Source organism: Notechis scutatus, chromosome 1, assembly GCF_049901735.1.
Source record: "Notechis scutatus isolate UNSWTSFEM ecotype Mainland chromosome 1, rNotScu1.2, whole genome shotgun sequence".
Lineage (NCBI taxonomy): Eukaryota > Metazoa > Chordata > Lepidosauria > Squamata > Elapidae > Notechis > Notechis scutatus.
In genome coordinates this window covers 156,590,403-156,734,581 of record NC_142009.1, presented here as the reverse complement: position 1 = coordinate 156,734,581, position 144,179 = coordinate 156,590,403, and the positions used below count along the sequence as shown (strand labels likewise).

Sequence of the window (144,179 nt, the reverse complement as noted above, 5' to 3'; positions counted from 1 at the left end):
GTCTTTCACATGGTGCAGAATTGAATCTAGCCAACTGATTCACACAGTACGATATATCTGGTCTAGACCAATTACTAATATAACTCAAACTACCAATTAAAGATTGATAAATCACCTTATCAAACTCAGGGCTTTGTACATCAGTGTTGCTAAACTCCTGACTCATTGGAGTCTTAGCTGGCTTACAAAGCTCCATCTTGTAATCTTTTAGCAATTTGCTTATCTTATCTTCCTGAGATATCTTAAAACCTTTCCGTGTTTTCTTTATATTCAAACCGAGATACTTCTTTATCTCCCCTAATTGCTTGATCTTTATTCTCTTTCCTAATGATGCTATTATTTTATTTGCTTCATCATTAGTTTCAGTTATCAAAGCAATGTCATCTGTGAATAGTAATAATAATGATACTTTCCCATTTGTCTCCCTCTTAAACAGACATGGATCGGCTAAACCAGCTTTAAATCCTATATTGTCTAGTTCCTTTACAATATACTGGTTCCATTCATAGCCTGATTGTTTAAGACCATAGAGACTTTTCTTTAACAACCAACAATCATTATTATCCTTATTTTCACTTTTAATACCAACAGGTTTATTCATATAAATAGTATGTTTTAATGGGGCGTGCAAGTAAGCAGTTTCCACATCTAAATGGTTAACTATATAGTTTTTACTAGCTGCCCACACTAAAGCTGCCCTCAAGGTTGCTGCCTTAAGACTAGGTGCAAACACCTCATCATAGTCATTAGCATTCTGCCTAAAACCTTGGGCTACTAACCTTGCCTTATGGATTAAATTACCATCTTTATCTATTTTTACCTTAAATATCCATTTGCAGCCAATGGATTTCTTTCCTACAGGTAATTTGGCATTTTCATACACCTTCATATCACTTAATGAATTCAGTTCCTTATTCATTGCTGCATACCATCTTTCTTTTTCCTTATTAGGATACTTTTTAATTTCTTCTACAGAATTAGGAACTTGATTAATCTGGCACACTGTGTTAGCCTGGTACCTATCAGGCGGTCTAGATATACGTGTAGTTCTTCTGGGAATTACAGGGCTTACAGGAGGACTTTGTTGAACTACTACCTGTTCATCTTCCTCATCCTGTTCAGCTATTGAATCTGTTTCTTCCTTTATGGGCACTATTTCATCCTGTATTTGTCTCTTTACTTTATTTTTAAAGTTACAGGGATAACTAATGGGATTTCTATAGGATTCAATAATTACATCTTTATTGGCATCCTGTTCTAATTTCTCCCATCCTTCATGTTCTAGAAATTGGGCACTAGCACTACATAACACTTTAGATGTGCCTTTCTCCCAAAATCTATATGCCCTATGGTTTGCCTGATAACCAACGAAGAAAAATCTTTTAGCTCTATGTTGCCCTTTTTTTCTGAGTTGTGCAGGAATATGCACCCATGCTGGTGCACCAAATGTGTGCAGGTAACTTAGGTCAGGTTTCCTGCCATGCCATCTGGTGAATGGAATTTCACCTGTTGTTGTATTAACAACGTTGTTCAATATGTTATTAGCACACATTGTAGCCTCCCCCACAAAGAATCAGGTAACCCAGAATCATTTAACATTGTTCTAACCATTGCCTGTAGTGTTTGGCCTCTTCTTTCAATAAAAGCGTTATGTTCTGGCCTGTATGGAGCAGACTTCTTATGCTCTATTCAGCTACCTTAAGTCTGTTCTGGAATTTGTTATTAATAAATTCCGTACCATTATCTGTCACCAGGGTTATCAGTTGTCGTTTAGACTTTCTTTCAGCAAACCTAAGCCAATTGAAAAATGTTGATATGTTTCAGTTTTGCTTTTCATTAAATAGCAAAACCCATATCTAGAATAATGGTCCATAATGCTCAGTATATATCTAGCACCTCCCATACTGGGTTTCTTTGGACCTATTATGTCTGCAAATACTACTTCTAAAGGTTCTTTTGTTTTGAAACCATTTAGCCTATTTGCAGGCAATACCTTGCTCTTATCTTCACAGCAAACATTACAACGCAAATATTTATCACAAGGTTTTAACCTTATTCCTTCAGAAAACTCAACTGTACGTTTTAGCATTTTAAAATTTACATGCCCCAAAGCGCCTATGCAATAAATGGATACATTCTTCATGAGGCTTTATATTATTAAATACAGTTTGAGCCTCCCCTTTCTTACTATTATCTAATACATATAATGTTCCATTTAAAGCTGCAGTTACCCTTTTGTTATCTTTTTCAATTATGCAATTATTATCTTTAAAAGTAATTACATAACCTAATTTATCTAATACCCTTACTGAAAGCAAATTAAACTTTAGTTGTGGTACATACAACATTTTTAAATCCTGGTTTATATACGGACAACGTGCAAAACCTTGACCTTTCGCTTTCAGGTTCCAGCCATTGGCAAGAGATATATGTTGAGAACTTGTAGACATTTTTATAAATTTTGTCTTATCTCTTGTGATGCAGTGGGATGCGCCACTGTCAACCACCCATAAATTATTCTTCACATCAGAGTTGCTAAACGTGGCTAGTTCAAATGCTTTCTTTGGCTTTTTTACATTCTGGCTTTTTCTCTTTTTGCAGAATCTTGCCAAATGTCCTCTGCCTCCACAATTAAAACACTTTTTAATTGTGTATGCCGTTGAAGATAAATTCTCTTCTTCCGGGTGCTTTACTTTGCTTTGCTGGTTTCTTTCAAGCTTTGAAGATAATTTCTCTTCTTTCTTATCTTCTCTCAGCTCGTCACGCTCACGCCTTCTTCTGGCTTCTTCTAGTAGCCTGCCTGTAATCTCGGTTAATGAGAGGCTTTCTTTTGGCAATACCTCTAACGAAGTCACATAGTCATCATAGCTTTGATCTAATGAAGATAATATTATGTAGACTTGTTGCAGTTCATTAAATATAAGCTCTTTTTCTTGCAAATCTTGAAAAATGCTCTTCATACAGTTTAAATGAACTAACATATCTCCATTCCTCTGAAGATGCGTTCGAAAAAGCTTCCGTGTAAGATTTATATGTGCTCCTACACTGTCCCGAACATAAATCTTCCTGAGGTTCTCCCAGCAGTTTGCAGCATTTTCTTCTCCACGAATATGGACAAGCTGCTGATCACAGAAGTCAGTCCTATGATGCATAAAGCCTGCTCATTCTTCAGTTTAAAGTCTTGTAACTTTTCTTTATCATCATCATTAGCAGGATCCCAGCTACTCACATCTGGTGGGTTTGCTATAATGTCCCACAAACCTTCTCTGCGTAGAAGTAAACTACATTTCATTGACCATGAAACATAGTTTGTTCCATCCAGCCTGGATATCATGGACAGTTGTGACAAATTTACTTGTGCCATTACTCTTCAGATATTTTGACTATTTTTAAACTAATTAAAACAGTTTGTTTTTACAGTAATGTGCAACTCACACCAACTCTCTCTGCTATATCCTGGTTAGTTAGACTATGCTGCTGGGCCCATAACCAATGTTAGGGTTTTGAGGATTAACCCCTAGAAGAGTATTGCAGCAGTAGTCAAGCCAGGAAGCCAAAGAAAGTGGAAGGGCCCCAGAGTATACACACACTGAACACAAACACTGTTTGTAGTTTAAATAGTTTTTAATCCAGTTAGAGTTTAAGCATTGTCATTCAGTCCATTAAGTCATTCACAGTATTTCCATCCAGTAAGACTCACTAGTATAGTCCAAGTTAAGAGTCCTTGCAATATCTTTATCAGCCGATAAAGATATCTTCTCCTCCTCCGGTTTCACTCTCCAGAGAAACAAACGCTGGATATTCAGTAGAATTACGCAGTAACTCAGCAAACAGTAGCAAACAATAACAGTTCAGTCACAGGCACTCACAGTCAGTAATCTCAGTTAGTCACAGTAAGACACAGTTAGTCGCAGCAGCACACAGTTACAGTCGCAGCAGCACACAGTTACAGACAGACAGTTAAAGAGAAAGAGTTAAAAAAAGAAAAGTTTCCTCCCTCCCAATTTTTCCTCATAATTTCAAATTAAAAACCCCCCTTTAATAGGTCTAATCTCCCCTTTTTTTAATAATAAATTAATAAAAAAAAAAAAAATTAAATTTTTATTTTATAAATTAAAAAAAACAAAATTTTATTTAATATAAAAATTAAAAATTTACCTTATGTAGTAAATATGCAAAGCCTATGAATTTAGTATTGGTTGATATGAATAAGTTAGGTAACAAATCTATAATTATATGCTGAAATAATTCCTTGCACTATTGCATAAGGAACAGGCTCCATCTTGACTCAAACAGGTGATCAATAGATTATGCTTCATCTATGAAAAAGCTAGGAAGGATACTAAAGGCAGATCAACAAAGTAAATTAATGATGATTTCATTGCATTGGTTAACCCCAAATAATCCTGAGCATCCTGACAGTTTGAGGAGGCCAGTATCATTCTGCTATAGAATTCATTGCACAGCATACATGTTGCCTATAAATCTGCTGATCGTGCTGGATTTGCATGGGGACATTGGCTTTTCTTCACAAGATTCCTGTTTAAGCCATGTTGCTCTGGCTTGCAATGGTACTTACAGTTACTGTTTACCATACACATAGCACTCTCTGATAGGTTAAGAATAATTAGGAAAGAGTCAAGCCAGATAAATATTCATGCTTTGATGCCTACTGTTGGTAAACAAATAGCACAATATTTCAGACTATGAACATCATCATCATCATCATCATTTGTGACAATTACTTGGTTTGAAAATACATAAAATAAAATAGATTCATATCATATTCATGCATAAGGAATCAAGGAAGGACAGATAACTTCATAAAACTTTTTTTATTTCTCTATATTGAACTGAGGAAGATAAAAATACAAACAATCATTAAAACTATTATATGATGATATGGCCTAAATTAACAAAGTCTTGTCCTCAAGCATAATATCCAATATGTAAACAAAAAACAGAAAGAGAGAGACAGATAAATCTTCTTGAAAATATATACTCAGTCTTAAAGCAAATCACTAGAAAAATCTCAAGTTTACTTCTCTTAAAAACAGACATTTCTAAGGTTGTTATATATTATTAATAACTTAATAATTAATTATTGCTGAAAATAAGGCATAGATATAATAATTATATAAATTCTATTTTTTCTGTTTTCCTAAGTTATATTTATACATTTCATATTTATTATACTACATCCTGAAACAATGTCATGTCAAAGTCATGTCAACATTCCTAACACTATCCTGAATTGTGCTGTGTGTTAGCATTTACCAAATTATATCACTAATAAGAACATTAAATATTGCTGCATCACTACTCATTCCATTTAGGAATCATTTCCGATGGATGTTCATCCATAGGAAATTTCCCTATTTTTTCTTCTTCTTTTTTTGCCCCACCATCATGAATTCCACACATGTTTAGCAGGGAAATCGAGCTAATCCCTGACCATCTTGGATTGAGCAATCAATAGTTCAGTCTCTCACTTCAAAGTTGCTAGTCACTAACTTTACTATCTGTAGAATAGAATAGAATAGAATAGAATGGAATGGAATGGAATGGAATGGAATGGAATGGAATGGAATGGAATAAAATAGAATAGAATAGAATAGAATAGAATAGAATAGAATAGAATAGAATAGAATAGAATAGAATAGAATAGAATAGAACGTTGATTGTTTAGTGAAACAAAAGGAGTGAAATAGGTATTTGGTTTACTGTGGTGCTATACTGGCAAGCCCCTGTGAGGTATCTTTTCCTAGTAAACTTTGCAAGCTAGCTGTCATGCTCCTGGTGGAGACTGACTCTGAGGAAGAGGAGGAACAGCCAACAGGGAGTGGGAGTGTGGCTCCAGAGGTGGTGGAGGAGGCTGGGGAAGGGCAGAGGCCGGCTGAGCAATCAGAGGAGGATCCAGGCCCATCCCCTATCCATCCTAGGTCACACAGGGAGGAGAGGATCAGGGAAAAGCGAGGTCTACTCAGGAGAAGATTAGCATGATCCTCCTCGTGGCTTGCAGCTGGGAGCTGTGTTTGTAACTACGCAGTCAGAATTGCTGGAGTCAAAGTTTAGTTTATTGTTTCCTTTGAAAGAGGTTTATCTTTGTTGGCGTTCTTCCCATGGACTCTCCCCATATCTTCCTGGAATGTATGATCAATTATCTTGGCTAGCTTTGGAACTCCCGTCAATGCGGTTTGTTTTGGTTTCTTTTTTGCCTCATTATTTACTTTTGTGACTTTACACTGTGCCTAATAAAACAGTGAAGTTTAAGTTGAAGGCATTACTGGACTTTAATGTATGTTTTGGGTTTGGGGTTATTTTGAGAAACTATGGGTCATCACACTAGCTACCAAAGTTGTATTCAGGAGATTTACCCCACATTGGTCTAAGAAATGTAGATGATGATATGAGGTCATGGAAAGCAATCTGTTCAGATACACAATGAAATTATCAGATCATAGAGCACATTGTAGTCCATTTGAATAAATATATTCTTTTTTTTTTTTTTTTTTTGAACAAATTTTATTAATTTTTAAAGACATACAAAACATAAATACACAAAAACACAAAACATAAAAACATAAAAGATCTCTTTTCTGAAAGTTGTTTGGTCCCGGGTTAAAACTCTTGGTACAGACACAAATTCAAATTCATATTCATTTTACATACCATTTCATATCTTATTAACATTTTCAATTTTCTATATAGTTTCTCTTCTCTTTTAAATTTTCTCAATTTTATTTTATTTATCTCCTCTCAATTCAAATCATAATATTTATTATTCTTTGTCTGTTCTATTTCCAGCTATCCATTTATCTTTCTTCTTTGAAAAAGAACTTCTCCTATATACTAAATGGAGTATGATGCCTTTATCTCTTTCCCCTATCTTTATAATACTTAATATAAAACACACAACTTTCATTGGGATTCTGTCTGGTACATTCTAAAATTATACTATATTATCAAAACCAATACAAATCTATTCATTAATATTGATATTCATTTATATCTTAAACATTTAACACATTACTTTTCAGTTAAATCACATACTTTTATGGGAGCACCTATTTTCCATAGTTATTCCCCCTCCCCACATCACATATTATAGCTCATTATTTCATTACAATGTTCCTCCTTCTTCTACTTCAAATCTCTCATTTCACAAAAAGTTTCACTAGGATAACATAGTCTAATCATTAATATTAACAATCATTTATATCTTAAACATTTTACTCATTTCAATTAAATATCATGCCTTTGTGGGAACACTTATGCTTTCCAAAATTATTTCCCCCACATCACATATCTTAAATCATATTTCATTACAGTACTCCTTTTTCTTAACAAAATTTCACTAGGTTATACTAAATATTTTATCACATTTTAAATTACATATTATTTCCAATTTTCTATGGCTATTTCTAAATACAAATATAAAAATGCAATCTTATGTACCTTTCTAGAATCCCTTTTTCAGTAAAATTTATCCATTATCTCTAAAAACTTTTGCTTCTTCATCTTGCTCCCCACCATTAAGGCTTCTCATCCCTTTCTTTCTCCCTTGCTTCTTCTTCTCCTTGCCCTCTTTACCCCCTTGTCTCTCCACCTCCCTTTTATTCTGCTTTTCCCCTTTCTGTTGTTTCCTAACATAATGTCCCCTTTTCACCTTATTCTTCTCTTTTTGGGTTGTTTTTCCAGATCTTAAAGTCTTCTTTTCCTTTTTCTCTTTCTTTTTCCCTTCTCCAACCAAAGTTATTTGTTCATCAAAGATGGCTTCTTCTTTGTCCCCACCATCCTGTTGCTCATTCAGCTTTACATAAATATAAACCACCATTTCTAAAAATTGAAAAGAGTGCCAAGGACATCTTTCCCTTCTTGCTTTTCTTTTTCATATTTTTGATATACAAGTTTCAGTCCATCCACAAGTAACCATTGTGTAGAGAAAAGTTTTTCCAAACAACCACCCAAGTGCTTTTAATCAGAAATAATTCTCAAAAGTTCCAAAATCACCAAACAATCCAAACAAGCTATTTCTTTTAAATACCTTCTCCTTCTTCACTTTCTCTTTCTGGGGTTAAAGTTTAATCACAAAGTTCCCTTTAAAATATATCTTTTAGAAGCCTTATTGATGTTTAGTAACTCTTTAAAGTTCTAGGCAATCTTCTCCTTATTTTCAAATTTTGCTCCAATTTTTTTTTCCTCTCCTTCCCACTCACAGCCAAAAAATTTTTTCCCATCCGCTGTCACGTTAGGAAGGAGAGTGAAACGGAAAAAAAACTTTCCCTTTTAGGAATTCACAGCTTGTAACTCTCACTAGAAACAATGTATACTTAGCAGCCTTCAAGATTCCAGGTCACTTTCTCTTGCCTTGTCCCGGTTGGAAGCAGCTTTCATATTTCTTCCAGCTTTCTCCCTCCTGCACCTGCTTGTCCGGCTGCAGATTTCTTCGTGCATGGCCATTGCTGACCGCCGTTCCTCCGCCTTTGGGAGAAGGGGTTTTGCCGGCTGGGGAGGGGTCTGCGACACCCCAAGCCCTGTCCAGATCCCCTTGTCTTCAGCTGCCTCTATGGGGCAGCTATATCCCCCAGATCCAAACGGATCGGGGGAACTTGAGGTGACGCAGCAGGATCGCGCATTATCGCGAATCCCTGCCGCCGCCGAAACCTTGCAAACCGGAAGTCCCCATTTGAATAAATATATTCTGAAGTTACACAGATGAAACAAAATTCTATTGGGTTAGCCTCATTTAAAGATTAAAGAAAAGATTTTTCATCAAAGCAATATGCCACTAATTTCTAAAACCATGACTTACAGGTTCACTATTCCTAAATTCAATAAATAGATAATATAAATTTCATCTATGACTGTTTATTTATGATAAAAACAAGTTATAGTTTTAACATATTCCTTGAATAAACACTTATAGTAAGAATGACATTTCAGAAAACTCAATAACATTAGGAATAAAAAGCTTAAATTCTAAATATTTAATTTGAATAGATTGCCAAGAAACATTTAAAATTAATCCAACTCAATTTTAAAAGCAGAGAAAAGGTATAAAATATCTATATTAGTAATTAACTGATCAGTGTTGACAATATTATGGGAGGTGCAATTCATCACATAAAATGATTTATATCATGTTTAAACTTCAGGTTTAAACTACATAAAGTTTTCATAAATTAAAGATTCAAAAGAATGTCTAAAACCTGATCATTCCTGAATATGTTTTGCATAATTGGGGAATTTTCCTAAAAGAAAGGTGACCATGAATATAAGATATTCATCTGAAGAATATAAAAATGGAGGAAAGAGATTTGTGAATGTTGATTGGGTCCCTGAACCAAAGATGGAATATAAATTTAACAAACAAGTTAATGTTACTATTTAAAAGCAATAAAATTCAATCTGATTTATCAAACTTTGGAAAATTACAGACAAAACTGTGTATTAAAAATAATATTAGGAATAAAAATTACTGGATAATCAATCATATATAAAATATCATCCAAATGTAGAAATGTCATACCTTATACCAGACATTGTCAAATGATATATATATGATATAACCAAAGTTTGTAATAGCCGAAGCCAAGAATTCTAAAATCAGACTGAAAAATGAGGCTGAGATTCTCTAATTAGGTATAATTAAAAAGCCAGCTATAACTAATCAAACTTTTCGCAATCCCCAATGCATGACACCAAAAATTTTCTCAACGTTTAAGAAAGTAATAAATGCAATAAAAGACATCTCCAAAAAAGCAGGGATGATGCTATGGCAGAGACAAATAATCTGGCAATAAGACTGAGAAAATGATTCAATCAATCAGAATAGACGAGATAGGTGGCTGTCCAGTGTTTTCTTAAAACTTCTGAAAGCAAACTGGTTAATTGTTCTCTCACCATTAGGAAGTTTCTCCTTAATTTCCAAGTAGCTTCTCCCTTGATTAGTTTCCATCCATTGTTTCTTGTCTTGCCCTCTTTTTTGTTGGAACTCCTCAAATACTGGAATACTGCTATCATGTCATCCCCAGTCCTTCTTTTCTCTAGACTGGCCATACTCAGTTCCTGCAATCGTCTTAGTTGTTCTTCTTTGCACTTTTAGTTGTTCTTCTTTGCACTTTTTCGGCATCTTTTTTTGTAATGTGGTGGCTAAAACTGGATGCAGTAAGATTCAGTTGTGGTCTTACTAAGGATTTATAAAGTAGTACTAATATTGCACATGATTTTGATTCTATGCCCCTGTTTATACAACCAAGGATTGTATTAGCTTTTTTGGCTGCTGTTGCACACTGCTGGCTCATGTTTAAGTGATCCTCCACTAGGACACCAAGGTGCCTCTCACACTTACTGTTTTTGAGCCAGGTTCCACCTAATCTGCATTTGTACCTTTGGTTTCCTACACATTAATTTTCATGCTGTTGGATAGGGCTCATTGTTTAAGTCAGTCAATATCTGTTTGGATCCTCAGCTTGTCTTCTGAGGTATTGGCTATTTCTGTCAACTTAGTGTCATCTGCAAATTTGATGAATTCCCCTTCTATTCCCTCATCTAAGTCATTTATGAAGGTATTCAGTGGTGTGTTTCAAAAAAAAATTGTACCGGTTCGGAGTTGCATTGGAGCATGCGCAGTGCTCAAACTCCTCCCTCTGAATCAAGGCTGGTGGCTGTACAAGTGCGCCCATCACGCATGCATGCCAAACGCATGAATCACACACATGCAGGGCTCAGAGACAGCCTTTCCCTGGTGAGCTGTGCTGTTTTTTAGCTCAGCTGAGGCGCAGCAATCCACTCTGCTGCACAAATCAGCTGATCTAATAAACAGCAGAATATAGGAGAGAGGAGAGGTAAGAGCAGGAGCGGGTGGACAAGGCCAGTCAAAATTTTCCCTACTGGTCCAGTAGGACCAGTCAGAACTAGCTAAATACCACCCCTGAAGGTATTGAAGAGTACTGGGCCTAAGATAGAACCTTGTGGTGTCCCACTGCTTACTTCTCTCTGTGTAGATGTAGTACCATTAAGGACTACTTGTTGAGTATGATTTGTCAGCCAGTTACAAATCCATATGATGTTGTTGCTGTGTATCCTACTCTAGTTAACCAACAAGTAGGTTGTGGTCTACTTTGTTGAATGTCTTGCTGAAGTCTAAGTATATTATGTCCACAGCATTTCACTGGTCTATTAATGTAGTCCCTTATCAAAGAAAGGAATAAGATTGGTTTGGCATGAAATCCATGCTCTCTCTGAACAAGAGAGGCTAAGAAATTGCCATGTGCTTCAGACAGCTGTTTGTCTCAAGGAGGCTGTAGGACTTTGGTTGAATCCTGAGAGTCAATATGCTTACAGCTGTAGCAGAGCCTATAATAACACTGAGTTCACTAAAAACATAACTTTCTTAAGAACAGTTGGACTACAACTATTTTACAGCTAAAAGAGATCTTCAGAACAGCAGCGGGGGGAACAATCCAGTGAGTTATCCTTCATTCTGGATTAAAGAAAAAAGTAAAATAATAATTTAACAAATTTAAAACCAACAGCAAAAAGTTGACAAGAATTTATCCTAAGAAAGTTAAAATAGACTAATTTGAAATATTGTTTTTATACAATTATTTAATTATTTCAAAAATCATTCTGTGTGTGTGTGTGTGAGAGAGAGAGAGAGAGAGAGAGAGATTCTCTTTTACTTTTATTTCTATATTTGATGAAATGGCTGTTACTAGAAAAGTAGTGAAACTTACAAAAATGACAGAGAAAGGTATCATACTCAAGACATTTCAAAAGTTTTTTGAGGAGTTATGAAAGAATATTACATTCCAACAACAGCATCCATAACCACTAATATGAATGTATCTGTCAAAAGAGATAATGAAGAAATAAAAGGAAGGATGAAAAATAATTCTGAAAAAATTGCAGGACAATTTACTGGAGAACCAAATTATATTCAAGGTGGAAATTTTGGAAAATAAGACAAAAAAAATTGAAACTAAAACTGAGATAATAAACAGAGAGAAAACACAAATATGAAGTCAAGAGATTTTTTAAAATGATATAGCTAATGGATTACTATTGGATTCACAGGAGAAAAAATATTGTTCAAGATGAAGAGTATTTTCCAAACAACTTGATGAAAACAGTAAGGAGAAGTTTGTTGAGGGGATGGGAGCGGAAGGGAGGGAATGGGAGGAGGAGAATATGGAGATTAGATCCTACAACACCATCTTAAAGTCCTTAAAATTAAGGTTTAAGAATGTCAGAATATTGTTTAAGAAAAAAGAATACAAAATTGTCTTGTTTGATTGAGGATGGGTGATTTTGGATCAACCATCTCACAGGTTTGCTGTTGTGAGGAAAATAGGAGGAGAAATGTATTGGATATGTTCATCACCTTGAGTTATTTGTAAAAATAATAAAGATGGGACACAAGTAAATGCCAGTGATAAAATACTTTAAAAGTTTATAAAGTAATTTCAAAGAGAAAAAACAATATTGTTGTAAAGAAGTTGGAAATCACTTTTTAAAAATTGTTTTCTTTTTGGCTTTTTTTCTCTCTCTTTTCATTTCTTTATTGTTTTTTATTTTCTCTCTTTTATTTATATTTCCCTATTTTCTATTTTTCTTCCTTCTAATTTTATTTTGTATTATTTTTATTATTAAAATTCTTAATAAAAATAAGAATTTTTAAAAAGAAATAACAGCTGGCAGGTACCCATTTTTACATACAATATTTATATTGATTTGAGATATATTTTCTCATAAATATGTTCAGTAATTTCTGTGGCCCTAGATAAATTCAATCTTTCTTCAGTAAGAATGTGTCTCAAGTGTGACAGTGTCAAGGGTTATATCCTGGCCAAAGCAAGAATTTTCAATAGGAATTCAAGCCATACTCAATTGTTTTCATGGAGACCAGGATTAGGTATCTCCCTAAACTAATCCACTGTACACAGTCTCCTAAAGTTAAAGGTCATCACATCAATTCTTGGTAGAAGGTCTGAATTCCATTAGAAAAACATATGGCTGCCAATATGAGTTTCATAAAGGGTAAAACTAGTCATGTGATGTAATGGTGGGATTCAAAAACTTTTACTACCGGTTCTGTGGGCGTAACTTGGTGGACGTGGCAGGGGAAGGATACTGGAAAAACTCCAGTCAGAAGTGGTATTTGCCAGTTCTCTGAACTACTCAAAATTTCCAGTACCGGTTCTCCAGAACTGGTCAGAACCTGCTGAATATCACCTCTGATGTAATGCCTCTTGATGGTCAATGTAAGATGTATACTGTATCTGAAAAGAGAAATTCCGCCACCTTTCAAAGAAATGAGGTTGGAGTCATATAAAACTCCATACATGGGAATATGACATGTAACATCTATATGATATGTAACATCTATAACTTTCTGCCATAAGAGCTTAAGGTAAAACACTTCATATGCCATTCTGATTCAGTAAATAAGCTACTTTTGTTGCAAGTGTTAAGTAGTCCAAGTAAGTAATAATAAAAGTGAGCTGGATTGGGAAAGGGTTAAGGCACCAGGCTAGAAGCCAAGACGCCAGGACTTCTAGTCCTTCCTTAGGGACTAAGCTGGGTGACCTTGAGCCACTCACTCGTTTCAGCCCAAGAAGGCAATGGGACACAGTTTCTGAAATCTTGCAAAGAAATCTTCAAGGAGTTGTGTAGGCAGTCACCAGGAGTCAAGAATGACTTGAAGGCACACACACACAAACACACACACACACACGATAAAGATCCACTCCAGTAGAATGAATCTATCTATCTGTCTATTTACCTATCTATCAGACATGTATCTATTATCAAAAGGTTTAAAGCCTGAAGTTTCTTTCTTCTGTCCTTTCATTGAAACCAAATTCCTTCAGCCTATTTCTCAGGCAGGGTTCTTGATGTTGAAAGTGGCACTTCAGTGGAACTGTCTCATCAATGCTTCATAGATTAGTCACAAACAAATCTGATATCCATCCTCAAACCAATGGCCCATCTATATGATTGGCCTCTTCGGGGATCACTATGTGAAACTTAAGTGCAAAATCCTTCATTCTTCTTGACAGTACTCAGATAATACAAAGGAAAAAAGGCCTGAATGTAAAAACCTATGAGAACAGGAGGTGTGGTGCTGTGGGTCTCCGGCAAAATAATTATCTCCGGGTATTGTATTATTTGCATAATTAAAAAGTTTAGTTGAGTTTCTGACATGTCTCCAGCATTAGGAATGGGGAGGGGGTTGCTAATCAGTGGAGGAAAGTGAAGGTTAATGAATTGTTATTCAGATGGTTCAGGCCCTGTGAGAGTTGTGGATAATTGACACCATTTGGGAGTTAAAGCAGAGTGGAAGAGGAGAAAGATGAACTGTCACAGTAGCTACATGAGGAGGGGAGGGGAGAGTGAACAAATTATAGGTTAGCACCAATTATATTTTGATGGGCCTATTTTTCCCCTTATTCCCCCCTGCCTCCAATTAGCTAGAATGAACTTAAACAGGGTAAAATAGCAACACTGAACATTCAAAGAACTTATAAAACTATATGTCCACATCTATTTCATACAGAATCATATGATGAAGTTTTCCGTAACAAAATGTATGGCATATTTCATGAACACTCCCCAAAAAAAAAAAAACATTGCTGCCTCAGATAAAACACTAAATCCCTCAACCCATTCATTAAAGTGCCTACAGCTCAGGGTTTGGCCAAGTTGCATTGGTATATGGGGGAAAAAATCACACCTCTATCTCTTTTCCTTCTTCCAGAAAGTAAGACAACGGTTAATTAAATCATTTACTATCAGAGTCCTCTTTTTCATGACCCTAAAATCCAACTGGCTGAGCTGCACTTTCTGCCAAAAGGATTTATTAATCCTATCATCCAGTACAAGAGTTTGGGAATCAGACCACAATAAGCCCATGGGAACAGCCTTCCTCAATATCTTCTTGATATGTTACTACAGTTTCTAAAATGTCTAACCATGATGAGAGGATCGTAGGAGTCAAGATTTAAAAGGAAACTTATAAAGTTAAGGACTTTTGCAGATGACTTGCTGTTGCTCAGGGAGATCCTTTAAAGGGAATTGAAATATTAATGGGCAAATTAAAGAATGTAACTAATAAACAGAAGATGAAGATGATAGCGAAAATGTTAAAATAGAAAATCAAACAGAACTGCTGAATAACATGGGTTTTACAATTGGGAAAGAGGTAAGAGTAAAAAATGAGAATCTGGGTATCACAAGGATAAATATGAATTGCATGCCATTTCAAAATAACAATGTTAAGACAAGGAATAAAGTTAGAATGTCTAACCAGGAAACTGTTTCAGAGGACATTTTTTCCTGAAATGGAAAAGTAGATCTACCATAATTAATACAACTCTGCCTAAAAATGATTAGTTTGCCAAAATGGAAAAAAGGAAGGTCGGAAAAGCTAAAAACAAGTAGCCATCAGCATCATATCTCTTTTGCACTACTTCCATATTTATATTTGCCTTATGATTGCTGTTTTAGGACATTTAAATTGTAGTCATGATGAACAAGTTGAGGGAGAAGCTTTGGCAGGGGGGGAGGGGAGAGAAAGGGGAAAATCAGCACCTCCTCTCAGATTGTTCTGAGGAGACCCAAATCAGTTGGAGTATTGGAACACAATCAAGAACAGATCATTTAAAGAATGAAGCAAGAATGCCTGGAATATTTAGTGAAATCCCAGATGAAGTGTGATTGAATTTCTTTATTACGAAAAGGAAACAACTAGGGAAGAAAGGGGGGTTAAATTGATTTTTGGTTTTCTGTAGCATCTATTAAAAAAAAAGTCATAAAGGGCAAAAATCTTCCTAACTCTACATGGGAAGCTAGGACTGAATATAATCATATACAAGAACTTATAATGAAGAAGTTATCTTCTTATCTTTAAAGGGGATTGGATACATCCATAGAGGACAGCTCTAGCAAGGACTATCGATCTTCAAGATTCAGAGTTATTGCCATCTGTGTGTTTCATTCCGCCAAACCCTGAAAACAGTTTTCTCTGCTTCTGCTTACAAGGCCCCAGAGACATCCGATGGGCCTCAGTGAGGAACAAAATGCTCAATAAAGATGGTTCTCACCTGATCTGCAAAGGTTATTTTTTATTTATATGGGACAAAGATTTGAATGTATTTAGTTTAAGACTTCAAGCTATAGTCAAAATCTATCTTTTGCCTTTACAGTATAAATAGAACACACACACACACACACACACATATATTCTTAAGTTTTCGTAGGTACTTACATGTATGGTATTCAGCTTTGTTCGGTATTTTCCCACATCATTATAGTTGTGCTTTTAAAGTTGTAGCAACGTTTCGGCAGAATCTCATCTACCATCATCAGGCTTCTGTATAGTGTTCATTTGTGAGTCAGACTTTCACAGCCATTTCTGTTTTAAATTTGGTGCTGACCTACACTGTGCCAGAATGGTTTTTTCTTCATCCTGATTGGTTGGGAGTCTTGGTCTGTGTTTATTGGTCTTGGAGTTTGCTGTGTTCTGCTTGATTGGTGTTTCTAATATCTTCTGTCTGTTTTGTGGCTTTTTTTGTCTTGATTGGCTGGCAACATTGTGTTCCTATATTGGAGGCTTTTAGTGCGGCTTGGCTCTGAGTAAATGAACAGCTATCATTTATTAGGAAGCTAGGTTTCATCTGGGTGCCTGGTTGGGGTGTGTTTGAGCTGGAAGTATCAGGGGGATCTGTTTGTGCCCAGGTGTTTGCCTGGCTTGTGGTGTGGAGATTTTTTTGTTTGTGAGTGCAGGCTTCCAAATAATTGACAGTCTGGTGGAATCATCTCTTCTATTCATGCTTTCAGGTCTTTTTCAATCTCTATAGCTTCTCTGATAATTCTGTGGCTGGGCTTTTCTATAGTGGCTAGGGTTTTGGTGCCACTGAAGTCAATGCTATGACCTGTGGCTTCCATGCGTTGGACTAGTGAGGAAGTGTGTTCCAGCTTTATTACTGCATTTTTGTGTTCATCCAGGCGGGTACTTATTATTCTATTGGCCTGTCCAATGTGGCAGGACATGATGCACAGGGGACTTCATATATGCCTTAGTTTTCTTGTTTGTGCTCTCAGCTTTTTTTTACAACAACCTGTGGGAATGTTGAGGGAAAAATGACTATCTAGGCCATTTTTTTAAGAACAATGAATTAGAAAACTAAAAGTTAAAAACATTAACTTTCAGTATTCTGTATTCCCAATTATTCCAGTATTTCAGCTCTATTTTCCCATATAAATTTCACTTCCAGCCTTTGATCTCCAATTCTATGATCCCCAGTTCCAAGATCACAATGTTTATCTGAATGTTTCCTACATTTCTCTATGTTTGAAAATACCACGCCACTTATGACTTTTATTACTTACAATACCTAGAAGCATCAGTCTAAAAGATAAACTCTCAAGTCTACATTTTGCCTCAAGATTTGAGGAAGGGTGGTTTAGGTTCAAGTTTTTTTTCCGAGAAACAAGAAAGACTCCGTTTTCCCTTTACACAAATTCTGATAAATTCTCCCATGCATAAACCGCAAACAGATTGCATGGTACCCTCTCAATCTGTATAAAATAGATGATCAACTCTCAGGTTGTGCTCTCCTCCCCTTGAAAAAAGCTTTCATTTCTCACCTTAGCACTTTGGCTTTCCAAAGCAGTTCTAAAGCGTTCGTGCTTCAGTAAATTGCCATTGTTTGTCCATCCTCATAGTCACAATGTTCCAGCAAAGAGGCATTGCTTGGGCTAGGCTGGGCTGGACTAACCACAAAGATGCCAAATTTTGACTTTGAGAATCTGGCAACCTCAATGAATGGTCTCTAGCAAGCTGCTTAGTGACAAGAATGACACTTTGGAGAAGACAGCAATTATTTTAAAAACCGATAACAAGAGAAGGGAAAGAGAGAACATATTGCTACTGAACAGTGCATGGCTTGAGGCAGATAAAGGAATGGCACAGAGCACAGCTGTGTTAAGACTGTGTTGTGAGAACAAAACTGCTCCCTTTATTATTAGAGAAACAAGGTACCTATCATAAAGAGCCTTCAAACAGAATTTTGGCAGAAGTTATCTAAGAAAATCATTCTGCAAAACCTCCCTCTCAGATTGTTCTGATGGAGACCTTGTGAATGTCAAATCAGTTGGAGTATTGGAACACAATCAAGAACAGATCATTTAAAGAATGAAGCAAGAATGCCTGGAATATTTAGTGAAATCCCAGATGAAGTGTGATTGAATTTCTTTATTACGAAAAGGAAACAACTAGGGAAGAAAGGGGGGTTAAATTGATTTTTGGTTTTCTGTAGCATCTATTAAAAAAAAAGTCATAAAGGGCAAAAATCTTCCTAACTCTACATGGGAAGCTAGGACTGAATATAATCATATACAAGAACTTATAATGAAGAAGTTATCTTCTTATCTTTAAAGGGGGATTGGATACATCCATAGAGGACAGCTCTAGCAAGGACTATCGATCTTCAAGATTCAGAGTTATTGCCATCTGTGTGTTTCATTCCGCCAAACCCTGAAAACAGTTTTCTCTGCTTCTGCTTACAAGGCCCCAGAGACATCCGATGGGCCTCAGTGAGGAACAAAATGCTCAATAAAGATGGTTCTCATCTGATCTGCAAAGGTTATTTTTTATTTATATGGGACAAAGATTTGAATGTATTTAGTTTAAGACTTCAAGCTATAGTCAAAATCTATCTTTTGCCTTTACAGTATAAATAGAACACACACACACACACACACACACATATTCTTAAGTTTTCGTGGGTACTTACATGTATGGTATTCAGCTTTGTTCGGGTATTTTCCCACATCATTATAGTTGTGCTTTTAAAGTTGTAGCAACGTTTTGGCAGAATCTCATCTGCCATCATCAGGCTTCTGTATAGTGTTCATTTGTGAGTCAGACTTTCACAGCCATTTCTGTTTTAAATTTGGTGCTGACCTACACTGTGCCAGAATGGTTTTTTCTTCATCCTGATTGGTTGGGAGTCTTGGTCTGTGTTTATTGGTCTTGGAGTTTGCTGTGTTCTGCTTGATTGGTGTTTCTAATATCTTCTGTCTGTTTTGTGGCTTTTTTTGTCTTGATTGGCTGGCAACATTGTGTTCCTATATTGGAGGCTTTTAGTGCGGCTTGGCTCTGAGTAAATGGATGGCTATCATTTATTAGGAAGCTAGGTTTCATCTGGGTGCCTGGTTGGGGTGTGTTTGAGCTGGAAGTATCAGGGGGGATCTGTTTGTGCCCAGGTGTTTGCCTGGCTTGTGGTGTGGAGATTTTTTTGTTTGTGAGTGCAGGCTTCCAAATAATTGACAGTCTGGTGGAATCATCTCTTCTATTCATGCTTTCAGGTCTTTTTTCAATCTCTATAGCTTCTCTGATAATTCTGTGGCTGGGCTTTTCTATAGTGGCTAGGGTTTTGGTGCCACTGAAGTCGATGCTATGACCTGTGGCTTTCATGCGTTGGACTAGTGAGGAAGTGTGTTCCAGCTTTATTACTGCATTTTTGTGTTCATCCAGGCGGGTACTTATTATTCTATTGGCCTGTCCAATGTATGTGGCCGGGCATGATGCACAGGGGACTTCATATATGCCTTAGTTTTCTTGTTTGTGCTCTCAGCTTTTTTTATACAACAACCTGTGGGAATGTTGAGGGAAAAATGACTATCTAGGTCATTTTTTTAAGGAAAGTGAATTAGAAAACTAAAAGTTAAAAATATTAACTTTCAGTATTCTGTATTCCCAATTATTCCAGTATTTCAGCTCTATTTTCCCATATAAATTTCACTTCCAGCCTTTGATCTCCAATTCTGTGATCCCCAGTTCCAAGATCACAATGTTTATCTGAATGTTTCCTACATTTCTCTATGTTTGAAAATACCACGCCACTTATGACTTTTATTACTTACAATACCTAGAAGCATCAGTCTAAAAGATAAACTCTCAAGTCTACATTTTGCCTCAAGATTTGAGGGAAGGGTGGTTTGGGTTCAAGTTTTTTTTCCGAGAAACAAGAAAGACTCCGTTTTCCCTTTACACAAATTCTGATAAATTCTCCCATGCATAAACCGCAAACAGATTGCATGGTACCCTCTCAATCTGTATAAAATAGATGATCAACTCTCAGGTTCTGCTCTCCTCCCCTTGAAAAAAAGCTTTCATTTCTCACCTTAGCACCTTGGCTTTCCAAAGCAGTTCTAAAGCGTTCGTGCTTCAGTAAATTGCCATTGTTTGTCCATCCTCATAGTCACAATGTTCCAGCAAAGAGGCATTGCTTGGGCTAGGCTGGGCTGGACTAACCACAAAGATGCCAAATTTTGACTTTGAGAATCTGGCAACCTCAATGAATGGTCTCTAGCAAGCTGCTTAGTGACAAGAATGACACTTTGGAGAAGACAGCAATTATTTTAAAAACCGATAACAAGAGAAGGGGAAAGAGAGAACATATTGCTACTGAACAGTGCATGGCTTGAGGCAGATAAAGGAATGGCACAGAGCACAGCTGTGTTAAGACTGTGTTGTGAGAACAAAACTGCTCCCTCTATTATTAGAGAAACAAGGTACCTATCATAAAAGAGCCTTCAAACAGAATTTTGGCAGAAGTTATCTAAGAAATGATGCTATTCTGCAAAACAAAATTATGTCCTTCTTTCATTTGAGGCTTTATTGATATTAATGATGAATGAATTTGCCTTGTGAATGTGTCCTGTGCTTCAAACTCTGACTTAAATCTTTTTTGTGTGGAAGATGCAATTTAAATTTGATTAATACCAATATATTTTCCACACCAACATACTGTTAGGAATCAACTGTTTTTGACATTGGACTTTGTTACTGGATTATTCCTGGATTGAAAAACTGACTGATTTACCTGTGAATGACTTTTGGACTGCTTATTTTGAACTTTGCTTAAACTTTCTGGAAGTAAAAACCTACATTTACTGTACAGTGTATCTGTGTACTGTGTGTGTATTATTCAAACACTACTCTCTATACGTCTCCCTGTATGTGCTCCTTTTCCTAACAGGGAATTACCTCAACACTGGTTATGGGCCCAGGCCATACCAGGCTCAGATAACTGAGAGTTAGTGTGAATGCACAGTACTGTATACAGACAGCGGTTTACTATCCTGGTAAAGATGGCACAAGTCACTTCAACATGTCTATCACTGATAACCCGGTTGGATGGAACAAACTATGTTTCCTGGTCTATGAAATGCAGTCTACTTCTGTGTAGAGAAGGTTTATGGAATATAGTTCAAGACCCACTGGATGTAAACGCTTGGGATCCAGCTAATGAGGATGGTGCCAAGAAACTTGCTGACTTTAAACAGAACAATGAACGAGCTCTTTGTATAATTGGACTAACACTGAGTGACCAGCAGCTAGTCCATATTCGTGGAGAAGAGTCTGCTGCTAGGTGTTGGGAGAATTTGAAGAGGATTTCTGTTCGTGACAGTGTAGGTGCACACATACATCTTACACGTAAACTGTTTAGAGCACGTCTTCTGAAAGGTAGAGATATGTTAGCTCATTTAAACTTCATGAAAAGAACTTTTCAAGAGTTAGATGAAAAGGAACTGATATTTTCAGAGCTGCATCAAGTTTACATCATTCTTTCCTCATTGGATGAAAGTTATGATGATTATGTATCTTCACTGGAAGTCCTGCCCAGAGATAAACTGACATTGACTGACATTACTGGAAGATTGTTAGAGAAGCAAGAAGACGACTGGATAGGAACCAACTGAGGAAGGAACCACCACAAGAAGAGGATTTATCTTCAACTGTTAGGAAATGTTTTTCTTGTGGGGCTAGGGGACATATAGCTAAATTCTGTAAGAAGGGAAAACAACAGAATACTGGCAAACACCAGAAGGCCAAGAAGAATGTTACTTTAGCTATGTCTAGCAATTCAACTGTAAACCATGATTTGTGGGTTGTTGATAGTGGAGCATCACAATGCATTACTAAAGATAGAAACAGGTTTGTAAAAATGTCCACGAGTAAACAACATGTATCATTGGCAAATGGATGGAAGATTAAAGCATCAGGTGAAGGTACTGCATATTGTTCTTGTATAAACGAACATTTAACTATGTTATATGTACCTAAAGTGAAATTTAATTTCTTATCAGTAAGAGCTTTAGTTAATCTTGGTTATGTAGTAACCTTTAGGGGAGATAACTGTATAATAGAGAAAGAGGGTAAAAGTGTTACTGCTACTTTAGAGAATGATTTATATGTAATACATGATGACCAGTTGAAGATGGCTAACTCAGTTTATAACAATGTTAAGCCACATGATGAATGTATACATTTATTACATAGACGTCTAGGGCACATTAATTTCAAAATGCTCAAACAAACTGTTGAATTGTCAGAGGGAGTAAAATTGAAACCCTGTAGCAAGTATTTGCACTGTAATGTTTGTAGTCAAGAAAAGAGTAAGGTTACTCCTGCAAACAGACTTAATGGGTTTAAGACCAAAGAACCTTTAGAGGTTGTGTTTGCTGACATAATTGGTCCTAAAAAACCAAGTTTAGGAGGTGCCTGTTATATTTTGAGTATTATGGACCATTACTCACGATATGGTTTCTGCTATCTTATGAAAAACAAAACAGAAACATTCCAACATTTCTTTAACTGGCTAAGGTTTGTTGAGAGAAAAATGAAAAGTAAAGTAATTACTTTAGTAACTGATAATGGGACTGAGTTTGTTAACAAAAGATTCCAATCTATGTTGAAATTGGCTGGTGTTGAGCATAAACATTCTGCACCTTACAGACCACAACATAACTCGTTTGTAGAATGAAGAGGGCAAACATTACAAGCCATTACAAACATTACAAACTATGTTATCTGATTCAGGTTTACCTGCAACATTGTGGGGTGAAGCCATAATGTGTAGTAACCATGTGTTAAACAATGTAGTTAACACAACAACTGGAAAATTGCCATTCACTTGTTGGCATGGCAGAAAACCAAATGTAAGTTACCTACACACATTTGGAGCTCCAGCATGGGTGCATATTCCCTCACAAGTAAGACTGAAAGGGCAACATAGAGCTAAGAAATTATTTTTTGTGGGTTATGAGGCCAACCATAGATCGTTTAGATTCTGGGATCAAGGCACAGCTCATGTTTATTGTAGTGCTAATGCAAATTTTCTTGAGCACGTTGGATGGGATAAACTGGAACAGGAATCCAGCAATGATATTACTATTGACACCCAAATAGTCCCTAAAGATAAAATAAGTAAACCCCAAATAGCCATTAAAGAGGAAGCACAGGAGGAAGTAGTAGAACAGGCACAGGAAAAGGTAGAAAAACAGGAGCAGGTGGCACAGGAGAGTCCACCAGTAAGCCCTGTATTACCAAGATGTTCAACCTGAGTAACACGACCACCTGATAGATATCAGGCTAGTGTTGTATGCCAAGTGAATACAGTTCCAAGTAATTATAGTGAATTAAAAATGTATCCTGCTAAGGTTCAGGCTGCTTGGCAGAAAGCAATGGATAAGGAATTGGAATCATTAAAAAGACTGGAGGTATACGAAAATGTTAAGTTACCACCAGGTAAACATGCCATAGGATGTAAATGGATATATAAGCTAAAGACAGGTGTAGATGGGACTGTTACCCATAAAGCCAGGTTAGTAGCACAAGGGTTCAATCAGACAGCAAATGACTATGAAGAGGTGTTTGCACCTAGTCTGAAGGCTACTACATTAAGGGCGGCATTAGTGTGGGCAGCTAAGGAGAAATACATTGTAAATCATTTGGATGTAGAGACAGCTTATCTGCATGCACCATTGCAACATGCTATATGTTTAAAGAAACCTTTAGGTCTTAAAAATGATAATACTGATAATGATTGCTGGAAATTGAAAAAAGAGTCTTTATGGTTTGAAGCAATCAGGATATGAGTGGAACCAATGTATAGTTAAAGAATTAACTAAGATAGGCTTTGTAGCTGGCATGGCTGATCATTGTTTGTTTAAAAAGGAAACTAATGGTGTAATTTCATTATTGCCATTATTTACTGATGACATAGCATTAATCACCAAAACTGAACAAGAAGCTACTGAGATAATTTCACTATTGGAAAAGAAATTTAAAATAAAACAATTAGGAGAAATCAAACAATATATTGGTTTAAAGATAGATAGTGTCAAGTTTGGAGAATAAGGAGACCAGACATCTGATCAGTGACTTCAACTCTTTAATAATAACAGGAATCAGAATGGATCAGAGCAAAGCTATGGGCAGCAGTAGCCCTTTTATAGGGTTAGCTGCTACCTTATTAACCAATGAACTTGCAACAGGTTCAAACTATTAACCAATGAGAAGTATTCCCAAAGTGGCCAATCAGGGTCTAGCTCTGGCCCAATCCCAAGTTGTTGTACAAGGACCAATCAAGTCTGCAGGTTTTCAACCCCTGATTTGCATTTAGAATATCAACTTTTATTGATTCACAACACCCCTCCCCCTTGGGTTCCGTTTGAGGGGAGCTGTAATAAAATCCTCAAGATAGGCAGGCCGTTTGGTCTGCCTGGATGATTTCCGAGGCTCCACCGGGTTTTGTCTAATGTCCGGTTCCGGTGGAGCGTTTGGATGACCTTTATTAAATTCTATTTCGCTGCACGGCGATTCCGTGCTGCATTCGCTTTGGTTGTCTCTGCTACTCCGTGTTTCTTCGGGGTTTAGCAGTTCAGTTTCCCCCGTATTAGAGTTCCCTGACAAAGTCAACTCCCTTCCCGCTTCACGCTCCGGTGTTTCGCTGGGCTGTAGGGCCTCCGTTGGCCCGCTATTAATTGTATCAAAGTCACCCTCCTCGATGCTTCCTCCCCCTTGAGTTGGAGAAACCGGGGGGCCCTGACCGCTGGGTGGTAATCTCGACCGGAGCTGGTCTATGTGGCGTTTCCACACCCTCCCATCGTCTGTAAGCAGGCGGTAAGATCTAGGCCCGGTGAGGTGGGTAACGGTTTGTTTCTGTAGGAGTGGTTCACTTTTTCTCGGTGTGTGCCGAAGAATCCTGAAGACTGGCATTCGGCCTGTCGGGGTTTGGAATTCTGTTTGCTTCTGCAAACCTTTGCGATGTGACCTCGTCTCCCGCAATGGCGGCAGAGTGCGTCGAGGAATTTGCAGCCGGATCGTGGGTGATTGGACCCACAACCGGCACACGGTCGGAATGAGTGTTGTGTGGACCGGTTTCGCTCCGTTCGCAGTCGGTTGACTTCTTCCTCATCGCTGTCGGACGGGGACTCTAGGTCTTCGTGGTGAGTGGATACCGGGTGTCTCTCTGTGCGAGGTGAGGTATCCGTGGCGAGTTTGCGTAGCGGTGCGTCAGTGCGGCGCATTCGGGCTGCCGACTTCTTGGTCGCCTCTGCGGCCGAGGCTTCTTTAAGGGCATCGGTGAGGCTGATGTCTCCCTTAGCCATAATTTTACTCTGGATCGTGCTGTCTTCTAGGCCCAGAACCAGGCGATCCCGGAGAGCTTCCTCTAAATTTGCGAATCCACAGAGGCCTCCCAGGTTTCGGAGGTCCGCGATGTAATCGGCAAGGCTTTCCCCTTTCTGTTGGTCCCTCCGGTAATATTCGTGTCTTCTGACGAGGGTTGGCACCGTAGGTGCATAGTGAGCCCGTAGTAACGGCTCGAGGACGTCCCAGTCCATCTCTTTTACCTCTGCTGGCCTGGCAAGCGACTTTGCCATCTTAAACACGGTCGGCCCGCAGTGAGTTAGAAAGATAGCTCTTTTTTTCCCGCTGTTGCATTTTTTAGGTTGTTGGTCTCCAGAAACATCTGGAACCTATCCATGTATGACTCCCAATCTTCGGTTTCTGGGTCGAATGGAGCGGGTGGTACGACACCGCTGGCCATGTTGCCGTTGATGGTGCGTGATCAACCACGTGCTCTGTAGGTTGCTTTGTAGGTTTAGTCAGCTCTTCGGTCTCCAGATCCCATCCTCGTCGCCAGTGTCAAGTTTGGAGAATAAGGAGACCAGACATCTGACCAGTGACTTCAACTCTTTAATAATAACAGGAATCAGAATGGATCAGAGCAAAGCTATGGGCAGCAGTAGCCCTTTTATAGGGTTAGCTGCTACCTTATTAACCAATGAACTTGCAACAGGTTCAAACTATTAACCAATGAGAAGTACTCCCAAAGTGGCCAATCAGGGTCTAGCTCTGGCCCAATCCCAAGTTGTTGTACAAGGACCAATCAAGTCTGCAGGTTTTCAACCCCTGATTTGCATTTAGAATATCAACTTTTATTGATTCACAACAGATAGAACTAGAGGAGGATACAAGATCTCACAAGCAGATAAAATTAACCAATTACTAAAAAGTTTTAAAATGGAACTTTGTAAACTGGCTAAGACATGAATGAGCCAGGAGTTTAGCCATAGTGATGTACAAAGTCCTGTTTTTGATAAGAACATTTATCAGTCCTTGATTGATAGTTTATCTTATCTCTGTAATTGGTCAAGGCCAGATATTGCATACAGTGATAATGAATTAGCGAGATTTAATACTGAGCCGATTGAAAGGCACTGGCAAGCTGCTAAACGTGTGTTAAGATATCTAAAACAAACAATGCAGTATGCATTGTATTTGGAGCCTAAAGATGAACTGAATTTGACTGCATATGCTGATGCAAGTTTTGCTATAGACATAAGTACACGAAAATCTACATCGGGTACTGTAGTATTATTGGGAAAAGCATTGATTGGATGGAGATCTATTAGACAGAAACATCTAAGTTTGTCAACAATGGAGGCTGAATTCTCATGTTTGTCTTTATTATGTACAGATTTAGTTTTGTATGAACAATTATTGATTGATATGGGAATTGATGTAAAAGATCCTATTGTTGTTTACGAAGACAACCAATCAGTAATACAGATGGCTTCAAATATTGCTGTTAAAACAAGAACGAAACACACAGATTTAAGCTATTTAAATGTGAGACAATGTGTGCAAAGTAAGATGATTAAGCTAGAATACTGTATGTCAGAAAACAATATAGCAGATCATTTTACAAAGGCTTAAGGCTCTATAAAGCATAAGGCTAGCTGTGAAGATTATGGACTTAGAATGTACGGTTGTATTTATTATCTTCCCCAAAAGGGGAGAATGTTAGGAATATGAGTCACCTAACAGCTATTTGGGTTAGAAATATATAAACCAGGATAAACATTTTAAAACTGTATCTTTAAGAAAATGCAAAACTGCAATTAGGTGTGGTTTCTCAAACAGCCATAAGATAGAGTCAGAAACCTGGGTTGTTTAGTCTGAGTCTCAGAAGAGAGTGTGAGTGTATCTCTGTTTCCTTCTGTTGGAAAGTATTGCCATTGCTCCATTTCTTCTAATTGACTGATATTACTGGAATTTGATGTAAGTTCTGATACTGAACTGTTTTTGACACTGGATTTTGTTACTGGATTATCCCTGGATTGAAAAACTGACTGATTTACCTGTGAATGACTTTTGGACTGCTTATTTTGAACTTTGCTTAAACTTTCTGGAAGTAAAAACCTACATTTACTGTACAGTGTATCTGTGTACTGTGTGTGTATTATTCAAACACTACTCTCTATACATCTCCTTGTATGCGCTCATTCTCCTAACGGGGAATTACCTCAACACATACAAATTGGGAAATTAAGCAACTGATTTGCTAACTGAAAGCTCCTCCACAATGTAGAGTCCACATTCACATATAGAATACCTAAACTATAAAGAAGTCCTGGATCTCCTTGGAATCTGTTCTAAGGACCAAAATGCTAATAAATATATACTGGTTCAAGAAGTGTTAAAATGTTTAAAACAAATTATTAGCAAATTATTATTCTATAAAGGTTTTTAAATTATGCAAAAGAATGCATTATCATGATATTCAACAGGTAATATCACTATGGGCAGGGAGAGAATGAAATGCAAGGAAATATAATATTAAATGTAGAACCAACAGACCAAAGCAAAACAGATTGTGCTATTTTTGAAAAATGCTATTATGATTAGACCTAAATATCAATTAATTACATACTGATTTTCTAAGCCTCTTGCTACATTCTAGTTCACAACTATTTCAAAAGGAATTTGTGCCACTACTGCAAATTCATCAAAGGATAAGAATTACAGCTTTTATAATGCTAAGGAATGATAGGAATTACAATTAAGCCTCAAGGTTCAGGGTGGACAGAGATACTGTTGGTCATAAGAAATTGATTGCCATCTCTTGGAAACACAAATGCATGACAGAGGAGAGACGACAACTTCTGCCCATCTCCTTGCCTGATTATTGTTATTGTTTGTTTCTCTCTTGTATTCTTTCTCTTTCTGTTTCTCAAATACATAACAGTATTCTAATTGAAACTTAAACAATTTGAGAAAATCTTAAAGCTCGCAGAATTTGGTCCACTTGTAGCAAAATCCTGCACAGATGAAACCCTCATTATCTTTTATACTGAAATAGATACAGAGTTTTGATGAAAGCAAAAAGAAATGTATTTTGCAAAGCTTATTGCAGTTTTCTCTCAAGGCTTATTGCCTGTCCTTCAAGACATCTGGAGGCTGAGAAGACTGGTTTAATGGCTCTTGGATGACTAGCCTTTGTTTGGTTCCCATATAAGCTATTTTTTTTTGCAAAGAGTGCAAGGCAAACTCTTCTTGCAAACTACCTGGCCAATTTCTGGAAGGGTTTCAAGACTATAAGATTGGAGAAGTGAATGTGAGATGCTTATATTACGAAAATAAAACTTTCAAAATATAACATTTTAAAAAGTAAACTTAATTTCTTGGAATTGTTGGGTGCTGAGTTGCTCTGGTGATGCATTAAAAAATCCTAATTCTATAGTGAAGGAAAGATTTTTTCTATAGTGAAGGACAAGATTTCTTGTAACATAAGAACATTTGTGCCATTTTAATCTGCTTATAGAACCAAAAAAAGGGAGACTTTGAGGTTCTTTTGTGAAGAACATATGCAGGTATGAAAGAATAGAATAAAATTCTAGGAGAAATCTAGGAGAGATTATTCTACTGAACTTCTTTCAGACTTTCTTTGTATTTTCATCCCTTAGAAGGGAATTATCACAAGAGTTTTTAAATGATTTTTAAACAACTCTAATGTTAAAAGCAAATTAGAAATAAGTTCAGAATTTTGAGAATGTAATTCTGCAAAATATATGAAATATTTAGAATGGTACTTCATTTGAGCGAGCAATAGCCGGAAGATCTACAAATGCTGTTTTGAACAGCATACTGCTTGCCTTTTTGTTTGTAGATATAGTTGGCATAAAACAAATTATTTTGTATATAGTAAGGTTATTGCAGATTTAAATAGCCAGACTGAGTGTAAATTGAAGTTGACAAATTCATCAGTGTAAGAAAATGAAATGTCTTTAATTTTATTCAGTTAACATACAGCTTCATTTGCAGAAGCTAAGTGTATAGAGAAAGTAGGGTATCACAGAGGAAATTGTTACAAAATACCAGCAATGAGCCAGTACTGAAACTAGTTCAGGAAATGTGTGTATTTTTCTCAAACTCAGATCTAACACACTAAGTTTCAACATGAAATAAATTTTATGGCCAAATTAAAGCCCCCAAAGTGAAGTTTATAATGGAAAATACTGATAAAATCGTAACTATAGAATTGCAATTGCATCACTATGTGAAAATTGCTTTGGATAAAATCTCTTTCTGGAATGACTGCCGTTCAAAATGTTTCTGCGTCTCCATAAATCTAAACCAACTCAGTCATTCAGAATTGCTAAGGCCTAAGCTTACTACCCATGAGCAGTGAAGTTATGGTGATTGCTATAGTAACCGTTGGTCTGCACTACTTTCTCAGCAGGTGGTCGTTTTCAGCTGCACTGATGCAGGAATGAAAATACATCAAATTATTTCAAAACTAATTATCTAAAGTTGCAAAAAGACAGATTCCTAAACTTCCTTACTATCTTTTCTGCTAACTATAAGATTTTTACAAAGAAAAGTAAAGGAAAAGCACAATGCATGAAAGTATTATCATTTTTATATTGTTTTATTCTAGTATTGCTAGTGACAGCTGCCTCAACATATTACTGCAATATGTCAGGAGCAATGTACAGCAGGATATATAACACAATTCAAAGCATGCTATATTTCTTTGTACCTACTTAAGAGTTTGGCAGATTACTTATTTTAACGGGGAAGGTAAATCCTGGTTTTGATTTCTTTAAGATTTTAATTTTACTGAATATTACTATCCACAAAGTAGAATTTATTTTTATGGTGCTTTGCTCCAGGAGGATCCTTCTACTTTTTTCTTTCTTATGACTATTATATATGGATTTATTCTACCATTATATAATATTACCGTACAATATTATTTTTTGTTAGAAATGTATTTGTATTATCTTATTTTAACACTCTGACTATACTGAATGTAACTCTTAATTCATGAGATGGGGGCAATATTATGTTGGCTTATAATTCCAAGTTTCTGTAGAACACTATGGATAATTTTAGGATAAATCTGGAATTGCAATTGTGACCTACTGGCCCCTAACATGTCCTATCTGATTGTTTGCTAACAAGGATTTTTCCATGTGAGATAGATACAGCTAAGAGTGGTAACATACAGGTGAAACTCGAAAAATTAGAATATCGTGCAAAAATTCATTTATTTCAGTAATGCAACTTAAAAGGTGAAACTAATATATAAGATAGAATCATTACATGCAAAGCAAGATAGTTCAAGCCGTGATTTGTCATAATTGTGATGATGATGGCTTGCAACTCATGAAAACCCCAAATCCACAATCTCAGAAAATTAGAATATTACATGCAATCAATAAAATAAAGATTGTACAGAGAACAATATTGGACTTCTGAAACGTATAAGCATGCATATGTACTCAGTACTTGGTTTGGGCCCCTTTTGCAGCAATTACTGCCTCAATGCGGCGTGTCATGGAAGCTATCAGCCTGTGGCACTGCTGAGGTTTTATGAAAGACCAGGATGCTTCAATAGGGGCCTTCAGCTCTTCTGCATTGTTCGGTCTCATGTCTCTCATCTTTCTCTTGGCAATGCCCCATAGATTCTCTATGGGGTTCAGGTCAGGTGAGTTTATTGACCAATCAAGCACAGTAATCCCACGGTCATTGAACCAGGTTTTGGTGCTTTTTGGCAGTGTGGGAAGGTGCCAAGTCCTGCTAGAAAATGAAGTCAGCATCCCCATAAAGCTGATCTGCAGAAGGAAGCATGAAGTGCTCCAAAATCTCCTGGTAGACGGCTGCGTTGACCCTGGACTTAATGAAGCACAGTGGACCAACACCAGCAGTTGACATGGCTCCCCAAATCAGCACAGACTGTGGAAACTTCACTCTGGACTTCAAGCATCTTGCAGTGTGTGCCTCTCCATTCTTCCTCCAGACTCTGGGTCCTTGGTTTCCAAATGAGATGCAAAAGTTGCTCTCATCAGAAAAGAGGACTTTGGACCACTGAGCAACAGAACAGTTCTGTTTTTCTTTAAACCAGGTAAGACACTTCTGACATTGTTTGTTGTTCAGGAGCGGCTTGACAAGAGGAATAGGACATTTGAAGCCCATGTCCAGGATCTGTCTGTGTATGGTGGCTCTTGATGCACTGACTCCAGCCTCAGTCCACTCCTTGTGAAAGTCCCCAACACTTTTAAATGGCCTTTTCCTGACAATCTTCTCCAGGCTGCGGTCATCCCTGCTGCTTGTGCACCTTTTTCTTCCACTTTTTTCCCTTCCACATAACTTTCTATTCATGTGCTTTGATACAGCACTTTGGGAACATCCAACTTCTTTTGCAATTACCTTTTGAGGCTTTCCCTCCTTATGGAGGGTGTCAATGATGGTTTTCTGCACAACTGTCAGGTCAGCAGTCTTTCCCATGATTGTGATTCCTCCTGAACCAGACTAAGAGACTATTTAAAGGCTCAGGAACCCTTTGCAGGTATTATGGCTTAATTAGCTGATTAGAGTGGGACACTTTGAGCCTAGAATATTGAACCTTTTCACAATGTTCTAATTTTCTGAGATTGTGCATTTGGGGTTTTCAAGAGTTGTAAGCCATCATCATCACAATTATGACAAATCATGGCTTGGACTATCTTGCTTTGCATGTAATGAGTCTATCTCACATATTAGTTTCACCTTTTAAGTTGCATTACTGAAATAAATGAACTTTTGCACGATATTCTAATTTTTCGAGTTTCACCTGTAAACCAACCTTTTTCTACCTTATTATAAATCATGTTGTGTAAACATTTTGATAGACTAAAATTGTGATGGATCATACAGGTCATTATTTATGGAACATTGCAGCTTGAAATATAATGAGATCATGGGAAAGAACCTGAATTAACAAATGAAGAGAATGTGCTAGAAGAGTCAAAAATTATCTATTTGTTTGTTTTTATTTGATTTAACAATCACTTACAAGATAATAGGTATAAGTATAAACATGAGTAAGAATACAATAGATATAAATAAATGGGGACAATAGGACAGGGACGCTAGGCACGATTGTGCACATCCATCTCCCCTGTAACATGATTCTGGGCAGATTCAAAGGCCAACATTGTTCAGGGAAGATTGCTCAGAACTTACAGGATCTTTTGGACTAGATCGTATAACTGGTGACAAGAGATTTCAGAACTTTCAGTAAAACAGAGAAAGTAAAGCAGGTAATTGCAATGGTCCATATATAGGATTAGCCAACTTTAAATTGCCAAAAGAGAAGATACATTTTGAAATAATACACACAAGAAGGTTTCTTGTTTTGTATCTCAGAATGAAAAGAGCTAATGGGTGCTCTTGAGAAATAATCAGTTCTAACTTGAAAAAAGTGAGTTGACTGTCATTCTGGTCCACCTCACACGGTACCCATTTTGACAGCTGCCTCTAAGTTTGCTGCAAATTCCATTGCTGATTATCAAAAGCAGCAATACTCTTTTCATCTGTTTCTCATCAATGTCAGGATAAGAATCAAAGTTTGTTTTGGTATCAAGGGAACACAGGTATCAGAAGAATTCCAAACAAATGTGTTTGCGTCCCAGAGAGAAAGAGAGAGAGAGAGAGAATTAAAAAAAAAATAACCATGTGAAAAAGAGTGAACCCTTTTTGCCTCTGATATCCATAGAGCCCCCTGTTTGCAAGTTATGTATAGAGAAAAATGTCTGCATTATTAGGACCTCTTTTTATGAGTAAATCTCAAAGAACCTCAGACTTCTCTGATTTCTGATTTTCTTCCACATATTTTGTGCTGCTTAGCTAAACTATTGGCTGATAAAGGATTCCCTTTTTTTCTTTTTTTCTGAGCAATCTGCCTTTTTGTTTCTCTATTGTCCATGATGATAATAAACTAGTAAATTTCTTTGCTTAACTAATATATTTCTGTACTATTTACCTGGAGTGTGTCTAATCTAAAGTTGTTATTTAATAAACTCCTGACGTTTGGACGTCTGAAACCAGTGCTAGCAACCTGAGACCTCAACAGAATGGGTGCCAGATACCTTAGATTTCATTACTTTGGGATTATGGTAAATCTCTTGTTGGAGTGGATTTGAAATCCTGACAGTATTTGTAAAAAAAAAAATCAATTGATTGTTCTGAGGGGGAAAAAGGACCTGGTATATTTTTCATTATAATTATATGCATATAGTTTGTTTATATTCCATCTTTGTTATTTTTACAAATAACTCAAGGCATCAAACATATCCAATATACTTTCTTCCTCCTGTTTTCCCCACAACAGCAGCATCCTTGTGAGGGGAGTTGCGCTGGGAGAGAGTGAATGACTTTGAAGGCTTTTGGCAGGACATGAAGTCCAGGTAGTCCTCGACTTACAACTACAACCGAGCCCCAAATTTCTGTTGCTAAGTGAGACATTGTTAAGTGAGGTTTCTTTTGCCCCATTTTAGAACCTTTCTTGCCACAGCTGTTAAGTGAATCCCTGCCCCTGTCAAATGATTCATGTGTTAATTGAATCCCGCTTCCCTTTTGATTTTCCTTGTCAGAAGGTCACAAAAAGAGATCACGAGACCCCAGGATGCTGCAACCGTCATAAATATGAGTCCGTTTCCAAGCAGCCAAATTTTGATCATGTGACCACAGGGATGCTGCAATGGTTGTCTGTGTGAAACACAGCCATAGGTCACAGGGGTGGGGTCCAACTGGCATAACAACCGGTTCGGGGAGTGCATGCATGTGCATCAAATGTGCGCTGCATGCAAATGTGCATTACAGACTCCATCAAGCATTTACCTACTCCAGCTGACGAGCGGCACTCAGCTGTGCCACGCAAAGCAGCTGAGGAGGAAAACTCAGCCATTAAAGGACAGCCTGGAGCCCGGGTAGGCGGGAGGCCCAAACAGCAGACCAAAACCTCGTCCCAGCGAACCGGTTCAGTGTCAACTGCTCTTTGGAGCTACCGGTTCTATAGAACCGGACTGAACTGGTAGGATCCCACCCCTGATAGATCACTTTTTTCAGTACCATTGTAACTTCAAGCAGTCATTAAATGAATTATTGTAAGCCAAGGAGTACTTGTGTACAAAATCAAACACATTATAAATAATAATAAAATAAAAGCAGAAAAACTCTCAACAATAACAAATAATGATAGTGCAAATCTCCTGGCTGCTTAACTAGTATATTATACCTTCTGCTAGAGGGGACTTGGATTGGATGAGCAGAATTTACTTGAGATAACTAGTTTCTAAGATATCCAGAACTTTGACAACAGTTTTCTAATCATCTAATCAGAAAAGTAATTTTCAAAAAATTTCTTTTCAGGGAGCATATGCTCATTGCTCTCTGTTTATTCATTCTACTCTGAGCAGTTGTGACATTATTTAAGTGTTGCATTTCCAAATGTTCACGAATCTTTCCCAGCAAGACTCATCATGCATCACTCATGTCTTCTTTTTAGAGGCAAAGGGGATAATTAGCATCTTGCACAATGAGATGAATATTCTTTGCTTTGTTAATTTAATTCTTTCAAAAAGGCGATAACTTTGCATGAAAGTTGTGATGTGCTACTCAAATTACTGAGCTCAATCACTTGTGGACAGAAATCATGTATTTTGTTTTTATGGAACTGGAAGAACAGGGAGCTCCAATTAAAAGAAATTGTATTTTGAAAAGTGATGTTTCTGGGACTAAATGCAGTCAGGGCAAATCAGGCACACTGTCTTAGCTGTTATGAATCTTGATTTATGTAATTTTAAATATGAGTCTTACATAATACAAAGTTGATAACCAAGTAGCATTTCAAGAGCTAAACCTGAATACTGATGGAAAAGGGGTTGTGGTCTATTCTGATGGTGATAATATCTCTGATATTTAAGTTATGGTTTATGAGCTTGACGTTCAAGTTGCACAGTTAAATCTATGATATGGTCTCTCTTGACAAATACCTGTACTCTGGCTTAATCTAAAGGCCTGATTCTTATTACATACTAAAATAATGACTGGATTTCCACAATGTATTGAACTACAAACTATCAAACTTTAGTTGACTCAGATTGACTCAGCCTTCTATCCTTCCAGGGTTGGTAAAATGAGGACCCAGATTGTTGGGGGCAATATGCTGACTCTATAAACTGCTTAGAAAGGGCTGGAAAGCACTATAAAGCATTATAAAGTAAACAAGTCTAAATGCTATTGCTGCCAAATTTTAGTATTTTACTTCATTCCACTTCATTTCACTTCACCTCACCTTATTATTATATTTTACTTTATTTCGCTAAGATGAAGCCTTGCTTACCAAAACCATTTCCAGCTAATTGATTCATTTGGATTACTAATCCACACAGACTTGTACCTGCGTTTCCATCCCCTGGCCAAGACTGCAGGATAATGTGCAACTCTCATATTTGGCTGCCCACACAAGGAACCTACAATGTGGTGCTGTTGTTTAGCATAGTTTACTGCAAAGGTAGCAAGTTGTTGTTCCCAACAGCATTACCCAGTAAAAGCAATTTTTTTTCCTTGTAATATAGTCTTATTCAATCAAATGTTATAGTGTTTGTCAACCTTGGCACATTGAAGATAGGTGAACTTCAACTCCCACAATTCCATTGCCAGCAAAGCCAGCAGTTCCAGCACAGCCAGCAAAGTCAGCCATTTCCACAGCCAGTAAAGCCAGCAAAGATGGGTGGCTTTGCTGACTGTGGAATTCTGGGAGTTGAAACCCACCCATCTTAAACTTGCCAAAGTTGAGAAACACTGAAGTATTAGTATAATGATAGGTGAGCTAGTCAACTTGTTAACCAGCTGACCCAAAACAAGCATTCTAAATTTCCACACTGAAACAGATGCTATCTTTAAAAAAGGGAAACCACTTTAAGCAATCAAAAACTGGATCAAGTAGTTCCATTTTACGTGAAAATTTCAGATACATTTGAGTAGCAAAGAGAGTGTTTGTTCACTGTGACAAGTCAGATTGTTAAAAAAAAAAAACAAGAATTGTAAATGCTAATAAGCCAGTCTATGTGGTGGCCAGAAAAAAACTGTAGGATGGACAAGAGCAGGGTGGATAAAAGAGGGCATCTCCACAAGAAACTTCCAATGATAATTGAAGGTGCAGGATTCTTGGTGCAAAATCACATAGAATGTCATTTTAACCCACCTCCATGGAATGCATCAATAGGGCCAGCATTTACCTGCATTTGAAGATATCACTTTTAGAGTGAAACAACCTATCTTGTTGTCAGGATGCCTTAGCTATAAGGCAGCTGCCGAGAAAGAAATTGACATGCAGACATTCCTTCTAGAACTGATTAGTTGGCTATTGAAACACTGAGGTAAGAAAGTTGTGAGAATGTAGCCTGAGCCTAGCCATATGTAACTTCAGGTGACCAAGAAAGACAGGTGAAATACATTCTTAGAGCTTTCTTCCAGCTATGTACACAGGGATGGGAATTTATGGGAGAGTGGGATGTCTCCACCTACTCCAATTCCTTGTTTGTCCCATCTATAGGAGTTCAGCAGTGAGTAAAATGGGGCTCATGAGTTTCAGTAGCAGCCACTGGGAAGGCCGCAGAGCCAGCAGTATAGCTGAGCACATTCAAACCAAGAACAAATAGGCCTGATTTATTGAAACAAGAAGAGTAAATGAGGTTGGAATGACATTTTTAGGGCCCACACTTTAAAATGTTAGAAGACAAAGCAGTGGGTGGACCTAGAAGAATATTAAATGTAATTAAATACAAATAAGACTAAAATTAACCAAATATTAACATATTACTCTCCAGGTAAACCACATTAAACTTTCAAGTTGCACCCAAGGTTTTGTAGAGCTCCCTGTTTCATACTATGAAGCTGAAATTGAGGAAATTCTGTCTTGCTACAAGAGAAAGAAATTTGTACCTGAGATGAGACTTGAACTAGAAGTTTTCTGACATGTAAGGCGACTGATCGAACTGCATCACTTTTAATTATTAACTGTGCCTGTTTCTCTGATCCCCCTTCACTTTCTCATATGAGCTTTTGTATCCTGAAATGTCTTGACAAAATGAACAGCTCCTCAAGTGGCTGAAAATTAAAGAAAAAGCCACCAGGTGGCAGCCCATCACTTCTTTTATTTTTCTAGGCAGAAAGGTTAAGGCTTCTACATAGTTTATAAAGCTGTGGGAAGATCAGAACTCTGACAACTGATCCACATATATTTACGAAATCACGTTCTTTTTAGATAGGAGAGTGAAGAAGTGCTGACTGGAGTGTGAGTCATCCCTGAGGATTTTCCTCACTCTTCTAAGGCAGCGAGCCCTAGTGATGTCATCTAGTGGTATCAGGGAACAGCCCACGATGTTTTATGCTGTGTTCACCACCCTCTGTAGTGTCTTTCTATCTGTGGCTGTCAAGCCACATACCACACTGTAAAGCAATATGAGAGGACGCTTTCTATTGTAAAAGGAGGTCATCGGTCGTTGTTCCACTTTATTCTTTTGCAAGACCCTAAGGAAATGGAGTCTCTGTTGGGCCTTTCTGGCCACCTGGGTTGTGCTGATTTTCCAGGTAAGATCTACCTTTCTACTACGGTAGCATTTGCATGTCATAAACTTTCTCTATCTGTATTCCTATCTTTAGTAAACATTCTGTCAAAGTATACAATTTTTCCTCCACTGGAAAAGAGGGTCCCAAAAGGATATGAAGTTTTTCATATACACCAAGCACAACTGACATAACAAGTCATTTTTTTCTTCAAAATTTATTTATTTACTACTATTTATATCCTACTCCATTTCCATGGGCTGTGAGTAGAGTGAGTGGTATCATACAGAGGATGTACGATACCACAGAATTAGCCATATAAACTCAAAAACAAAATAGCAATGCCATCTACCAGGCAGGTTCTCATATGACCATCCTCCAAATGATCCATCAAAAAGCCATGCTTTAGAAGCCTTGAAAAAAATAATCAAGTAGGTGGCCATCTGAATGTGTGAAAGCAAGTTGTTGTATATAAGTGGGGGCCACTACTGAGAAAGCTCAGTTTAAGAGTCTTTGCAGAAAGTCCTCAGGGACTTGAATTTGTCCCTGATCTTGCAGATTCATTTTGAAGAAGGCAGTTTTGACTATGTTAGTCCTTTCATTTATAGTTAAATCTATACCATTCCACAGGATTCATTATAGCCTTTTCCTTAGTTTCACAATATATTTCGCTTTGTTTTTGTCCATTATGTCATTCTCTTTACCATTTATTCATCCAACATTCCATGTCATGATTTTCTAAATGCTATGGATATAATTAGTTGACCCATAGAAATTGAACTCCATGACCCATCATGACTTATATCAATCAAGGCTTTCACATAATATAATCTTCATGAGATAGAAAAGGTGCAAACTACCCTTCTAAAGTTGATAAAATTAGGACCTAGATTTTTGGGGGCAATATGAGAATACTATAAACTGCTCAGACAGTCTGTAAAGCACTATGGAGTAGTATATAAAGTGTACGTACTATTGCTAGTCTTAGTTTTATTCATGTCATCCAATACTGATAATCCCAATGACAGTACCCATCAGTTTTGAAAAGTTTTATCCAGTAGGTCACAAATGCAACTTGAGCCCAATTTGGCCTCAAGCATGGTCATGTTATTCTATTAGGATTTCTAACTTAGAGCCTGCCTATGTGATATTTTGGCACATAGTTAAGATGCTAATGAATGCACAATTGTGAAAAGGCCCTATGGTAGCATTCAGCAAAATCCCCGTTTAGAAAATGTATTGTGATCAGTTTTTGTACAGTATAAGATAGAAATCAGCTCAATTATGCAATATTCTCTGCCATTTCTCATACCTTCCTTGGGAAAACCTCTTTTACAAATATTAATTCCTTGGTTTGTACAATTTCTCCACATTTTATAGTACCTTAAACAGAGAGGGAGAAAGTACTGCCTTAAGCAATTTAATTTAATGTCATGCAAATTGTTAAATTATTCATTCTGAGCATTCAATTCAACTGTGTATAGATACATAATTTATCTTCAGTAATCCAGAAAGGAAAAAAAATAGTGCAGCATACAATTGTATTTAAAAGCTTCAGTCAGCTAGAATTGAATAAATCCAAGCATAGTCTTGAGAGTAAGACTCTGAGTTCTAGTCCCACCTTGGGCCCAAAGCCAGCTGGGTGACCTTAGGCCAGTCATATTCCCTCAATCTTAAGAAAGAGGCAACAGCAAATAAGTTTGAAAAATCTTGCCCCAAAATTGCAGGGACTTCTCCAGATAGTCTCTGAGAATCTGAGACACTTGAACAGAAAAAAAAAATTCTTGGTATATGTGGACAGAATAAATCTGCATTAAAAGTATGATTCCATATTTAAAATATTTATTTATCATAGCATCATTGGAACCATAGCAAAATCAACTTTCTCACTATGTCCATGTGTAAATTAATATATATATATATATATATATATATATATATATATATATATATATATATATATATATATGTATGTATGTATGTATGTATGTATGTATGTATGTATGTATGAATGTCAGAAAACAAACAATATATATATATATATATATATATATATATATATATATATATATATATATATATATATATATATATATATATATATATATATATGTAGCATTCAGCTTTGTTCGGGTATTTTCCCACATCATTGTAGTTGTGCTTTTAAAGTTGTAGCAACGTTTCGGCAGAATCCCATCTGCCATCATCAGGCTTCTGTATAGTGTTCATCTGTGAGTTAGACTTTTACAGTGGTTTCAGATTTAAATTTGGGGCAGCCCATTGCTGTGCCAGAATGGTTTTTCTTCATCCTGATTGGTTGGGAGTCTTGGTCTGTGTTTATTGGTCTTGGAGTTTGCTGTGTTCTGCTTGATTGGTGTTTCTAATATCTTCTGTCTGTTTTGTGGCTCTTTTTGTATCTTGATTGGCTGGTAACATTGTGTTTCTTTATTGGAGGCCTTTAGTGCAGCTTGGCTCCGGGTAAATGGATATATATATGTTGGTATCTAATTTGATTATAGACTCCATATTGCCACTAGAGGGTGTCATGGCATTCATAGGCAGAGAAAGAGACTTTTTCCATCATATAATGGAGACTACATAATATATCTACAGGTAAAACTCGAAAAATTAGAATATCATGCAAAAGTTCATTTATTTCAGTAATGCAACTTAAAAGGTGAAACTAATACATGAGATAGACTCATTACATGCAAAGTAAGATAGTTCAAACTGTGATGTGTCATAATTGAGATGATTATGGCTTACAGCTCATGAAAACCCCAAATCCACAATCTCAGAAAATTAGAATATTGTGAAAAGGTTCAATATTCTAGGCTCAAAGTGTCCCACTCTAATCAGCTAATTAAGCCATAACACCTGCAAAGGGTTCCTGAGCCTTTAAATGGTCTCTCAGTCTGGTTCAGGAGGAATCACAATCATGGGAAAGATGGCTGACCTGACAGTTGTGCAGAAAACCATCAATGACACCCTCCATAAGGTGGGAAAGCCTCAAAAGGTAATTGCAAAAGAAGTTGGATGTTCCCAAAGTGCTGTATCAAAGCACATTAATAGAAAGTTATATGGAAGGGAAAAGTGTGGAAGAAAAAGGTGCACAAGCAGCAGGGATGACCGCAGCCTGGAGAGGTTTGTCTGGAAAAGGCCATTCAAAAGTGTTGGGGACTTTCACAAGGTCAGTGGACTGAGGCTGGAGTCAGTGCATCACGAGCCACCACACACAGACGGATCCTGGACATGGGCTTCAAATGTCCTATTCCTCTTGTCAAGCCACTCCTGAACAACAAACAACGTCAGAAGCGTCTTACCTGGGCTAAAGAAAAACAGAACTGTTCTGTTGCTCAGTGGTCCAAAGTCCTCTTTTCTGATGAGAGCAACTTTTGCATCTCATTTGGAAACCAAGGACCCAGAGTCTGGAGGAAGAATGGAGAGGCACACACTGCAAGATGCTTGAAGTCCAGTGTGAAGTTTCCACAGTCTGTTTTGATTTGGGGAGCCATGTCATCTGCTGGTGTTGGTCCACTGTGCTTCATTAAGTCCAGGGTCAACGCAGCCGTCTACCAGGAGATTTTGGAGCACTTCATGCTTCCTTCCACAGACAAGCTTTATGGGGATGCTGACTTCATTTTCCAGCAGGACTTGGCACCTGCCCACACTGCCAAAAGCAACAAAACCTGGTTCAATGACCGTGGGATTACTGTGCTTGATTGGCCAGCAAACTCACCTGACCTGAACCCCATAAAGAATCTACGGGGCATTGCCAAGAGAAAGATGAGAGACATGAGACCGAACAATGCAGAAGAGCTGAAGGCTGCTATTGAAGCATCCTGGTCTTCCATAACACCTCAGCAGTGCCACAGGCTGATTGCTTCCATGACATGCCGCATTGAGGCAGTAATTGCTGCAAACCAAGTAATGAGTACATATGCATGCTTATACTTTTCAGAGGTCTGATATTGTTCTATGTACAATCCTTGTTTTATTGATTGCATGTAATATTCTAATTTTCTGAGATTGTGGATTTGGGGTTTTCATGAGCTGTACAGGTGAAACTCGAAAAATTAGAATATCATGCAAAAGTCCATTTATTTCAGTAATGCAACTTAAAAGGTGAAACTAATATATGAGATAGACTCATTACATGCAAAGCAAGATAGTTCAAGCCGTGATTTGTCATAATTGTGATGATGATGGCTTACAGCTCTCTTCCCAATCCAACTCCAACCATGGTGAAAATAGGATGTCCTCTCCTTGGGTAAACATGCACACACACATGATACTAACTATATCCAATAGCTGAGCAGGTCCATGACTAGTGGGATCTTATTCTTAAGAGCAAAAGAAGATAATTGTGACCATCTTTGTCCACAGTCTCCTGCTGTTTTCTAAGAAGACAATTGGGCAAGTACTAAAATATGTAGAGAGGCTCAAAATGAAAACCTTTCATTTCATTTGCCAGACACATCAGAATTGTCCAAGATGGGCAATGAAAGATGGGCAATATCATTCATTTTAGAAACTATTAATCCTCTGCCCTCCATCACCACCACCACTAATATCAGTCTTTGCTTAGAGCAAATAGATAGACCTTCTGGACCCTGAAAGAAATAAAGATCCTTAAAACTCCCAATTTGGTAGAGCCAGTTTGTTAGAGAAGCCAGTTTGTTAGAGAAGCCAGTTTGGTAGAGAAACCACACATAATCTTGTCCTTCAACTGAACGAAGCAAGGGCAGAGACAAGCCAAGTTCAAGTTCATCTCCTCCCTTCTGCTCTCCTCCCCGCTGGCTTCATCTTAGCTGGTTTTTTTAAACTGGCTTCAAGCAAAATGCTTTTCATGTTTTTTGTGGTTCCCCGCAGCACTTTATATAATGTTTAGTCACTCCACTTCACCCTGTTTCTCTTATTTATTTATACATTCTTGCAGGGTTTCAGGGATTGTAAGTAGCACTTTTGTTGCAGTTACTTTAGTCTTACTTTGGCACTTCTTTCTTCAGAGTTTTTGTTCTGGCAAATTCTCCTGATTTTCCAGTAAAGTATTCTTGCTTGCTATTTTTGCTTTCAGTCTTTTTGTTGCTTTTGGGATTGTCCTTGAGGGACAGAAGGACAAAACCCTGAATGAAATAGTTTCCAAAGGGCCATAAAATCGCAAGCCTACCAATTCAGATTTTATGGCAACTGGTGGGAAACTATAAACAGGAGAAACTGGGCAGCTGTTCAACACCAAATGAGCAGAATACAGGAATGCATTTAAAAACGCAAAATATCAAAGCAAATTAAGTTACTGAACACTAGAAAAGGGCTGCTGCTGTTGTTCACACTTGATACTTACTTTTCACATAATGACAGCCACATTAAGCCTGCTCAGTCCTATGTACATGTGCAGTATATTGTGTATTTACACAGGCATACCAATCAGTAAATTGATTACCTTTTCCCCTGTTGCTACTTCCCATCTCTATCTTGTTCTAATCTAGACCACCCCTTCAAATCTAATTTCCTAGCAGAAGAGATCCACATCATGATCTTCCTGCTGGATCTAATGGAACAGGCAGATGTGGCTGGGGAAGCAGTCCCTCAGAGAAACTAGCCCCATGCCATGAAGGGCTTTAAAGATTAAGATACTGGCCCTTTGCAGCAAACATTTCTCCTTTATGGTCTTGTCTTCCACTAACATTCTTCCTCCTGAAACGAGACTAGCTCTAACCCTGCTGGCTGTGGCATCAAGCCTGGGAATGCCAGGGGACTAAAACCCTGAGACAGCTCCACCATGAACAACTCTCTCTTGCATTATGTCATTGTTTACATTTAATATCGATTTTAATTAATTGCTATACAGTGCTCAGAATCACTTTTTGTGAGAGGGGCAGCTGTATAAATTTGATAAATACACAGATACATTTTTGGTCATGTGGCTATAACTACCTCAATATTATCCATGGATTAAACACAATATAACAGAATAACAGCGTTGGAAGGGACCTTGGAGGTCTTCTAGTCCAACCCCCTGCTTAGGCAGGAAACCTTACACCACTTCAGTCAAAGGGTTATCCAACATCTTTTTAAAAACTTCCAGTGTTGGAGCATTCACAACTTCCAGAGGCAAGTCGTTCCACTGAATAATTGTTCTAACTGTCAGGAAATTTCTCCTTACCTAATTATACCATTTGCACTTACTGAATTGTCACAATTTTTAAGACAATCACACATTTCCTTCCATGCAAAAGATTTATTGAGATGAAATCAATTATAATTATATTTGGGTGATCCTTAAAAAAGAGATTATTAGACTTGGGCCATGTATCATTGGTATCTAATGCCCACAAAATTGTCAAAGATATAATAATGAGTTTCAAATGCATGCTGGAAATGCCAAGAGTAAAGACAGTAAGAAATATTGGGGTCAGATTTTTTTATCTTAATTCAGAAGAAAGTATGGCTAGCTGGCTGAGATGGCAAAATTGACTGTTTTAATGAAAGAGCAGAATTTACCTAGTTTTATTTCTGCTTGGAACTTTGATTTTAGATTTTTAAGACTAGAATGGTTTTATTGTAATAGAAAGAGTTTGAAATACTCAGAAATGTGAAGCAAAAGGTTGAGGCCAAAACTGTTTTTGTACTGTATTGCTGAAGTCACTACTTTTTTTCCTTTTCTATTTTTTCCTCTACAACTGCTTTCCTCTTTAATTTTTCTATTTTTCGTTTTTATTTCTAGAACAAACTTTAATAAAATATTAAACAAGAAAAGCACATTTCCCTCCTTGCTGGCAATGTATAGGACAATTACTATAGTACATGAGTGTAATTACTCATGTTTTCATTGGCCTGAAATTTTCAAAAACGGTATAAAAAGCTTAACAGATATAATTTCCTATTTATTCCTCAACTGTTTTGTATCAGAGTACACGGAACAGGACATAGTTAATCCTAAGTAGCTTTACATGAACTCTTACATTTATTTAATTTGGAATGGGGAATAAAAGCTCAATATTAAGTTTGGCATGAACCCAACCCTGGAAACAGGATATGCATCCAAATTAGATTGAAGCCTTGAATTTTCAGACACATCTTGATGTATCAGGGGGAAAGACATTGTGCCCACCTGCTGCAGCTCTTTAAACATCACATCACATGGCATCACATTGCCAGATTTTTGTGAACATTTATTATGAGAAAATAGGGAACCTCACTTTCAGCTTCTCTCCTATTCCTCTCATTTCATTAATTTTGACTAAACACTAAAATCCACAAAATGATAATGTCATAGTAACAAGGTCATGCTCAGTTTTGAGAGATAACCCTAGACCTCAAGTAAAAGCAATTAGGAAAGATTCATACCACTATTGTTTGCTACTAAGCTAGTTTTAAATTTGTGCAATCCTAAAAAAAATTAAACTAATAATTAAACATTAAAAGAATGTTATGAATTCTAGCATCTTTTATCTTTACTGTGGAAGGTAGGAAATACATCTTCCAGCTTCCAGAGGAAGTTGAACAGAGACTTTTTGATAGCCAAAAGAAAGGTAAAGGAGCAGAATATATATTCAGATGGAATGATACATCCAAAAGAAGCTGATGGATACTTCCAAAAGAACTACGTAAGGAAGAAGTCACCAGGAGTTCCGGTTTGTAGCGCTTCGGGGCAGGCAGGAATCCGCGATCGTGCACAGTTTTTGCCTGTGCTCGCCGCTGGAGTGCCCCGAGCCACCCGGCTTCGGGGCTAAGCCACCCTGTAGAGGTGGTGAAGATAGGGGAGATCTGGCAGGGTCGAGAGGAATCACACCTCTCCTCCCCAGCCGGCTAAACTCCCTTTTCCGAAAGTGGTAAGAGCGGCGGTCAGAAATGGCCGCCTCAAAGAAGCACTCAGCCGGAAAAGAAAGTACAGGAGGAAGTTAAGAAGTGAACATTTTTGGCTGACCTGGACAAAAAGCAACAACTAAGGTACCCTGGAATTTAAATTTTGTAAAAGATACATCGCTCCCTAAGAAGACTCGGAAGCGGCAAATGAAAGTTAAAAGGGAAAGTTTTTTTTTTCACTCTTCTTCCTCACGTTGACAGCGAACTTATGATAAATTGGAAAAACCTGCTTTGGCATTAAGAGGTATTTAAACTGGATAATTAAATGTCAAGGGGACAATAAGGATTTCTGAACATTAAAAAAAAATTTCTTTTCTTGCTGTAAGTGGGAAGGGAGAGGAAAAGAATAAAAGTAAGATTTGGAAGGAGGAGACTGCCTGGAATTTACAAGAATCTGATTAAATCCTAACAAGACTTCTAAAAGATACATCTTAACTGGAACTTTGTAACTAAATAGCAACCCCAGGAAGAGAAAGTGAAAAAAGAAGAAAGTGCTAAAAGAAACAGCTTGTGTGTATTTGGATTGCTTGGTGACTTTGGGACTCTTGGAAATTATATCTAAATGATTAAAAACACTTGGGTGGTTGTTTGAAAAAAAAATTTTTTTTACAATGGCATTGCTTGTGGATGAACTGAAAATGGAATTTAAAAAATATAAAAAGAGGAACAAGAAGGGAAGGGCTCTCTTGGCTCTGTTTTTCACTTCTTAGAAATGACGATTTGTACCTATGAGAAACTGACTGCGCAACAAGAAGATTGGGACAAAGAAGAAGCCATCTTTGATGAACAAGTAACTTTAATTAGGGAAGAAGGGGGAAATGGGGGAAAGAGAATGGAGACTTTAAGACCCAAAAAAACAACCAAAAAAAAGGGAAAAGTAAGGTGGAAAGTGGATATAAGGTTGGAAAGCAACAGAAAAAAGGAACACAGAAGAGGGAAATGGAGGTGGAGAGACAAGGGGGTAAAAAGGGCAGAGAGAAAAAGCAAGGGAGGAAGGAAGGGAAGAGAAGCTACAAAGGTGTTAAACAAGATGTAAAGAAACAGGACTTATTTAGAGATAATGGGTAAAAATCTAACTGAAAAGGTGATTCTGCAAAGGTACATAAGATTGTATTGTTATATTTGTATTAGAAATTATGTTAGAAAATTGGAAATAACATAAGATTAAAAAGTGGGATAAAATACTCAGTGTAACTCAGTGAAACTTTTATGAACAAAATAAATGAAATGAAATAAATGAGAGAATTGAATTAGGAAGGAATGGGAACATCTCAATGATATAATGTTTTAAAATAAGCAACTATGGAAAGTTTATAAGTGTTCCCACAGAAGTATGATACTTATATGAAAAGTAATGTGTAAAATGTTTAAGATTTAAATGAATATTAATATTAACAATAGAGTTGAATTGACATGGATTTGTGGTTTTAATTATATTATATATTTACAATTTTTACTCTTTTTAAAATATAGTGTGTAAAATATAGAATGTACTAAGCAGAATCCGAATGGAAGTTATGTATTATATTAAGTGTTATAAATTTAAGGGAAAGATATAAAGGCGTCATACTCCAATCAGTGATTACAGGAGAAATTTTGTTTAATGAGAAAAAATAATAGACAGCTGGAAACAGGACAGACAAAGAATATAAGTATAATGATCTAAACTGAGATGAAATAAATAAAATTAAATTAAGAAATTTAAAAGAGGGGAGAAGCTATATAGAAAATGTAGAATGGTAACAAGATATGGAATGGTATATAAAATGAACATGAATTTGAATTTGTGTCTGTACGAAGAGATGTAACCCGGGATCAAGCTGCTTTCAAAAAAGATTTTTATGTTTTTATGTTTTATGTGTTGTTTGTTTATGTTTGTTTTTAAAAATCAATAAAAAAAATTTCAAAAAAAAAGGGAAGAAGTCACCAAATGTTTATATCCAAACATGGTATATTTTCAGGTCAAAAGAAGACTTCAGGGCATACCATTTTACAAAAGAGAAGAAAAAAAGAAATAGTAACATATATATTGATAGCAATAGTAGTAATACAACAGAATAATTCTAATCATATTTATAATTATGTTAGCTTATTTGTAATCCTATTGATTATATTAGCATACTTATAGTTATAAACAAGTCACCAAATGTTTACATCCTAACATGATATATTTTCAGGCCAAAAGAAGACTTCAGCATTAATCAATACATCTAGGCCTTAGTTATTTTGATGATTCTAGCTCAATATAAACAAGAGAATTTTTATATGATTTGATTTGATTTACAGGGCTGCCTATTCGCCTGTTCCAAAATGTGGTACTATAATTTGTTAACAATTCTTTCAATTTCTACGGTTAATAATATGATAAATGGGAGTCAGAGGAATTTCTGTAGTAAGAAAAGCATATGAATTAGTTCACCCATTGAGTCTTGTAAACTATCATTTAATAATGCTTCTTTTGACTTTACAAAGTTTTACAGGTCCATATTCTTCACTCCTAACAACTTCTTGTCCACTTACTAGCAATATATTATAGGATTCTGGAAGTAGAGTTAGAGGAAGATTGGCCCTTAATTTAGAAAGTTGATCTTTGATTTAGAAGATATGTTATCCTATTATTCAGTTCATTATTATATCAAATGTAATAAAAAAAATCTCTGTAAGTATATTAGTGAACACCTCGTATCCATACATTTGTAGAAAAGCTAACTATAGCACCACTTATGATAACTATTGAGCTTCATCCTTTTAATGAGAGAACTGTACTGATCTTTCATCAAGTATTTTTTATGACCATGCTATCCAAAGTTATAGAATAAAGACTATACTAGAACAGAACAGAACAGAACAGAACAGACCTGAAAGGGACTTCAGAGGTCTTCTAATCCAGCCCCCTGCTGAAGCAGGAGAATCTATACCGTTTCAGACAAGTGACTGTCTAGTCTCTTCTTAAAAACCTCCAATGATGGAACACCCACAATTTCTGAAGGCAAGCTGTTCCACTGGTTAATTATCCTCATGTGTTAGGAACTTTCTCCTTAATTGGCAGCTATTGACTTCTATCATGTCAACCTCTAATTTTTCTTTTTTTTTAAACTAGCCAAACCCAAATCCTGCAACCATTCTTCATATGTTTTAGTCTCCAGGCTTTTGATCATCTTAGTTGATCTTCTCTGAACTTTTTCCAAAGTCTTTTTTGTAGTATGGTGATCAAAATTGGTATTCCAGGTGTGTGGTCTTACTAGGGTTTTATAAAATAGTACTAGTACTTCACTGATCTTGATTCTCTGCATCTATTTATACAACCCATGATTGTATTAGCATTTTTGGCTGTTGCTACACACTACAGGCTCATAATTCAAGTGATTGTCCACTAGGACTCCAAAATCCCTTCCACAGTTACTGTTTTGGAGCCAGGTCTCACCTAATCTGTACTTATACCTTTGGTTTTTCCTGCCTAAATGTAAAACTTTGCTTTTCTCCACATTAAAATTCATTTTGTTGGATAAGACGCATTGTACAAGTTTGTTAAGATCTTTTTGGATCCTGAGTTTGTCTTCAGTGTGTTGGCTATTCCTACCAGTTTAGTGTCATCTGCAAATGTGATGATTTCCCATTCTATTCCCCCCATCTAAGTCATTTATGAAGTTATTGAAGAGTACTGGGCCTAAGACAGAGCTTTGATATACCCCACTGTTTACTTTTCTCCATGTGGATGTAGTACCATTAAGGACTACTCATTGAGTATGGTTTGTCAACCAGCTACAAATCTATCTGGCGATGATGTTATCTATTCCACATTTTTCTAGCTTACCAAAAAGTAGGTTGTCTACTTTGCCAAATGCCTTATTGAAATCTAAGTATACTATGTCCACAGCATTTAGCATTTTGGCAACATTTAACATTTTAACAACATCTGTATTTAATAGTAGATAAAGACCATAAAGGATCTAGTCAAATTTTAAAGGTGAATAGTTTTTTTAACTTTATCATCTTTATCAAATGCATGAAATGTACTCCACAGCTGATAGATTTGCAATGGATTCACTCAGAATTATATAGTTATTTAATGATAGTCCCATTTCTATACAAAGCTCAAATGTACACAGCAGATTCAATGACCAATGAATACTTGGTTATAAAAACTTTTTCTGCTAACAGTTAAGAATATTTCAACATGAAATAATGATGTATAAATTTAATCAATTAGCCTAAATCATAACCAATTAAATTATTATAGTAAATCTAAGAAGTTCAGTGAATGGTTACTGGATTGCTTTTAGCGTATTTCTGAACTTGAGAAATTTCAGGCCCTGTATTTATTGGCTTTATAATGTTTCTCAGCTGTGATAAAGATTATACTGAAACAAACTAGAATCAGATATTAATATAATAATATAAAATTATGTACATTTTTTCATAAAGAAAAATCAAATGTAAATGTTTTTCTTAAGGGCTACAGATTAAATCAAGAACAACCAAACTCTTTGTAAGACTCTGGCTTACTAGAGTGGTGGGCTCAGTTCCTGACCAATAAATAGGGAAATACTAATTTATGCAATTCCCTTTTTTCCTCTAAGATGGAACAATACACTATGTCTAAAATTTAAAACTGGATTGCTTTAACAGAGCACTATTACGCCACATCTATTTCAGTTCTGAATAGAACGATTTTCTAAGCAAGTATTGGATTGATACACGCATAAATACACACAAATACACATGCTTATGACTTAAGGTATAGAGAATTGTAGATCAATATAAATTTGATCAGCATTACCAATGCTTTATTAAATATTTTCTTCACATCTTATGAAAGGAATTTATTTAAAAGGCAGCTTTGTAAAAAATTTAAAACTTTTAAAATGTTATCGGATTGAAGACTCTGAATAATGTTTTCTAAATAATAGATCCATATTTTTTTTAAGTGAGGGGAAGAGAAAATTTTGGCACAAGATGTTTGGGTAACTACAATATAAAAGACAATATTAAAATATTTTAATAGGTAAGTAATATGTCACCCATTAAACCTAAAATTTCAGGCATGGGACCAGCTGTTTTACACCTAAACAGCATGAATATTAACTGATAATCCCCAGCTTTTCAGTGTTTGCTGAGGGAGGACAGAGATACCGTTAAATGCTACTACAGGTAGTCCTTGACTTACAACAGTTCATTAAGTGACCGTTCAAATTCACAACTGTACAGAAAAAAACGGACTTATGACCGTTTTTCACAGTTACGACCCCAAGGTCAAGTGATCCAAATTCAGACCCTTGGCAAATAACTCATATTTATGACGGTCGCAGTGTCCCTTGGTCATGTTATCCCCTTTTGCAACCTTCTGACAAGCAAACTCAATGGGGAAGCCAGATTCACTTACCAACCAGATGACTAACTTATCAACTGCAGGGATTCACTTAACAACTGAGGCAAGGAAGGTGGTAAAATGGGGTAACATTCACTTAACAAACATCTCGCTTAACAACAGAAATGTTGGGGTCAATTGTGGTCGTAAGTCAAGGACTACCTGTATTGCAAATCAGCTCTAACCATAGTTGCTTCTGACAGGTTCTTAGCCAATGGCAACTGCCTCAGCTTATACTTTTCTATGCATCTAGGAGCTAGGTTAAGTCATGTCAGTCATCCTGAATAGATCTGAGGGAATCAGATTGATTTGTGTACTGTGCTTTTCTTGAACTATATTAATAAATAACAATGTTTCTGTTGAGATGGATAGAGTAGAGTAGGGTAGAGTAGCATAGCGTAGAATAGAATAGAATAGAATAGAATAGAATAGAATAGGCCCATGGGTTACTGATAAGTTTTCACATATTTATGTCATTCTCATTAACATAGATGCTGAAGTATTTTTTGTTATTTATTTGTATCCCACCTTTATTATTTTTACAAATAACTCAAGACAACATACCTATCCAACACACCTTTCTCCTCCTATTATCCCCACAACAGCAACAATGTGTGATGGGTTGGGGTGAAAGAGACTGACTGGCCTCTAAGGTCACCTAGCCAGCTTTCATTGCCAAAGCAGGACTAGAACTCAGTCTCTCACAGTAGTACCTTAGCAGAAAAGGGCAGATCTGCTTGTAGACTTCTCTGCATCAGGAGTTAAAATTGCTTCACTGCCCATGACCCTAATGTGTGGAGGAAACAAAATGCTTTGACCCAATCCAACTGCAATAGTTTTTCATTTGACTTCTAACAATAAAGAACTAGTTGGAGGCAGTTCTTCATCTTAACAATTAGCCTGGACTTTGAGGAATTTGCCCTTACATCAAGAGTCTGGATGAAGATCACTACAAATCCCTGGGCACCCTTCAAGCTAACAATTTCAAATATGCTTAATTCAAGAAGAAGGTTATTAGTCAATACATCATGTTCAGGTGATCTAAGAGTCTAAACTCAGTGGAGGAAATACCATCAAAGTAATTAACAACTTGGCAATTCCAGTAATTAGATACACAGCTAGAGTAATGAACTGGACTCAAGCTAAACTAGAAGCCCTGGATAGGAAAACTAGAGAAATAATGAAAATAATTTAGGCCTTTTGTTCATACAGTGATGTTGACAGAGTTTACTTATTACCAAGGAGTATAGGACAGTGGTGGGATTCAAAAAAAATTTACTACCAGTTCTGTGGGCGTGGCTTGGTGGGCATGGCATGGCATGGCTTTGAGGGGTGGCTTGGTGAGCCATTCCCTCCCCACCCCACTAATCTGCTTTCCAGCTCTGTTCTCCTGTGCAGGGCAACAAAAGAAGACCCAGCCGATCAGCTGGGACTTGGGAGGCAGAGAATAGAAGTGGGCAGGGCCAGTCAGAGGTGGTATTTGCCAGTTCTCCAAACTACTCAAAATTTCTGCTACCGGCTCTTCAGAACGGGTCAGGACCTGCTGAATACCACCTCTGGTATAGGTGGGCATGAAATTTTGCAAGTGCATCTTGAAGAAGAAGAAAGACATTGGAAGAATATCTGAAGGACACTGAAGAAGATTCGCTGAAGCCAGTACTTTGAAGAGTTAATGAATACTGGCGCGATCAAACTGGCCCACAAGAATGACCAGATGAAGAGTAGAAAAGGAAACTATTACATAGCCAGTACATTTTTTTAAAAGAAACTATCAAGCAAAGCAGATAACAACATGCATACAAAGCCAGAATGGAGAAGGTAGCAACAGAGAGCAGACACCCTCTGCAAAGAAGATAAGAAACAGTGGGTAGCTACTGCAAGAAAATCACACCGGCTGATTACAAACAATGACAAACTAGCAACAATGGTGTATTGGAAGATCTGAGAGAAATACGATTTGCCTGAAAATGAGAAGAACTGCTGAAAACCGACAAATAGAAAATGAAGAACTAAAATGCTCTGGGACTTTAGAATTCAAATAGACAAGCATCTGCCACAACACCCCAGACTTAACAATTGTCTCTAAGAAAGAACTAAAAGTCCACAACTGTAGATGATGGATTCTGCTGTACTTGGAGAAAGAAAAATAGAAGAAAAATAACTGAAGAAAAAGCACAAAGGAGAAAGACATGCAAATGGACAGAAAACTTAAGACAAGGCAGAAAAACAATAATTGCACTTAAAATAAACCAGGTGAGGGAGAAGGAATAAAGAGGAAGAAAGGGGTATAAATCTCTCGTGTCAAAGGCTTGGGCAAAGAACTAGGTCTTTAGGGCTCTTTGTAATACCAGTAGGGAGATGTTCAATTTGGGAGGGGCTTCTTTCCAGAGGGAAGGTGTTGCTAAAGAGAAGGCAGGCTTTCAGGGGTCCAAAAGACAGCATTGTTTAACCAATGGAACCCAGAGTATGCCAACTCTGCTACACTGAACCAGCTATACAGATACTATGGGAATCAGGCACATTTACTTTATTTTTATTGAGTACTCTTGGTATCTAAAGTATATTTTATTGTTTATTTTTGCTTTCCTCATTGTCTACCTCCATTCTTGGATAAAAGGTTATGTTACTTTTGTTCTTGTTTGAGCAAGAGATTCATTTTCAGAAGGAAGTCTCTTTTCTCGTATAAATTCTTGTCGGCACTAATAATTGGCAATCCCTCAGACTGAGTAGTATCTCTCCTGACCTACACAAGAGATATTATTTTCTTTATGATTCTTTCTTTTTGAATAAAGTCAGATATGACTGATCTTTTGTAACACAAAGGCATTGTTTGTCATCTTTTAAGATATTAATCTTTCCTTGGCTCTGAAAATCAGTCCTGAATAAAGTATAAAGAACAATGTTTGTTTGAGTTAAAGAACAAATACAGCAATCCTTTTCCAAAGAACTGAATATAATATAACATACAGACTTTAACTGATGAAACATTTCTAATATGAAAATGTATGGCTTCGGATACTTTGGTGTTTTAATACTAAGATCTTTTTTTTTTTCATTATGCTATAACATCCAGCACAGCAAAAGAAAAAGAGAAAAAAAACAACCCCTTTCATCCAGTGGTGGGTTTCAAAGTGGTTTACCACCAGTTCGGTGGGCGTGTCTTTGTGTGCATGCACACACTTTGCGCATGTGTGTGTGCCAAACACATGTTTGCATACGCGCAGAGGCTTTTCGACTTACGTCCTGCAATCCTGCAAGCTCCCTGTGTCTTCAACAGCTGACGCGCTGCAATCTCCTGTGCCACACAAAGCAGCTGCGCTTCAAAAGCAGGAAATAATGGACAGTATGGGAGCCCAACAGGCAGGTGGGCCCAACAGCAGATTGTCTGAGAGAACTGGTTCGGTCTCAGCTGATCTTTGGCGCTACTAGCTTGGCAGAACCGGGCAGAACCGGTAGCATCCCACCTCTGCTTTAATCCATAGCACCTTTCAGAAAATAGATTTTTAATGTAAGGGAAGTATGTCCACACATCATACATTAGAATTCTTTATTTCGGTATACAATTATTTATAAGGCCTTCCAGCATATAGAGCTCTTAAGATCAAGGCAATAACCAATTACCAAAAGTTGATAGGAAGACCTAGAACAAGTTATGTAGGCATCTTTATTTCACTCAGCTGGTTTCATGAAGAATAATAGAATAACAGAGTTGGAAGGGACTTTGGAGGTCTTCTAGTCCAGTGGTTGCCAACCAGTGGGCCGGGGACCACTGGTGGTCTGCAAGAAAATTTTGGTGGTCCACAGAGAAATGTCATCCCCAAAGCACGCCCCAAAGCACCCCCCAAAGCAATTAATCCAGGCTACGCAGGAACACAAAGTTGCGCCGCCCACATGGCCCATAGGAACACAAGGCTTGCATCGCTTGCATTAAGAACAACACAAAATAGTAAGGGCAGGGAGGAAAGAGCAGAGGGGGGTAACTTGCACCACGTACCCCAGGTGCCTCGCCTGGCCATCGGGCTGCTTCTTTCCACTTCTTTCTTCTGCTTTTGGCTGCACGCAAGGAAAGCAGCAAAAGTCTTTCTTTCTCTCCCCCAAATTCCATCAGAAATGAGTCTTTGGGACCCTGCAAGGCATTCTGCTCCAAGAGGCTGCACCAGTGCAACAAGTCTCACAAAGACTCATTTCTGGCGGAGTTTGGGGGAGAGAAAGAAAGACTTCTGCTGCTTCTGCTGCTTTCCTTGCATAAAGCCAAAAGTATCTCTCTCTCTCTCTCTCTCTCTCTCTCTCTCTCTCTCTCTCTCTCTCTCTCTCTCTCTCTTTCTCTCTCTCTCCCCCTCCCCACGAGAACAGAGCTGGAGATGGTATCCTGCAGTCCTAAATAAAGAATGATCAATCAGTAGGAAAGTGGGGTGGGGAATTTTCCTGCAGACTTTTTTGGGGTCTCTGGTCCATGGGATTTAAAATTATGAGTTTGGTGGTCCCTGAAATCCAAAAGGTTGGTGAACCTTATTCTAATCCAACCCCCTACTTAGGCAGTAAACTCTACATCACTTCAGACAAATGGTTATCCAACATCTTTTTAAAAACTTCCAGTGTTGGAGCATTCACAACTTCTGGAGGCAAGTTGTTCCACTGATTGTTTCTAATTGTTCTAACTGTCAGGAAATTTCTTCTTAGTTCTAAGTTGCTTCTCTCCTTGATTAGTTTCCACCCATTGCTTCTTGTCCTGCCCTCAGGTGCTTTGGAGAATAGCTTGACTCCCTCTTCTTTGGGGTAGCCCCTGAGATATTGGAACACCGCTATCCTGTCTCCCCGAGTCCTTCTTTTCATTAAACTAGACATACCCAGTTCCTGCAACTGTTCTTCATGTTTTAGCCCCCAGTCCCCTAATCATCTTTGTTGCTCTTCTCTGCACTCTTTCTAGAATCTCAACATCTTTTGGACAAATGGTTCTCTTCTTAAAAACCTCCAGTGTTGGAGCACCCACAACTTCTGGAGCCAAGTCATCCCACTGATTAATTTTTCTTTTATTAGGACATTTCTCCTTAGTTCTAAGTTGCTTCTCTCCTTGATTAGTTTCCATCCAGTGCTTCTTGTCCTGCCCTCAGGTGCTTTGGAGAATAGGTTGACTCCCTCTTCTTTGTGGCAGCCCCTTAGATAATGGAACACTGCTATCATGTCAACCTGGGTCTTCTTTTCATTAAACCAGACATAGCCAATTCCTGCAACCATTCTGGGAAAATGAAGGGGTTCAGGGCAGGAGGTGAGCTGTGCCAGAAGATATTAACTAGAAGCCTTGGCAGAATGTTAGAAAAGAGCAAAGTAGTGGCACAAAGAATAAGAAATTGACCTATTTGAAAACCCAAAAGAATGCCTTATGTACTAACTGTATAGGTATTTCCAGCTGAGAGATTGCCAAATGACATGCCAGAGGAACTTGAACATTTAAAAACTGAAATAAATGCCATGGAAGAACATTTACCTAAGAAAGGTCTCTTGTGAAGATCAAAAATCCTGGCATCTATGGAGATAAGTAAATTGAGACATATTAAAGAATAGGTTTCAGATAAGTCTACACAGAATACAATGGTCCCATTCAGTTTAAGATCTGTAGAAGAATATTTTTTTTCTTTTTCATTGCTCAACTAGTGATATTAGCATTTGTAACTCAGTAATTATAGGACCAAATTACAATGCTTATTTTATCAGGCCACTGCATTTTGAAGATTAAGGGATTTGTGTGTGCTTGAATTTGAGTTCAGCCCTTTATTTATAGAAGGCAAGGAGAGGCCAGGATATATTTTTAATTATAACTTCACAAAGTAAAAACAACTAATGTGATTATTTTCATAGTAGTGAATAACTTCCTCTACCATATTAAAAATATTAAGTGATTGGCAAGGCTTGAGAGGATCCATGGGGCCTTAAATTATTGCACCTTTTGAGTATGGGCAAAGTTTGTATCAGTCTGTAAACTCCTGCAATATCTATTACAGTGTGCAAAAATGATAATAGGTTCTACAGTACAGAAGGGATTCTATGGTTCCATTCTTATTTAGCTGATAAACAATTGTTGGGCTTGCCAAAAGCAAATATAATTTAAGCAGCCTTTGTTAATTAGCAAAATTGCAGAACATCACATAATATGACAAAAAAATTACATTGATGCAGAATGGTCGCCTTCTTCATTCCTAGGAGTAGGTGAGCCCACTAACCTCCATTGTTGGCTTTTTTTGGTGGCCCCCCCCCCCCCCCCGCCAACCCATCAAACTCATTAACCCATCAAACTAGGAAGTTTTATACAGTAGATGATAATGAGCACCTGGAATTGTACCTAATTCAAGGTTACAGCTTGGATTCTTCTGAAATGGGTGTAGTAAAACCTTTATCATATACACAGTGATTGTATCTATGTAGATATTAAGAGTGTTTGTGATTATATTATTAGAAAACAATTTATTTCTGCATAAAGAGTATCAGCTCAGCATTCCAGCTTAAGAAATATCAAATATCCTAGGAGCAATTTTGCTAGTATATGACTAGAAAGGGAATAATGTTAATTGTAAACCAGCATCAATCTTGTTTCAGCCCATCAAATCTGAATGAGTTGCCAAAGGACTGTTGCAACAATGGTGGTGACAAAATAATTGCCAACATCTTGATGTATACATTAAGATAGTGAATGTATTTTTCACTAGCAATGGAGCATAAGCATAAGCTTTAAGAGTCTGAATTCACCAAGCCTTAAGACATTTTCTGAGGTTTTTGGCAAAGATCAGCCCAGCCACCATACATATGTATGCATATTCACGGAACCTGAAGAACCATGGGGGGGTGGTGACAAAAACATCATTGCACTGAAATGCAACTTTCACCCCTTTTGTATGCATGCCATGATGTTGCACACACATACAAAGGGGTGGAATTTACAGCACGATGCCTCTTTTGTTATTTGGATTCTGTGGACATCTCTGACAGAAAATTCTTCAGCTAGTCACAATGAAGCTAAAGTGATGATCATGATCTCACAGCACAAGCTTCACCCTTTGTGAACTTGCAGATAACATGATAACATGAGCGCAAAAGGAATAGAGTTTGCATTGTATTGTGGCAAAACACATTTCGTCACTTGTCCCCTTCTGCAGAAGTCTGACATGGATGAAGGGAGAGGGATGATGGCATATACATGGCAATTAGAATACCCAAATTCCACATCTCAAGTACTTGTGTCAGATTCAAGATGTAAGCCCTTATGGTACCATTTGCACAATGAAGACATTGCTCATGTGCCATTATTTGGGCATCTCTGTGGTTTGCTGTACACTCTCATCTTCATTTTCTGTATCTATCATTTGTTCTTATGCTTTGTTCTTTCTTAGTCGTAATATTGCCTGGATAATAATGCTATTTATATTTCTATTAGCTTTTCAGAATGTACCTTATACTTTTGAGGATATTAGTGGCTGATAGTTCCACTAATCTCCATTAGTTATTTTGGTGGTCAGCCATCCCTTTTATGGCATTAGCAGTCTTCAAACCAGCAAGAGAAGTGGGAATCTTCAAAAAAAAAAATGGTCATACATTTCATAGTATAATAGTAAGATGGTTCTGATAATGTGCATAGGCATTCATAGGCAATGATAAAGTGATCCTGGAAGAGTTGGATCCTGAGCTTGATCACCAGCGTACAAAAACAATCATTACTAAGGGAAATAATTAAAACTTCTATGGAAGAATCGGATTGAATAGACCTTTAAAATATTCAACTAAAAATGAATATAAATTGTATTTAAGTGTGCACCGGAACTTTTTTAGGCTTGATTTTTTTAAAAATATCACTGACTTTATATCACCAAATTGAAGAATGTAATACAGGTATCCTCAACCTGAAGCAGGGTGGAAAGTTACCAGAAAAGTATTCTTATAATTAGCAGAAGTTTCTTAGCTTATATCGCAAATATTATAGAAGTTGCTTAATATGATATTGTGAAAACCAGAAAATTGCTGAATCTAAGTCTAAGAATAATGACCTATGAACTAGATAGTTCTAAATGGCAAGGGTGAGCGAGGATGGAAAAACAGATGTGTAAGATAAGTATTTATATGCTGAATTGTGCAAAATGGCTAATTAGTCTTGCTTCCCCTTTTTGTAGTACGCTGAGACTGGGAGCTGCATAAAAGTAACCCTTCAGGAATAGCCGGAGGTTCAGAATTTGCCATGCTAATGCTCTGAACCTTTTGCGCAAATAAACCTGTATTCTCCTACCCTTCGTGGTCTTGTGTCCTGATTTGGAAACAGGATCTGCTGCAACAAACCTACGACCACAATTGAGCCTAAAATTTATGTTGTTAAGTGAGAAATGTGTTAAGTGAGCTTTGCCCCATTTTACGACTTTTCTTGCCACATTAGTTCAGTGAATCATTGTAGTTGTTAAGTTAGTAACATGGTTTTAAGTGAATCTGGTTTCCCCACTGACTTTTCTTGTCAGAAGGTTATAAAAGCTGATTACGTGACCACAGGCTATTGCAACTGCCATAAATAAGAGCCAGTTTTCAAGCATCTGAATTTTGATCACATGACCATGGGGATGCTGCAATGGTCATAAGTGTGAAAATAGTCATAAGCAGGGGTGGGATTCTACCGGTTATGTCCCTTTCTGTAGAACTGGTTGCTCTGAAGAGCAGAAAACAGAGAGCTTACATAGAACCGGTTCTATGTTTGCTGCTGTTTGGGCCCATCTGCCTGCCTGAGCTCTTACCTGACCTTCTTCCTGCTTTTTCAACCACAGCTGCTTTGCGTGACACAGCTGCAGTTGAAAAAGCAGGATAAAGTGATTTTTCAACTGCTGCACACCTGCGCGCAGTGCTGCTCTGCTGTCCAGACAGCTAGCTGATGATGATATACACATACGCACAGGAAAACATAAAACCACCGAACTGGTAGTTACACCGTTCGGATCCCACCCCGGTCATGTCACTTTTTTTCAGTGACAATAATACTACAGTACCCGATGTAGATTTTCGTGTATTTATGTCTGTAGCAAAACTTGCATCAGCATATGCAGTTAAATTCAGTTCATCTTTAGGCTCCAAATATAATGCATAATGCATTGTTTGTTTCAGATATCTGAACACACGCTTAGCAGCTTGCCAGTGCCTTTCAGTCAGCTCAGCATTAAATCTCGCTAATTGATTAACACAGTATGCAATATCTGGCCTTGATCAATTACTGAGATAAGATAAACTAACAATCAAGGACTGATAAATGTTCTTATCAAAAATAGGACTTTGAACATCACTGTGGCTAAACTCCTGGCTCATTGGTGTTTTAGCCGGCTTACAAAATTCCATTTTAAAACTTTTTAGTAATTGGTTAATTTTGTCTGCCTGTGAGATTTTGTATCCTCCCCTAGTTCTATCTATCTTTAAACCAAGATATTGTTTGATTTCTCCTAACTGTTTTATCTTAAATTTCTTCTCTAACAGTGAGATTATTTTAGTAGCTTCTTTTCAGTTTTGGTGATTAATGCTATGTCATCAGTAAACAATAGCAACAATGAAATTACACCTTTTTTTTCCTTTTGAACAAACATGGATCAGCCATGCCAGCTACAAAGCCTATCTTAGTTAATTCTTTAACTATACATTGGTTCCACTCATATCCTGATTACTTCAAATCATAAAGACTCTTTTTCAACCTCCAGCAATCAGTTGTGTTATCATTTTTGATACCTAAAGTTTTCTTTAAATAAATAGTGTGTTGCAACGGTGCATGCAGATATGCTGTCTCTACATCTAAATGATTTACAATGTATTTCTCCTTAGCTGCCCACACTAATGCTGCTCTTAATGTAGTAGCCTTCAGACTAGGTGCAAACACCTCATCATAGTCATTTGCTGTCTGATTGAACCCTTGTGCTACTAACCTGGCTTTATGGGTAACAGTCCCATCTACACCTGTCTTTAGTTTATAAACCCATTTACATCCTATGGCATGTTTACCTGGTGGTAACTTAACATTTTTGTATACCTCCAACTATTTTAATGATTCCAGTTCCTTATCCATTGCTTCCTGCCAAGCAGCCTGATACTTAGTAGGATACAGTTTTAGTTCACCATAGTTACTGGGAACTGTATTCACTTGGCATACAACACTAGCCAGATATCTATCAGGTGGTCATGTTACTCAGGTTGAACGTCTTGGTAATACAGGGCTAACTGGTGGACTCACCTGTGCCACCTGCTCCTGTTCTTCTACCTTCTCCTGTGCCTGTTCTACTACTTCCTCCTGTGCCTGTTCTTCCTCTTTAATGGCTTTTCGTGGTTTACTTATTTCATCTTTAGGGACTATTTGGGTGTCAATAATAATATCATTGCTGGATTCCTGTTCCAGTTTATTCCACCCAACGTGCTCAAGAAATTTTGCATGAGCACTACAATAAACATGAGCTGTGCCTTGATCCCAAAATTGTTTAACCCATGGTTGCTACATATTATGGCCTCATCCCACAGTGTTTCAGGCAAACCTCAATCAGATAATATAGTGTGAGCCATGGCTTGTAATGTTTGCCCTCTTCGTTCTACAAACGAGTTATGTTGTGGTCTGTAAGGTGCAGAACGTTTATGCTGGACACCAGCCAATTTCAACATTGTTTGGAATCTTTTGTTAACAAACTCAGTCCTGTTATCAGTAACTAAAGCAATTACTTTACTCCTCATTTTTCTCTCAGCAAACCTTAGCCAGTTAAAGAAATGTTGGAATGTTTTTGTTTTGTTTTTCATAAGATAGCAGAAACCATATCGTGAGTAATGGTCCATAATAATCAAAATATAGCAGGCACCTCCCAAACTAGGTTTCTTAGGACCAATTATGTCAGCAAAAACAACCTCTAGAGGTTCTTTGGTCTTAAAACCATTCAGTCTGTTTGCTGGAGTAACCTTGCTTTTCTCTTGGCTACAAGCATTACAGTTTAAATACTTGCTACAGGGTTTCAATTTTACTCCCTCTGACAATTCAACAGTTTGTTTGAGCATTTTGAAATTAATGTGCCCTAGACGTCTATGCAGTAAATGTATACATTCATCATGTGGTTTAACATTGTTATAAACTGAGTTAACCATCTTCAACTGGTCATCATGTATCACATATAAATCATTCTCTAGATTAGCAGTAACACTTTTACCCTCTTTCTCTATTATACAGTTATGTCCCCTAAAGGTTTCTACATAACCAAGATTAACTAAAGCCCTTACTGATAGCAAATTAAATTTCAGTTTAGGTACATATAACATAGTTAAATGTTCATTTACACAAGAACAATATGCAGTACCTTGACCAGAAGCCTTCATCTTCCATCCATTTGCCAATGATACATGTTGCTTACTTGTAGACTTCTTTACAAACCTTTACAAACCTTTTTCTATCTTTAGTAATGCATTGCGATGCTCCACTATCAACAACCCACAAATCATGGTTTACAGTTGAATTTCTAGACATAGCTAAACTAACATTCTTCTTAGCCTTCTGGTGATTACCAGTATTCTGTTGTTTTCCCTTTTTACAGAATCTAGCTATATGTCCCCTAGCCCCACAAGAAAAACATTTCCTAACAGTATAGGCAGTTGAAGACAAATCCTCTTCTTGTGGTTGTTCCTTCCTCAGTTGGTCCCTATCCAGTTGCTTCTTCTAACAACCTTCCGGTTATGTCAGTCAATGTCAGTTTATCTCACTGAGACTGAGACTAAACAACCCAGGTTTCTGGCTCCATCTTATGGCCATTTGCGGAACCACACCCGTTTTAGTATTCTCTTAAAGATACAGTATTAAAATGTCTATCCTGGTTTATATATTTCCAACCCAAATAACTGTAAGGTGACTTACATTCCTAATACCATTGTAATTTCAAACAGTCACCAAATGAACTGTTGTAAGTTGAGGACTATCTGTATTGTTGTTTGTCATGTATCCAATCATAGTGCAGTTAACTTGAAAGTTGTGTTTCAGAAACTGGTTAAAGTATCAAGAAATTGCTCTTTCAGTGTTTCCCTATTGAATGATAAAGACTTCATACAACAAATGCTGATAGTGATCTTACAATACTCTGATTTGAATTCAGAAACATCAAATGCCCAAATTTTTGAGTGGGAAGCATATAAAACATATTTGAAGTCAAATAATTCCTTATGCATCATACAAAGATAAGATTAAAAATAAAAGAGTAAATAATTTGAAAGATGAACTGAAACATTTATGGGCACTGTTACTTAAATGCCCATGGTTTATACTGAAAAAGAAATATGATTAAGTGTTATCATATAATAGCAGACAGAATTCATGTTGATATGTTTATGACAGAGATACAGGGAGAACAGTGAAAGATCTGGCAAAATCTTAGCTAATTGCTTAAAAAAAAAAAAAAAAAAGATAGGACAATGGTTCCAATTATTACAGGCCAAAAACATGAAATATATAAAACTGGGTGTACAAAAAAGTATTCCTGGAATGATATTGCACATTACACAACATTTACTGGGATTACTTCTTGGAAACATTCATATACAACCACAACTTCCTATATATCATGAACCATTTTTACATTTCTTTTAAAGGTTGGAAGTCTGACCGTAAGAAATTTTCCAAACAGAGGTTTGAAGGTTAAGTGGAAGGAACAGACTTTATCTAATCCTGCAGGTGTGTATGAGGCGTTTATCCATCCCTTGGCAATCATTACTCATGTCTGATCAATACAGTTTTGCTTAAACCAATTTCCTGTATGTGTCCCATTTTATACAAGCTTATAAATGCCTCATCTGCAGCAGTCAGATTGATGCAATATTCATCCAGGCACACAAAGAAGCTGAACAAGATCATTGCTATTTTTTTAAAAAGAAAGGTCCTTAGTCATTATGTACTGACAATTATAATTAAAATTAACTGTTATATCATTAAAGTGCTTGTCTGATTTGGTAATGTATTAGCCCAGCCAGACTGGCATTCAGACTGGCATTCTAAATAAAAAAAGCACTTGTTGCAAATCTTTTGCTGATGATCATAATTACTGAAGAACATCTTATTTGCCAAAACAAGGCAGGTGACAAAAGGAATATGTTACTATGGAGATGAAAGGATATGTTAAAGCATCTCAACAATCTCCATTAGTACTAGAAGGTTACACATTCTATTAAAGAAGTAGAAACAGTATAAGATGGCAATTAACTTTCAGAAAATGTTGGTTCAAGTCTCTGTTTTCTCTATCAAAATTTGATAGTCTCTCAATTCCTGTAGAAGGTTAGAAAAACATTTATACTGGGAGTTGGAAATTCAAATCAGGGAACAGTCCACTTTAGAAAGGGCAAGGGTCATACATTCAGACAAACCTGAATCTCTCTGGAAAAGTATTGCTTGGATTATCAGTCTGGTTTCTGCATGGTGTACCTAGACTTCCTGGGAACGTTGTGAATAATCCCTCCTCTTGCCATTTTGTCTGTGAGGTAAACCAAGCAGGGAACATACCAGTGGTGGGATTCAAAAGAATTTACTTCCTGTTCTGTGAGCGTGGCTTGGTGGACGTGACGTGGCTTGGTGGGCATGGCTTAGTGGTCATGGCAGGGGAAGGATACTGTAAAATCTCCATTCTCACCCCACTCCAAGGGAAGGATACTGCAAAATCCCCTTTCCTTCCTCAACCCACTAACCTATTTCCCAGCTCCGTTCTCCTTTGCAGGACAACAAAAAAAAAGACCCAGCCAATCAGCTGGGACTCAGGAAGCAGAGAATATTTGGAGCGCCCTGAGCCAGCTGGTTTCGGGGCTAAGCCACCCCGTAGAGGTGGTGAAGAGGGGTGAGACTGCCTGCAGGGTTGAGGAGAGCCGCATCTCTCCTCCACAGCTGGCCATTACTCCCTTTCCTGAAGGCGGTTGCAGCGGTGGTCAGAAATGGCCACCACAAAGAAGAACTTGACCGGAAAAGAATGTGCAGGAGGAAGATAAGAAAATAAAGTTTTGGTTGACTGGGTCAAACAGCAAAAGCAACAAATAAGGTACCCTGGAATTGAAACTATTAAAAAACAATAACATTGTTCCCCAAGAAGTTTTTTAAGCTGCGAAGGAGAGAGAAAAGGGAAAAGATTTGGTTTTCTTCTTTTCCTATACTGACAGCTAAGAGACTTAAGCAAGAAATTAGAAAAAAAAATCCAGTTTGACATCAATAGGCATTTAATACCGAAAATAAAAAGTCAAAGGGATAACAAAGATTTCTGGAAAATTAAAAGCTTTTGAAAACAGGAAAGGAGAGAAAAAGAATAAAAGGGCAAGATCTGGAAGGGAGGAGACTGCCTGGAATTAAAAAACAACTTACAGCAAAATCTCAACAAGACTTCCAAAAGATACATTCTAACTGAAATATCTCAACAAAAACCCCAGGAAGAGAAAGTCGAAAAAGAAATAAGAAGATATAACTCGGGACTATCTGGATTACTTGATGATTTCTGGATTCTTGGTTATTGTTTTGAATGACTAAAATCAATCGGGTGGTTGTTGAAAACTGTTTAAAATGGCACCACCTATAGAAGAACTGAAAATGGAACTTAAAAAGTACAAAGAAGATGCACAAGAAGGGAGAGGTTCTTTTGGCTTCGTATTTCAGTTTTTAGAAATGGAGATTTGGAATTATGAGAAACAACAAGAAATGCCTGCAGAGCAAGAAGATTGCGACAAAGAAGAAGCCATCTTTAATGAACAAGTAATCTTAGATGGGGGGAAAAAAGGAAAGGGGGGAAAGAGAATGGAAAGTTTAAGACTGGGAAAAACAACTCCAAAAAAAATAGAATGAAAAATAAGTATAAAATCAGAAAGCAACAGAAGAGGGAAATACAGAAGAGAGAATTAGAACTAGAGAGACAAGGGGGTAAAAAGGGAAGGGAGAAGATGAGAGGGAAGAAAGAAAGGAAAAGAAGTTATAAAGGACAGAAGCAAAATATAGAGAAACAGGGCCTATTTAGAGATAATGGGTGAAAACTTAATAGAAAAAGGGATTCTGCAAAGGTACATAAGATAGTATGGTTATATTAGAAACAGAAATAATTTTAGAAAATATGAAACAATGTATGATTAAAATGTCTGATAAAATAGCTATCGTGATTCAGTGGAATGCTTGTCAATAAATAAATGTAACAAAACATATATTTAATGATTTATAAAACATATGTGAAGAGAAATAAGGGGAAAATTAATTATGGAGATTATAAGTGTTTTTAAGGAAGTATGATATTTAATTGAAAAGAAGTGTTAAAGATGTTAAGATTTTAATGATTATTAATGATAGAACTGAACTGGAATGGAATGAGGGTTTATAATTACATATATTTACAATCTTTTTTTAAAAAAAGAATATAGTGTGTATTATAAGAATGTACCAAGCAGATTTCGATTGGAAGTTATGTATTATGTATTATGTATTATGTATTATATTGAAGGTCATAAACTTAAGGTATATATTGAAGTTTAAATAAGAGTTGAATGGATGTAATTAAAAGATATAAAGGTGTCATACTCCAATTAGTAACTAGAGGAGAAAAATTGTTTAATGAGAAAAGATAATATGAAATGGAAACAGAACAGACAAAAGTATTAATATAATGATTTGAATTGAGATGAGATAATCAAAATAAAATTGAAAAAATTAAAAGAGGGGAAAAACCATATAGAAAATGTAAAATAGTATAAGATATGGAATAGAATACAAAAGGAGCATGAAATTGAGTTTTGTGTCTGTATAAAGAAGTTCAACGCGGGACCATGCTATTTTCAAAAAAGATGTTTTATTTGTATTTTGTATGTGTGAAAACCCAAATAAAACTTTATTTTAAAAAAAGGAAGCAGAGAATAGATGGGGGCAGGGCCAGTCAGAGGTGGTATTTGCCGGTTCTCCAAACTACTCAAAATTTCCGCTACTGGGTCTCCAGAACTGGTCAGAACCTGCTGAATACCACCTCTGGAACATACCAGGAACCCTACAAGCCTGGCCTGTGTAAACAGACAGTGCATGGTGGCCCCCAAGACTTAACAACTGTATTGAGAAGACTGCCATATGCTGTACTTGGTCCTTGCCCTCTCTCAGCTCACTCTTGTTACTGCTATTCTCTTCTGAGTGGATTCTCAGAAGTGGAGCAAAGAACTTTCTCATGCTCCAGATGAGCAATTTTCCTTCTGTTGGGCAAGAAAAAAAGAGAAGGGTTGGATGACACATATGCTGGCCTCAAAACCTGACTCCATAAACTCCTTAAGATTGTTCCATATTAGCATTCTTGGAATACCCTCACCTGATTGGCCCAAATGAACTACTCTGTGATTGGTGGAAAGAACAGCAGTGATTGGCTCATAATGAATCAACTGCGATTGGCCGCGCCAATCGCGGGAGATTCAAAGAGCCATCATTGGTTGCGAGCCGCCGGCAATCCCTATATGAAGGGCTGCCGCGGCTCGCAAGTCCAGCACAGATCTGTATACTGAAATAAAGAGCTGAACAGTCACCCTGGTCTCAAGTCTCTTTTCCCGTGATCGAACAAGATAAAGCAGTAGTATAGGATGGTTCTTTGAGGCATTGGAACAACTGGATAATTAGTAAAGGAGGAAAGGAGTTGGGTTTGGTACAATTCTGTCATCCTTTCCAGTTTCCCACATAATGCATTCCATCCATCTGCCTAATAATAGAGCAAACTCTGACTCATCTCTGATGCAGTCCTGACTCCACTTTGCTTTTGAGCCCACAAGCATCCTAGTCCCTGCTCAAGACCTAATCTTACACTTATAACATAGAATAACAGCGTTGGAAGGGATCTTGGAGGTTTTCTAGTCCAATCCCTGCTCAAGCAGGAGACCTTACACTATTTCAGAAAAATGGCTGTCCAGTCTCTTCTTGAAAGCCTCCAGCGATGGGGTACCTTCAATTTCTGAAGGCAAGCCATTCCAGTGGTTGATTGTTCTCACCTTTAGGAAATTTCTCTTTAGTTCCCAGTTGCTTCTCAAATACTAGAGCACTGCTATCAAATCTCCCTAGTCCTTCTTTTCTTGCTAGATCCATATCTTTATCTGTCATTATGTAGCTGTAAAGAAACAATAAATATTATAAATGTTTGCTTTGCTAAATGAAAATGAAAGTGAAGAATAGAGCTCTGAGGTCCAACATTCACTCCTTGTTATTTCCAAATAAGGAGAGAGGCCAGTGGTTCTGCTTCCCTTATGTTGTTGTTAGTCGCGAAGTCATGTCCAAACCATCACAATCCCATGGACAACATTTCTCCAGGCCTTTCTGTCCTATACCACCTTCTGGAGTCCATTTAAGCTCATGCTGATTGCTTCAGTGACTCCATCCAGCCACCTCATTCTCTGTCATCCCCTTCTTCTATTGCCCTCAATTGTTCCCAGCATTAGGCTCTTCTCCAGTGAGTCCTTCCTTCCCATTAGGTGGCCAACATATTTGAGTTTCATCTTCAGGATCTGGCCTCCCCTTATAGAAAATGGCAATTTCATAAATCCAACCATCACCTGTTAAGAATATTCACTCAACCTGGTCATAAAAGAGGTGGATTTATTGAAGAAAGCTCACACTAATTAATATTAAGGTTTGTCTTTCACATGAACTTGCAAAGTAATCATATTCACCTTTGTTGATATTCTTGCTGGTAGCTTTCAACAGATTTTACAATGTGAAATGTGGCATTTCCTTCAGTCATGAGCCACCATTAGTCCAGCATTCCTGTGGATAGAATTAATTCAAGAATAGAATATTTCCGAACAACGTATTATTTGCATTCCTTAGACAAAAATCTTTCAGTTTATGTTTGGAGGTTGCCTTCAAGCCAATCTTTTGCAAAATCAAAAAGTGACATCATTGATTTGCAGATTTCCTATGGTTGGACAAAAGTGGGCAGAGAGAAGTAACATTTTGTTCTAACAATGATTATACATCATTGCATTAAAGTGATACATTCCTTGCCTGGAATGAGTACCATTAAGGAAAACCAACTGTAAATCCAGAAGTGTTCACTATATATGTTCCAACTTGGTCAGTTAGAAAAAAAAGACTCTCAGGCCCATGGTTAGCCAAACATATACTTTACAGAAGAAGCAAAGCTGGATCTGAGATTTTTGCACCCAAAACATATGGTTAACTTCCCTTGTTCCCATCCACCCCCTTGGTTATCAAATAGCATCCAATTAGGTGCTAACAAATTGTTTGGGTAACAGTCCCCATCTCCAGGGGCTGAATCAGAGGTGGTATTCAACAGGTTCTGACCAGTTCTGGAGAACCAGTAGCAGAAATTTTGAGTAGCTGGGAGAACCAGCAAATCCCCCCTCTGACTGGAGATTTTACAGTATCCTTCCCCTGCCATGCCTACCAAGCCACGCCCACAGAACCGGTAGTTAAAAAAATTGAATCCCACCACTGGGCTGGATGTCTCTGCATTCCTTTGCTTCACCTTGGAACAGCAGGCAGGAATACAATCTTTTTAACATGCTACATTTTTCAGGCATTATTAGAAGGTAATTGTTGTTGACATATTACATTGTTCACAATTTGTTCTTAAAGTGTGCCATTTTATCAAACACCAGCACAATGACATCCCCCAAAAGAGGAATTGTAACTTTGGAGTAGTGGTTTCATTCATAATTTGCACAAAAACAGATGATAAGAACATGCCTGTAAATTTTATTTTCTCCAATTTTTTCCACGTAACATATACAGATATTGCAAAGCTCAATTTTTTAAAAAAATCGAGCAGCCCATTTTTTAAAAAAGGCATCTATCCAGATCGAGGTTTGCTATGGTGCAATTTTAAGGCTACATTTAGAATGTTTTAGCATAATTTCAATAGTTACTTTTTTAATATAAATTTTATTTGGGTTTTCACAAAAACATAATACAAATAAAATATCTTTTTTTGAGAATAGCATGATCCCGGGTTATTACTTCTCCATACAGACACAAACTCAATTTCATATTCATCTTCGTGTTCTGTTCCACATCTTATTACTATTTTAACATTTTCTCCATAATTTTTCCCCTCCCTTGGTTTTCTCAGCTTTATTTTTAATTTCAATAGTTACTTTTATTAATATTTTTTATTTTCTTTAATACTAACAGAAAAAGAGCAACACAGAAAGAAAATAATGCAAATGCATAAATTCAGAAAGGAAATTAACAATGTATCAAAAGAGATTTTTAAAAAGGTTAAAAAGAAAGAAACAAGGTACAATCAACAACTATAGAAGAAGATATCATGGACAGGTTAGGGAGATGCAGCCTCCAATCTGTAATTAAAGAGAAACCTTTGAAATACAGATAAAACTGTTCCCTATGTCCCCATAAAGGCAACTCTGCATAACAAGTCTCTTATCTGTATGCCAGTAAAGTGAAACTTGACACGTTGATGCACCCTGCACTACAAGTATTTCTTAGTCCTTAACCGTAAACACAGCGATTGAATTACTTCTTTTTCCTCCGTTATACCTGCTGACTGTTTCCTATCTTTGAGAAGGCTGGATTTGCCACAGGCTACACATGGAGTAGACAGTGAAATAAGGTTTTCCTGCAAACAATAACCTTGTTACTTTACTATAATTAGCATGTCTCTGTATACAAGGCCATAAAGACTGGTTCTCTATGGTGTTGCAATTTATAAAAATGTTTGTGGCTGGCTGGGGTTCTTCTGGAGAATTTGGCCTTTGTTGGAGATTAATTAATAACTCATATCACTGTCTCATTGCTCATAGGTGTCATTAAAAATAGTAACTTCATGGTTGACTACAAATCTATTTGCTTTTCAACTCTACATTTTGAACTGGTTTTGTGAAAAGCCAGGCTTCTTCCATGTTCCAGGAAGTAGATAATTGTTTAATGAGATACCTGTTCTGATTTTGACAGAGCTTTTGAACTATAGTCTGTAGCAGCAACTCCTTATTCTCATAACTCAAATCTCAGTGATGGTGAACATGATGGAATGCAACATTTCATATTGTTCTTTAAAACACAGTATAGCCTGAATAAAGATCACGCCTTCTTAAACAAGCTATGTTGGTTATTTTTACTAAAGATATTTATGTTCAAAAAATGTATAAAGTAATGCATTTCAGAGTTGAATTATATGGCATTGTATTCTGTCTGAAGAAAGTCTAAACACTAATATAACTTGGGTTTGAACTAAATTCCTGGACTATTGTTTTCCTTTTTAAATTTTAAAATGTACGAAATAGCCAGCTTCTCTGAATGATGACCCACAAAATTATGAATGTTGATGACAAGTTCCACTTGCTTTTATTTCTTGAAACTATTATTCATATTTTTCCTATTTTTGCATCGCTCCACAAACCTTAGTCATATTGACATTCTTCTCTATCCACATTAATATCACATTATATGTCTTTCTTCTACAAATGTATATTAAGACAGTAATAAAATGAACGAATAACAAATTAATCACTCTATGAATCAAATGTCATGAAACTAACAAAACAAGAAAACAATTTTAGTGTACATATGTTTACTTACTGAAGTAGATTTTTTTCCTGTCAATGTGCACTGTCCGTCATTCCCATGTCATCATGTGTTTGGTTTCCATTCCTTCCCTTTTCATTCATATCTGTAATGACAATATTGACTGAAAATTAGATTTTCAAAGTCATGTTCAAAAATATAATTGTGAGTGCAAAGTAGGTAAAAAACAATGCAAACCTGAACATTTTCACTGTTTGAAAGCCAACAGTCCTGATTGTGATGTATTTCTAATAAAAATCTACAAACAATATAGCTTTAGTTCAGTAATAGAAAACTACAAAAGGTAGGAAAGGAACATGAAATACCTAAATAGTATTTAATATCAAAATACAGTATTTTGATTGCAATATTGATATGAGTTGCCTCAAACATTTCCAACAGTTTATTATCAAAAATAATGAAAGGACCTTTTGAAAATAGATAAAGAAAATTACATTTCTTACAATTTAAAAACATCAGGAAAAAATCCAAACTTATGTATGATGCATAATTAAAACATATGGCATCACAATAGCAGCATTTTGACTCCATGAAGGTTAATAGTTAATGAATTACAAGGTGTGTCTGAAGGACCTCTGAATCTGGCATGATTCTTCAAAGGCATCTCATGCTGTCATTTTTTGTTTATTTTTATTTCCTTTCATTTCCTGATCCCGAACACTATTTCCATACTGTCCCAATATTAGTAATTACAGTTCTCAGAAGCTTCCAGCACATCCTGCATTGCCCAATACATGTCACAAAATGCTTGGTCCCAGGAGTCATCAAAGATCATGCAATTGGTGTGGACATTGGTAGCCATTTCCCAAGATCACTCTGAATTGAGAAGAAACGTAATCCTCAATCCCCATTCTCAATCCAATTCTCCTACTCCATTAGCCTTCATACATGAAGAAGAGTATTTGTAGCTCAGAGATCAAATGAGGGATCCTTGGTGTTCTTGGTTGTCTTCTTGCAGGTATTTCATTACCAAACTAGGTAAGATCATCAGGACAAGCACTGAAGATGATACTAAGTTTGGGTAAGGAGAAATGTGCAAGAAAACAACCAATGGACCCCCCCTCTGACATGCAAGTGCCTAAGGGATTTTTTAATTATTATTTTAATTCCCTCTCGGGCATCACTGCTCTAGCATCTCTTGTTGAGCTGCTGCCAGACAGTAGCACTGATAAAACTGGGCTGAGGTAGCAAGTGGGAACTTATATTTGCCATTTGCTTTCTGGCCTTCAAAGGGGAGATCAGCTCTACTAAAAAAATAAATATAGATAGGACCATTGCATAAATGTTTCTCAGCTTCTCAAACCTTCAAGAGTATGGCCAATTATGCACTATTTGGGGGGGAAATAGCCTGATTATTTAAGCATCTTGTTATAGATTTATCTTTTCACAGTTTGGCAACTTGCTATTTAGAACACAGGATCAGTCAAGCTAGCTATCCCAGGTTATATTGATTGAGAAGCCAATGTAACATTAGCTATCTATCTCGCACCAGCCAAGAAGGTAGAAGGTTTACTGTTCTTTTAATGTAGCACAACTCATTTCTCCCATTCAGAAACAAAGATTATTAGTACCTACTCCAGCTAAGTGCCTGTGCTCAGCTCCTCTTTGAAAGATCATGTCAATCCCTCACACAGGACATGCTTGAGACATTTTAAAATTGCTTGACGTGAATTGTAGATATCACCCTCTATTTCTAAAGAAATGTTCACCATCTAGTATAGAAACCTTTAAGAAACATTTTTGAAGGGAATACAGTAACTCAATATCACATAGTTCTGAATTGCAACAAAAGAGCTTTTCATTACAGGTGACATAGTTTAACTGTGTAGGATCATCCAATTTGCCAAAGGGAAGTACCTCCCTGAAAATATTTAATGAGTCTTTCATGTCAAGTCCAAGCTTTTCTCAGCATAACGGAAAGCAGACTAAAGCAGTGGTTGCCAACCGTTGAAAAATTTTGATGGACCGCAGAAGAAATGGCCCCCAAAAACAATTAATCTGGGCCATGCAGTTGTCATGCCTCCCGGCTCTCCAAGGGACCCTGGAGTCAGGTCCCTGAGATGCACGTGCCAACCAGCTCCTACACTCGGCGACGGCAACAGCAGTCCCCTCCCCCAGCGCCCGCTGTTAGCTCTCCCCATTAGTTTTCTAGCTTTGAATTGCTCCTGGCTCTCTCTCTTTCCTCCCCCTCGCCCACGTGCAGGCAGGACAGGAAAGGGAGACAGAGCCATGCGCAGCTCTCCACTCTCCCACCCCTCGCTGCCAACATCGAAGCCTCGGAGACGCAGGCAAAGCCGCCGCAGCGGTAGCATCTTGAGTTGCCTTAGCATGCTCAGTTAGTTAAGAATCGCCTTACCCAGAGAAAGAAGTGGTGCTGGAGGAAGAGGAGGCAGTAGTAAAGAAGAGTTCTTAAAGAACAGTGGAACTTAAAGAAGTTCCACTGTACATTATACAGAAGCCTGATGATGGCAGATGAGATTCTGCTGAAACGTTGCTACAACTTTAAAAGCACAACTATAATGACGTGGGAAAATACACGAACAAAGCTGAATACCATATATATATATATGTATGTATGTATGTATGTATGTATGTATATATGTATGTATATGTATATGTGTGTATATGTATATATGTATATGTATATGTGTGTGTATATATATATATATGTATATGTGTGTGTGTGTGTGTGTGTGTATATATATGTGAATAACCAAAGATCCACATACAAATACCCAGAACCTCAGAAAACATATATATATATATATATATATATATATATATATATATATATATATATATATATATATATATATATATATATATATATATATATACATAAAAAATATATTAAATATATTAGCTTTTTTTAAAAATTCGTATTAGTGGTCCTCGGGATTTAAAAGTATGAGTTTGGTGGTCCTTGAGATCCAAAAGGTTGGTGACCCCTGAATTAAAGTCTGCATGTTTAATATTATCAAAGGAAAAAGAATTCAAAACATCTGAAAAGAGCTGTTTATTTATTCTTAAATAATGCTTTAGAATACAAAATAAATGAAAATTAAAGGCACTTAACTCTAATGAAGAAAATTTCATGAAAAGACAGACCAGTTATAAGGTAACAAAAGATGTGGTAAATTACCAAGTGAAAAAAAGATTTGGTGAATTACCTTGGATTTCATTTGCAAACTTGCAAGATTGGCAAAGAACAGTCAATAAATGTCTATGCCACAGGAAAAAGCCAAAATTAAAATTTTAAATTCTACATAATCCAACTGAAAAAGGTACTACCAATTGAAGATTATACTACAGAGAAAGCTGCCTATCATGGGTAACAGAATGAATAAGATCTCTAATTGGTAGAATATTAATAATAGAATGAGGAGGACCAGACAATGGACTTCATAAATATCTATGGTACAAAGAAATAAGAGAAGATACATGTTGACTGTAGCAAGAATATTGGAAAAGACATATCTTGACCATGATATCAAATTGGGTGATTAAATACTGTATGTTCCATATTGATAGTGTGATAACCCATAGTCTCCCAAAATAACCCAAAACCCAAAACATACATTAAAGTCCGGTAATGCCTTCAACTTAAACTTCACTGTTTTATTAGGCACAGCTTAAAGTCACAAAAGTAAATAATCAGGCAAAAAAGAAACCAAAACAAACCGCATTGACAGGAGTTCCAAAGCAAGCCAAGATAATTGATCATACATTCCAGGAAGATACGGGGAGAATGCCAACAAACATAAACCTCTTTCAAAGGAAACAATAAACTAAACTTTGGGAAGAATGCCAACAAACATAAACCTCTTTCAAAGGAAACAATAAACTAAACTTTGATGCCAGCAATTCTGACTGCGTAGTTACAAACATAGCTCCCAGCTGCAAGCCACGAGGAGGATCATGGTAATCTCCTCCTGAGTAGACCTCGCTTTTCCCTGATCCTCTCCTCCCTGCATGACCTAGGATGGATAGGGGATGGGCCTGGATCCTCCTCTGATTGCTCAGACGGCCTCTGCCCTTCCCCAGCCTCCTCCACCACCTCTGGAGCCACACTCCCACTCCCTGTTGGCTGTTCCTCCTCTTCCTCAGAGTCAGACTCCACCAGGGGCATAACAGATAGTATCTATCCATAACAGAAATTTTACTAAGTTCGGGCAAAATTGGTTTCTTTGCATACAATATATCGCCAAGAAGGAAAATTTGGAAAATATTTTTAGGACTTCAACAGAAAACAATAATTTCTAATGTTGGATATAAAGTTCATGTCTAAATAATGGATACAAATGGAAGGGAGGGGGAATCATAATCTACTTTTTTACCTTTTCCCTATGGTTTCATTTTTTAAATTTAAATGTAGTCATCTCCTTTTTTGGTATCATCTTGCTGTTCTTTCCATTTTTCTTTCTTTGCATTCCAATAATTGCATACTTCAAATTTAAATAATTGTATACTTCAAATTTAAACCAATTACTAATAATAAATATATTTCAATGAAATAATAAAATATAATTAATATACTGAAAACAAAATTCCCAGGAAAAAAAAACCACTTTTCCCATTTTTGCAAAAGAGAGACCAATAGGGCATCTTTGGTGTCCAATGAAGTACAATAGTTACTTCCTGCCATTGATGAAAATTTGGCAGATGAGTTTCTCTTTTAAAAGATATTCATTACTATCTATATACAACAAAGGTGTCAATATCACAGAATTCAGGGGAGTTTACTGTGGTGAAAATGACAGAATTTTTGCTTTGCATAGTTTGAAACTTCATAATTTTTTTTAACAAGAGTTGGTTACAGTTGCTGCTGGAGAGGTCATTGAAGAAGCTTAATATATAACATTGATATGACTTACTCCTGTGTTTTTGCTTGGAATTGGGATTGTCAGCATGCCTTTAGATCAGCACCCATTCAGCAAAATTCTGGTCTTTTCATGTATAATGGGTGACCAAAAGCAATATCACATGACATCAGGAGGATAAAATTATACTCAATATGCAGCAGTTGCATTGCTATTGTGTGGTATGCATCTACATTAATTAGGGAGTTTTTCAATACAAGAGCAAGGAAAAGGATTTTCAGCTACTTTGGTCGAATTTTCCAGAGTTGTTTTGTACACAGATAAATTTCCAGGAATCTTTTTGTTCTATCAGTGTTAAATATGTTTTTTCCTTCATGGATTGATATGCTGCATGCTCCCAAACAGTTCTTGGTAGATCTCAAAAAGATCAATATAAAAAACACACACATTAACAATTCTGAAATGTTTGCATAAAGATATCTTTGAACCCTGTCCTAAACCAGAATAAAATGTGGAAAATCCTAATTCCAACATTCCCATTTGTTTCATACTTTAGGACCTGCCATGAACAAAACAGCATTAACTATTGATGCTAAATATGTCCATGGCAAGTCCTACAACAAATATTTTGCTGAACACCTGAAAGCATGGGTTAGATATGTGAATGTATTACCCTGTAGGTAATTTGTGTTTAAGGGCACTCCCTTAAAATGCTAACTTAAATGCTAACTCATGCTAACTTAAATTCAACCATTCACTTCTAGGAAGCAGCAGCCAATGACTTTCCTTCCTACAGACCAGGGGTGGGTTAGCAGGGGTACAGGAGACCCTCTAGCTAAGATTCTGCACAGTTTGGAGAATCCCTGATTCCCATCCCTGGCTGGCCCCGCCCACCTCACCCCACCCCTCCCAGGAGTCCCCATGCAGCCCGTTTTGGATGCAGGTAAGTGCAGGGCGCGCACAGAGGCTTGGAGAAGGCGAAAAACAGGCCTCCCGGAAGTTTGGGAATGCTGGAAATGGGCCCATTTCTGGCTTCCAGAGACCCTCCAGAGCCTGGGGATTTTCACCTTCCCGGAGGCTCCAAAGCCCAGGAAGGGCAAAATACCCCTCCCCAATATGGTGCAGGAAGCTGACTAGGCCATACACACCATAGCCACGCACACTCAGCAAGCGGGCAGAGAACCTGTTGCTAAACTTTTTGAAGCCCACCGCTGCTAGACAAATTTTTCTGACCGTACATACTTATATATCTTTGGTGTAAATATGTGCACATATCAAACACACAAAGATAAATATGTATTTACTAGGTTGAAGCATCAAAATATACAGTAGATACGTCTAAGCACAAAAATCTTCAAAAATTGCTTTCCAGCATGCACTCTTCTATATCACTCCTTACTATACTAAGAAAATAGCAGAGTGATTATCTCATAAGGTTTCATTGCTATTATTTAAATGATTATAATTAATTTTTGATGATGTTATTTTTATACTGGTGTATGACTGAAATAAAGATAGCTATGTATGTACATGATCCTTAGTAAACATGGGTTTGTTTTCTATAAAATATATTTGACCTCTACATATACTGTACTGGCTATGAAACTCAATACTTGCTTATCTTTGTCTTTTTAAAATTATTTTATATTTCCCCTGATATTTGATATATTTTTGGTTTATGGCTGTTCAGTTAAATAAATGCAAAATATGACGACTAAGATTAAAAACTTGATTCATCGGGACACTTCCAAATGGAAGCATAGCTGGCTGGAGAATTCTGGGAGCTGAAGTCCACAAGTCTTAAAATTTCCAAGTATGGGGACCCCTGTCTAAGCAGTGCTTTCAGCAGCATCAGAAAAATGAGAACGGACCCACCAAAACTGCTTCAAGGGGATCTTATGATCAGTAATAATAAAAAAAGAACTGAGAGGTCTGCACCTTGCCTCTAATAGAGATCATCTAGAACAGCCAATGCAATCACTGCATCAAATGTGGATTTTAATCTTCTTTGTCATACTGCCTGCACTATTTTGTGTAACAATAAAGATTTGGACACTGCCCAATAACTGTTTAGAATACCTTAGCTTTAAAAATGGCTTCTTAAGCAAAAGTCACACTGCTGTTTGGTTTATTGTGAAAGAATACACTCCATGCCAAAGAGAAATGTTGCTTATCTCGGAAATTTTCAGTGGGAATGAGATTTGAGAAGCTCTTAAAAGCTCATTCTGGGAGGTGTGCAACAGAGAAGTAAAATGGAGAAGTTCAACAGTTTTATTAATTCTTCAAAAAGAGAGGCAATTCAGCTGTTCAAAGAAGTAACATGAGCCCGTGCATTGAACACTTACTTTGTTTTACAATATGTACTGCCACATCCTAGAACAGCTTCCTATGATTTACAATAATACTAAAATAATAAAATACAAGTAAAACTCCATTAAATTATTAAAAATAATTGTATATTCTCAGTCATAGCATACTGTATTGTGGGGGACAAAATAGTTGTGTATATTGTACTGGTTGCCTATCTTGTACTAAGTTAAAAGTAAAAATAGGATTTCATAAATGATCCTCCCATAAACCTATAAATAAATTAAATGACAATAGAATGAGCATAGCTCAAATGGAAAATATTCCCAAATGCAGAACATTGTTTTAAAGATTTGAATTCAGCTTCTGGGTGTTGTTGAACTGTCAACCTAGGCCAACAATGAAGGATATTGGCATATGTCATTTAGCAACATTTAGAAGATGACAGGTTATTGTAAACTTATTGTAAAGGATGAGTTCCCAGCCTGGTCTTCAGTCCCTCTTGCTCTCATTAGGATACAAGAGGAATTGGTGCCATCATTCTGATGTACCAGTACTTAAATTTTTTGAAAGGAAATAATTCTTAAATTCTTGTAAACTGAAAAATTGGGCAACAGAAGACACTTTTTAGATAAATTGTGTGAACAAAGTAATATGTTTATTTTCCTACCTAATATCTTGCTGAAGAACAAAATGTTCTTCTACATCCTTGGGAATAATGATTAACATTCTTTTGACTAGTAGAGCATTCAGAAATTGAACTTATCCCCTGTGCATGCTCAAGAATACATAAATAAGTAAATTCATGGAGGATGGATATAAATCTTATATTCTCTTTACTTGTTTAACCCACCTTAACTAGCAAGCAATACCTGGCTTGACATCTGTATTTATATAATCTTTCCTTCTACAAAGGAAGGAAATTGTGTAAAGAGGAAGAGGGTATGCCAAACTGTCATAGACAAATAACAGTAGGATTCGTATAATTATCTGAAAAATCATTTTAGTTGTTCCTCATTCTGGATCATGCCACAGCTTCCTGCTAATAACGAAATGAAAAACTGTAGATGGCTGGGTGGCTACTATAAATGGAGGCATTTTTAATGAAACTTGGTCCTGAATTGCTCAGGGGTCTGTATAATAAGCCTAATATCTTGACAGCCTTGGAAACAGACTGATAGGCAGTGCAAATTATTTAGCACAGATGCTATATGTGCATGGCAAACAGATTCAGCTGCTCCCTTCTGCATTTAAATCAGACTCAATAGAAAGGGCCATTTAGAGTGCAGTAGAGTCAACTCGTCTTAAGCATTTCAAACATCAGTTTTCATGGCCAGACTGTCCTCTTCCACAGTGGATGCAACTGATCTTGCAGTCTAAGCTATGAACTGGTTCTTTAGCCATATCTGAGTCCTCAATGGTAATGACATATCCAGAAGGTCTTCCTAGACTGAAGATTCATTTCATCAGAGAAAAATGTGGGTCCCCACTTAAAAGATGCAGTTCCTCTAATTCCAGGATTCAGAAAGTTTTCATCAAAAATAGTTTCATCTTTTTTCAGCATTGATGAGATAGTGATAAGTAAAATATTGATGCTACAACATAGATTTCACTTCAATGTTAGGCTTATATTAGTGTTGTAGAGCGGCGGTTACAGAAGGGAGACGGAGCCAGGATAACGCTAACAGCTTTATTCAGTGAATAAAGGGTCGCCGCGGCTTCAGATGCAATCTGACAGCCAGCTGGCGGCGACAGCTGATGCCGTTTGACAGCTCCCTTTTATAGCCGGCTGTCAAAGGCATCAGCCAATGGGAGCGTTCGGCGCTCCCGCTCAGGCAGCGGACCAGAAGGAGAACTGCTGTCAAGTGCTAAATACATAACACTCCTTCCCCTGGTCGCGCGCATGCGCAGTCCGAAATCGTAATGGCGGTCTTCATTCGCGACCGGACCTTCGCGGCTCTGGAGGCTGGGCGGCTGCAGCACAGTCCTTCTTGCCTTCTGCGGTGCCAGGCGTCTGTGGAGGGTCGATGGCTGTTCCGGACCTGTCATCTGGCGGCTGCTCTGGTAAGTCTACGCGGTGGATGGTTGGCTGGAAAGTCGGGCCTCTGGTAGACCGGGTAGTGCTGCGGGCGGCTGCGGCAGGCGGTGAGTAGACCGGGTAGTTCGGCGGCGGGTTGCCTAGGCTCTCGGCGGCGGGCGAGGTCCAGCGTCTCCGGAGTTGGTCGATGTGCCTTCTCCAGGTTCTCCCATCTTCCAGGAGGACTTTGTAAGACCTGGGCCCTGTAACAGAAACTACCCGCCCTGGCAGCCATAACGGTTGCCCTGCATAGTTCCTGGCATACACCAGGTCCTGCAGGGCAAAACCCTGGCATGGCTGTCAGATGCCAGGGTGTGCTGGAGGCGTAGTAGGGGTGCAACCTGTCCAGGGTTGTCCTGAGTCGCCTGCCCATTAAAAGTTCAGCAGGTGACTTGTTGGTGGTCGGGCATGGTGTGGCATGCTGTGTGAGAAGGTAGGTGGATAACTTGGAGTGCCAGTCTGCCATGCTCAGCTTGGCTAAAACCTCCTTGGCTGATCTAACGGCCCTCTCGGCCAACCCATTACTAGCAGGGTGAAAGGGTGCTGTGAGTGCGTGTCTGATGCCAAGGTTGGCTGCGAAGATGGCAAACTCGTTTGAGCTGAACTGAGGCCCGTTGTCTGACACCAGGGTGTCTGGCAGTCCATGCGTAGCAAACAGCTGGGTCAGAACCCTTGTGATGGCTTGTGTTGTGGTGGAAGTCAGCATGGCCACTTCGGTCCATTTAGAAAATGAGTCCACAACCACCAAGAAAGTCTTTCCCATCATGGGACCTGCTAGGTCAATGTGAACCCTGGCCCAGGGTGCCCCGCGTCCTCCCACCTGGTGGGTGTGGCTGTGGGTGGAGCTGCCCTTGTCGCCTGGCAGGCCTGGCATGCGTTGACCCAACTGGTAATTTGGGCATCTAGTCCAGGCCACCAAACGTAGCTTCGGGCCAAGGCCTTCATCCTCACCATGCCCGGATGTCCCACGTGCAGTGCCCTTAGAACTGGTTCTTGCAACGAGGCAGGAATGACTACCCTTGTCCCCACAACAGGCAGCCCTGAATTTCTGACAACTCCTGCTTGCGGGTTCTAAAGGGAATTAGCTCAGGGGCAAATTGTATATCCGGCCACCCCTTCCCACCCAGTCCAGGACTTGCGAAATCAACGGATCTTTTTTTGAGTGTGCAGCAACATCCCCAGCTGAAACTGGGAGGTCCAGTCCCGTGCACTCGAAGATTGCGTGGATGGGAGCTGGGTCCTCGACTGGCGTAGGCAGGGGGCATCTGCTGAGGGCATCTGCGTGGCTCAGGTTTATTCCGGGCGATGGATCAAGGTATATGAATAAGCGGCCAAAAAAAGAGTCCATCTGGTCATTCTTGGGGAAAGTACCTGTGGGGTTTACTTGTCTCCAGCTAACAGTCCTAAAGCGGTTTGTGGTCTGTGACCAGTTCAAAATAATGGCCGTAGAGAAACTCATGGAACTTTTTACAGCAGCTACAGCAGCCAAAGCCTCCTTATCTATCTGGCTGTAGTTTCTCTCAGCAGGAGAGAATGTCCTAGAAAAGTAGGCAATGGGTGCCTCTGATCCATTTGAAAGTCTGTGGCTTAGAACTGCTCCTATCCCAAAAGGTGAGGCATCAGCTGCAGTACTAGGGGCAAGTCCTTGTTAAATTGCACCAGAACTGCGTTTGAAGTCAAGAGGGACTTCACTGCTCGGAAGCGTTGGCTTCTACCTGCCCCCAGTGCCAGGGAACATTCTTGTCTAGGAGCCTATGCAGGGCTCAGCTACAGAGGCTTTGTGGGGTAAGAAGGAAGCATAGAAGTTTAAAAGCCCTAAAAAGGCCTGTAGTTCTAGCTTGTTAGAAGGTGTGGGTGCATCGTGAATGGCTTTGACTTTGCTTTCAATAGGGTGAATTCCCGAGGAATCAATTCGATAACCCAGGAAGTCTACTTGACTGGTAGCTATGGTGCATTTTTCTTTTTCAATTTGAGCCCATTTAGTCTAAACCTGTCAAGAACAGACCTAACCCTGAGTAACAACTGTGACTTGCTGGAGGCTGATACTAATATGTCATCAAAGTATGGGACCACCCGGGTAGGCCCTGGAGGATTCTTTCCATGAGTGATTGGAATATGCCAGGGGCTACGCTGACCCCAAACTGTAAACGCTTACATCTAAACGCACCCCTGTGTGTCACTATGGTTTGAAGGTCAGCTGTTTGTTGGTCCACAGGAATTGTTGGTATGCCTGGGACATGTCCAATTTAGCAAAGATTAGGCCTGGCTCAAATGTGTGAAGCAGGTGTTGAATAACCGGTACTGGGTATGTGCTAACTTGAAGGAAACGGTTGATGGACGTCTTATAGTCCGCGCAAATTCTTACACTGCCATCCTTTTTAAAGGTGTAACTATGGGTGTCTCCCACCTTGCAAAGTCTACCTGTTCTAAAACTCCTTGATTTATGAGTTTGTCCAGCTCTGCGTCTAATTTGGGCCTAACGGCAAAGGGAACTCTTCGAGGTTTCAAACGGACTGGAGTGGCTTGTGGACCCACATTGAAAGATATGGGGGTGCCTGTATAACAGCCCAGGTCACTGCTGAAAACATCAGCGTAGTCGTTAAAAAGGGCATCAACTTCAGAGTTTCTGACAGTGTGAATCCCTGTTATGCTAAGCCCCAGGGCAGGGAACCAATCCAGTCCTAGCAGACTAGGCAGGGCACCATCAACAACTACCAGTGGCAAGTAACCTCTAAAGTTTTGGAATTGAATAAGGAATCTTCCCTTACCCAGGACCGGGGATGTTCCTTCCCTGGTAGTCCCGAAGATTCAGGTGGCAGGTGGTCAGCTTCCTCCTTGGGAACGAAGGCAGCATCTTCTTTAACGTGGACCATGCAATGATGGAGAGGGTTGACCCGGTGTCCACCTCCATATGGCAGGGTTTACCTTCTAAAAAGAAACGCTTATTTTGTTAGGGTTAGTGGAGACGCTGCCTGCGTGATAACAAGTGTAGCAGCTTTTACTTGCCTTTGGAAAGAGGCAGAGGTTCGGGATCTTGGGACAGGGGCTTGTTCAGCTTGACAAACTCTGGCTATATGCCTTGCATCTGGCAGTTCAGACAAATAGCATTTCTGAATCTGCACTTGGCTCTAGGATGGTTTCCCCCACAACTCAAACAAGGGGATTGTTGTTTGGTGAACTGGCTGTTGTTTCTCCTTGGTGGAGCTAAAGGTGCTCTAGGGCGTGTGAGGCGATTTATTTCTAATGGCTCCTCTATTTCCTCCTGGGAGGCTTCATCGTAGTGGACTGTAGCCATCCCTTGTCTAATGGAAGTACCTTGAATCTCAGCTGCAGACACTTCTGATAGCTCAGCAGCTTGAGCTTCTTCTAGGGCTAGGGCTAGGTTGAGATCTTTCTTGGCTAATAACCTACGTTGCAGCTTTAGATCTCTAACCCCCCACAACTTGGTCAAGTAGCATATCATCAAGGTAGTCCCTGAACCCACAGTGGATGGCAGCAGATCTTAAAGCTGCCATATATTGGCTTATGGTTTCTCCTCAGCTTGAACCCTTCTCCTAAAAGCTAGCCTCCTAGCTATCTGAGAGGGTTTGGGGGAATAATGGTTGGCTAGAATATCCTTCAGCTCTTCCCAGGGGATAGACTTAATGGGTCGTGGTGACACTAATGCTGAGGCAGTGTCAAAAACTGTAGCCCCACAAAAACTTAAAAATAAGACCTTTTCCTCAGGTCTGTAGCCCTAGACAAGTCTATAGCGTTTAAAAACATTCAAATCTATTAATGTAGGATTCCCAAGTCTCTGTTCCGGGCTGGAATTGTGGGAAGGTCGGTAGATGCCATTTGAGCGATAACCGTGGGTGTGCTAGGTGAGGAAAAATTCAGCGGTCGCTTTAAAAGCGTTTCAGCAGCGCCTGTCAGCGGCGTTCGGCTCCTCAGCTCGGAGCTTTGAAGTTCGCGCTCTTTTGGAGAGCGCCGGCGGTGACTTCACTCGGTAATTAGCGGCTTCAGCTCTTTCTCTGTGTGACTTCGGCTCAATTGTTTCGCCTGGAGCGTCTTTACTGCATCCGCCCTCGTCGCCAGTGTTGTAGAGCGGCGGTTACAGAAGGAGACGGAGCCAGGATAACGCTAACAGCTTTATTCAGTGAATAAAGGGTCGCCGCGCTTCAGATGCAATCTGACAGCCAGCTGGCGGCGACAGCTGATGCCGTTTGACAGCTCCCTTTATAGCCGGCTGTCAAACGGCATCAGCCAATGGGAGCGTTCGGCGCTCCCGCTCAGGCAGCGGACCAGAAGGAGAACTGCTGTCAAGTGCTAAATACATAACAATTAGATTATGCTTGGTGTGAAGAAAATTGGAAGTATCCAATTTTCTTTGGGTTAAGTGTAGCTCGAAATGTGCACTGCCTTTACTCCAGTTTTCCAACATAGGTTGAAATAAAGGATAACTGTAAAGAACTAAATTTTATCATTTCAGCTAGTTTCATATTTATAGCACATCCCAGCTTCCAAATTCAGGAGACCCTTACGTGACACAGGTGTCATAGAAACCACAGCCCAATCAGCCCATGTTCTTTTGTATTGTCAATTCTCAGGGACATTTGCCATCAGTCAATTACCGTTTGTTTATCTACATTTCTGGGACACTCTGGTAAATTTACTTGCATTATTTGTTAGGCAACTAGGATAAATCTATTGTCCTATGTTATGTGCAAGTTTCTCCCACAAGTAGCTGCCAACAGACATTAAAGTTAGGGATTAACTTTGTTTTGTTTGCTTTATTGAATGTATCTTTATTGGACAATGACTAAAATAAAGTATCTGTCACTTATTGTCTTTATTGTCTTTTTCTTTTCTATGTTTTTCTTTTCCTTTTTTTTTTCTTCTGAAATTTTGTTTTATGTATTTAAGTATTTAAACATTTATTTATGTATATTACACCAGGCTAATACAGAGTTTTACAATTAGGCTAGACTTACTCTTTGCAGAAAGCACTAAAAAGGGTTAACAAATCTCTCTGGGGCCCCTCTCCTCACAACATTCTTCTTTAGACATAAATGAACCATTCATACCTTCTGGAGATTCTTTGTCCAGGTTGACAGAACAATGACTATCACTTTTAAACTTGGTGTTTGTGTGTATGTGTGTGCATGTGTGCGCGCGTATGCTTTTGATGTCCTTTGTACTCAAAATTGTTATGCAGAAAGGTTTTAAAAACTAAATGAGGACATTTTATTTCATCTAGCTACTAAAACAATGTCCAGTTGTACTTTAAGGAATGGCAACAGGTTGACTCTAGAATATATAATGCATTTGTCTTTTCTAATTATTTCTGGTATAGTGCAGAGTTCAGATTTAGAAATTACAAATTGGAATATTTGTAAATTTGAGTTTTTGAAATACATTATTGTTCTTATTATACTGAAAGCACATTTACCATGCACAAAAGGCTCTGCATTTTAATGGGTGTATGCTCCATGTCTCAAATATTTGAACGGCTTGTAGGAAGTTAGCACCCACCCCTCTCCTAGAAAATTGAAATATCCTAGGAAATATTAAAAAGGCAGAATATTTCCTCTAAAAAGAGTAGAAACTCAGAAGCAGAAACTCACCCTCACCTTTGTTAATGGGTGGGCCATTAAGGCCTGTGCCAGAATACTTTATATAACAAAGATCTCCAGGTAAAACTATAGCAATTGCCCAAAGCCCTTTCAGTGCATCATCCAACAAGGCTCAACCAAGCCTGGAACTCAGGACAGCCTACAGAGTTGCCCCTGCATGGCCCCATGGGAGTCTGACAACCAATCAGAATACAAGCTTCAATTCAAATCCCAACAAAGGTTATAAAACCCAGGCACTATCAGCACTTCAGTCTTTTTTTCTTGATCTCTTCCTTCACCTTGAAGCATGTGATCATCCTTCTTTGGAACTTCAAGCCATGTGGTCTTGTCCACCATTAAACCTTCCAAACAGCCTCCATGTTTCCAGTGTCTTTTTCTCCACTTGGAACTGAACCCAGAAGGATATTTCTTCCAACAGGCTTATTGTGATAATAATGCTACATTTAATATACACTTAAATAAACAATAAATAGCAGCCATAAACAGTTGTACAGTCTGAATATATTATTATCTAAACCCAGGCTCAGATGCATATGTCTAATTTCCTTAACTTCGAACGAAACTCCATATTAAAGAAAATACCTTATTAAAGGAAAAAATAATAAAGGAAAGGTAATTATCTTTCTAAATCCATCTTATTAGTTGAATTTTTCCAACTAAAAATAAGGGAAAAAATAAAGATGAGCCTTATTTAGAAACACTTCTGTGAAGGCAACCTAATTTAAACCAGGAAGTTTAGAGTTATATCTGCCAGAACTGAAGATGTCCAATGCCAGCAGAATATTTGATTTGTATATAAGCCCTTAAAATGCATCCAATATAATTTGCATAATCTTCATCCTTCTTAATGTGTGCATTGTCATGACATTACATAACTTTTCCCATTGTTTTCACTTCCTGATGCTTTATCTAGGAAAGGGTTTTTTTAAAAGCAGGGTTAACATATGGATTGGACTTGATCCCAATATAAATTTCAATTGCAATGCTAGTTAATTAAATTAAATTATAATAAAGACTAAAGACAGGGAAAAGTTATTACAATCTATGACTGGTGCAGTGTTAATATTTTCTTCAGCCAATAATTCTGATAATTTGATTTTAAATTGGTAACATTCTAAAGAATATCTGTAGTCTTGCAGCATAAGGTTGATCCTAATATTCTGTTTTTCATAATAATTTCCCAACATCTAATGAATCTCTAATCTATCAAAATTGATAGAAGTAACAATTCAACACAAATAATTGCATAAATTATGTTTCTATTCTCATATTAATTATGGGATCCTAGGAAGATTTCAGTATTAAAATTATAAGGGAATATTTTAAAAGCATTATTATTTATACAATAAAACTGATACACTTAGATTTCTCAAATGTAGTACAGAACAACTTATGGTGTACTATTGTTATTGTTATATGACAGCAGAAAAATTATCTAGAATGCATAAAGGTACGTCAAATCTATATTGGAATGTGGACAAGAGGAAGGGTCATTTTATCATGCGTGGTACATGTGCAACGTTTTCTAACTTTCTTTTGGTTTGGATGGTTTTATTCATACACAAAATTCAAGGAAGTTCCTAGCCAATTGTGACTCTACAAATAAAAGGCCTGGAGGAGCAACATGGGAATGAAAAGGCACTTTCCTCTGGATGTTCCTAATAGTTTGGTAAACATCTGATTCTTTGTTCCTATAATGTTTAGTGTAGAGAAATCCCAGCACGGCCCTTTAGAAACTACAATGAAATGGCTATGTACATCTCCAGCAGGTGATGCCTCTTAGAATGGGAATTTCTGAATGACTTTTATTTTGATATAATTTGGCAAAAGCACATAAGACCCCCTCAATCTTTTTCTTGCCTTTCTCACTCACAGTCCTTGCTAACATTTTACAAGGAAAAATTGGTTCTAGATTTTCTCAGGTTGTCAGAAGAAGCAAAAATAATAATAATTGCAGGGTGTAATTTGAAAAGAAGATGACAATTCCCTTAGATTAGCATAGTGAGCTTTGCAAATATTTATAAAATATTAGATATTCACACCTGTGTTTTTGATCTATGCCCTCAAGGCTTGTGAAATCTTCCTGGGAAGTAACATGTGGGTGGGTTCTTGGGCAGCGGTGGGATTCAATTTTTTTTACCACCGGTTCTGTGGGCGTGGCTTGGTGGGCATGGCAGGGGAAGGATACTGTAAAATCTCCAGTCAGAGGTGGTATTTGCTGATTCTCTGAACTACTCAAAATTTCTGCTACGGTTCTCCAGAACTGGTCAGAACCTGCTGAATACCACCTCTGTTCTAATGGTGATTAATGTTTCCATGTGGGAGGGGATGGTGCACCAACATTTTAAGGAGGCCATGGCCTGCCTCTTCTTAAGAAGCCATTGCTAGACTCCACCCTATTAGATAATGTTTATCCTGTCTCCAAACTTTCCTTTCTGAGGAATGTTGTTGACAAGTGATTGCACGGCAGGTCCTGTGGTTCCTGGATGAAATGGATTATCTTCCAGACCCTTTCCAGTCAGGGTTCAGGCCTGGATATGAGATGGAAACAGAGCTGCTTTGGCACAGTGGTTAGCATGCAGTACTGCAAGCTACTTCTGCTGACTGCCAGCAGCCTGCAGTTTGAGTCTCACTGGCTCAAGGTTGACTCAGCCTTCCATCCTTCCAAGGTCAGTAAAATGAGGACCCAGATTGTCGGGGGTAATATGGTGACTCTGTAAACCACTTACTTAGAAAGGGCTGTAAAGCACTGTGAATTGGTATATAAGTCTAAGTGCTATTGCTATTGCTATTGGTCTAGTTGATCTCTCAACAGCCTTTGATACCATTAACAATGGTATCTTTTTCGCTGTGGTTCGCCAGCAGCCTGTGCAGATGGCAGCAGAATCAGAGGTGGGGAAGAACAGGGACCAATCCAGAAGTCTGGGGAGGACTCAAACGAAGGTCCTGCATCCGATATAGAGATGGGGCCAGGACCATCTGGGAGTTATGTGCTGACTCCGGAGCCTCCAGAATCTGGCAGCAGCAAGGCAGAGGAACAAGGAGAGCCTGTTCCCAGTGTGCATGTGCACAGAGCTGCCAGAGGGCAGCTAAGACAAAACAGGTGACTTAGGAGTAAGGTTTGGAGGTGATTGCCCCTCCCATAAGGTATAAAGGAAGTGCAAAGGCAGAGAAAATTTTGCAGGATTAAACCTTGAAGCTCTGCGTGTGGACTTTGTTCTTTGTTTGGCTTTTTACAGTTAATTTGGCACTTTAGTTTTTGGCAGCAATTCAAAGGAGATAAAGGTGGGTGCTTATCTCGAGAGACTGGGAGTCATTATGGGCTGGGAATGAACATAATTCCTAGCATTGAAATAAAACAGGAGTTGTTTGGACTAAGTGTGTGCTTAATTATGGTCTCAGGAAGCCTTGGTCAGAACACTTCTAGAGCAGCTTCAGGGCTTGGGACTCTGTGTTGTCTTGTGTCACTTCCTTCCTCTTTCAGTCAATTTCACTTTTATGGTCACTTTCAGTCAATGTTGATAGGAAGCATGAGGTCCACTCCTCATTCCCTGCTCTGTACTTTCTCCGCTTCTATTTAACATCTACAGGAAGCCACTGGATTAGACCATCCACCATCATGGGCAGAAATATCATCAATATCCTGATAACATCCAGCTATATATCTCAGCCCATGGTGAGTTAAACAATGTCTTGGCTTCCCTCTTGTAGTGCTTGGAGGATGTAAAAGAAACTGAACCCTGGCAAGTAAGAATGGCTCTAGATTTGAGGTTCTCTGATCCATGGAGAATTGCCACCTCTGGTCTTGGATGGGGTGCCCCCTCCCCCCAAGTAGACCTAGTGTTTAATCTAGACTTATGACTCCTGGATTCACAACTCCTGTTCAAGTAGCAGGTGGCAGGCATGGCCAGGAGGGTCTTTGTACAATTGTGTGTTGTCTGTCAATTATGCCCTTTCCTGCACCAACAATAACACCTGTTCACAGTCACTCATGCCCTAGTCACCTAGTCTTGACTATTGCAATGTGTTCTACATCGGGCCGCCCTTGAAAAGTATCTAGAAGCTTTAATTAGTTCAAAATGCAGCAGCTCATGTGGTTTTGCATAGGCATAGATGTGCACATACGCCATCTCTATTGCAGAAGCTACATTGGCTGCCAAGTTCCTTCTGGGTTCAATTCAAGGTGCTGCTTGTCACTTTTAAAGCCTTACGGGGCTTGGGACAAGGTTATTTGAAGGACTATCCTTTCCTAGTCACGTTTACCTGACCCATCAAAATGACAAGGCAGGGGATGTTATGCATCCCCTCTCCAAAGAAGTATATTTAGCAGGACCAAGATGCCTTCTCCACAGTGGCTCCCTCCCTGTGGAACATCATCCCCACAGGGTTAAGATTGGACGCCATTTTGACACTTTCTCACAAGACCCGGAATATCTGCTTTGCCAGCTGTCTGGAAAACCCAGAGTGGGATGAAGCCCATCAAATGGCTTATTTGATTGACTGATTGTTGTCACTAGGGAGTGGGAGTTATTGCTTTTTATAGTAAGGTGACTAACCGTCCTCCTTTAGGGAGGGTAGTCCTCTTTTTGTAAGTTCTGTCCTCTTTTGAAAAGTGTCCTCTTACATTTGTGTGTCCTCCTCCTTTCTGATATTTGAAGACTCCTTTCTGATATTTGAAGACTAATCTGTAAATCTCCGTATTTTAGCGATGCCGATACAATCCGTTGTGTGTGATGTGACATATTTGTATTTGACACGATGATTCGTCAAGGTTCAGTATAGTGCAATGAGACGCGATTATGAGACGTATACGCTTCACACAGGAGAATTGTGTTTTTTTAAAAAAAATTTTTTATTAGTTTTTAAAGACAAACAAAAACAAACAAAACATAAAAACATCCAGCTTTCTTTCATAAATGTACAAGCAGTGTGTCGGTTGGTTTACAAATTTTTTGTGCATCCATTTCATAGTCTCAATTACAGTTACATTGCATAATAACTCATATTATCAATCAAAAATTGAATACCCTACCTAGTATCACTATTAATCAGTCATTTGACTATAATGTTGTTCATTCATACTTTGCGAGATAACTATAATTTACTTAGTTTATTTTATAACAATTCATATAATCCCCCCAAATCTATCCTAAAAACATTTTATAGATATGATAACAAAAAGAAAAAAAATACATCTTTATATATTCATTATTTTCTAAAATTCTAAGTATTCTATTATTAAATTTTATTATCTAACCATTGATAGAAAAGGTCCCAAATTTTATAAAATTATTTATCTTCTTGTTCTCTAATTTCAAATGTCAATCTACTCATTTCAGCACATTCCAATATTTTCTTAATGATTTCCTCCTGTGATGGTATTTTCTCATTTTTCCAATTTTTAGCAAATACAATCCTAGCCGCTGTTAATACATTTACAATCAAATATTTTAAATCTTTACTGTATGTATCAGGTAAAATTCCCAATAAAAATATCTCTGGTTTCAAGTTTATATGTTTCTTTGTCATTTTTTCCAACCACATGCGGATTTTAGTCCAGTATTTTCTAGTATCCTCACAAGTCCACCACATATGGTAATATGTGCCAGGTATCTGATGACAATTCCAACATTTTTCAGATTTATTCTTGAACATTCTTGCGATTCTTGTCGGGGGGGAAATGCCACCTGTAAAACATCTTATACAAATTTTCTTTATATGCTGTTGACATTGTCATTTTATAATTTTGAGACCACAATTTTTGCCATTCCTCTAAATCAATCCCATATCCAAAATTCTTCCCCCAAGCAATCATAGTTTCTTTAACTTGTTCTTCCTCTAGTTTAATTTCCAATAAATAACCATACAATTTTTTGATCACCTTTTCATCAGTACCTGTCAAAATCTTATCTAAGTTAGTCAATTTGTCATAAAATCCTTCTGTTTTGAGATCTTCATCATACCTTGAATGTATTAGCACATATGAAAACCAATTCATCTTTATACCTTGTTCCTCTAAATTTTGCATTGATTTAAGTTCACCCTTTTCATCCAATACTTCCCCATATCTAACTGTTTGTTCCTTCTTGTATATTATAGGATAGGAAAATGCTTCAATAGTCGATAACCAGACTGGAATTTTCAGATAACATTGTCTTTTAATCTTCTCCCAATTTAACCACAAAGACTCCCATATATGATGTCTTCTAAAATAACCCTGTGTTTTAGTTCCCTTATACCATAGAAAAGCATGCCAGCCCAACAACAGATCATGTCCTTCTAGTGTCAACAATCTAGTCTTTCTTAATGTTATCCATTCCTTAGCCCACATCAAATTTGTAGCTTGGTAGTACAACTCCCAATTAGGCAAACCAAATCCTCCTCTAGTTCTAGCATCTTGTAAAAGTTTTAACTTTATTCTCGCTTTCTTGCCTTGCCATATATATTTCAACACAATTTTATTTAAATCTTCAAAATAGTCTTTTCCAAGCCTAATTGGTATTGTTTGAAACAAATATAAAATTCTGGGTAGGATATTCATCTTGATTGTTGAGATTCTCCCTATTAATGACAATTGTAGATTTTCCCATTTCATCAAATCTAACGCTATCTGTTGTTTAAGTTTAATGTAATTGTTCTCTTTTAATGTACTACATCTTGGTGTCAAATGTATCCCCAAATACTTAACCTTGTTCGTGACTTGAATTTTCAATAGATCTGCCAGTTGTTCTCTTTGTCTTAGTAGCAAAATCTTTGTTTTATCTTTATTTATTTTCAAACCAGCCACTTTACCATATGTCTCTATCTTTTCCAATAATTTTGGAGCTGTTTCTAAAGGGTCTTCCCTTTAGAAAGCCAAATCATCTGCAAAGGCTTGCAATTTGAATTCTTCCTTTTTGATTTTCATTCCTTTTATACTTTTATCATCTCTAATATTTCTATTCAACACTTCCAAAGTTAATACAAATAGCAAAGGTGACAGTGGGCATCCTTGTCTTGTTTCTTTTCTTATATCGATAGAGTCTGTCAGTTCTCCTTCTATCATTATCTTTGCCGTTTGCTTATGGTATATGGCTTCTATTGCTCGAATAAATTTTCTGGCGAAACCCATCTGTTCCAATAATAATAACATGAATCTCCAATTCACATTATCAAATGCCTTTTGCACATCTAAGAATATCAAAGCCATTTGCTTTTCGGGATGTGCCTCATAATATTCCAAAGTATCCAGAATTACGCTCATATTGTCTTTAATTTGTCTCTTTGGCAGAAATCCATTTTGATTTGGATGAATAAAGTTACTTAAGTATTTTTTAAGTCTTTCTGCCAAAATTGAAGCAAATTTTTTATAGTCTGCATTTAGTAAAGAAATAGATCTATAGTTCTTAATTTGCAATGGATCAGCCTCTTCTTTTGGAATAAGTGTAATATAGGCTTCTGACCATGTTTTAGGTATCTTCTTCTTTGACATAACTTCGTTCATGACTTCTAGCAATGGAAGACTCAACGATTCTTGGTGTTTTATAAAATTCTGCCGGACGCCCATCTGGACCTGGTGCTTTTCCATTATTTTGCTTCTTAAGTGCTTCAGTTAATTCCATCATTGTTATATTACTTTCTAACATTTTTTCAGTCTCTTTAGGTATCTTAGGTAGATTAGCATTCTGTAGGTACTGTTTGACTCTTTCCTCATCAATATTCTCTTGCTTATATAGTTGCCCATAGAAGTCTCGAATAATTTCTTTTTTTTCTTTATTACCATGGGAAACGTGGCCTTGATCATCTATTAACTGCAATATTTTCCTTGATTCTTTCTTCTTTCTCAATTTATATGCTAACCATCTACCTGGTTTATTTGCATCTTCAAAGTAGTTCTGTTTAATTATTTTATTTTTATTTATTTGATTTGCCAATTGTTTACAAGATAATAAGTATAAGTGTATACATAGTTGTGAATACATGAAATGGGTACATATAAGAAAAATAAAAGAAGAATAAGAGAAACAATAGGACAGGGACGGTAGGCACGTTGGTGCGCTTATGCACGCCCCTACAGACCTCTTAGGAAAGGGGTGAGGTCAATAGTAGACAGTCTAAGGTTAAAGTTTTTGGGGTTTGGGAAGAAACTACAGAGTCGGGTAGAGTATTCCAGACATTGACCACTCTATTGCTGAAGTCGTATTTCCTGCAATCAAGTTTGGTGTGGTTAACTTTGAGTTTGTATCTATTGTGTGCTCTTGTGTTGTTATGGTTGAACCTGAAGTATTCATTGACAGGTAGGACATTGCAATGTATGATTTTATATACCATGCTTAAATCAGACCGAAGACAGCGTAATTCAAGGTTTTCTAGTTCTAGAATTTCAAGTCTGGTGGCATAAGGTATTCTACAACGAGTAGAGGAGTGGAGAACTCTTCTTGTGAAATATTTCTGGACTTTCTCAATTGTGCTAATATCAGATACGTAATGTGGGTTCCAGACTGATGAACTGTATTCGAGTATTGGTCTAGCAAATGTTTTGTATGCTCTGGTTAGTAGTGTGATATTACCAGAGAAAAGCTACGTAGGATTAGGTTAACAACTCTTAATGCCTTTTTGGCTATGTAGTTGCAGTGGGCTCTAGCACTTAGATCATTCGAGGTGAGTATTCCAAGGTCCTTTACAGAGCTTGGGTCATCAACAAGATCTTGACTATTCAGCTTGTATTTTATTTTCTGATTTTTTTTGCCAATATGTAAGACAGAGCATTTATTTGTTGAAATTTGAAGTTGCCATTTGTTTGACCATTCTGATACATAGTCAAGATCTTTTTGTAGGGTAGCAGTATTGTCTGTGGTATTGAACAGCTTTACATCATCAGCGAAAAGAACGCAATTGCTCTTAATATGATCACAGAGGTCATTTATGTAGAGTATGAAGAGAGTTGGTCCTAGAACACTGCCTTGGGGGACACCACTATTGACAGGTACAGAATTTGATAGGACGCTCCCAATTTTGACCATTTGTTGTCTGTTTGCCAGGAATGCTTCTATCCAGTCATTCAGTTGTCCAGAGATACCATAGGATTTTATTTTTAGGAGTAGTTTGTCGTGTACCACTGAATCAAAGGCTTTACAGAAGTCTATGTAGATTGCGTCTATTGCTTTGCCCTGGTCGAGTTGTGTCGTCCATATGTTTTTGCAGTATAAGAGTTGCAGATTACAGGATAGTTTTTTTCTGAAACCAAATTGTTTATTGGAGAGTAGGTTGTTTGTCTCTAAGTGGAGGATGATGGATTGGTTAATAATTGATTCCATGACTTTACAGGTGACGCAGCATAAGGAGATTGGTCTGTAATTTTCAACTAGGCTTGGGTCACCCTTTTTGAAGATGGGGATGACTGTGGCTTGTGACCATAGGTTAGGCAAGGAGCTGGTCCTGAAAGATTTTTCAAAGATTATGCTTAGAGGTTTGGCTATGGCAGTGGATAGCTTTTTTTTAAGAAGTAGGCACATATTCCATCCGGTCCAATAGATAGAGATGGTTTTAGATTGCGTAGTGCTTTTTCAACATTGTCTTCTGTAAAATCGATATGTATTAGATCATTGTTGTTATCTGTGGTACGGCTAGGAAATACTGGGCATGATCCATTGCTGTTTACAAATACTGAGCCGAAGAATGTGTTAAAGAGGTTGGCTTTAATGGTGTCGTCGTTGCAGTCTTTACCATCTGGTCCTATCAAGGGTGGGATGGACCTTGAGTCTTTTAGTTTGTTGTTTACAAAATTGTAAAAAGCACGGGTGGAATTGGTGCTTAGAAGGTTTTCCTCTTGTTTAATGTGATAATTGATGCATTCGGTCTTTATCTGGTGGCATAAATTTTTGTATCGGCTTTTGAAATTGGCAACGTGACCAGATTTGTTTTTCCGCCAGAGTGATCTCTTTTTGGATTGAAATTTCCTTATTGTTATGGGTAATCTGCTTTTTCGTTTTGTTTTGGGAGTTGTTGTTGGTACATATAGTTTGATGACTCTTTTGACTTCAAGTAAAAATATGTTGTAATGGTCTTCAACAGTATTGCATCCAGTGAATAGAGATTGCCAATCAAGGGATGAGAGATCGTTGTCTATAAGATCATAGTTGCCTTTTTTGAAGTTACAATTGGGGATTACATCATTGTGGTGATTTTTGTGTGGGCGTATGTTGAGACAAAAGTCAATCATATTGTGGTCACTGCTGGAAAAGGGTTCTTTAGTTTGTATTCCGTAAATTAAATTCAAACTATTGCAGAAGATGAGATCGAGGCAGTTGTTTAGTCTAGTGTTGTTGGTTACTAGTTGTTCCAGTCCCAGATTTGTAATAGCATTGTAGAAGGTTGTGTGTATGATTTCAGTTGTACAATCATTTAGGGTCCAGTCAATATGAGGTAGATTGAAATTGCCAAGAAAGATAAAAAGGTATGGGCAGGATGCAGCCCATGTTAGTAATGTATTTAGCTCGTTTAGCACTTCTAATTTTCTGTGCCAATTCTTCTTTCTCTATTTGACCCATTTTATGTTTAATTATATCCAGTTTTAGCTTAATGTCTTTTTTCTGTGGCATTTTCTGTAGTTCTTTTTCAAATCTTTTGTGCTCATCTTCTAAAACTTTAGTGGCTTGCCTTTTCCTGATGTTCTTTTTCCTTGTATAGTCTATTATCAAGCCTCTAGCATATGCCTTCACTGTGTCCCAGACATTCTGAATTGAAGTATCTTCTTTTTTATTTTCTCTAAAGAAAAAGGCCAATTCTTTCTCCATCCATTGTGTAAAGTCTTTTTCCTTTAAAATAGTATTATTTAGCGTCCATCTCAATCTTCTTTTTTGTCCTTTCCATTTAATTGTCATTGGATTGTGGTCTGCCCAAGTACTTGTTTCAATATTTGTTTCTTGAATGTTAGATATTAGTTCTGTTGAGATCCAAATCATATCTATTCTGGACCATGATAAGTGTCTATTTGAGTAAAAAGTATATTGTTTGGTTTTAGCATTTCTTTCTCTCCATATATCTTTTAAATTTATTTCATCTATCATTTTAAAAAAGGATTTAGGGAGAGTCTTTCTGTTTTGCTTTGTTGTTGTTGCTTCTATAGTCCAATTTATTGTCTGCAATTCCATTGAAATCTCCCATCATAACTATATTAACATAGTCCAGTCCAATTATTTTCATGTGTAACTTTTTGTAGAATTCTTCTTGTTTATCATTCGGAGCATAAATTGCAATCAGGAGTGTTTTCATATTATTGTCCATTATTTCCACCATTAATACTCTTCCATCTTCATGAGTATAAATCAATTTTGCTGGGATAGTTTCTTTAATGTATAAAACCACTCCTCTTTTCTTACATTGAGTCAAAGAAATGAATATTTCCCCTAATTTTGGCTGTACCAACAATTGTTCATATTGTTTTTTAATATGTACTTCTTGTAAACAAATTATATCAAATTTTAATTTCTCTAATTTTTGAAAAATTTTCCTTCTTTTAACAACTGAGTTAAGTCCATTTATATTCATTGTAATCAGTTTTTTCTCTTCCATGATTATATTTTGTAGTTAGGTTTGGCAGCTCTCGTAGATCTTAGTTCACGTTGTTCTTTGATCTCCACCTGTCCACCTACTGCGCCTTCTTCTTTTTCAGTCCCCATTTGGTCCTCTTGGAATTCAATTAGTGAGATCTCTTTTTCTGCCTCTTCCTCTCTCCTTCCAAAAAATTCTGCGTAGAATAATTCTGCTTTTTCAATTGAATCAATTCTAGGAGAGAGAGAATTGTTTAGAGGAGTGTGCCGCGTGTAAGAGTGCACCATGCGCAAGTGGCTTTGTTTTTTTTCTTCAATTTATTTGTGTCCTCCTTCTCATTGTAAAAAAGTTGGTCACCTTATTTATAGTTTTTATATTTTGTTTTTATCTTTGTAAGCCATCCTAAGTTATTGAGAGTTAGTTGGGTGGCCATATAAATTTTCTTAAATAAATAATTAAAAAATATATTGGAAGATATTTATCTATGAATATTAATTAAAAATCTTTTTCATAATTTCACAATGAGAAGCAGGAATACATTTTTCTACCTTCGACTCACATGTACAGTTTTGTAAACACATGGTGCAACCAGCGTAGCAAAAAAATAATAGTTTAATGAAATATTTTATCTCAACTTCTAAGAACAATCAGCTGTGAAACAGAAACTTGTCTGCACTTGTAAACACATTTTAGGTAGAGTCCATTGACACAATTGGAACTTATTTCCAGATGTGTTCAGACAGTTCACATAAATATCCACTCATTTCTTTATATAAGTTACTAGGTAGCTTTAAATAGATTCTGGAGCAGATTTTTGCATGAGAAGTCATTAACCTGAGGAAGAAAAGAAAAAAAGAGCTTGTAACAAATCCAAACTTCTGTCTTACAAGGCTTAATGGATACAATTTACTGTTGAGCACTGAGTCATTCTGAAATAGAGGAAGCAGGAAAGGTATATAAACCTGGTACTGTCTGCCTGACAAGATTTTCTGAAAGCAACAAAGGAGTTTCGCTGGGGCTCATTCAAAACAATAGGTAAGATTTATTATAAACTGCAGCTTGTTTAAAGCCATTGTTTGTAATTAAGCAAGTTGAGATCAATTTAGAAAAGTAATTTAGGATCAGTCACATTTCACGCAAACCTACAAAGTTGTGTTTTCTTCTATTTTCAAGAATATGTTACAACTATTACCATAATATATTAAGTTTTATACTAGCTTAATAGCATGACTTTTTTTAAAAACATGACACTGCTGTTTTGTTTTGTTTTTTAGTTTGCCTGTGATCCTACTCAGCATCCATGGGATCTTCCTTTAGTAAACTAATACTTCTAAGATTCCATGGAAAGAGGAAATTAGAATTAAAACTATTTCAAGGCTACAGACCTTTTTGTACATTTGTATGAATGAAATGCAAATTGAACTCAATGGGATTGACTTCCAAATAAACATTTGTACCACTGGTCTGTAAATGTATTTTGCAATACATAAGACCTCAAATATTTAAACCTAATCCCAGCCCTTTTTGCTTTTTGACTCAGGATGGCTTAATACTTTTCCCTAAGAGAAAAGTATTTTTCCCTGAGCTCATAAAACATACGATTTTTTTCTATTTCCTCCTCCCTATTATTATGGATTTTGGCAGTCTAGTTTAGTGCCCCCCAATATTTTATGCATGGTGCTAGAATTTTAACTCAGCAACTTTAATTTTGTTCTAATGTATTATTTAATTTATATACTATCCATTCCACTACCCATTTTAAAGTTCATCTCAGCTTCTACTTCCTGTAGTTTCTCATTAGATGCTACAGCCATGGAAAAGGACCACAGAAAAGCAAACTCCACATACAGTGGTGTCACACCACTTCCTAGCACACCTGAGATGCTGGGAAGTCAACTAAGTGTCATGTGTTAATCCAATCTGTTTCCATGCTCTCAAGATAAAGGCTTCCAGGAGAAATAATTGCAATAAGGACAAATTCTGATTGCATTGCCTGAGGAGCAATCACCACAACAATTGCCAAATGGCGTGTAGCCTTTGCATCTGCTGAATATAGTTGATTATATTTGATATAAGGAAAAAGACTGAGAAGCAATATATTCTAAATAATCTGTTTCCAGCCTGGGGTCCTTCAGACATGTTGAATTTTAGATTCAATAATCTCTGATCGGTATGATTATTTTTTATTTTTGTGGAAATGGCTGGGGTGAAAGTTATCTTTTACTGCAGCAAATCAATTGGGGAAAACTTTAGGAACTATTTTAGATTTATAGATTTTTATATAGATGATATAGATATAAAAAGTCTGCACACCCTGATAAAATGCCAGGTTTTTCAGATATATAAAAAAAATCAGACCAAGATAAATCACTTCAGATTTTTCCTCATCTTTAATATAATCTATAAATTGTACAATTCAATTGAAAAACAAACTAACCTTTTAGAGGGGAAAATAAAAATAAAAAACTTACAATAACATAATTGCATGAGATTACACACCCTAAAACTGATACTTTGTTGAAGCACCCTTTTATTTTATGACAGGATTTAGTCTTTTGGATAGGAGCCTATCAGCATGGCCCATCTTGCCTTGGGATCTTTACCAACTCTTCCTTGCAAAAGCATTCTAAATCTGTCAGATTGTGAGATCATCTCCTGTTGCACAGCCCTATTCAGGTCACCCTACAGATTTTCAATTGGATTCAGGTTTGAGTTCTGACTGGGCCTTCCAAAAATTTGATTTTCTGGTGAAGCCATTATTTTGTTGATTTGAATATTCCTCTTCATCTTTAGCATTTTAGCACAGATCTGAAAGTTTTATGTCAAAATTGACCAGTATTTGGAATTGTTCGTCTTTCCCTACACCTTGACTAAAATCCTAATTCCAGCTAAAGAAAAAGCAGCCCCAAATCATAAAGCTGCCATTACTATGCTTCACTGTGGGTACGCTGTACTTTTGGTGATATGTTTCTGCACCAAACATATTTTTTGGAATTGTGACCAAAAAGTTCAACTTTAGTCTCATCAGGCCACAACATGTATTTCTCGCATGGTTTCGTTAGATTTTTGTAAATATCAGATTTGGATGTTTTTCTTTGTAAGAAAACATTTCTATCTTGCCACCTTACCCTGCAGCCAAGGGAATATGAAGAATACAAGAGATTGTTGTTGCATGTAGTACATAACCAATACTTGCCATAAATCCTTTAATGTTGCTGTAGGCATCATGGCAGCTTCTCAGACTAATTTTCTTATTCTTTTTCATCAATTTGGGAAGGATGTCAACTTCTTTACGCCATTAGTGTGCCATATTTTCTCTACTTGTTGATTACTGTCTTCACTGTGTTCCATGGTATAGCCAATGCCTGGAAAATTTTTTGTACCCTTCTCCTAACTGATATCTTCCAACAATGAGATCCCCTTGATGCTTTGGAAGCTCTTCGCAGACCATGCCTTTTGCTGTAAGAGACAACTGAGTACATGTCAGAAAAATCCTACTAGAAAACATCAACTTTATATGGGTTTAATCAAGGTCACTTTAATTAATGACAGGTATGTACTGACTACTAATTAATATCAGGTTGAATATGATTGGTTAATTCTGAACACAGCCACTTCCCTACTTATAAGAGGGTATACACACTTATATAACCATATTGTCCTAAGTTTTTTTTTCCCCTAAAAGATTTCAGATTATCTTTCAGTTGAATTGTACAGTTTATAGGTTATAGTAAAGGTGGAAAAATCCTGATATGATTTATGTTAGTCTGATTTTCATTTAAAAAATATGTGTCCACTTTTTATATCCCCTGTACATATTCTTTAAATGAAGCACAGATATGCAGGATGCATTCTGGAGTACAAAGGGTTAAAGGAGAGAAAAGACATAAGAGTTAGAGTGAGTTTCATAGTCTAGGTAGGAGATATATATCTTCAGAAAGGTATAACATTGCAAAAATTCTGAACTATTTAAGAAACTGGCACAAATTCCATTAAGGACATTAAGCACAGATATGTCTCAATATTCTTTTTTTTTTTAGAAATGATTGCCTTCATTGTCTTGCTAAGTCTTGCTGCAGTGCTGCAACAGTCTTCTGGAACTGTAAGTTTCATAATTTTTTATCATGTATAGAAGATTTAATACATATACAGTACATAACTTTCTTCTCTTACAATTAATCATTCATTAAATATATTGGATAGTTTCATATTTGTGAGGGGGTTGAAATAACATTGCGGAGCAAGAAGAAGAAATGAAGCCAAGACAACAGTCAGATAAATCTGAATCCAATGCAGAAATGTAATTTGAGAAAGAGTCTCAGACAAGACTACTCTTAGTTCTCGATAAGATGAAAGCTGGGGAGAAGTACATTTAGACTTTCAAGATTCTATTGCTATGTTACTGTAATGTTGTAATCAAATAGTATTATCATTCATTACTCTGGTTTCTTGGTCTGGTCAGTAAAATTTGCTCAGTCTAACTGTTCATTTTAATTCAAAAATACATTCCAGGGGTGAACACACAAAGCAAAACAAAATCATGCTGAACAGGGCAGACAAATATAATTAAAACCGGCACATTTAATGAAAAGAATCTTAATAATTTTAATGTCCATGGTCTATAAGAGAACTTCTAGACCCTTATAGACCCTCTGGAATAGCACACACACACACACACCTGAGGTCTGAGGGATCCCCACCCTTTTAAGCCTTCCGGAGGGTAGTGAAGACCTGGCTCTGCCCCCCCCCCTCCAAATGTTTGTTTCAATGAGGCTCATTGGTCTGATACTTGGTGGGTAGGATGTCTCTCTTTTTATTCCTGTTGTGAGCCACTTAGGATCATTACATGAGATAGACACTATATCAGCTCTTTACATCAATACATAAATTTCACTGCAGTATTCCCTTGAAGAATAGATGAGGGAAATGATTAATTCATTCTAACTTTGTGCTGTGGTCACCTGTTTCTTATGTTGCAACTAGTCTCTTTCCAAATACACAGACAAGTGGGGCCAATGTTTCATAGCTGGGGGTCACACTTCCCATTAGGGGGAAGTGAAGAAAGTTGCAGGAGTAGTCTGGTGGGAGCAGGAGATAAGGCAAAGTCCATTCACAAGGAATGAACCAATATTTCTGATTGATTGATAAAATTTATATTGCTGCCTACTCGCATATGGCGACTCAAGGCAGCTTACAAGTATAAACTTTTCAAACTTACATTGGGGCTATTTTAGGAAATATGCGAGTTTCCTGTCTCAGAATGATGAGGAATCATGCCACCAGTTTTCAACAACAGTTGTAAGAGATGTCCTCTTGGTCCTGGAGAAAAGACATTCAGCCCCGAGGCCGCTAGTTGCCTGTTCTATTTAAAGTCATAATTTTTATTTATTTTTGTTTTGTTTTGTTTTGCTCTCTGACTTAAGGTTGATTTTGCTTCTGAGTCAAGTAACAAAAAAGATTACCAAAAGGAGATTGTTGACAAGCACAATGCTTTAAGGAGATCAGTGAAACCAACTGCTAGGAACATGTTACGAATGGTAAGCTAAATGTAATTATATTTGTGTCCTTCTCAGAGAGTTTGCCCACTATCTTTCTCCTTTCTACTCACCCTCTGCTTCCTTCACAAGCAGCCAGCAGCTCCTCCCACAACCTCTGGGAATTTGAATCATATAACTATAAACCAAGAATACCAATAAGACATTTAGGGTAAGTGCGCTTGAGATTGTGATTTTATTTTATTTCAAAATGACCGGCTTAGTTCAGTGTAATACTTTTTTTACAGCTGTCTTTTGCAGTACTCTTTTCAAACTTGGATACTGTCCTCTTTGTAAAAAAATTACCAGTCTACATGGACAGATTACCCATCTAGAATCTCTAATCTGTGCTCTCCAAGCAGAAATTAGGTGCCCAATCCAGCCATCTATTGAGCTGCCATGCTACCAGCCCCCCCCTACCACAAAGATCCTACAGGAAAAGGGCAGTATGGACAACCGTGGGATCTGGCAGGGTGAGAGCTGTGGACCATAAACACAAAGCTTTTGCTGTGTCCCAGTGTTAAGTCTGGGCGGTGGGTCCCAAGGAGAGATGAGGCTCGTGGTAGTGAACAACAGCTCTTTATTAAACAACCAGATAGTGAGACGAAAGCCCTAGCCGCGGCTGCTCTTTTTATAGAGCTGGCCGCAGCTAGGCAGCCAATGACAGGTTTTTGAGCTTGCCGCGTTTGGTGTTAGCCAATCGCGTCAAGCTCCATATGAGCCAATCAGAGTGTCCCAATAGCGACCAATCATGGCCTGGCTTTTCCGGACCAATAGGAACGCAGGCCTTCAAGCCTGTTAGTACGGAACACCCCTCCCCTCTTGGTTTCGTCCAAGGGGCGGGGAAACGTAGTCGCACAAGTAGGCGGGTCTTCGGACCTGTCTACTTGACTTGCGCAGTTCACAATGTCTTTGGTCATCTTTGGGTTCGGATGGGTTCCGCGACGCTCTCAAGCTTCTCGAAGGAACCGCCTGGAAGGATGACCCGGGCCCATAGCTGCGACTCCCACCTGGTGTATCCGGGTCGGTTGAGTCGTTTGCTCTGTAGCTCCCGCCTGGATTTTCTGGGCTGGTAGAGCTTGTCCGGCTGCTGCTTCCAGGCGAAGAACCCATCTGCCACGGTTCCCTGTCAGCTGGTAAGTCTAGTTGGTTAAGTGTTTGTTTTTTGTTTAATGGGGGTTGTTCTGTTTGTTCAGAACCCGGTTCTTGTTCAGAGTTTGAGGTTTCTCCCCCCCCCTCTGATTTCTTGGTTGGAGTCTGTGAAGGGAGAAATGGCCAGCCTGGACCTCAGCTGGTCAATGTGGCATTTCCAACACCTACCATCAGTGGTTTCGAGCCGGTAGGATCGGGGGCCAGTGATCTGAGTGATTTTCGCAGGAAGCCATAGTGGGTCTCCAGCAAAGTTTTTTGCAAACACAGTGTCTCCTACCTTGAAGGCGCGGTTTTTGCTAGAGGATCCCGGGGGTTTCTCTGGGGTGTAGGCAGGGTGCAGACGATCTAGGGGTGACCGGAGTCTTCGGCCCATGAGTAGTTCTGCTGGGCTCTTGTTGGTCGTGGTGTTGGGCATGATGTGTTGGATCAGAAGCATTTTGGTGATTTTTTTCGTGGATGTCGCCATGTTCAATTCTTTGAATAGTTTTTTTCATGAATTGAACCATGCGTTCAGCTCTGCCATTCGCCACCGGGTGAGCTGGCGATGTCAATGCGTGTCGGATGCCGCGGTCTGCCAAGTATTGTTCAAAAGCCAAAGCGGTAAACTGTGGGCCATTGTCAGATACTATCACATCTGGCAGACCATGCGTGGCGAAAAGTCTATTTAATTTCTTGATGACAGCTTCCGTGGTGGTTGTCTTCATTTTGCTCACCTCGAGCCAATTCGAGTAAGCGTCAACAGTGATTAAGAAGGTATGCCCCTTGGTCGGCCCTGCGAAGTCAATATGGATGCATGACCAAGGGCCTCTGGGTGTCTCCCATTCTAATGGTGGGGCTTTTGGGGGAGCTGAGCAAGTCTCTTGGCATCTGTTACAAGCGGCGACCCAGGTTTCAATTTGCTTGTCCATGCCTGGCCACCAAGCATAGCTCCTGGCCAGGGCTTTCATACGTACAATGCCCAGGTGCCCTTCATGCAGCAAGTCTAAAACTTATTTCTGTAGTGTCTCTGGTATTACCATCCGGTCTCCCCACAACACGCAACCCCTTTGTGAGAAGAATTCAGTTTGCCGGTTTTTAAACGGTTTAAAAAGTTCATTTTGCTTGTTTTCTGGCCATCCCCTCTCCACCCAGCTGAGAACTCGCGCCAAGCGTTTGTCCTTTCTTGTTTCGTGGGCAATGTCTTGCGTGGTTAACGGTGGCATGGGTACCGTTTCTATTTGCAAAATTGGTAATGTGGGTGCTGGGTCATCTTGCAAGTCTGGCAAGGGGGAGCGGCTTAACGCATCGGCGTGTGAAATAGTCTTGCCTGGGCGATGTATTAATTGGTAATTAGAAGCGGCAAGAAATTCAGACCATCTTGTCATTCTAGGTGACAAGATGTGTGGAGTGGGTTTGTTACCCGCCAATATGCCAAGTAGGGGCTTATGGTCTGTAATAATGGAAAATGTCCTACCATAAATGTATTCGTGGAATCTCTTTACTGCTGAAACGATGGCGAGAGCTTCTTTGTCCAGCTGGCTGTAGTTTCTCTCCCGCTTGGACAGGGTTCTGGAGAAAAATGCAACGGAAGCTTCTGTTCCATTTGGCAAAGTGTGGCTTAAGATTGCGCCAACACCAAAGGGTGATGCGTCGCAAGTAACAGTCAGTGGTAGGGTTTCGTTATATTGAATGAGGACTGCGTCGGAAGTTAAAAGATTTTTTATTTGTTGAAAAGCGTGTTCTTCTCGCCGTCCCCATATCCAGGAAGCCTTTTTATCGAGGAGTCTGTGCAAAGGTTCCGCGACAGTTGCTTTCTGGGGTAGAAAATATTATAGAAATTAATGAGTCCAAGTAATGCTTGGAGGTCTGTTTTGTTTTTTGGCCTAGGGGCTTCTTTGATGGCCCTTAATTTCTTGTTGGTAGAGTGAATTCCCTGTTCGTCAAGGAGGTACCCGAGGAACTCAACTCTTTCAGTACATAACTGGCACTTTTCTTTCTTTACCTTGAGGCCTGAGTCTTTAAATTTTTGTAATACCGCTCTCAGTCTTTTTTCCAATTCTCGCTTGCTGGGGGCTGCTACTAAGACATTGTCGAAATAGGGTATGACTCCTTTAATTCCTTGTAGCAGTCTTTCCATTAGGCTTTGGAAAACCCCAGGTGCAACGCTGACTCCAAACTGGAGTCGGTTGCATTTAAAGGCCCCTTGATGCGTTACGATTGTTTGAGCCTCGGCGGTTTCAGCATCGACTGGCAGTTGTTGATAAGCTTGAGCCAGGTCGAGCTTTGCAAAGATTCTGCCACCCCCCAGTGAGTGTAGGAGATGTTGGACTATGGGCACCGGGTAGGCACTCTGCTGCAATGCATGGTTGAGGGTGGCCTTGTAGTCTCCACAAATTCTCAGGGAGCCATCTGGTTTGATGTGGGTGACAATTGGTGTTTCCCATCGGGAATGATCAATGGGTTCTAATATGCCTTGCGCTATTAGTTTGTCTAATTGTTCGTCTATTTTAGGCTTGAGTGCAAAAGGCACTCGACGCGGTTTGAGATGGATGGGAGCGATGTCAGGGCTAAGGTTAAAGGAGATTGGGGACCCCTTGTACTTGCCTAGATTTTCACTGAAGACTTCTTGGAAGTCCCAGACGAGCGTTGCTTCCCAGTCTTCATCCTCTGTGTGGTTGATGCCTGCCATCTCGATTCCCAACGGTGCGAACCATTGCAACCCGAGTAGACTGGGGCGGTCCTTATCGGCGATGGTGAGTGGTAAAATGTTGGTACGGTCTTTGAAAGAGATTTTGAAATGTCCTACGCCTGCTACTGGAATGCGGTTTCCTTCATAGTCTTTCAAAAATAATATCTGGTAGCTCAGTTCATGGCGGCGTATGCTGGGTATTATACGCTTAATGGTCCGCCAGGATACCATAGAGAGGTAGGAGCCGGAATCTACCTCCATGGTGCATGGTTGGTTTTCGATATCGATCTCAATATGGATTTTTTGTGTGTTGATTGGTGAAGCGTGGCCGACAATGACTGTTTGGTGCGTTTCCTCTCTTCGTGGTGCCTCGCTGAATTTCTTGATTCTGTTGTCCCGGCTCCATCGGTTGTCAGTCAAGCGGTCTCGGTTTTTGGTAGGGTTGCCATCTTGCCTTCTCAGGCTGTTTCCCCGGCGCCGAGGGCTGAAGTTTCTTTTGTTGCGGCATACTTTAGCAAGACAAGAAGCATATTCTTAAGATAGTTAAGAATGCCAGCAAGGACTGTGATGTTGATGCTATTATACATCTTGGTACAAATGATCTGTCCCAGAAGGATTTACTTTCTGTTCAGAAAGACTTCCAGAGCTTGGGGTATGAACTTAGTAATATGGGCGGTAGACTTATCTTTTCAAAGGTTCTACCAGTACACAAGGAACAAAAGGGGAAAGGGCAGCTTGTAGCAGAGTTTAATGTGTGCCTAAAGGAATGGTGTAAAAGGGAAGGCTTTGGTTTTATTAGTCATGATGTCTGCAGCTGGTCCAATGAAATACTGTACAAAAGAGATGTTTTGCATCCATCAAAGAAAGGGACTGAGTTACTTGGCATTAAATTCACAGATTTCCTGGATAAACATTTAAACTGAACAGTGGGGACAGAGAATTAATGGATTCAGAACATTTCTGTCCCCAGCAACCTAAAACTAATAAGGATACCAGTGCATGCAAAATAGATGTTTGTGCAGGTAAGATTATCAACCTTGATACCAACCAAAACCAAGCATTTAATAGTGAGTGCCATACCAAGTGCACTAATCAAAAACAGGTGGCAAGAAAGTAGGGGCAGGCAGGCACAACACAAGTTATGTAGACAGTAAACACAGTGTCAGACATAAAGATCTCAAGTTCCTATATACAAATGCACAAAGTCTGGGAACAAACAGGGTGAACTCGAACTACAAATACATGAAGGTAAATATGATATAGTTGGAATAACAGAAACTTGGTGGGATGAAACCCATGACTGGAACATACTGGTAGAAGGATACACCCTATTCAAAAAAAACCAGACCCCATAAAAGAGGAGGTGGAGTTGCACTGTATGTAAAGGACCACTATATTGCTACAGAAATGCATGAAACCAAAGATAAAAACCTTCTAGAATGCATATGGGTCAATATAAAAGAAAAAAAAGAATGACATGGCCATAGATGTCCTTTTTGCCAGCCAACTAACAAACATATGCAGGAAACATACAACAATAGTAATGGGAGACTTCAATTATCCTGATATCAATTGGAAAACTAATTCTGCACCAAGTGAGAAATCAAATAAGTTCCTAACCAACCTAGCTGACAACTTTGTTGTCCAAAAGGTAGAGGAACAGCCATACTGGGCTTAATTCTTACAAACAGAGAAGAAGTGATAGAGGGAGTTGAAACCGCAGGAACCTTGGGTGAGAGTGACCATGTCATACTAGAATTCAACATAACACAAACACAAGCAACAGAACATAATGACATCAGAGTCTTGGATTTTAAAAGAGCCAATTTCAATAAACTCAGAGAGAACTTGGGAAAGATTCCATGGATGAAAATCCTAAAGGGGAAAACAACTCAAGAATCTTGGGAAACTCTAAAAAGTATGATCATAGAAGCCCAGACCAGCACAATACACTGAGAAAGAAAAACAAGAAATCCAAGAAGAAACCAGCATGACTGCACAAAGATCTCTCTGGCAAATTGAAAGAAAAAAAGGACAAGTACAAAAAATGGAAAGAAGGACATACAACTAAGGCAGAATATCAGCAGATAGACAGAATCTGCAAAGACGAAATCAGGATAGCAAAGGCTCAGAACGAACAAAGACTTGCAACAAAAGTCAAAGATAATAAAACAAGTTTCTTCCAACATATAAATAACAAGAAAAAAATCAAGGAAACAGTCGGTCCACTAAAGAGAGAAGATGGCAAGGAAGTAACAGGCAACAGAGAGAAAGCAGAACTGATTAACTCATTCTTTGCATCCGTCTTCATGCAAAAAGAAACTGTAGCTCAACCCACCAAAAACATAATTGTAAAGGACAGACCAGAAATAAAAGTTAAAATTAGCAAAAAATAGTAAGAGAACATCTGTCTGATCTTGATGAAAACAAATCACCGGGGCCTGATGGATTACATCCCAGAATTTTAAAGGAGCTGCCAGAGGTCATCTCAGAACCACTGCATCATATCTTTCAAAAATCCTGGAGCACCGGGGAACTACCAGAGGACTGGAAAAGAGCTGATGTGGTTCCCATTCAAAAAAGGAAAAAAAACAGACCCAGGAAATTATAGACCAATCAGCCTAACCTCAATACCCGGGAAGATATTGGAAAAGATAATAAAAAAATAGATCTGCCAACTTTGAGAAACAAGTAAAGTAATAACTAGCAGTCAACACGGGTTTGTTAAAAACACATCATGCCAAACCAATCTTATTTCATTCTTCAACATAGTGACTAAATTAGTAGACCAGCAAAATACTGTGGACATAATATATTTAGATTTCAGCAAGGCATTCGACAAAGTAGACCACAACCTACTTCTTAGTAAGCTAGAAAAAAGTGGAATAGATAGCACCACCACTAGATGGACTCGCAACTGGCTGGCAAACCGTACTCAATGAGTAGTCCTTAATGGGTCTAAGTCTACATGGAGGGAAGTAAGCAGTGGGGTGCCACAAAGTTCTGTCTTAGGCCCAGTACTCTTCAATATCTTCATTAACAACTTAGATGAGGGAATAGAAGGGGAACTTACCAAATTTGCAGATGATACTAAGCTGGCAGGAATAGCTAACACCCAAGAAGATAGGCTCAAGATCCAGATGGATCTTGACAGACTAGAACACTGGGCCATATCTAACAAAATGAAATTCAATGTAGAGAAAAGTAAAGTCCTACACTTAGCCAAGGAAAAACAAAAGTACACATATAGACTGGGTGAAACCAGGCTCAATAGCAGTATGTGAGAGGGATCTTGGAGTCTTCGTGGACAACCAGCTAAATATGATCCAGCAGTGTGCAGCAGCAGCCAAAAAAGCTAATGCAATCCTAAGTTGTATTAACAGAGGGATACAATCAAGATCAAGGGAAGTACTAATATCACTCTATAAAGCCTTAGTAAGACCACACCTAGAGTACTGCATCCAGTTTTGTTCACCACATTATAAAAAAGATGTTGAGACTCTAGAAAAAATACAGAGAAGAGCAACCAGGATAATTAGGGGACTGGAGGCTAAAACATACAATGAATGGTTGTAGGAACTGCGCTTGGCTAATTTACTCTTGGGAGCTTTATCTCTTTTATTTATTATCTCTGTCATCAATGTCTTAGTTTTAGTTCCTTTTGTATCTTTTGGCAATGTCTCTGAATCTTCATGTCCATCTTGGCTGTTTTCCTCCTCCTTTGGCTCCTCCTCTCTAGGATTCCTTTGTTCTGCTATAAATTGCATTACTTTTTTCTGCCAGTATGTCCAATAGTCCCCTTCTTTCTTTTGTCATTTCTCTCACAGTTTGCAGTTCCAACTTAAAATTCTTTGCTTGCTTCTTCCATTTTTTAAATAAATTGTGTTATTCTTTATTTTATTAAAGTTAGTTGTAATCCTTGGCAAGAGACTCCATTTATATCTCTTATCCTTATTGGTATTTCTATTTCCTCTGCCCAGTCAACCCTCAACAGTCCCAAGATATTGACTTCCTTTGTCCTCTTGCTGCAATCTCTCCCTTTTTCTTTTAAGTTTCCAGGGTTCTTGTTATGTTAAAATATTTTATTTCATGTTTTTTTTCTCATTCACACATTTAACAGACCAGTAATTTTCCATAAAGTCATCCAGGAAAAAATGACTTGTACCATTAAGGTGGCGCTCTATATCGCTTCCACTTTTCAAAGTTCTTTCCCCCCCCCCTTTTTTTTCAATTATATTAATGTTAATTTTCAAACATTTGTGGTCTCCGTCTGTCCTCGACGGAAGTGCCACTGCAAGCCAGATGTTTTCTTGTGGTGTCTAGAGACTGCAAAGGTTTGGATGAGGAACAACAAGCTTTGGGTTTTGGGATGCTCCAGTTCTGGGACAATGACATCTTTACTGCTGGATGATGCTATATTGCCCTAAACTGACTCTGTGCCCAATCTGGGGTTTTTCCTGGATTCACAGCTCCTGCTTGAGGAGCAGGTGGCAGTTGTGGCTAAGAGGGTCTTCATAAACGTCATATTATATACCAGTTGTGCCCATTCCTAGATTGAGGGGCCCAGTCACCTCCTGGTTGGACTTTTTAAATGTGCTTTACACGAGGCTGCCTTTGAAGAATACCCAGAATCTTCAATTGGTGCAAATTGCCGCAGAATTGGTAGTTATGTGTGTTCATTGTACAGCAAATAATATACTTCTGCTGAGTATTTGCCATGGCTACCAGTTTGTCTCCAGGCCCAAATCAAAGTGCTTATTTTGATTATTGTTATTTGGTGGGCATGGCACGAAAAGGATACTGTAAAATCCCCATTCCCTCCCCACCCCGCTAACCTGCTTTCCAGCTCCGTTCTCCTGTGCAGGGCAACCAAAGAAGACCCAGCCAATCAGCTGGGACTCGGGAGGCAGAGAATAAATGGGGGCGGGGCCTGTCAGAGGTGGGATTTGCCGGTTCTCTGAACTACTCAAAATCTCCGCTACCGGTTCTCCAGAACTGGTCAGAACCTGCTGAATGCCACCTCTGGTTGTGTGTGTGAGGGGCAGAATGGAGCTTTGCACACAAACACAAATATCCACCGCTCACCTGAGCGGAGTTGCGTATGCAATTGCCCAACACTCACACAAGTGGAGTTGTGTGCACGCTTGCTCACCCGCCTCTCGCTTGAGTGGAACTCATTTGTGCGGCCAGGTTCCTGAATGACCCAGGTGTTGGGGACTCTTGCCCGACATGGCATGGGGACAGGTTATTGGAGAAACCATCTCTCCCCAATTACACCTTCCTGTCCCAGTTCCGGTCCCATTTCATTTTAGCTATATTTTATAGTTTTTGATGTTTTTAATAATAATTGTTGCTGTTATTGTGAATTATTGTCTTTTAACTTTGTTGTGTGCCACCCAGAGTTTTGTGTTTTGTGAGAAGGGCAGCTCTATATAAGGGATGGGGAGGGAGCTCCAACTATTCAAAGCAAAGCACATTTTAGAGAATATTGGTGTAACTTCTGAATTCTTAACTGCAGGATTTGGAGGAATCCAAAAGGTAGTAAAACATTACCAGACATATTTTCTGCAAATTTAACATATGATTTTTTTCAATAACTGACTGTTGCTGTCAATTTTTATTCAGGAATGGAATTCTCATGCTGCTCAAAATGCAAAACGTTGGGCAGATAGATGTACTTTTGCTCACAGTCCACCACATACAAGAACTGTGGGTAAGTCAATCCCAAACAATAGTATGGTTTTAAATGGTTAATGGATTAATAGTATATTTCACATTAAAGCATTTACAATCAATCTTGCTCTTCAATATTAGCAGCAAGAGTAAAGCCTATGAATCATTCTATAGTAATGGTTTGGTTCAATCGAGATGTTAATAATTCTTCCCCCCCCCCCCATGGGTTTACAGGAGTAATGATATTTGAACAATTATTTTTTTATCATTTCTTTTTTATATTATATATTACTACATTTATAGCCCACCATTCCCCAAAGATTCTAAAGATAATGTGCTAATGTCCTCACTACAGCTGTTTTTGATGGTAGATGCTGAGCCCAAAGATGTTCAGAGATTTCCATGGTCAATTGGAAAATTAAACCTAAATCTTCCTAATCTCACTATGTATTAACATACAGATGTTCCCACAAATTAGCGCATCTGGGCTCTAATTTACTTCCAAATAAAGTATATTAATGTTTTTATATGCTCTTCAGAAAACAAAGGATTGTCAGTCTGCACAATCAAAGGTTCTAGAAAAGCACCACAGTAAGAAATCTGGGTGCAAAATGATCCTTTCCTTTCCAATACTTTACCAAGATGATTGCATTAGTATTTCTGGAGAGATAGGAAATGCTCAGCTCTGCTTTCTGCTGCCTGTTTGCTTCTTTCAAAAGACGTATTCACCTGTGTTTTCTAGCTGTTGCTTTTTTTTTTTTTACCTTCCCCACTTTTAGGAAAACTCCGTTGTGGTGAAAATATATTCATGTCAAGTCAACCTTTTGCATGGAGTGGAGTAGTTCAGGCTTGGTATGATGAAGTCAAAAAATTCGTCTATGGCATTGGAGCAAAGCCACCAGGTTCTGTTATTGGCCATTATACCCAGGTAGTACTTTTTCATATCTTTGCCGTTTCTATATACACCAAGTATAAATCCACAAAAATAAGATAAAAAAGGTAGATTCCTTTGAATCCTTGTTTGATCCTGAATCACTAAGCAAGGGTAGGCTTGGTTGTTACATAGGAAAATCATGGCTTGAAGCTAGACTGGAAAATTGAGAAAACACCCCACAAAAAGAGCTGAAGAAGCTTCTTGGATGAGAAGCAAAATGTCTTCAAAGAAAAAGCAGAAAGTCCAGTTGCCTCTTGGAAAAAAAGTACCTTTGGGATAACCATCACCTGGATGACTGAGAATTTCCACAGACACCGCACAAAAAGATAATAGCAAAACATTCGTTGTGCTGTAGCCAAAAAAACCAAGCAACTATGTCCTTAAAATCACTAAATAATTTCATAAACATGAGCAAAGGAACATCCTGGTTAAGAGTCATAGTCCCAGTGTACGTTAAGGAAAGGGTAAACTAGACTAAGTTAAAGTGTTGCAATGTTTTTGTTGATATTAAGTACTGATATGGAGTAAATGAAGGGTTGTAAACATACTAAACATGTTGTTTGTTATTCACAATTAGCTGTCTATTCAGATCTTGGCTTTCATGCAGCTGGGAAGGAAGAACTAGCTTGCTGGTCATAACACTTGACACGTAGACTGCTTCGGATGTGGTGGGGCACTTTAGAAAGAGATGGTCTATAAAGTTCAGGATGAAACAGTTTCATATTTTTCATTTTAAGTATATACTTTTAAAGCACAGAGGATGAAGCCTTGCTTGTTCTAATATTTGCTTTGATAAAACTTTTATATGAAATGATTGGAGAAGTTCTTTGTACACTCATTGTTATTGTGGTATACTGTATATACTACAACATGTTCGCATCTGGGTTTATTTTATTATATGCTCCTCTGAAGTCCATATGTTTATTATCAATATTAAGCTTCTAGCATGTCAACATGTGTGAATATTTTTTGTATCTACAGGTAGTTTGGTACAAAAGTCACCTTCTTGGTTGTGCTTCTGCCAAATGTTCTTCAACCAAATACCTCTACGTTTGTCAATACTGCCCAGCGTATGTATCAACTTGATTTGTCTCATCAAGACAGAGAGATAGGAGAAGGAGAATGTTACAAAGAAAGAGGGGGAATGAAAGGGCGGGGGAAACAGACATGAGAAGGAAACCAAAGTTTCCCTCAGTTCTTTCTCTCTCTAATAAGCCAGGAAAATATTTTTGTTGCTCTCTCACAAAACTTGACGGGGTTAAGATGAAGAAGATTCAATATTTTATAAGGTGTGGGAACAATGGTATAGATGGATAGATCAGAGATAGATTAAAGATAGGCAATTATTAAATGTAAGTAATAGACAGAATAAGAATGTAATTATGCATAAATTAATACCTGTAAATAATGCACAAATTATTGTCATATGATAAGCACTACAAATAGCTGTTATTGAGTGATATATTTCTTATGATTTTAATGTAATAAAAGTTCAATAAACTTTATTTAAAAAAAAACTTGACAGAATTTACTGCCTTTTGGAGAAGACTTCAGAAGTCAAGTCTTCCCCTTCAATGGTGCTGTCTGCTATCTCAAAACTGGTGACCCAAACCAGAGAGACCAAGACAATGCAAACAAAGTCAATTATCTATTGATACTGAGTGGGGGTTTTGGAAATCACAAATGTAAGAGTAATAACATATAACACCATTCTGTTCATCTTTTTTCATTCCAGAGGGAACATCAGAGGTTCAATTGCTACTCCATATAAATCAGGGCCAACTTGTGGGGACTGTCCTTCGGCTTGTGTCAACGGACTATGCAGTAAGTTTTTAAAAAAGATCAATTATTAAATGAACATTTTTAAAGATCATGTCATGTCACCAAAGAACAGATTTTATTTGAAGAGCTAACCGCCTCTAGGTAGAATAACAGGCATAATGGAAGATGGTCAGCTATCCAGCAAGACAAACCTAGGCAAGACAACTGGACCACCACAAAATGAAACATGTATTCATGGGATAACCAGACATCTAGAGTTGCCTTGATGGTGCTTCTATATGAGCCCATACTAGTGGTTGCTGAGCCCAGACAATTGAATCAGAAAAGATGAGGATGATATCAATCCATTTTAGCTTATTAAGAACTTAAAATCCATACCAGCTTTCTCTGAATTTTGTTCAGGGTTATTGTTGAAATTAATTCACCAGCTATATATAATTACTCTAATATATACTCTAAAATAATTACTCTAAGTACTAGAGTACTTCATTTTCATTTTAAAAATCTTCAGCTTTAAAGCAACCTATTAAAAAATACATATGTTTGATTCTGAGCTCTAAAACTTTGCGTACAATTGTAAGAGTCCCTAGCAGTTATGCTTTTGGTAATGCCTCACTTTTATTCATGTTTCCTCCTTTTAAAATTTTCAGCAAATCCTTGCAAATATGAAGATGATTTCTCGAACTGCAAAGCTTTAGCGAAAAACTCTAAATGCCAGACTGCATGGATCAAGTCAAAATGCCCTGCTGCTTGCTTCTGCCACAATAAAATAATATAGCTGATCTCCCATTCAGTATTTGTTATTTCTGCCAGAAAAATCCAAATTCCTATTAAAATCATGGCATCTTTTAGTATCAGCAAATTCTTACGTGACATTTGATTTCATATACTTTGCATGAGAGTCTTATGAATGCCTAAGGGAAACATAAGCCAGAGTACAGGCGAGGGATGAAAACTGTAAGTTCAAAGGGCCATAGGAACAATCACAGGCCTGGGTAACATCCAAAAAATGCCACACTGAAAGCTCAATTAAAAGAAAACACTGAAGGCCTGAAAATAAGATCACCAAAATTCTTTGTACTCCAACTAAATCCAATCTAGAACTTTACTAAATCTAACCTAGAACTGATCTGATGCCTTTCATGCAAATTATATGCTAGGTTTTGGTGTTTTTAGTGTTTTAATTGGTTGTAGTTTATAGTTTAATATGATTTTATGATTTTTAATTGTTGATTGGGAGCCACCCAGAGTTGGATGAAAGATGGGCAGCTTTATAAATGTTTTAAATAAAAAAATAAATTCTGTGTAAAAGTAAAACCTCCAACTGACTGGTCAATGTGTATACTTTATGTATCTACATGTGTGTTTTTGTGTGTTTGTAATTTGGTGTAACAATCTACCAAAATATTATTAAAAAGGTAACCTTCATAAAGTGGTTTAATATCCCTGATGAGACTCTTAAGCCAGACATTCAACCAAAGGCCTACCTCAAAGCAGTAAATGTTTTCTTCTGCGTTAGTTTTTTTTAGTGTTTTCATACTTAAAACAATAAGTTTTACATTAAAAAAAACCACCATGTAATGCAGAGCTTAAACATCACAAATTCAATATCATTTGGAAACAAACATAAGGGGTAAAATCACCTTGTTGTCAGACTCAACACCTAGTACAGTGGAGGTACATCTGTACTATTTGCTTAGCAAATAAGTAAATGGAAATAGCCTTATGTTGCTGTTAGATCTGGAAGAGTGGGCGCAATGAACGGAGACGAGGCATCGTATAGTGACTCAACTCTTTAATAGTGACTTCAGAACAGAGCGAATTACTTGGGCAGCAGCAGCTCTTTTATAGAGCTGGCTGCTGTCACAACAACCAATGAATCGAGTTTACCGCTCTAAAAAGCGTCCAATCAGAGGCGGCCCGCTGTCAGCCAATCAGATCAGCCAGAGGCGGCCAATCACGATTCGCTATCTGCGGGCCAATCAGAAGTGCAGGATTACGAGCCTGCTGTTGAATTAAAACTAGTAGGGTTATTAATGAACGAGTTTGCTTAGTTCGTAACAGTTGCCATCTTCTATATGTTTTTAACTTCCCAGTCATGTCCAGCTTAGACCTAGAAGTGTCAATGGATTCCTATCCTTCTGCTTATCTAGTCTGACTCTGCTTAGCCAGCACAGGAATGATCCCATTTATGACTGAACTCTTTCTTCATTGAAAACAGAACTGCCAATATGAAATTGCTGTTATATGACTCTATGGTGAGGGAAGGGAAAGGATCATTTATTCTTCCTTCATTTATTCAGGTATTTATTCTGGTGGTACCTTAGTTCTACCTTATTACAATTATTGTTCTTGCAGAAAAAAGAGAGAAGTGGATTAGAGCTGTCAAGCCAAAACTAGGGTTCCCACCAAAGCTGCCAAATGTATCACTCCATGAATTTGAGAGGTAGCCTTCAATTGAGTAGCTGCAGCACTTTTTGTAGTGAGCTCCACACTGGAAAAATGGCTTATTGAGTTAAAGGGCTCTGCACAACTGAAGGATTGGCTTTCACAAGATGGAACATTGGAATCCTAAAAGACAGCATTCGGCATCACCGTAAGTTGTTTTTTGATATCTCTCCCTGGTAAATCACTGCTTTACAGCACCTCTTCAAGAAATAGGTTGCTTCAATTTTGTCAGTGTCCTTGGGTGCATGTTAGATCCCACAAGTTGGGCTTTCTCTCTCTCTCCTCTTCAGAGTTAAGAGTACATGGGACAAATGTATCTTGAGAAGAGATGGGCCTGGCTCCCCTTCCCTCTCCTGCTAATAGCAGCTGCTGTTCTATATGCAGGCACTGCAACTATTATTTAGTAATGACGCAAGGAACCTTGTCAGAGGAGCAATCTCTTAGCAAATTATGGTACATTGAGTCTTATGCATCAGAAATGTGTTCAGTAAAGCAAAGAAGAAAGGGTGTGTGCTGAACTGTGCCTGGCAATTTTAGAAAAGTTTTCCTTCCCTGTGAAAGAAGATTCTGTTTTTCTGACTTATTCTCCGGGAGCTTGAGAATTTCTTTCAAATTTCTGTGGGTCAATCCTGAGCTTATGCTTATTATAATACTGGAGGTAGTAATAAGAAAGTTTGTGCTTTCTGTTACATACTTTACGTCGTTCTGAAACTTCTGTCTTCTTGGTTTGGAAAAGCTCAAGACTAAGATGCCCTTCCTTGTCTTCTAAATATTGATCATGCAATAAAAGATCAGACCAATAACTCTTGGCTACCTCATAACTTTAAAAAGTGGGGAACGCCCAAGTCCATTTTTGGGGATTTATTTATTGCAGTCTTTATACAGTTCTTACTCCACATTGGACACTCAGCAGTTAAAATATACATAAACAAAACATTTTTTTTTTAATAAAAGTTTTTATTGATTTTAACGATAAACAAAAACACAAAAAACATAAAACATAACATAAAAAACATCATCATTCTTCATATATTTACAGACAGTGTATCGGTTGGTTTACCACTCCTTTTTGTGCATCCATTTCATAGTCATCATAATAATTATGTTACATAATAACTCATATTATCGATCAACAATTATATATCCTAATATCATTATTAAACAATCATTTGACTATAATTTTACTAATTCATACTTAAGTGAGATAACTGTAATTTAGTTACTTTATTTTATAACAAATCATAAAATCATACCAAGTCTATCTTAATAAAATATTCTAAAAGTGTTATCAAGACCAAGAAAAAATGTATATTCGTTATTTCCTAAATTTCTAACTATTCTATTATTATATTGTATTATCTAACCATTGATAAAAAAGATCCCAAACTTCATAAAATTGTTTATCTTCTTGTTCTCTAATTTCAAATGTCAATCTACTCATTTCAGCACATTCCAATATTTTCTTAATAATTTCTTCCTCTAATGGTATTTTCTCACTCTTCCAATTTTTAGCAAATACAATCCTAGCCGCTGTTAATACATTTACAATCAAATACTTTAAGTTTTTATTATATGTATCAGGTAAGATTCCCAATAAAAAAATCTCTGGCTTCAAATCTATATGTTTCTTTGTCATTTTTTCCAACCATATGCGAATTCTAGTCCAGTATTTCCTGGCCTCCTCACAAGTCCACCACATATGGTAATATGAACCAGGAATCTGATGACATTTCCAGCACTTTTCAGATTTGTTCTTGAACATTCTTGCTATTCTTGTCGGGGAAAAATGCCACCTGTAAAACATCTTATACAAGTTTTCTTTATATGCTGTTGACATTGTCATTTTATAATTTTGAGACCACAACTTTTGCCATTTCTCTAAGTCAATCCCATATCCAAAATTCTTCCCCCAAGCAATCATCGTTTCTTTAACTTGTTCATCCTCCAATTTAATTTCCAACAAATAATTACATAATTTTTTAATCACTTTTTCATCAGTACCTGTCAAAATCCTATCTAAATCAGTCATTTTGTCATAAAATCCTTCCATTTTGGAATCTTTAAGATACCTTGAATGTATTTGTGCATATGAAAACCAATTCATCTTTATACCTTGTTCTTCTAAATTTTGCATCGTTTTAAGTTCACCTTTTTCATCTAGTAATTCCCCATATCTAACTGTTTGTTCCTTCTTATAAATTATAGGATAAGAAAAGGCTTCAATAGTTGATAACCAAACTGGAATTTTCAATTTTCTCCCAATTCAACCATAACGATTCCCATATATAATGCCTTCTAAAATAACCCTGTGATTTAGTTCCCTTATACCATAGAAAAGCATGCCAACCCAATAGTAAATCATGTCCTTCCAATGCCAACAATCTAGTTACCTGTTTCAATAAAGGGAAATATATCTAGCTCAAGGTTGAAATGAGCAGTCCCTGGTGATTTTTGATCTTGGTTGTTCTGAGCTATGTATATTCATTTAAGCTCCTGAATGAAAGAGATAAATCTAATATATGAATTCTTGTCAGTAATTGAAATTATCATAGATACTGTATTATATCGCTTGCAACCTGACACACTTTTTAAGGGGATTTTTTTTAATACGACCACCCCCTTACACATGTCCTAGAGTAGCACATATTTTACATGTAGCAGGCTACCAGTTTACCTATTTCCTTATTATCTTGGGTTACTGATACAACATCAACAAAGAAAGATTCCCCTTCAAATACTGAGGCGTTCTTACTACTTAAAATAGATTGTATTAACAGTGTCTCACTCATCTGGGCTCCAGTGATAAACATAAATTAATCATGATCGCTTTGGGGCAAGGCAGAAGTGGGAAAACTGTTCCATCCATGCTTCTCCTAGCACAGCAAGTGGGCTTTCTTTGACTGCCTAGAGTAGATAGTAGCCAAGTTCTTCTCAGTTCAATATCCATTATGGAAAGAGTATGGATGTATCCAGGTCTGGATTAACCAGTTTCATAGGCAGTTTTTACATAAGATAGATAAGGGAAGACAATGTAGGAGATGACAAGGCAGAAAGAGGTCAATTTTGTCAAGTCTTGACTCCCTACATGTCCACAAGAGATCTAACCCAGCACACCTTGAATTCCATTTACTCTTATCTACTGCCACCTTGCTTTGATTGTTAGTAGTTTAAATTCTGTAGAGCAGGGGTGTCACACTCAAGGCCCAAAGGGCTGGCCTGGAAATGGCAAAGGAGCAGCCTATGGCAGCCAAAATGGGGCATGGGGGGTCATGTGCAGCCCCCCATGCCCTGTTTTTGGTCTGGACAGCCTCCTGCAGCACTCTGCCAGCCAAAATGGGGTGCAGGGGAATGTGTGAGGCCCCACATGCTCCATTTTGGCCAGCAGGGTGCTGCAGGAGGCCATCCAAGCTGAAAATGGGGTGCGGGTGGGCTTGTGCAGCCCCTCCTGTACCCCATTTTAGCTGGCAGGGTACTGCAGGAGGCATCAGTCCCATCTCCCCCCACCCCCACCCACACCTGCCGGCCTGTAGAGAACTACAGTGCTGATTTGGCCCTCAAAGAAATCCAGTTTGACACCCCTGTTGTAGAGTGTTAACATGAAATAAACTTGTAGTGATTTGAACCATCTTGTTTCCTGATTTTTTTGTGCCTGACTAGAGAGAGAGAGAGAGAGAGAGAGAGAGGCAGACATGCCTTTGGCCAACTGGATACACTACAACCAACAAAGGTCACTAAACTCTCTTCTTCATTAGGAAGTGACGCAGCCATACTTTACACAAAGACCCTGTTAGATATTTACATACACACCTCTTATTAGTTGGTCCACGGTGGCAGGAAATTAAAGAGCCGTCACTGGTTGTAGCCGCGAGCAGCTCCACTGTAAAAGGAGTTGCCACCACTGCCAAACAGGGTTCTGAAACAATGTAATAAAGAAGTTAAGTGATTGGAGCCTCCCGCATTTTCTCTCTCATCCACAATCTAACACTGGAGATGAAGATAGGATGCTGAGATAAGCGGGACCGCGAACAGGTGGCTAACAACTGGACAAAGAACCCAACATGGCTGGAAACAACATGCCACCCGCTCCGTTCAATCTGTCAACGGAGGACTGGGAATCTTACGTCGACCGATTCCACATGTTCCTGGAAGGAGGCAAAATGATGAACATTTCGGAACAGAGGAAATAAGCTGTCTTCCTCACACATTGCGGCCCCGCCATTTTCAAAATGGGCAAAGCTCCCTTGGCACCCAATGATGTAAAAATGATGCCATGGCCAGATTTAGAGAGGATCCTGAGGGCCCACTACACCTCACTGGTATCCAACCTAATCAAGAGACACGAGTTCTACAGGAGAGACCAGAAGGACGGAGAGAGTGTCAACAATTTCGTTGCCAATTTGAGGACCTTGCCAGGGCATGCAAGTTCCTGAACATGGACGAGGCGATGAAGGATTACGTAGTCTTGGGACTCAGGGACCTGACACTACAGAGCCACCTCCTCACAAAGCCTAAAATAACACTAAAGGAGGCCATCGAAGAAGCATCAGCCGTAAAAACGTCCCAGGAATCTGCCACAGCCATGAGGAAGATGAATAAGACTCCGCAGCCCCCACCAAAGGACACTGCTGCCATTCACCACGAGGACCTCGAGTCCGAGTCAGGATCAAACGACAACAAGGAAGTGAACCAACTACGTTCAGAAAGGCACCAAAGAAACTGAGAAGGGAGGCAAAAGGAATTTTGGTGTGCGGGTTGCGAAGGTAATCAACTCTGATCACAATGCCGTTTCTGTGACACCATCTGCTAACGATGTGAGCGGAGAGGACACATCACAAGGGCATGCTGAGCATACAAGCCCAACAGCAGGAGGCCAAGACAAAGCACACCTCCAAGGAACCGAGAAAATCAACCGGAGAACCAACAGAGCTAATTCAGCTGGGGCCGGCAGAACGAGTCAGGCACAGCGAGGAACAAAACTCACTAGACAGTGACGGTGAGCCACTCCAGCACATTGAACACCAGGAAGGTCCATGTCCAAGTCACGATAGAAGGTAAACAATGCCGGATGTAAGTGGATTCTGGATCTTATCTGTTGATGGTGTCCTAGGACACCATTAAAGAACTAATCCCCAACCTCATACAAGACCAGCTGTGAAAACAGAGGTTCATCCTAAAAGATTATCAAGGGAACAAAATTCCCATCATTGGCATAGGGAAGTTCCGAGTGACCGTCAGGAACCCCTCCGAAATCCTACCTTTAACCGTAGTCGACTGGGACCGGCCAAGTCTACTGGGACTCGAGTGGTTCAAACCATTGGGAATCTACTTCACCGGAATACACAGCATTAATGAAGACGAATGGGAAGACAATCAGATGGAGGAATTTTGGGATGTGTTCGATGGAAAATTGGGCAAGTACTCCGAGTCCCCTATTTCTTTTAACTTAGACCCAAACATAGCCCCAATCAGACTAAAAGCGAGGCGAGTCCCATTCATGCTTAAACCAAAAATAGATGAGCAGTTAGACAAGCTCATTGCTCAAGGAATCCTAGAATCCATAGACCATGCAAAATGGGAAACACCTATCGTCACCCCTATAAAACCAGATGGATCTCTGCACATCTATGCTATCTGGCCACCCTTAACCATGCCCTACAACAGAGTGTGTACCCCGTCTCAGTGGTGCAACACCTTTTACACTCCCTGGGGCGGGGTAAGATCTTTGCAAAGCTTGATCTCACACAAGCCTACCAGCAGTTACCGATAGACGCTGAGACGGCAGAAGCCCAGACAATCATAACACACTGAGGGGCTTTCAAATGTAATCAACTACAATTTGGGGTCAGCATGGCCTCCACAATCTAACAGGCCCTCTTTCAGTCCTGCACCAACACACTACTTCTACTACCCTTTCACGCCTGCACCAACACACTACTTCTACTATTTTGTTTCTCCCCTCTGAAGATTGCCTATTTTGCACAACAGATTTGCAAAGATGTTTTAATCTATCTGCATATATGAACAAGACTGATTCGATTCTCATGTCAGTTCTGTGTATGGTGGGTCTGGGATTCTTTCACAGAACCATTTTCAATCCAGAACATAACATGAATGAAAAAGGTGGAATTGATGTCTTGCTACTAGATCTTGTATTCCTCCTACAGCTGGTACATATTGGAGATCAGACATAATGCAGGAGGGAAACCATTAGCCATTAAAGGTCTATTGTAAACAGCTTTCTGACTTTGTCATTTTAAAAAAGGAATTTGAACTGGAAAGAAAACCAGTTAATTCAACCTATAGCTCTGAAAAAAGGCTTACAGCAAAGTTTTCTCTGAAGGAAATAAGGTGCTCCACCTCATTGAGCAGCAGCTCAATCCTAAATCCATAACCACATCTTAAAGGATGTGACCTCTGGGCATGCATTGCACATTTGCAGAAGCCACTTTGGTTGGCTTCCCTGCATAGAGTTGTTCGGCACATGCTTTTCTGTCAAGGAACTGCTACACTTGAAATGTACTAAAACAACCTATCAAACTCTCCTCAGTCCTAGACTGGGTTGGTAAAAATCTAAACACTTTATTCTTTCTCCATCTTTAAGAGAGGAGACTCAAGAAAAGATACACCTCATTTTGTCCTATTCACTTCTAATCTAGATGCCCCTTTCAAATCAAAGGGGCAGAACAGTAAAAATAGTATCATGTATTGAAATGAGTACAGATTAATTCCAGGGCAGAAAATAAGCCTCCCTCAACAGAACAGCCTAACATAGGGACTTCTGGTTTGTCGGCTTCGGCAGCGGCAGGGATTTGCAATCCTGCGCGATCCCTGTTGTGCTAGCCGTCTTGGTGCCTCCGATCCGGACGGGTTTGGAGGCTAAGGTTGCCCCGTAGAGGCAGCCGAAGATAGGAGGGATCCGGACAGGGGGTTGTGGTTTTCGCAGACCCCTTCCCCACCCGGCTTAACCCTCTTTTCTCAAGGCGGTGGAGCGGCGGTCAGCAATGGCCGCCACAAAGAAGCTGACAGCTGGACAAGACTGTGCTGGAGGAAGAAGGAGAAAGTTCTGAAGCGAAAGTTTTTTGGCTGAACTGGGACTATAAGATACAAGTAATATCCTGAAAATCCTGATTTTTTGAAAGATACTTTGTTTCCAGAAGAGATTTACAAGCAGCAAGTGAAAGTGCTTAAAGAGAAAGTTTACTCTCCTTCCACATGGATTTAACAAATGGATATTGGAAATCCTGCTATTTTACAGAAGGTAAAAATTTAAAGCTTTTTGTTATAAGTGGGAAGGGAGAGGACAAAAGAAAAATTTTTATTAAGATTTTGTTGGAGGAGATGCCTGGAAGATTTTGAGATTGGAAGTTAATTGCAATAAGACTTTAAAATACAGATTGGGTTTTTTTTTTTCCCTTGCCAATTGATATTACCCCAGGAAGAAAAAGTGTGAAGAACTTTGTGCTCTGTTTGGATTGTTTGATGACTTTGGGATTTTGGGGAATTGTTTCAAGCTTTGAATTATCTTGGTTGTTTTAAGAAGAAGAAGAAGAGAAAAAAGAAGAAGAAAAAGTTTATAATGGCTTTATCTGTTGATGAACTGAGAGAGGAATATGGTAAAATAAAAAAAGAAGGTAAAGACGGTGTGAGAGAAATTTTTTGCTTTTTAGAAATGGCGCTTGCCACTTATCAACAAACGTAGCAATTAATGGAGGAAGCAGAAGCAGAAGCAGAAGCAGAAGCAGAAGCAGAAGCAGAAGCAGAAGCAGAAGAAGAAGAAGAAGAAGAAGAAGAAGAAGAAGAAGAAGAAGAAGAAGAAGAAGAAGAAGAAGCCATCTTTAACGAGTTTACAAAGTTGATTAAAAAGGACATAAGACTTAAAAAAACATCCAAGAAAGAGAAAAATAAGATGCAAAATCAATACAATGTTAGAAAGCAAAAGAAAAGAGAAATACAACAGAGAGGGGAAGCTAAGGGGGTAAAAAGACCAGATGGGATAAGATAGGAAGGAAGAAGGGGGAAAAAGCCACAAAGGTATGAAACAAGATGTGGAAAAGAAATCTTTTTTTAGGGATAATGGGTAATGCATAACTTTGTTCCAAAATGTCTCTGCAAGGTACATGATAGTATTGTAGTATTTGTATTAGAAATAGAAAATTAGGATTTTATAAGATTTAAGTAAAGATTAAAACATTAAAGGTTTAATAATGATAGATTTTAAGATTTAATAAAATATTAAAAGGAATGTTTAAAATACTTAGTTTAAGTATAGAGTTTAATTGACTATTGTGCGGATGTGTGTATGAATTTATTATTATGGTATTTGTTTTTGAGATAGATAATTGGAATGCTATGAGATTTAATGTTTAATTATATATTTAATTACTTTATGGATTTACTATTTTAGTAAGTAGAATGTACTAAGCAGAATTAGATAGGGAACTAGGTGTTACCTTAAATGTTAATTTAGGGGAGCGATGGAAAGGCATCATACTTCGATTAGTGATTTCAGGAGAATTTTTTTTTCTAATATGAATGAGATAAATGGATAATTGGAAAAGAATGGACAAAAGATACAAATATAATAATTTAAACTAAGATGAAATAAATAAAATAGAATTAAGAAGAATGGAAAGCGAGGAGAAGTTATAATGAAGATATAGAAGGGTAATAAGATAGGTAATGGCATATAAGTTGAACATGAATTTAATTGAAGTCCATACAAAGAGAGGTAATCCGGGGCCAAGCTACTTTTTAAAAAGAAGTTTTATGTTTTTGTGTTTTGTGTGTGTATGTTTGATTGAGATTTAATAAAACCTTGGGAGAAAGTGAGAAGAATATTTGTAAACAAGGCAGAGGGAAATATGAAAATGATGAGTATAAAATGGATAAATATAGAAGAAATGTAATTGAATAAGAGCAAAGAGAAATAATGAGAAATTTGCTAAAAAATACTTAAGTGGAAATGGGATATATTAGAATTATATTGTATAAAACAATGTTTTATCTGCCTTGTAAAAATTTATAATGGAAAGAGGTTTAATGTCTTTAATGTCTAATGATGCTTTGTTTGTCTTTAAAATTAATAAAATTTGTTTCAAAAAAAAAAAAAAAGAACAGCCTAACATAGATTTTAACAGCCAGGGACCAAATCTCAAACCTTGTCTGAATGCTCTGAATATTTTACAGCTGCAGAGGAATTAAACTAGGCCTCAGTTTGATAGACATTGTTCCTGTAAATGCAGAATTGGACAGGCTGTGAGCTGACAACTCTTAAGCATGAGGTATAACAAAGGAAAGGCAGATTTGGAGTGTATATGGCAAATTGTTTTTATAGGCAGGGGCCTCGCAGAATAAGATTGCTGATCTATACTGAAATTTAAAGATGTGTGACAAGAAATCCATTTGAAAAATAATCTGCTAGAGAAAAGTAGTCACACACCTTTTGGAAATTCAGTTTTTCCTTAGCAGCACAGCTTTATTCTTTTTTCAGGCAGTCTTAAATTCAATTCAAGTTAAGAGCTCAGTGTGGTTTAATTTTTAAATGCTAAAATGAGGCTGCCATCTCCTGGACACATTTTAACTGCAAACCCAACAGCCTTACACTGTTCAAGTAGCAAAAGTGGGATTCAGGGAGTGGACATTTAGAGCAGAGGATTCAGAAGTAAGCCTGAATTTAAGCTGTAGAGGAGGAAAAGGTGTCATATTGTACATTCTTCATGTCAAGTCATGTAATACTCAATCCTGTCCTTAGTGCTAGTAACTGCTGTAAGTGCTTTTGTTTTTTAGATCAGTCATCATTGGAATAAATTAATTCCAAAGGGATTTAAATGTACCTAACTATCTGGGGCAAAACAGTTTCTGGGCTGGTGCCTTAACTACTATACAAAACTGGCTCTATTTTAAAAAAATATGGAAATATAAAAAACATAAAATGAATGTATCGTGGGATAGAAATTCAATAAGAATGTTGTAATAACAAAAGCCTATAATTCACTTTAATTTTCAATTAGACTTTTCAATATAATCAAGAGACATTTGCCATTCTAAACTTACAAATTAAGTATCAATAGCATTATATAATGCCCCCATACTACTTTACAGCATTCTCTGGGTGGTTTACAATGTCAGTAAATTCCCCCAACAATCTGGATTTTCATTTCTCGGAAGATGGAAGACTGAGTCAACTTTGAGTCCTATCAGGATCAAACTCCAGGCTGTGGACAGATATTGCCTCAATACTGCATGCTAACTACTGCACCACCAGGGCTCAGTGTTGATTGAAACGGCAATCCTGATTTCAGTTGAATTCTCTACTTAGATCTGTTAAGAATGGCAATCTTTCAATCTGTGGTAAATAACTAACTTGACCGGGACTTTTTTTTCTGAGGGACACTCAAATTAATAGTGGAATAATCTTTCCTCAGAAGTCCAGAAAATGACCAGCTAAATTCAATTGAGATTATATATAGATGTAGATATATGTTCAGAATGTGTGCAGTCTGCCTGACTTAGCCAATAGCCTGGGCTGAGAGTTTTAAGCATCAGTAAATGCAGATCAAGCTGGTTTCACAACAAAAGCCATGTTTTTCAACTCAAGGGAGCAGCAGCAGAATAGCACATGTGAAACCCTCAAATACTAGGAAAAAACAGTACTTTAAAATCAATCATGAGATTTGTTTCACACTCAGAACTCATAGTGGCAATTCTGAGGTTTGAAGATCCTTGTAGTGAAAACATTTTCCATTCTTTGTAAAACAAGTATTTTCAACTCTGCATGTTTTTTACTTACCACAAAGAACTTGGGTTTAATTACATAGCACATTAATAGCTTAAGGTATGGCTTGTCTAGATTCTGTGAACCTTGGAGATGGAAACTGTACACAGCCTGAAGTGTGTTCATTTGCATTCAAAGACTTCATTTGAGGGTGAGATCTTGCATAGACATAAGGACAGCTTGTTTCTTTTAATGTTGTTTCATCCATTTCAATGCCATCAATTTTCTTTCTTGGATGGAATATTTTATATAGAGATTGAAAGGCTCACTGATTATACTTTTCACATTCTTATATATTGGAAGCTGCTTCTGGATTTTTATTTTTGTAATATTTCAAAATCAGGGTCTTTAACTTTGGTATTTGGCTTGCATTAAGTTAAGTTAAGTTTACCACCAGGTAAACATGCCATAGGATGTAAATGGATATATAAACTGAACACAGGTGTGGATGGGACTGTTACCCATAAAGCCAGGTTAGTAGCACAAGGGTTCAATCAGATAGCAAATGACTATGATGAGGTGTTTGCACCTACTCTGAAGGCTACTACATTAAGGGCAGCATTAGTGTGGGCAGCTAAGGAGAAATATATTGTAAATCATTTGGATTTAGAGACAGCATATCTGCATGCACCGTTGCAACACACTATATATTTAAAGAAACCTTTAGGTCTTAAAAATGATAATACTGATAATAATGACTGCTGGAAATTGAAAAAGAGTCTTTATGGCTTAAAGCAATCAGGATATGAGTGGAACCAATGTATAGTTAAAGAATTAACTAAGATAGGCTTTGTAGCTGGCATGGCTGATCCATGTTTGTTTAAAAAGGAAAGTAATGGTATAGTGTCATTATTGTTATTGTTTACTGATGACATAGCATTAATCACCAAAACTGAACAAGAAGCTACTGAGATAATTTCACTATTAGAGAAGAAATTTAAAATAAAACAATTAGGAGAAATCAAACAATATCTTGGTTTAAATATAGACAGAACTAGGGGAAGATACAAGATCTCACAGGCAGATAAAATTAACCAATTACTAAAAAGTTTTAAAATGGAACTTTGTAAGCCGGCTAAGACACCAATGAATCAGGAGTTTAGCCATAGTGATGTACAAAGTCCTATTTTTGATAAGAACATTTATCAGTCCTTGATTGGTAGTTTATCTTATCTCAGTAATTGGTCGAGGCCAGATATTGCATACTGTGTTAATCAATTAGCAAGATTTAATGCTGAGCTGACTGAAAGGCACTGGCAAGCTGCTAAACGTGTGTTAAGATATCTGAAACAAACAATGCATTATGCATTGTATTTGGAACCTAAAGATGAACTGAATTTAACTGCATATGCTGATGCAAGTTTTGCTACAGACATAAATACACGAAAATCTACATCGGGTACTGCTGTATTATTGGGAAAAGCATTGATTGGATGGAGGTCTATTAGACAGAAACATCTAAGTTTGTCAACAATGGAGACTGAATTCTCATGTTTGTCTTTACTATATTTACTAACAATTATTAATTGATATGGGAATTAATGTAAAAGATCCTATTGTTGTTTACAAAGATAACCAATCAGCAATACAGATGGCTTCAAATATTGCTGTTAAAACAAGAACGAAACACACAGATTTAAGATATTTAAACGTGAGACAATGTGTGCAAAGTAAAATGATTAAGCTAGAATACTGTATGTCAGAAAACAATATAGCAGATCATTTTACAAAGGCCCAAGGCTCTATAAAGCATAAGGCTAGCTGTGAAGATTATGGACTTAGAATGTAAGGTTGTATATATTATCTTACCCAAAAGGGGAGAATGTTAGGAATATGAGTCACCTAACAGCTATTTGGGTTAGAAATATATAAACCAGGATAAACATTTTAAAACTGTATCTTTAAGAGATTGCAAAAACTGCAATTGGGTGTGGTTTTTCAAATGGCCATAAGATGGAGCCAGAAACCTGGGTTGTTTAGTCTGAGTCTCAGAAGAGAGTGTGAGTGTATCTCTGTTTCCTTCTGTTGGAAAGTATTGCCGTTGCTCCATTTTTTTCTAATTGACTGATATTACTGGAATTTGATGTAAGTCTGACACTGAACTGTATTTGACACTGGAATTTGTTATTGAATTATCCCTGGATTGAAAAAACTGACTGATTTAACTGTGAATGACTTTGGACTGCCTATTCTGAACTTTGCTTAAACGTTTCTGGAAGTAAAAAACCTACATTTACTGTACAGTGTATCTGTGTGCTGTGTGTGTATTATTCAAACACTACTCTCAAATACGTCTCCCTGTATGCGCTCATTCTCCTAACGGGGAATTACCTCAACAAGTCTGATGATGTGTTTGACTCTTCCCTTGAGCTCAGTTATATAAGGATTCTTTTGTTTTCCATCAAACTTATTTATATTCCTTTTTTGTACCTAAGAGATTTAATAACATTTTTGTGCAACAATCAATATGCTGATTTATATATGCAATAGGTAACCACTTAAGAGAGAAAAGGCAATTTGTAAGTAAAAGATACATGTCCCAAAGGTACAAGATGAAAAAACCCTTGGAAAGGAGATATATACAGTTCAAACATATATTCTTTTATTGATCAGCATCATTAGAGTCATCAAGCATCTAGACAGCATGCCCATAAATGTATCATCTAACACTTCATTACATCCCATTATTCTTAGTATGACCTTATTAAGGGCCAACTGAATATTCAAGGGGTGTATTTCCCACATTAGTTTTCAGGTTATTAAAGTTCAACTTTCTGGAAATTCTTGTCTCTAGTTGGTCTGATCTGGTTCTTTTCAGAATTTTACAATCCTGCTTGTTACTTCAAAGAATTTAGAAACATAAATCAAAGACACTCTGTTAATGAAAATAGTTACTCAAAGGGGCGTGCTTCTCCTGCTCTCATCAGAGGTCAAAAATACAAAATAAAAAAAAGTTATAGTAGACAAAAGTGGTTTATAATCACTAATTCAAATTTTCAAGTTACCATCAAGTTAAACATTCCTGGCCAAATATTTATTGGTAATGATGGGATTAGGCTACTGTCAGTCAATTAATCTCATTCACATTGATTATGTCAGTGAACTTAAATCATCACTCAAGAAAATTACAAAAGTTTTCTTGTGTCCTGATGTCAGAATCTAACTCATGGCATTTGGTTCATGTCATCACATGTTAACTTAGATTGACAGAACATGAACACAATCGCAAGCTAAGCAGGTGTGTAACACAGTGCCTCTATAAAGGAGCCAAGTTCCAAACTTAGTATAGTGTTCTACTTAAAGAGTACTGCCTCTTCCTTTAGTCATTTCATCAAGTGCTCATCTGTAAAAAGAAAGAAAGAAAACATGACTATTCTGACTATACATTTTTTTTGTATAATTGTATGTTTATGTTTGTTTTTAAAAATTTTCTTGTAAATAAAATATTTTAAAACAGAAAAAAACAGGAAAAAAACAGAACATATTATGTAGAATGATATCAGTGTATAATTTGTCAGCCTTCATTCTTCATAACATTCTAAATTTTCAAAAGCAATTGCATATGCCTGTCCACATCAAAGAACCACAATTATAATTACAAAATACATTTTCACTTAATACAATTATATTATGGTAGGAACTATCATTTTGATTTTTAAAATTTACCAAAATTGGACAAAAATTTTTTTGGATCAACTAGAATGTTAAACAACTTAGCACATTATCAATCTTAAGAATGCTACAGACTGTTTCTGTAGAGAACTATTACAGAAGTAATAGTGAGAGAACTAATTGACATAATAAAGGTTGGACCACCAACTCTTCCAAGATATTGAAATTCCACCCTATAACAATATCAATGTACTAACAATTATCAGCAAACACCTTGAACATGAAATCGTACATCTTTATGAGTTTTCATTGAGTTTAAGCTAAAATGTCTACACTAAGATATTCATGCAGTTTATTTTCTCACCACATGCTGTACCTATCAGACAATATTGTGTGTGTGTGTGTGTGTGTGTGTGTGTGTGTGTGTGTGATTTCTCAACATCAGAAGCTCATTTTAATTCTGCTTAGAACTTGGGGAGTGACTTCTTTTTAAAGAGAGACCAATAAGAATACAAGATCATTGAACTTAAAAGTCATTGATAGGTGTCTCAAACTAATGGCATTTTTAAAATTAAAAAAATAAATGCTTTAACAAGTATTTCTCATATTTAGAATATAGTTTTGGAAGTAACAAAATTATAATATTACCTTTAATTGCAGAAATGGTTAGGGATTCTGTTTATATAAACAAATATAAAGAGAATGTACAGCCCAAGTAGGATCAACCTAGCTTTCACCAAGTCTTTTTGCAGGAGATAAAAGCTGTTTTATTGCCAACAAGAGGATGGAGAATCACACCAACTTTACTAAATTAAGAAATTTGGGGGCTATATAAAAAAGATAAATGGGCTAGATCACAAGTGTCAATCTTGCGGCATCACATTTCTGTCACGTGAGGTATCGTGACATTTTTTCCCTTTGTGGAGCTGGGGTGGGCATGGCTTGTACCCATGGGCCAGCAGTTTGACACCCCTGGGCTAGATAGAGGTCAAAACTTGCTCACTTTTGCTTTATTAAAATAATTTTAAAATAACATTCAGGGTAGGCATTTTTTGTTGACATAATACCAATTATTGTCTCTAGCTTTGTGACTGCCATTTTCACTGGCATATCTAAAACCAAAAGAAGAAAGTATTTCAGCAGGAAACTCTCAGCCAGCTTTGCCTAGGGCTCAGAAGCTCTGTCTCTTCTGCCAGTGTGGGTGGGTGGGCCAATTACTTTGGGGCAAGCAGTTCCTGGACTCATGCCATTAAGGGTTTTAAGGTGATATAACCAACACCTTGAATTGTTCCCAGAAGCAAACTTATATACTATATAATACTACATATTTTAATTAGTTCACTAGTGAAAGGACGAATGAAGGGGTTAATGTTAAAAAAATCCCCTTCCCCATTTTCCATTCCTATTAAATTATGCATAATTCAATATTTCTTGTCTAATGGAATATCCCTTCTCAAAATAAGGCCACTTTAATGAAGATTTTAATTCAAAATTAGTGTGAATGTACCAATATATGGCGTATTGACTCTGCACACACTTGACGAGCTATTGGAGAGTGACTAAGACTCAGTCTCTTTCCCTTGAATTATAATTATAAGCAAGCACAACTCCAACTTCTCCCCCATCAGTCAGCAATTCATGTTGGCCAGAGAGGTTTGATAATCATCAGCAGCTTCAAATGGCCAATAGGACAGACATAAGAAAATGACTATCTGCCTGAATAGTAAAGTCCATGAGTTATATTGAAACATTGCCATCCTGTCCCTTTATGCATTTTATTTTCATACATGAATTGTGCAAAGTGCATTACGGGTCAAGCTAGCGTCAAGGGCAAAAATAGCCTTCTTTGTTGAAATGACAGTTGCAAAAATTGTATGTGTATTAGAAAGAAGCATCAGGACAAAAGCCAGAGACATGCATTTAAGTTGCTATTATGCTGCTTGTGGGATCTGTTGAAGTGAACTGCTTTTTTGCTGTTTGTTTAAGCATGCTACAAAAAGCAAATGAAGCCACAATTTCTGTTGTGTTTGGTTGGACGGACACACCAGGCAGACACAGGAGCTGAAGAATAACGTTTCTTTATTTGAAGCAGTAACAGATTATCGTGGCTGCCCAGCTGGGCTGGCAGCCAGCTGGGCTGGAGCCGGAGCCCGAAGCCCTGGTGATGCCGTTTGACAGCTCCTTATATAGTCTGCTGTCAAATGGCACCAACCAATGGGAACAGTCGGTGGTCCTGCTCAGAATGTGGACCAGGTTGAAGACTTATCTAGTCAGGGACACAACACCCCTTTCCCCTAGCTAAGGGCATGCGCTGCCCAGCCTTTTGGGAATACAATGGTATAAATAAGAAAATTGAACTAGTAGCTGCTTTGCGCACCTATCCACTAGGCTTCCAAGAAAAAGGCACCCAACCTGTCGCAAGGTAGGAGCCTGAGAAGGGGAACCAGATAAGATGGTGAATAACATGTCTGGTGACTGCCTGCATGGGGTAGGGCAGAGGTCCCTGAAACCTAAGGCTGGAGGCACGTTGTGCTCTCCTGGCCCCCTTGGGACAAGAACATCCAACCTCCCACCTGCCTAGCTTTCGCCCCCCCTGGGGAGTGTAGTGCTACTGTCAAGGGATACAAGCCCAGGTGGGAAAGACCCTAGAGTTGGGTGCATGGAAGGACTCTAATGGTGGGTGCGCACCTCCTTGTTCAGCTCCTGACACCCACCACCCCCTAAATACAGGATCCATCCCCCAGAGTCACTGGGAAGGGGGGGGCAGAGAGAATTTTATTTAACAATCATGAGAGAACGAAGAAAAGTCTCAAACAGCTCAGTGAACCAGGAAACAACGCCAGCCATGCTCAAAACCACGAAGGGGCTGCAGACCTGCAGAGCCAATGGCTGCACCGAGTCCACAATGGTGAAGAGCTGCACCGGCAGTGGCCCGTCGCTCGGCAGCCGGTGGGAGTCGAGGAGGCGCTCGGGCTGTCGGCGGAGGCGGCAGCGGCGGCGATGGCCGGGACGGGAGGCGACTGCAGCGGAGGTCGTGCGGCGGCGGAGGCGGCAGCAGCGGAAGAGGTGGCAGCGGCGGAAGCGGCGGTGGCTGCCAGCGGAGGCCGCGCAGCGGCGGCGGAAGAGGCTGCGCGGCGACGGCGGAAAGGCCTCAGCGGCAGAAGAGGCAGCGGCGTCCCAGACGGGGCGGCTGCAGCGGAGGCCGCGGCGGCAGCGGAGGCCGCGTGGCGGCGGCAGAAGAGGCCGCCGGCGGCGGCGGGAAGGCCTCAGCGGCAGAAAGAGGAGGCGGCGTCCCAGACGGGGCGGCTGCAGCGGAGGCGGCGGCGGCTGAAGAGGTGGCAGCAGCGGAGGCCGCGGCGGCAGAAGAGGCGGCTGCAGCAGAGGCCGCAGCAGCAGAGACCGCAGCGGTGGCAAAGGCGGCCGGCACGGGAGGCGGCAGGGCGGAGGCCGAGCGGCGGCAGAGGCGGAAGGCGCGGCGGCGGCAGAGAGGCAGCCGGAGCGGCGGCAGCAACGGAGGCCGCAGCGGCGGCAGAGGCGGCAGCTCAGGAAACCGCGGCAGCAGCAGGAATGGTAACGGCGGCCGAGTTGGGGGCGGCAGCAGCAGAGTCTCGCCCGGCCTTCACGGGCCTTGAGGGCGACGTCTGGCCCTCGGCTAGAGGCTGTAGACTTCTGCGCTCTTGTAGCGCCAACGGGGTGCCTTTGGCACGGGAGGCGGCTCTATGCCTGCCCAGCGGGGTCTCACCGGCCTTCACGGGCCTTGAGGGCGACGTCTGTTCCTCGGCTGGGGAGGCTTTCAGACTTCTGCGCTTTTGGCAGCGCCAACGGGGTGCCTTTGGCACGGGAGGCGGCTCTATGCCTGCTCTCACGGGGAAGGTCTCGCCGGCCTTCACGGGCCTTGAGGGCGACGTCTGTTCCTCGGCTGAGGAGGCTTTCAGACTTCTGCGCTTTTGGTAGCGCCAACGGGGTGCCTTTCGGGCGATGTCTGTTCCTCGGCTGGGGAGGCTTTCAGACTTCTGCGCTCTTGGTAGCGCCAATGGGGGTGCCTTTTGCACGGAAGGCTAGAGCGCCTTTCTCCTCAGTCAGGGAGACTTTCAGCTTCGCGCCCTCAAAAGGGCGCACGCAACAGGGCCTGTCAGGCAGTGACTTTCTCCTCAGTCAGGGAGACTTTCTCCTCAGCTGAGGAGGCTCTTTAAATTTGGCGCGCGCAGAGACTGTCTGCGGCTCCAGACATTCAGTGGCTTCAGCTCTATCTTCAGTGACTTAGCTCAGCTTCTTGCCTGGGTGTCTCTTCTGACATCCCACCCTCGTCGCCAGTGTTGTGTTTGGTTGGACGGACACACCAGGCAGACACAGGAGCTGAAGAATAACGTTTCTTTATTTGAAGCAGTAACAGATTATCGTGGCTGCCCTGCTGGGCTGGCAGCCAGCTGGGCTGGAGCCGGAGCCCGAAGCCCTGGTGATGCCGTTTGACAGCTCCTTATATAGTCTGCTGTCAAACGGCACCAACCAATGGGAACAGTCGGTGGTCCTGCTCAGAATGCGGACCAGGTTGAAGACTTATCTAGTCAGGGACACAACAATTTCCATTATGGGAATTTTAAAAATATGTCAGTTAAATTGTCACTTGCTAAAATGTCTAAGATAAGAGCAAAAAATGATTTTATTTCACTTACATTTCTAAATTGGACCAGCCTTTGAAAAATTTTCTGACATGAATGCCAGCAGTTTTCTCTCCTTGTGCATGTCTGTTTCTTAGCTCTGTAACAGTTGGATTAAGGCCCACATTTTCAGCCAGGGTCAAGCATCCGAATGTAAATCATGTGACCATGGGGATGCTGCAACAGTCATTAAATGTGAAAAATGGTCCTAAGTCACTTTTTTCAGTGCCACTGTCTTCTTATAAGCACAAGCCACACACAGGCACGCCAAACTCAAATCTTTATGCTGCTTGCCCCTCTTTATCTTCAACAAGACTCCAAAAGAGCCTCAGTTCATTCCAACAGAAGAAGCGGAGGGTTGAGGGTGTGGTCTGGGTGCTTTAGGGGCTGGGAGCCCCTGCTCGAGCCCGCCAGATGTCAACAGACCGGTCCATTCACCCTCTCCCCCCCACCCCCTTCCCTATAAAGGCCGTGGGATCTCCCATCACCTTTGCCCGCAGAAATGTTGCTGAAGCAGATCTGAGCGGGCTTATCTTTATCCTGGTAAGAACTGCGATTGCCGCCGGGGTTGCGGTTCCCTGTGGCCGCATTCAGAAAGGCCCCCTTTGTGCTTGCGTTCTCTGGCATGTCTGCGCCCGGATGGCCGCTCAGTCTTCCGATGGAGATGGATTCTTTTCCCCCAGTCCTGGAACCCGCACCACCAATGCTTCCCCAAAGCTGATGCGAAGCCTCCAGAACGCGCCAGCAGCGGTTGGAGAAGAAAGGGCCTTTCAACAGTCCCTCAGACTGGAGCTAAAAAGAGGTTCCATAGGGGGCTGTCTTCATAAGTGCCTGGGTTCCAAAAAACACTAGAAAGCATGGACTTTTTCTTTCAAGTAGTGGCCTCCGAATAACAAAAGAACAAATTTGGCCTGTGTGCATAAATGTCTTCCGGAAGTTGATGCTGAACTATTTTAAATACGGCCAGAGAGTAATGCCAAACAGTGAGTAAAATTGGCATCTAAAGCAGGGATGGGATTCTACCAGTTGTTATGAGTCTGTGCAGTTTGGAGAACTGGTAAATCACACCACTGGCTGGCCCTGGCCCTTCCTGCCTGCCTACTTGCCCCACCCCACCCAGTCATTCCTCATCTTGCCCACCATTGCTAACCTGCCTTCACCCGCCATTGTTGCCTGCCTTCCACCACATCCCTCATCTCCCTGGGTGAGTGAGCCTACAAGAAAACTCCAGTCGAGATGACTCCCAGGCTGGCCTAGGCCACTGCGCTGTCTGCCCACATCCCACCCTGTTCCCAAGCTTGCCTGGTGGCTGTGCTGGCCAAGGAGAGGAGAGAACATTTTCCTCCTCCCCCTGGCTAGGAAGAAGCTGGCGCGGGGCCATGGCCATCCTGGCCAGGGAGAGAACAGAATGTTCTCCTCCTCCCCCTGGCTAGGAAGAAGCTGGCGCGGGGCCATGGCCATCCTGGCCAGGGAGAGAACAGAATGTTCTCCTCCTCCCCCTGGCCAGGAAGAAGCCACGGGGCCATGGCCATCCTGGCCAGGGAGAGAACAGAATGTTCTCCTCCTCCCCTGGCCAGGAAGAAGCCATGGGGCCAGGGCCATGCTGGCCAGGGAGAGGAGAGGAGAGAATGTTGATTGAGTCTGGGACAGCTGACAGTGGCTGCAGGGAGCAGAGCCTGGAAGCCCCAATGCACCATGTGTGTGGCCTCATGGATGGCAGGGGGGGACTGGTCCCGGAAGCCCCAACACCACCGGAATTGCCATTTGCTGCCTCGCTGCTGCTGCATCCCCCACCCACTGCAGGGTTTTTGGTTTACCTGGGATGTGAACAGGCTCGGAGCTTGATGCCTTTGAGCCAGGATAAGGGGTGTGTGTGTGTGTGTGTCTAGAATGAATGGAAAATTATAACGGGCTGGATGGCTTTGCATGGCTGCCAATGGACTGTGCGATCCTAAAGTGCTGGGACTCAAGCAAGCAAGTTCTAACCATGAGTGGTTTATGTTACTTTTTCCCATTATCCTCTACCCAATAATTATATATGATTTTTCTGTTGATGCTGTTATCAGTGTCTCCCATTTTTCATCATTTTGCCTTTGTTGCCCATTTGTATGGTGTGGAAGTGCTTTGTATGTACTTCAGGTACATGTGGTTGATCTATGTCAAGAATCTTCAAACTTGACAACTTTAAGACTTGTAGACATAGCTGACTGGAGAATTCTGGGAGTTGAAGTCCCCAAGTCTTAAAGTTGCCAAGTTTGGGGACCTCTCAACTAGATTATCAAGGAAGAGAGAATAACATGCAGCAGATGCCTAGCAAAATTTAGTAATACTGCAGATTGGCTGGTTACATTGAAATCAGGTGCAAGATAGTGATGGTAGGGAAATTATTGGGCAGTTTAGTTTGGTATTTATTTCAGTAGGCTGGTTTTAGAAAGCTAAACAGGATCAGACCTGGTAAGTAATTGGCTGGGAAGCCAACACAAAATAGGGTGTGGGACAGGGGTGGGATCTGACAGGATTAACTACCAGTTTGGTGATTTACGAGGTTCGGTGATTTACGATGTGCTTCCCTGCACACTGCCGGCTCGCCTGTAAATCATCATCAGCACGCTGTGTGCAGAGAAGCAGCCTTTGAAAAAGCCCTTTTTTTCCTGCTTTTTTAACTGCAGCTGTGCCTCGCACGGCAGCTGAAGTTGAAAAAATCAGAAAATAAAGGTCAGGTAAGAGCCCGGGTGGGCGGATGGGCAAAAACATCAGCAGACATAGAACCGGTTCTATGCCTGCTGCTCTTCAGAGCTACCGGTTCTACAGAGGTGGACAGAACCGGTAGAAACCCACCCCTAGTGTGGGGAGGAATGGGGTTGGGAAGGAAAGAAGGAAGGTAGGATAAGATAACTTTTATTGTCATTTTTTTACTGTAAGTACACTGGCACACATTAAAAGTAATATATATATATATACATATCCATACACATACATAACACACATATACACATGCTACACATACACACACACACACAAAGTCATTGCCCATTTTGAATACATAGCGGAAAGGAAGAAAGAGTATTGGATACATATACACAAATGAAAAAAAAACTGGAAAGAAATAGGATTACAAAATACCAGCTTCCAATCTTAGCAGTTATAGATACGAAAGAGAAATGAAAAACAGAGAGAGGGAGAAAAAGATGAGAGAGAGAGAGAGATGAGAAAGAGAGAGGGAGAAAGACAGACAGACAGAGACAGAGATACCTGTTTAAAAGAAAATAGAAAAATGGCTCTTTGAATGTTTAAGGTTGCAGACCCCTGGGTGAGGCAAACACCATGGTCGTTAAATGAACCTTGTGGTCATTAAGCAAACACTGGTTGTTAAACAAGTCCATTTTCCCCAATGGGCATTTTTAACCAGAAAACAGAAGGAATTGTTGGAAACTGGCAAAAAACATACAAAACCTCAGTCACAAGACTGTGTGGGATGTTGTAATGGTCACAAGTGTGTGTGTGTGTGTGTATAGCTGTCAAAACACCAAAAACAGGTCAAGTAGCTCTGAGGAGCTCAGTCGTAAATTAGAACACTTGCTAAGCACCTGGCCATTAAGCGAGGACCACTTATATTTGGTTTGCCAGTCACATGACCACCTAGCCACGCCCAGTCAGTCACATGATCATCTAGCCACGCCCAGTCACATGACCACCTAGCCATGCCAGCCAGCCAGCCACACCCACCCAGTCACATGACCACCAAGCAACACCCACAAATTAGGCCACGCCCACAGAACTGGTTGTTAAGAAATTTCAATCCCACCCTTGCCCTCCATCATTGTCATTCCTTATCCCCTGGCAACTGGGTGCTGGTCAAGATTTTTCAGCAAAAGAACTAACTGACTCCTTGTTGGAAGGGCCCATTTCAGATTCTCCTGACTACTAACACAGCTGTGAAGTGTCAAGGTCTGCTTTCCTGGGTGCACACATCGCACTGTAAGAAAGTACCTGCCCCAGACGAGGGAAGTGTTCAACCAACATCAAAGGACCACACCAAGGCAAAGACTGAAGCTTTGCCCAACAGGGATGCAAGTGCTGGTAACCTCTGCCCCCAATTGTCCTACAACCTTTGTTCAAAACAGTGAAAGATCAGTTCAGTGTCATCCTTGCCTCCTGTATCAGAGTGACCGACTCTACAAAGCAACCAACTCTCTTCATACTCTACATAAATGACCTCTGTGACCATATTAAGAGCAACTGTGTTCTCTTCACTGATGCTGTAAAGCTGTTCAATACCACAGACAATACTGCTACCCTACAAAAAGACCTTGACTATGTATCAGAATGGTCAAACCAATGGCAACTTCAAATCTCAACAAATAAATGCTCTGTCTTACATATTGGCAAAAAAAATCAGAAAATAAAATACAAGCTGAATAGTCAAGACCTTGTTGATGATCCAAGCTCTCAGGAACCCTCAGATAGCCCCCCTGTACATCAATTTAGGGCCAAATGATCCCAGACAGAAAATTTTGAAAACAATGCTTACGTATCACTTATTGAATCTTATCGGGCGGCTCATGATAACCACAATTTGGCTGATTGCTGGATATGTAACTATGCTGGAGGTGAAGACAAGGTGGTGTCCAAGTTTGCAAAACCCTTTCAAAATATTTGGTATCAGCAAAATGTGGTGGCTAGTGGGGTAAAATTGGTCTCTGATCATCTTCCTTCCCTGGGCATTGCTGGAGATTCTGAAATAAAGTCATTGCCTCCCAACACAGCAATTCCTCTTCTTGAAGCAGAAAAAGGGGGTTATTGTTTTGAGTCAACAGGAATTCATATTATTGAACAGCCTACTATCGCAGTTGGGTACAGTCAGTGTAGCGTCACTATTAAAGCCTCTGCTGAGTGGAAAACATTTCCTGGGGACAGAAACATAAGACCATGTAACTTTGCAATGTCTGCTGCTGCACTAAAGAAGGTTAAGTGGTGCAGTCCATCTGAGAGGGACTCCTGCAGATATTCCCCATGGCACAAGTATCCTTGTTTTGACCATGATTTGGCAGGAGCGGTATCCGCTGGTGTAGGAATATTTCCATATCAAAGCCAATTGAAAACCCTACCTAAGGAACAATTTGTCACAGCATGTTGCTACAACCATAACTCTACTCAGTGTGAATTTCACACTTGCAGAGGGAAAATCAAGAGGAGTCAGAGTGTGGTGCTCCTGTATCTTGGACCTAAAGCTCCGGAATGGGGACAGGCTTCTGTAGGGGAGATTTTGGCATTTGCTCCTGGCTGATTCATATTTGGCATTATTGCTCCACCAGGGTCACACATCATCTGTGGGCATAACAGCATATCATAGGCTTCCTCCAGGGTGGAAAGGTAGATGTTATGTAAGAGCTATCTTCCCAGGTTTGCTTCCTGTGATGGAACCTCAAGACCTACAAAACCCCACGGTGTCTTTTCCTTTTCCCCGGTAGAAGCGTGATTATTTAGCAGATGCCACATCCTTGACCAGCGGATGGAATAGATTCTTTGGTTCCTCAATTAGGAATTAATATGTTGTGGGAACAATGCAAAAGATTCTCTTTACTTCTGGACACAACCGCCAATACCACTGCCATAGGGTTCGAGATAGTAGGAGCAGAAATCTCAGCAATGAGAACTACTGTTTTACAAAATACATTGGCTCTTGACATGATGCTTGCAAACGAAGGTGGAGTTTATGAACTAGTGGGGTCTTCATGCTGTGTATACATTCCAGATGGGAACCTTAGCTTATTTGCTAACATCAATAAGCTCCGCCAGGCTGTTATAGATTATACATCAGCTCCTGCCACCTCTTATGGATCCTTGTCTGAAGGAGGATTTTTATAATTATTCGGCGGAATCTTTTCTGGAATAGCAGAGAAAATTTTACTCTTCTTAATATCTATTTTGGCTATTCTATTCCTGTTATGTATCATCATCATTGTAGTGAAAAAATGTGTCTCCAACATGGTTCCCAAGGCTGCTTCCCTTCCTCTCATGACCATTACAGCTCGTGCACTGGCAGGTGAAATGGGGGGGGTGTTCCTCTTCGCTGGAAGTTAGTAGAGCACCTTCCACTAGGTCTCTTTCCTCTGAGAGGGACAATAGGACCACTCATCATACGCTGTTGAGTTCAGAGGAACCCGTGTTGATTTCTACCCTGACTAAATGATCCCTTGGTTTAGCAAGAAGTCATTTGCTGTACCATTTGATCATTTCTTTGCAATAACTGAATGAGAGCGGCTGCCCTCTCCTATGAGGGATGTATGATTTATGAAAACTTGCATGTTCATTATTGTGTTGTCCTGAAAGGAAAAAAAGGAAGGAGTGTAAGAAGAAGAAGAAAAAAAGCTTTGATTTTTGTGATACCTGTGTTTATGCTTCATGGCTTTGAACTGGGCTTATACTGCTTCTTATATGATACATATTAAAGTACTCATTTGGTAAAAGATGCATACTAAGGAAAATGTAATCAGCAGTTGTGTAAAACTTACAGTTGCAATTTGATCAGTTTTTGGGCTATTATTGATATAACTGACTGAAGCATTACAGGAATACAGAACCAAAAAGTACAGACGACAAGAGTTTTTCAAATAAGTGCCAAGTGACCAGATGGCACAGCAAATGAGGAAGTTACCCCAGTATTCTTCCACAGGAACAAAAGAGTTGTATATGAAACCCTTTTTGTGCATTTATATGAATGAAATGCAAATTGAACTAAATGGGACTGACTT

The 144,179-nt window shown here is 38.6% G+C and overlaps 1 protein-coding gene and 1 long non-coding RNA gene across 14 annotated transcripts; one reads left to right on the top strand and one right to left on the bottom strand.

Moving 5' to 3' along the window:
* Positions 1 to 63,946: 63,946 nt before the first annotated feature.
* LOC148133061 (uncharacterized) lies at positions 63,947 to 77,977 on the bottom strand. 13 transcript variants are annotated; one of them, XR_015746449.1, is made up of 6 exons: positions 77,963 to 77,977; positions 76,176 to 76,283; positions 72,016 to 72,076; positions 71,833 to 71,923; positions 68,946 to 69,039; positions 67,305 to 68,850 (listed from the first exon to the last, which is right to left on the bottom strand). It is a non-coding gene; the product is annotated as an uncharacterized LOC148133061 (long non-coding RNA). The 13 variants fall into 13 exon arrangements; XR_015746448.1 differs by lacking the exon at positions 77,963 to 77,977 and adding an exon at positions 76,713 to 77,455; XR_015746459.1 differs by lacking the exons at positions 76,176 to 76,283; positions 77,963 to 77,977 and adding an exon at positions 63,947 to 64,141 and having other exon boundaries at positions 68,271 to 68,850; positions 72,016 to 72,214.
* Positions 77,978 to 99,172: 21,195 nt separating this feature from the next.
* Positions 99,173 to 117,250, top strand: LOC113429460 (cysteine-rich venom protein pseudechetoxin-like). The gene is made up of 8 exons (XM_087949467.1): positions 99,173 to 99,224; positions 102,230 to 102,291; positions 103,613 to 103,726; positions 113,169 to 113,256; positions 113,996 to 114,144; positions 115,132 to 115,220; positions 115,886 to 115,974; positions 116,583 to 117,250. The coding sequence occupies exons 2-8, from the start codon at positions 102,232 to 102,234 to the stop codon at positions 116,708 to 116,710; spliced, it is 717 nt and encodes a 238-aa protein (XP_087805593.1). The 5' UTR covers positions 99,173 to 99,224; positions 102,230 to 102,231; the 3' UTR covers positions 116,711 to 117,250.
* The last annotated feature ends 26,929 nt before the right edge of the window (positions 117,251 to 144,179 follow it).

Excerpts from the sequence above, each read along its gene's own strand:
- LOC113429460 (XM_087949467.1), top strand. The coding sequence starts at position 102,232 with ATGATTGCCTTCATTGTCTTGCTAAGTCTTGCTGCAGTGCTGCAACAG. Across the intron at positions 115,221-115,885 it reads GTTTGTCAATACTGCCCAGC|AGGGAACATCAGAGGTTCAA; the intron begins GTATGTATCAAC and ends TTTTCATTCCAG. Across the intron at positions 115,975-116,582 it reads TTGTGTCAACGGACTATGCA|CAAATCCTTGCAAATATGAA; the intron begins GTAAGTTTTTAA and ends TAAAATTTTCAG.